The following is a 144,179-nucleotide window of genomic DNA, read 5'->3' as shown; positions in this document are numbered from 1 at the left end:
TCTGCTAGGAAACCAGCTTTGAGCCCTTGTGAGGCTGGGCAGTCAGGAATGGAAGTTGAGAAGCAATGAGGAGGCTGAGGAAGATGAAAGTTGACGTTTCCTGAGCTCTCTCTGGCTACCCTGGGTTAGCTCTCCCAGCTCTCCCACAAGCCCAGCAGCAGACAGGCATCCAGGGAAGCTCAGGTGACTAGGGAGGGTACGTACACAAAGGCAGGTGCACAGGGCTTGTTCCAGGGCCTAGGCCAGCAGAACTGATAGATCTTGTCCTAGACACTACCATCAGAGGAACATGCACCCAGCCCTCACTTTGCCCCTCCTTCCTCCATGCCTGCCATCCTGCCGAGCTCCCTATGGGCCACACCCTGAAGGCAGTGGGCACAATCTGGCAGAGAGCAGGGTGAAGTCAGGGACCCAGAAGGGGTTTCAAAGGCTGAACAGAAGATATCAGGCACAAACCCTGTAAATGCAGGTGCTTTCCTACTCCCATTTCCCCCATTCAGGAAGGAAGTGAAGCTTCCTAGAGAAGATATGGCACAAGAAAAAAAGCGACCCGTTTTTAGAGCCCAAGTATTTGGCCACTGGCCTGCAACTAAAATCACACAAACTGTGCTGAACACTCACCTCTCCTCAAGCACTGAGCCTGGTTAGCAGTGAGAGCTTTCTGCTTCACTGTTTCCTCTCTTAGGATGCAGTGTGCACTGAAGGCTCCTGAATCTCATGGAAGTAGATGTCTGGTGGGCCCACAGTACTCTTCTCTGGCCTGAGCTCCTCATCTGGAGATACTCAAAGTCCATGGGAACCAAGGGGCAGAGGCACAGATGAAATAAACCCCCAAGCATGCCTACCATAAAAACTGATCTAAAGTGTTAAGGATGAGTAAAAATCCTTCCTCTTCCACCCATCATCCACTCTATCCCCTGCCCAATGTCACAGTAGTCTTGGTCCTGTCTATCCCTTGGTCAAAACTCCCCTATGGCTCCTCAAACCTCCAGCATATCAGGCACTGCACACAGGACCCAGACTGCCTGTTTCCTCGATGTTTCTCCTGGCAGCCTTCTCTGATAGCCTTTTTCCTAGCCTTGCCAAATAGGGTTTAGTTTCTAGAAAGTGCCACATCCCTCTATATATCTGCACTGATGTCTATGTGCTATCTTCTGCTTGGTACACCCATCCACATTGCAGTCAAAGTCTGCAAATGAGTTGTATACTCATTCTTTGGGACTCAGCTCAAACATCAGCTCTCAGGCAGATCTCTTTCCCAATCCTCTACAAGCACTTGAAGACTTCCCCCTGCTATGTTCCCCAATGGACTTGCACATGCCACCATGACAGCCACTAGCATAGAACCTGTATTCACCCTTTACCTGTGCTCTCTGAGCCAGCCCAGGGGAGTAGGGACTCTATTTTTTGTATATTCAATAATCTGCAAAGTGCTCAAACATTGAAAATAGAGAAAGAATCTACATTTAATCCTTAAATATTGATAAGGTAACTTAGCCTACATTTCATAGTTTTAAAACTTAAAACTTATAGAGGACCTGAATAGTCCGAAGAAGATATACAGATGGCCAACAAACACATGAAAAGATGCTCAGCATCATTGAGCATCAGGGAAATGAAAATCAAACCACAATGAGATATTACCTTACACCTGTCAGAATTGTTAGTATCAAAAAGACCAAAAAGAAAAAAAAGACAAGCAATAATAAGTATTGGCAAGGATGTGGAGAAAAGGGAATCCTCAAACACTTTCGGTGGGAATGTAAATTATTGTAGCTCTATGGAAAATAGTGGGGAGGTTCCTCAAAAAGCAAATTAAAATTAGAGCTACCATCTGGTCCAACAATTCCATTTCTGAGTATTTACCCAAAGAAATGAAATGACTCTCTAGAAGATAAATCTGATCTGCATTATTTAGAATAACCAAAACATGGAAACAATCTAAATAAGTATTTGCTAAAGTGGTATTACTTTTTTAAAAAAACAGCTTTTACACAGAAGTTCATTTATAAAGTGAGTCTACCACAGGACCACCTATAAAACTGAGTATTAAATTTGAGGTCGGCTCTTGTTTATGTAGTGTTTTCATAAGAACACAAACACATTTTGAGAATGAAGTTAAAATGGATTCAGTGATCATTCAGTTGTTTTAATAAATCTAAACAATCTGCTCATTTTTATCTATTAAAAGAAGAGTAAGAATTTTACAAAGGCTTTTTACAGCAAACTGGTGGTTTCCAGAGGGGAGAGGAGGTGTAAAGACTAGACCCAAGGTTGGTTTTGACTTGGGAGGATAAGAATCACCTCAACTGAGAAGCAAAAGATTAGAGAGGAAGAGACAGGAGGTGGGGCAAGATGGCAAAGAGTAGGGTCCCCGAGTCACCTGTCCCCACCAACTTACCTAGAAAACCTTCAAATCATCTTGAAAACCTACGAATTCGGCCTGAGATTCAAAGAGAGACCAGCTGGAATGCAACAGTGAGAAGAGTTCGTGCTTCTATCAAGGTAGGAAGATGGAAAAAAATAAAGAAATAAAAAAGCCTCCAAGGGGGAGGGGCCCCGCGAGGAGCCGGGCTTAGGCCCCGGGGCGAGTGTCCCCAGGACAGGAGAGCCCAGGCCCCGAGAAGCAGAAACTCTCCCAATCCTCCGGGACGGAAAGGCGCCCGCAGGGAGCTCGGGCAGGACCCAAGAGGGCGGGGATGCCCTCGGGCTCGGGGGCACTAACGGAGGACCTGCGCCCGGGGGGAGCGCCACACCCCGGCCGAGCTCCCTGAAGGGCTGGTGCGCGCCCTGGGTGGGGCCAGGAGCAGCTCAGGCGGCGGCTCAGGCGGCGGCTCCGCGTGGAGGGGGCTGCGCGGCCCGGGAGCGCCATTCCAGGGGCGCAGGCCCCGGAGCACAGGGTGCTGGGGGACACTGCCAAAGATCCGAGCTCCCCCGGGACAAGCGGAGGCCGGGAGGACACAGGGCAACAAGGATGCTCCTGCCGCTGGGCAGCCCCGAGCTGTGCAGCTCAGCGCCCCCCCGCCTTCCGCCCCCGAATATCCAGGTCCCTGCGACTGGGAGCTGCAGTAGTTACTGCGGGAGCTGACTCCAGGGCTGGAGACTGGCGGCCGCCACTGTTGTTCCTCCTGGTGTAGCCTTGTACCTGGGACTGAGGAGGGTGTCACAGGATAAACAGCTCCCACTGAGCCTTGCACCTGGCAGAAGGCTGGGCACCTCCCCCAGGTACACACACCTGAGAATCAGCACAGCAGGCCCCTCCCCCAGAAGACCAGCTGGAAGGACAGGGGAACAGCAAGTTATTGACCAAGCAGCACTGAAAAGTTCCAGGGGAAGTCGAGGGGTTTACAGTACATAGAATCAGAGGATACTCCCCCTTGTTTTTTGTTTTCTGTTTGTCCCCTCCCCCCCTTTTTTCTCTCTTTTTCTCCTTTTTCCAGTACAACTTGTTTTTGGCCACTCTGTACTGAGCAAAATGACTAGAAGGAAAACCTCACCTCAAAAGAAAGAATCAGAAACAGTCCTCTCTCCCACAGAGTTACAGAATTTGGATTACAATTCAATGTCAGAAAGCCAATTCAGAAGCACAATTATGAAGCTACTGGTGGCTCTAGAAAAAAGCATAAAGGATTCAAGAGACTTCATGACTGCAGAATTTAGAGCTAATCAGGCAGAAATTAAAAATCAATTAAATGAGATGCAATCCAAACTAGAGGTCCTAATGAGGAGGGTTAACAAGGGAGAAGAAAGAGTGAGTGACATAGAAGACAAGTTGATGGCAAGGAAGGAAGCTGAAGAAAAAAGAGAAAAACAATTAAAATATCATGATTATAGGTAAGGGAAATAAATGACATCCTCAGAAGGAAAAATCTACGTTTAATTGGGGTTCCAGAGGGTGCTGAAAAGGACAGAGGATGAGAAAGTGTATTTGAACAAATGATAGCTGAGAATTTCCCTAACTTGGGAAGGGAAACAAGCATTCAGATCCAGGAGACAGAGAGATCCCCCAAAAATCAATAAAAACTGCTCAACACCTGGACATTTAATAGTGAAGCTTGCAAATTCCAAGATAAAGAGAAGATCCTTAAAGCAGCAAGAGACAAGAGATTCCTAACCTTTATGGGGAGAAGTATTAGGTTAATAGCAGACCTCTCCACAGAGACCTGGCAGGCCAGAAAGGGCTGGCAGGATATACTCAGGGTCCTAAATGAGAAGAACCTTAAGCCAAGAATATTTTTCTTGCCTCTCATTCAGAATAGAAGGAGAGATAAAGAACTTCCAAGATAGGCAGACACTGAAAGAATATGTGACCACCAAACCAGCTCTTCAAGAAATATTAAAGGGGACTCTATAAGAGAAAGAGGAAGTCCAAGGAAACAATCCACAAAAACAGGGACTGAATAGGTATCATGATGACACTACATTCATATCTTTCAATAGTAACTCTGAACGTGAACGGGCTTAATGACCCCATCAAAAGGCACAGGGTTTCAGACTGGATAAAAAAGCAGGACCCATCTATTTGCTGTCTACAAGAGACTCATTTTAGATGTAAGGACACCTACAGCCTGAAAATAAAAGGTTGGAGAACCATTTACCATTCAAACAGTCCTCAAAAGAAAGCAGGAGTAGCCATCCTCATATCAGATAAATTAACGTTTATCCCCAAGACTGTAGTAAGAGATGAAGAGGGACACTATATCATACTTAAAGGATTTATCCAACGAGAGGACCTAACAAGCATGACTATTTATGCCTCTAATGTGGGAGCTGCCAAGTATATCAATCAATTAATAATCAAAGTTAAGACATACTTAGATAATAATACACCTATACTGGGAGACTTCAACACCGCGCTTCCTGCAAATGACAGGGCTTCTAAGCATAACATCTCTAAAGAAATAAGAGCTTTAAATGATACACTGGACCAGATGATTTCAGAGATATCTACAGAACTTTACATCCAAACGTGACTGAATACACATTCTTCTTAGGTGCACATGGAACTTTCTACAGAATAGACCACATACTGGGACACAAATCAGGTCTTAACCAACACCAAAAGATTGGGATCGTCCCCTGCATATTTTAAGACCATAATGCTTTGAAACTAGAACTAAATCACAAGAAGAAGTTTGGAAGGACCTCAAACACGTGGAGGTTAAGGACCATCCTGCTAAAAGATGAAAGGGTTAACCAGGAAATTAGAGAAGAATTAAAAAGATTCATGGAAACTAATGAGAATAAAGATAGAACCATTCAAAGCCTGATACAGCAAAATCAGTCCTGAGGGGGAAATATATCACAATACAGGCATCCATCCAAAAACTGAAAGAACTCAAATACAAAAGCTAACCTTGCACCTAAAGGAGCTGGAAAAAAACAGCAAATAGATCCTACACCCAGCAGAAGAAGAGAGTTAATAAAGATTCGAGCAGAACTCAATGAAATAGAGACCAGAAGAACTGTGGAACAGATCAACAGAACCAGGAGTTGGTTCTTTGAAAGAATTAATAAGACAGATAAACCATTAGCCAGCCTTATTAAAAAGAAGAGAGAAAAGACTCAAATTGATAATATCATGAATGAGGAAGGAGAGATCACTACCAATACCAAGGAAGTACACACGATTTAAAAAACTTATATTGAGCAGCTATACGCCAATAAATTAGGCAATCTAGAAGAAACGGATACATTTCTGGAAAACCACAAACTATCAAAACTGGAACAGGAAGAAATAGAAAACCTTAACAGGCCAATAACCAGGGAGGAAATTGAAGCAGTCATCAAAAACCTCCCAAGACACAAGAGTCCAGGGCCAGATGGCTTCCCTGAGGAATTCTATCAAACGTTTAAAGAAGAAACCATACCTATTCTCCTAAAGCTGTTTGGAAAGATAGAAAGAGATGGAGTACTTCCAAAATCGTTCTATGAGGCCAGCATCACCTTAATTCCAAAACCAAACAAAGACCCCACCAAAAAGGAGAATTATAGCCCAATATCCCTGATGAACATGGATGCAAAAATTCTCAACAAGATATTAGCCAATAGGATCCAACAGTACATTAAGAAGATTTTCACCATGACCAAGTGGGATTTATCCCCGAGATGCAAGGCTGGTTCAAGACTCATAAATCAATCAAGGCGATTGATCATATCAGCAAGAGAAAAACCAAGAACCATATGATCCTCTCAATAGATGCAGAGTGATCATTTGACAAAATACAGCATCCATTCCTGATCAAAACTCTTCAGAGTGTAGGGATAGAGGGAACTTTCCTCGACATCTTAAAAGCCATCTACGAAAAGCCCACAGCAAATATCATTCTCAATGGGGAAGCACTGGGAGCCTTTCCCCTAAGATCAGGAACAAGACAGGGATGTCCACTCTCACCACTGCTATTCCATATAGTACTGGAAGTCCTAGCCTCAGCAATCAGGCAACAAAAAGACATTAAAGGCATTCAAATTGGCAAAGAAGAAGTCAAACTCTCCCTCTTCGCTGATGACATGATAGTCTACATAGAAAACCCAAAAGCCTCCACCCCAAGATTGCTAGAACTCATACAGCAATTTGGCCACGTGGCAGGATACAAAATCAATGCCCAGAAGTCAGTGGCATTTCTATACACTAACAATGAGACTGAAGAAAGAGAAATCAAGGAGTCAATCCCATTTACAATTGCACCCAAAAGCATAAGATACCTAGGAATAAACCTAACCAAAGAGGTAAAGGATCTATACCCTAAAAACTATAGAACACTTCTGAAAGAAATTGAGGAAGACACAAAGAGATGGAAAAATATTCCATGCTCATGGATTGGCAGAATTAATATTGTGAAAATGTCAATGTTACCCAGGGCAATGTACACGTTTAATGCAATCCCTATCAAAATACCATGGACTTTCTTCAGAGAGTGTTTAGGATTTATAACAAGTAACCAACTATTCCCATTCCTGAAAACCAATACATTAATGAATATTGATTTGTTGAATAAACACGCACCCACAGGTTTGGAAATCCACAAAGTATAAAAACTCAGTACAGAGAAACTCTCCCCTGACCCTCCCAGCAGCCGCTCATCTGGGATGGATTCAACAAAGGCAACTGATACAGTTGAGCCAAGCTTAATGTGGGTCTCCAGGAATACCTTGTGTATAGAAGACACACACGCACACACACACACACACACATACATACAGTATGCAGAGTCAGTATTCCATCTTCCCTTCTTAAACATAGATGAAAACATTCTACAGACACCACTGTGCATCTTGTTTTTTCTTCTTTTTCTATTTTACACTATTCTCTCATCTTTGTACATAAAGAGTTATATCTCCTTGTCCTCCACCATGGCTACAAAGTGTTTCACTTTGCGGATATAACACAATATATTTAACTGTTCCCTCTTGATAGACATTTAGTTTATTTCCAAACTTTGGTTACTACAACCAGTGTTTCTGAGAATAACCTTAACCTATTCCATTTCACATGTGTGCCTATATAGCTGCAAAGGAAATTTCTAAAAGTGGAATCTGGGCCAATGGACATGTTAGTTGTGATTGAGTGATATTGCAAATTGCTCTCCTGACAGTTGGGCCAGTTCACATTCTCACCAAGAGCTTGGTCCTGACACTCTTGCCAAAATTGTGTACTTTTCTAACATTTCAATCTTTGGTTCAATCTGAAATTTTGAATTTCCATATAGCTTCCTTACAAATTTATCTCATCCTTAGTTCATAAGATCTCTCGATATGTTAGGAAAGTAAGGTCTTTTTTATAAAATGGATTTCATTTTTTTATAGTTGTCTTTTGCCTTTTGTTTTCATTTATGATGGTTTTGGACATTGACCCTTTCTTTTCATGTAATAAATTTATCAATCTTTTTTTATGGCTTCTGAGTTTCTTTCATAGCTATGAAGGCCTTTACTTCTCTGCGCTTATAAAAAATAGTTGTCTTAATGTTTCACGTAGTCCTTTAAAATTTCCACTTTTTGGTTTACATACTGATTTATTTTATGTTGTTGGTGTAAATTCAGCACTTTTCCCCCAGATGGCTATTCACTTGCCCTAATGTCAGTCACTGAATAATCTTTTTCTCCCTCTATATAAAATAATTCCTTGATTACCTTATACAATATTCACAATTATAGTTGAGTCTATGCTGGAGTTTTTTATTCCATTCCACTGCACAGTTTGTTAGTCTTGCATCAGACCCACATTAATTCAATTGTCTTGGCTTCATACAACTTATTTTATGGAAGCATTATTACCCTTTTTTCCCCCAGATTTTTTCTTGATACTCTTGTTTCTTTCTTTTTTTAATAAATGCATCTAATTTCAAAAGTATCTCATCTTGTTTTTAATAGGGGTATTTTAGATTTACTTAGAATGGATAGCTTCATAAAACTTAGCCATTTTATACATATACATACTGCAAACATTTCCTATGGATTTGTCTTAGACTTGATTTGTTTTAGAATGCTCTGTATCTTCCTAAAATATAAATATAAAATGTTTTTCTTTGTGTGTGCCGTACCTTCTCATGTATTTGTGTGTGTAGGGGCACCAGATATGAAGTGTTTTTATAGTCATTACAGGTATAAGAATCTCTGTGATGTGACTGAGATTTATATCCAAGATATCAGTAGAGATGAGTAACACCTAATCAAATGCTACCTCATATACATAAGGTTCATCCTTCAGGAAAACCCATTAAAATGTTAATGAACAAGAATTATATATTCTAGGGCCTACTAAATTTCCCAACACCACCTCAAAATAATATGTGTATTTATAAATAAGAGTATTACAATAATGTGACAATGGAGGCAAAAGCAAAACTTCCATGAGAAGCCTAAAATATTTTTTCCTTTGGTATATATCCTGGCTTAGAGTTTTCAATCATGGATAATAAAATACAGGAGTCTGTGTTTGGAGCATATAGACTTCTATTTAGTATAAGATACGTGATGTCATTTCATCCATTTAAATGTCATCTTCAGGAGTTATTAGAAAACTGTCACTAATTCAGCACATTAATTCCTTTCTAATGTTAAAAAATAGCTGCATCCTATAAATTTTTAAAAGAATTTATTTATTTATTCGTGAAAGACACCTAGAGAGGGGCAAAGACACAGGCAGAGGGAGAAGCAGACTTCCTGTGGGGAGCCCGATGTAGGACTCCATCCCGGGACCCCAGGATCACAACTTGAGCTGAAGGCAGACACTCAACCACAGAGCCACCGCAATGTTCCACTGCATCCTATATTTTAAAACATTGATAAAATATTTAATAATATACAAAGCTAATTAATTATTGAGAAACAAGGTGGTTTCTAAAAGGCAGTGAGTTAAAGAGACATAGCTGGACTTTTAAAAAACATTTATTTATTTATTTATTTATTTATTTATTTATTTATTTATTTTAGAGTGAGAGAGAGCATACAAGAGAGGGAATGAAACTCGTGATATTTTAAATGCCTCAAACAACTACATGTAAGAAACTCACTGTTGGGTTTTAATAGTCTACTTTCTTTGATCGAGGAAGCAATTTGTTTATTCCCCAATAGCTCATTAATGTAATAAGAAATCGAAACTCAGTCTCAGAGGCAAAAAAAAAAAAAAAAAAAGAATATTTAAAAAAGGAAACACTTTTCATAACACTGGATTTTTGCTATAATATATTGTTTAAAATCTAGGGCAGCCTGAGTGGCTCAGCGGTTTAGCACCGCCTTCAGCGCAGCGCGTGATCCTGGACTCAGGATCGAGTCCCGCGTCGGGCTCCCTGCATGGAGCCTGCTTCTCCCTCTGCCTGTGTCTCTGCCTCTCTCTCTCTGTGTCTCTCGGAATAAATAAATAAAATCTTTTAAAAAATTAAAAATAAAAATAAATCTTTGCATCTGTTTATGGGGGAGATTGGTCTGTGCATTTCCCTTGCAATGATATTCTTGTTCAGTTTTTGTCTGAAATGTGTGCTGGTCCTATAAAATTCTCTTGTTTTCTATTCTCTGGTAAATTGTGTTTAAAAGTCGGTGTTATTTACCCATAAATGGAAGAAATTACCAGTAAGTAGACTAGTAATACAAGCATCAACATTATTTCAGTTTTGAATTGAAGTAATTTGTCTAATTTCTCTGTGCCTCTGTCTCTTTATCTGTAGATTTTATACCTACTCAAATTATTGTTTAGACTCATTTTAAGAATAACAACGTCCTCTTGCCCTGCCTTACATGTGTAAGCATGGAAAGTGCCGTGGAAACATATCATCTTTGTAAGTCCCAACATTTTATATAAGAAGTCTAGTTAGCAGAGAAGAGTAGACAGTATGGTCAGAAAGTCAAATTAAGATGTAGGGAGGTAAATGCCTCCTCAGAAGGACATGAAGAGGAGCACAGGAGTCCTCCCGCCATCACCGCAATGGCCGCTGACAATCTCTTATACAGAGAAGTGAACCAGCTTTCCCCTACCATATAGCCAAGTGCAAAGCTGGGGTGGGGGAGGTGACATCCCTTCCCTATCTTCCATGTCCATCAGAAAACACCTCTGGGACACGCGGGGGGCTCCGTCAGGTAAATGCCTGACTCTTGATTTCAGTTCAGGTCATGATCACAGGGCCCGGGGGTCAAGCCCCACATCGGGCCCTGTGATCAGTGTGGAGTCTGTTTGGGATTCTCTCTCCCCCTCCCCACACTCATGCTCATGTGTGCATGCGCACTCTCTCTCTCTCAAATAAATAGGTAAACTCTTTAAGAAAATCTTTTAAAAAAGAAAACACCTATGACATATGGGGAAATATCTGGGATGGGACATTGCCAGTTCAAGTTTCAAGATGTATATGAGGATATTTAGAGCAAGATTGACTTTTTTTTTTTTTTTTTTTTTTTTTTGAGAGAGAGAGAGAGAGAGAGAGAGAGAAGTGTTTTAAGTTACAAAAATGAAGGACTGGGTGAAGAAGAGGTTTACTCAGCCAAACCCAGAAAATTATACGAGATTTTTATTCATGAGGAGCATCTCATAAGTAGTTTGATCTCAGTAGGTCCTTATTTTTGCAAAATGTCAAGCAGAAGCTGTGGATGCTCTGACTGGGTCAGCTCAGCCTACTCCAGGCTCAATGTGGAAAGCCGGTAAATGCCTCACTGGGCCAGGGCAGCCTGAGGACACTAACACCCAGGAGAACTAGAGAAGAGAGCCAATGAATAAGTTCCTCAGTCTCCTTGCCTCTCAAAAAACACTACTCTGTGTGGTCTCTCCCTTGGTCTGCCCTGACTGGAGCCTGATATGAGCCACCATTCATTTATTCTTTTGTTGACTTTCCTCTCTTTCCTGTCTTGATTTCCTACTCCCTCTGAGTGTTTTGGAATTACATCCTAAGTAAACTACACACATTTTAATCCTTGTCCGGGGGTCAACTTCTGGCAGACCCCAAATCAAGACAGTGCATTTGATATATTGTCAACTGTTAGCTACTGGCAGGGCAGTGCCATCTTTTGTACTAGGGACAACGGTGAGTTCTGTTTTAACTTGTCTGTTCAGTACTCCATATTTTCTCTGTACTCCATGGCAACTTATAAAACGTTGATTGACTTGGGTGAAGCATTGGTACTCTATTAAAGGATGTTTATATTGAGTTTAGATTTCATTTTAGTTTGAGTGCTCCATCTTTAAACAAAATAGCAGCTGAAAATTTTCCAAATGGATTGTTTTCAATAATTTGTAAACTACATTTTATAAATGTAGTTTGCAAAGGAATTCACTACATAGACAGAGGTCTCTTTGGTTGCCTTGGATAAAGCCTATAGTTCAGTAAGCCACAATATAAGATCCATAAAATTGAAGCCCACACAAGTTTCCATGCAAATAGCTGCCATTTTTACCCACTGGCTGGGATTCAGTCTGAGAGTGATTCTTCCAAGAAGCATGGCTGGAGGAAAGAGACTGAAGGGAGGATGTCAAAGCCTTGATTCATTCACGCAGTTTTCCATTTGCTCATGGGACTTTTATTGAAAGTCCAGTATATTAAAGGCATTCGTTTTACTCAAACTGTGGGGAAGATCATGTAAATAATTTCAAGGACTCAGCTGGTTTGTTTTAGGGCTTGATTTATGTTTTGTGTTCTTTTGTATTATTTTCTGATCCACTAGTAAAGTCAGTTGCAGGAGCAGTAACCCTAGAATTAGTGTCAGGACTAAAGAGAGGAAAAAGGACTGGTTAGTCTATAAGTTAGTGTGAGGGTATGAAAAGTGAATTGAGAGGGTCTGAGTAAAACTCTGCTGTTGAGGTGTGTGTGTGTGTGTGTGTGTGTGTGTGTGTGTGTGTTTTAGGATCAGACAGAAAAACTCATATACAATTTTTTGTTGAGTTTCAGACTGGAGCTAAGGGGACAAAATTCAGAGTCCAAAATGAGAAAGTGAAAGAGTGAAAGCTAAAAGTGGTGCCTTGTTCTAGAAGGTGCAGAGCTGCTCTTCAGGGTTGGAGTTCCCACTGTCCTCTCTCTGTATCCAGGAGAACTGTTGCCCCATGTTATGAAGTATTACAGTACGGACTGGGAGGTCAGTTAAGTGCCATTCCAGATTTTTCTTCTTCCTTCAAATTTCCTTACTGTGTGTATCAGGGAGAGGGCAGGGTGGAGGTGCTAAGGGCCCAAGCAGGAAAATTTTCCTGCGTGTGTAGTGTGTGATCCAAAGCCAGGTGGACCTAGACCAGGCATTCCCCCACTTCCTGGGCATGCAGATGTGACTCCATGGAGTGAGGGGAGTTCTCCGTTCTGAGGGCCCACCAGGTGGGGGGGAAGCAGAGAGATAAGCTTTGAGGGCTTATCTATTTATTTCTCCTACTTTTCTTTCATTCTACCATTCTTTCTCCATTGTTTATTTTTAAAGAATTGTATTATATAACATTTTATATCACTCGTATCCTTTGGAAAATTGAATAGAGTTAATATATTCAGATAGCATTTAGGGCGGCTTTGAACTCCATAAAACCCAGTGTACCAGTAAATGACTTTACATTATAGCAGAGTCAGGTGAGTCATTAAGAAGCATTTACCAGCTATCAAAATTGTTAAATAACTTGCCAAAAAGTGTTAGTTACGAAATCTCTTTCTCTGGATATTCTTTTTGATAGTCTACTCTTCGAAGCAGTTTACTTGGAGTCCTATTTGTACAGAGAAAGACATGCTCTACTTTTCCTAGGTGAAGGAATTAGAAACTGAAATCACTGATTTTCTTTTATGACTAAAAAGGTCAGCAGCTGCCAACACTCTAAGGTTAAGGGGAGGAATTAAAAACAAAAAGAAAAAGAAAAACAAAACACTCTTGCCCAGTTCTTACAGATAAATTATCACAGAGAAGGAAACTCCTGTGCATAACTGACAGCTGCACCTATAAGAGCAGTCAGGTGCTCATTTAATAAAGTCACTGAAGCAAAGGTCGCTCTTCTTCCAATCATTGTAGTCCCTTTTAGCCAAGTAGCCTGGAGCTCACTTTGGATGGGCTGGTATGTCCAGGAAACACACATACACGCAGAACTGGCACCAGACTAGACCAAGGGATGCAGCCCAAGTGTCTCACAGAGCAACAAAGTGTATGTTGGAATAAGCTGTGCTATGCTGCAGTAACCAGTTGTCAGTCCAAATCCCATTGCTGGGAAATGACAGTTTATCCTCAGATGTATTGTATGCTGGCTGCAGTTCAGCAGGGGTTCTTGCTTACTTTTTTGGCTCAGAAGCCAGGCTGATGGAGCTATGACCTTCTTGAAAGCTGGCAGCTGTGGGTCAGAGGAAGAGAAAACTCTGGAAGGTCTTGCATTAGAAATTGCTTGTTTGGCTGGGAAGTGACACATATCAATTCCACTCCTGACTCATAGGGTAGAACAATTATGTGGTCTCATCCACCCAATAGAGTGTCAGAAGTACAGTCCTCCAAGAGGAAAGAAGTAAAAATAATTAAGGGCAGCACTAATGCTTACGGCCTCTGTCTCTGTCTCTCTCTTATTTTCCCTTTTCATTGAATGCAGAATTGGTCAAAATAGCTGGGCACCTGTTACCATGAGTATAAACATTACAGAATACATTTTCTTCACTGACCTCAAGAAAGATGGTAATATCTGTTGATAATGTTGATAGTGCAGAAAGCTTCTAGATCATTTATTTGAGGAATAAGATATGACTTTTAATATTAATTGAGCATGAGCACTATTTGCAAAAATGTTAAGAGTTTTGTTCCTGTACATTTGTTTAAAGGTCAAGGAAATAGTCTTAAAGTTCTTTTGGCTCTCCCTGATTTAATAAAATTACTTGACTCCTTTTTTAGTGTTAAGCTAGACAACATGCCAAGAAGTGGTAATTAACTCAACCATGAGATACAAAGAGAAAGAATAGACATTTGTTTTAATCAGGTGTTACGCAAATCTAAACTGCATGATGTCCACCAGGCAGGCATGATGTATCTTGTTGAGTTTGGTATAAGAAACATGTTGTAAGCTAACTGGAGAATGTTGTAGCTTCCATATTTCAAAAAACTCCGTATATTTCAAAGATTCAACTCTTTGCCTATGTTTGTAGCAGCAGTATGGTTAAGGTTGGAGTAGAAAATAAGTCCTAGTCTCTAAGTATGAGTTATTAATGTCTAAATATATTGCCATGTGTTTATCTGGTGTTTTAAATCAGGGTGTGTGTGTGTGTGTTGTGCACATGCATGTAGGTGTGTGTGTGTGTGTGTGTGTGTGTGTATTTTTTGTGTTATTTTCTACAATGTTCCATTTTCCCTCGGAAGGACTATCTTTCTTTCTTTGGAAATAATCTAAGAGGATGAGACTCATGTTACCCTCATTCTGAAAACGTGATCAGTTTCCCCCTAGTTCCTTTACTTGTGAATATGAGTGGTTTGATTTTGTTAACCTTCCTCAGAGAACTACTGCCACAAAGAATAAAACTGACATGTCCAGTATCAATATATTTTTCCCTCATTAGTTCAGATTCATGGAGGGATCATGGACTCTTCTGTTGAATTTAGTGAAATAAGCATTTTTTGAGACATCAGCCATCAGCCCTGTATTCACTGTTAAGGACAGCAAAAATTATACTTCTTGTGCATACGGAGCTTAGCATATCATCAAAGAGAAATGAGATTTATGTGTCACTATTTAAGAAAACTGAGAGCATATTTAACTTAATATTAAATACTTAAGCATTCTGACTCCTCACAAATAAAGGGTAAGATCTAGAAAAAAAATAGATTGGTTGGATAATACCACCACAGGACAAGTATGTGTTAGAGTCTTTTGAGCATTTCTAACTCACTTCCAATCTATGTGCTGGATAATTGAGTTGCAGAGCACAATTGTAGAACTAGCCTTGAAATGTATTGTTTTACCTACATTAGTCTCAGGATTCATGTTTGCATGAAAATCCTAGGCTATTTAGATCATTTAATTTTTTTTTTTGTTTTTTTTTTTTTAGTTTTCATTTTCAGTATATTCCATGGACTGCTTGTTCTATGCTATTATGTACTTTCTCAAAGCAATGATTTTATATCAATTGCATAAACCCAAATTTTTCCCTAACTAGGCCAAGTTTTTGCAAACTTATAGGTAGGTCCTAAAATAGTCTCAGTAAACAAATTTTGTATTGTTAAGTCTAGGTTTCCTTTTCAGGGAGTTTTTTTCAAATGCACAGTCTTGGTATTCAAGTGTTTGACAGGATGAACGTTCCTGAAGGCACACAGGGGAATATTTGGAAGGAGGGCAGTTGTTAGGAAGTAGCCATCTTGATTTTGGCACTGTTGCCTGCACTTGGCTCTGGATGAGTCCATGTTATCTGACAGAATGTCTTAAGCAGATCCCCACATTTTTTGCCATTGCCGATTGTAAAGTATTTGTTTCAGGAAATAGTGCCTTGCTACCAAAAATCCCTTTCCAAAATATCTTTTAGTGTTTGGCATGCAGTTAGTAATGACTCAGGAACCTAATAAGAAAGTTGTAACTGACCCGGGTTGAGCCCAAATTGAACTGGTGCACATTTCAGCACTGCCCTCCACCCTTGTGTAAAAAGCCGGAAGACCAAGCACCATGCATGTAGCTCCAAGCTTCAAAGCCGAGGCCTGGTGGCCCCCTTCCAAAAGGCTCTCAGCAAGTCAGGAGAACAGCTGGAATCACAAACCTGGAGTAAGAACAGCTCCTGGTCTCAATCTGTGTCTAGCTGATTAACATAGCTTTTCTCTGTGTTGATTACGTTTCAAGTCCCTCCTGCAGTATTCAGTATTTCAGTTGTAAAACATAACAGACAGATATCCCCCTTTATTCACTTCAGAACTTTAAACAGATTCTTAGCCCCATCCAGGCCTCTGTGTTCTTATCTGCAAAATGAGTAAGATAATAGCATCTACCTGATAGGATACAAAGTATAGTGTAATACTTAGCATGGGATAGTTATTAATATCACTTATATTATGATTCTAGCAAGATAGATTGTTATATGGTAAGCGATCCTGGATTACAAGCACATTCAGTGTAGTCATGTTAAATCAATTAACTGTAGTCTCTTCCAAAAGCTCACTGTGCACTGTCATATAGACAATATTGAAGTTCAAACTTGGATTTATGTTTTAAAAATACCTTACACTGATGGAACAGCATGAAATAACTTTCATATTATTAGATCATTTTGCTTAATTTTATAATCAGATTTTAAAACTCTATGTATAATTATATTAAATATAAAATAATATATATAAATGTATATATAAACATTCTATCAGTCTGAAATGTTAATGCCTAATCAGAGGACATTCAGAGATGTTTGCACACAAAATCATTTCAAATGTAATTAATGAAAAGATAAGATAACTACTTGGAATTAATATTAACTGCACATGTGTGGTTAGCACTCTACTGATATTAACTGTGCTCATATGAAATTTAATTGGAGAACTAAAAGATAAGATAAAAGTTAATATGAACACTTTGACAATGGAAATCTTTTTCCTTTCTCCTCTGGAATTATGAGAGAGCTAGATCTAGATTGATCTCTAATGGAAATTATAAAACTGAAGTTCAACTCTAAAGGCAAGGGAATATGATTTAAAATGAGAGACCAGGCACATGCTTTTACTTTTAATTCCTTCTGAGAGTCCACCATACTGGCAGCAGAGGAGGGAAATGGAATGAGATAGTAATAGATAAGGTCCTAGTGAAGGTCAGGGCCAGGGCTTGCCGCAGAGAAGCTCACCTGCAAAGGAGAGGCCTCAATAACGTTCCCAGGATGAGAATTGGGTGGGTTTTGAAGGTAGAATAGCCTCACGGTGTTCTCTAAGGGGCTGCAGACCTGAGGCTTCCAGTCAGCAGGTAAGTGAAGGATGGGGACCCAGGTAGTAAGAGAGTAAACCAAGGGTCTGCATAAAAGATTCCTGCATCGACTGATGTTGCATGGCTTTTTTCATAGAAACATTACTTTCAAGACCATTGCTATTGTCATTGACAATGGCAAGTGTTTTCTGTTGGTCTGTAGATCTTAACTCTCACAGGCACATCCAGTATGGTGTTTTGGATGGTCACTCTGAAGTGACACAAAAGGATGCATACAAGGATTTGAATTAAGAGGAATTAAGAACCATAGGCTCATTTCTAGTGGGATCTACTCTGGGGGGAAAGACTGAATGTAAATGGTAAATAACAAAAGCAAATGTTATCATTCTTTGCCTGAAATATAACAAAAAATGGCAATGCAGAGACTTCTCAAAGCAGTACTCTGACGGGGAGCAACTGAGGACACTCATGCATTTGCAGCAGAGCATGATGTATCTGCTGATGGGGATTTCCAGCCCAGGAGATGTGGTACTGTTGTTCCCCTGCCCAGACTCTGGGATGATCTAGAGCCTACGGGAACAGCACATGTGCTGTTGTACAGAACTCTCTTCTGTTACTCTCTCTACTTTTTACTTGGAAAACTTTGAGCATGGAACAATTTTCTTTTCCTGAAATTTCCCTCAAGCCCTTTTTCTCTTTCAATCCTTGAATAGCTATCTGATACAAAGATAATTGCTCTACAAGCCACATATGCCCTGAGCTTTTTCCCTGGGCTTTTCCAGCTTGGCACCTTCTCATTGTTCACCCCAAGGGCCAGGATTCTTTTTTAATGGTTTGGTGTTATATAAATATTGATTAATGTTTTGATAGCTGCTCCAAAAGGAGGAGGCTGGTGTCTTTGGGAATGAATATCCATAAATGGCAAAATCATTGAAAGGAAAACATAACATAAAGGAGAATGATTGAAATTCCTTATGATGTAACAACATAAGGTATTTGGAAACAACTTAATAAAGAGTTTTCTTTTTTTGTAAAAATCATTTTGATAGTGTACAAGAAAATATATTACTATTATATCTAATGAGAATTCACTATGTTTTTTCGTATCATGCATTTATTTTGATAAGATACAACAGGGTTGTAAAAAGCACTGGCCACAGGACCATAACAGATCTGAGTTGGCTTCCTGGATCAGCTACTGACATTTTGTGTGAATACAGGCAAGTTGCTTAACCTCCTTATGCTTCAATTTTTTCTTTCCAAAATAGAATGGTAACAGATTCTATCTTGCTGTGTTTTAGGAAATTAAATGAGATAATTCTTATAAATTCTTAAGCAGAGATACTGAAGCATCATAAGCCTCAATAAATGTGAGATAAGGATAATAAGACATTTTATTTTCCTACCACATCAATAATAACTATAAACAATAATCCATAGCAATGCTTAAAAATCATTCTTCCATTTCTTTGTGTCTACAGCAAGTTACCATTGTACTATTCATCTTTCCTTTTAATCTTTTCCGTGCCAAAGTCCAGCCAGAAAACCTGGGATATTTTCCATTGATTTCTGGTAGTCTAGGGTAAAAAAAGAAAAACTGAATTGTGCATTTATAAAAAGGGTAGTTCCATCTGGATTTAGGGTTAGGCACCCAAATGACTTACCCTTATCACAAGAAGTAAGCTACATGACTCTGTCAACTTAAAACTCGGAACTTTAATTTCCTCACCTGCAAAAACATAAGACCTACCTGTACAAATAAGTGAAATATTGTAGGTGAGAGCAGTCAAAATTATAGTTAAAGGAAAATAGGTTTTTACTAAAAATTGCTTTCATCCATCTATCCTTCCATGTGTCATCCACGAATTTATCTGTGCACTCATTAATCAACTTCTACAACATTTAAGAAATATTAGTGAATGAAGAGGAGGACTGTATCCTATCATTAGCACCATGAAGCCTTTGTACCATCCTTGTCACAAGTCAGAGACTGAAACAACCTGAGAAGACCTGTCAGAGAACAAGCATATAAAAGATAGAGGTACTAGTCATCCTGGTGGGCAGGAAAATAGCCACCATAGATATCCACAACTGATCCTCAGAACCTATGAAGATGTTGTCTCACATGGTGAAGCGGACTTTTAAGATGGGGTTAAGACTCAGTCTCTCGAGATAGATTTTTTAGAATCCTGATGAGCCCAAGCTAATCACATCTTTAAAAGTAGAGAGCCTTTCCCAGCTGCAGTGATAGAGAATGATGGGAACCCAGGAAAGGTGGGCAGGAGGGATTTGAAGCATGAAGGGACTCAGCTCACTACTACTGACTTTGAAGATGGAGAAGGGGGCCAGGAGCCAAGGAATGAATGCTGTGCTCTCTAGAAACTCAGAACGATGGGAGATGGATTCTCCTCTGAGCCTCCAGAAGCAGTAGCCCTACCAACACCTGGATTTTAGCCCACAGCTTTTTCCAGAACTGTGAGATTAAAAATTTGTATTGTTTCCACCCCAAGTTTGCAGTACTTTGTTCTGGCAGCAATAGAACATGAATACAGTAATTGAAAGGGTGTAGGTTCAGATACAGATCAGAGCCTCACAGTTGGGAGTGCAGGGTAGGATTTGGGACCAGATGGAGTTCATGGACATGCCAAGAAAGGCTCAATGCACCATCCTTGACCAACTACACTGGCTCTTTTCAGAATTAGAGGCACAGTTTGTAAATGGGCACAGCCAAGGTGTGCACTGAATGAAAGGCTGTGGGATTTGGCCAGCACATGAGTGTGTGAGATCGGCTGAGAGCGGCTGTCGTGGAGAAGTGGGGAAGGAGAGGGGGAGAAAATGGAATTGTCAGAACACAACATGCATGAGAGCTGGGAGGGGGCCGCGGTACTACTGTGCTGCAATCTAAGTGAACACCTGAACATTTGGATTGACATGACATACAGGAGGGGGTGGGTAATACAGCATACCGTGTCGAAGAGGCCTTTAATTACACGTAACCATTGTCTAACTACATTTTTAAAAGTCCTACTGATAGTAACAACCTTTAATTCATGCCAGAGCCAGAATGGACATGGTCTAAGGCAGCTAATAATTTGATAACCTTTGAAATTGATATGCTTTGTTTAAATCTGATATATATTTCCCATGGGATAGGAAGAAATGAAATTTTTTACTAGTAAATAAAAATTGTATTAACTGGAAATATTTCTTGAGCATCTAGTTATCCTGTGAACTAGAGGCACGGGGTAATCAAACAGAGTCTGTGGAAACAGATCCACTGGCCAACTCAATCATTATTAAAAAGACACAATATATCTATTATATCTACATATCTGGAAGGGTCACATGGTCCCTACCTTAATGCTCCTCCTAGCTTCCCAATCTGCTACTTCCCCCTATTCATCATAGAGCCATATGGGAATTTCTGGCTCTTGTCTCTGCCACGTGGTAACTAAAAAGGGGAAAACTAACCACCCATGGCCATCCTTCCTTCTACGGTATCGTGCCTTACTGTATTTTGAATGTGATTTCACTTTTTATGGATGGGGTGATGGGTGGCCAAATAGGCAAGCTCATTCCGGAGCCCTGAACATCAGGCAGAAAAGCATCCTTGCCTTCTGAATTCCCCTTGGTTATCTGAAAGTTGCCCCAGGCTGACCCCTTTGCCAGGGCAAAATGTAGATAAAGGACATGGAAACCCCCAGCTTCCCTGAGAGACCCAGCTTCTTCCTCCTACTTTGGCTTGGTGGCTGAGAATCACAACTGGAATATTTATCACCTTTACTCATTGAAACCAATGCTATGATTTGAGTTCTTCTTTTCTTTTCTTTTTTATGTAATGCAGGGCTTGAAGACTTGAGCTGAGATAAAGGGTAGGATGCTCGACTGACTGAGCCACTCAGGTGCTCCTGTTTTTATTTTCTTTTTAAACCATAGTGTGGATTATTAGCTCTTCTGCTGGAAGCTTCAGGCCTGGTGAGTTCCTTGATCTGTGATATCAGTGGGGCCCTGGGATGAAGTTCTTGAGATGCTCTAGGGGTGTGGGATATGTTCACTGACTTTCAAGTCCACTGTCCTACTGCAAAGTCCTGTTGTACGTGCCAGAGTCGAGTATGAGCTGCATTCAACTTTCTTTCTGTGCATTACTGCTAAATCATCGCAAGCCTCCTGCCCTTGTCCACCAGAACTCTGCCCTCCTGGGGGATGGGTGACTTGAACAAGCTGACCAAAAAAAAAAAAAAAAATTTAAAGTTATGGATGCCAAAATGCAAAAGAGAAAAGCAAGGTGACTTTATGTCCTAGTTTCTTGTTCTGTAAAATGTAGGGTTATTGGAGGGGAGGTGGTGGGGGGAACCTAGCCAACTTGGTATGATGCACATGGGCTCTGTAACAGACTATCAATGGGTAATACATGTGAATGTACCTGTGCAGGGGAAAGGTGTTGGGGGAGAAACTTCCACCAAAAGTGGGCAATATTTCATCACCAAGTGGTACTGACAATGCATCTTCAAACCCCACACTTGAAGTCCCTGGATTATTTTTAGTCTAATTGGGCAATCTGATCTATTGGAAGATAGAAGATAGACTATCTATTTGATAAGACTTTGTTGCCTTTAAAAATCCCACCCTGTTAGGCTGTGAATAACAATTGGCTGAAAGATAGATTCTCTTTAAAGTTTGATAACATTCCTTATGGAAACTCCTGTGTAATTAGCTTCCAGGAGTTTAAACAATCTAAGAACTTGAGAGACGAGTAGGCCTCTGCATTAGGAGGTGTTCCTTAAACTCAAATGACCTGGGTTTTGGTAAAATGGAGATAGAATCCATGAACTCTCAGCAGGGCCTGAGATTTATCCCAATGACATGCTGCTGGGTGATGGCAATGCTACTGGCCCATGGGCCCTGTCTGGGTAAAGGGTAAAATGCTAGTGGAGTATTGAAATGTGGGGTAAAATAGCAATGCCTGGCTGTTGGTCCACAGGTCCCACCCTGTGATAGGGCTAGAGGATTGTACACTGGGGGGCATTCCAGGTGATTCCTGGCTGCTGTTCCTGTGATACGTATGTGGCATTTCTGTGGACATGCTGGGGTTTCATAGTAAAGGGCTTGGTGTCCTCAGTGTTGCCTGTATCCTTGCAAAGTCATTATGCTGAGCGCTGGGCGTGGTTGGTGCAGAGTCCTAGTATCCCATGTGAGACTCATACCACCTGACCTGCTATGGGTACGTCCTGAAGAATGAGAAGATGTTTGTAACTTTGCTCTGTGTTCTGAAGAGCCTCGGAGATTGGCTTGTAGCATGCTACACATGTTCTTGATAACTAACAAAGCCCTGTTCTGAGAGGAAAGGTCCCACAGGCCTATCCCACTTCCAAATGAGGGTTTGCAGTTCCATGCAAGAGGTGAAGAAAAGGAGTCCTGCTTGCAGAACAGATGCCTCGAAAGACAAACCTGTCTCTGGCAAAATGTTTCCTTCTTGAGCACACATCTCATGACACTTTCTTGTTAGCCTCACACTTGTGTTTGTGAATCTCTGAGAGGGGTATTTCAGCACTTTGCAGGAGTTAATGGGCCCCTGTGAAGTTTATGTCTTCGTGCAATGTTCTTCACCGTGCCTCCCACGCAGGTAGCTCAGGTCTAATGCCTGCCTCTCATAAAAGAGGCACATCTCATAAAATGGGTGTGACCCTCAGCCAGCTGTGTAATTTGCTGTGAGTGGTGATGGAGAGGTGGGATTGGGAGGGCCCTCTGGGAGGGTCCTCTGGGCTGCCAGAGCTGAAGGGGTGAAGTGTCCAGCATGAGGCAGCCTCATCCCCAGGCTGCTGCGACCTCACCCTCAAGGAACACATTCAGAAGAATAGCAAGAAGGTCTGTCTCTTTACACGGCAGAGAGCACGTATTGCCAACAGTGAAACAGCTATTCAGAAAAGTTTTTAATAATATTTCCAAGGCTGACTTTGTACTTCAACTTGTTACAGGGGATATGAAAGGTTTTCCCTGAGACTTCTGGGGGGTGCACAGGAAGTGCAAATTCCCTTTTAGGAGCACCTCGTGCAGGACAGAGGACCAAGGGGTTTTACAATGCCTTGAGGCATAGGAAACAAAACATGTGGTAAGCAAGGCACAGGGGCTGCAGGAGCCTGGACAATGCCCTCATTCCTTCCACAAACACTCCCTGCAACATCGCACACCGCCCTGGGCACCAAATCAGCACCAGAGATTTGTTGGGCAACTCAGAACAGCACCTGATGGTGGGGATCACCACCATAAAGCACTTTCAGACCTACTTTCAGTTTGGGCTCTTAGAGATATAAGGGTTTTGAAAGTTCAAAGGGTGGAGCAAAGGCCTCATGGTGTCTGTGGGGCTTAGTGCTTCCTCAGGGAGTCATGTTGCAATGAGGGAAAGAAGCAGACACTGGACACTGCTGTCCCAAGTGACAAAGCACCTCCATCCATGACGTCTGGGTTAACGTCCCAATTATCCCCTGCAATGTTTAAAAAGAGTGGTAGGAATGCACTTTCTTTCCCCCCAGGCTCTGTATCTGCCAAGGAAAGCAGAAGTTGACATTTTACCAACATAATGATTTGTTCAAGAAATAGCTGAGAAAAAAATGACAAGTGAGGGCAACACCAAAGTTCACGCAAAGGTTACATTGATAGCAGGGGTGGGAGGACTCAGAGTCTGTATGCAGCTTGGGAGCAGCATTTTCCAGGGGCTCTACTCACCAGAGGGTACGAGGGACTGGTGGCAATGCCAAATCCCCAACACCATCCAGCACCACCTGTCCCTGAGCAGCGTCTGATCATCATGCCGCGACCCAGTAATGTGGGGCAGGTACAGCTGCCCTCCTTCTCACTCCTCCTGCATCTGCTTTCAGCAGGTTGTCTCCATTGAGCTACCAGCTTTCCTTCTCTCCTCCTCCACACAAGCAATGGCACTTTGGGGAGTTTTAAGTGGGGTTATGCAAAGTGACAGGTATATATATATATATATATATATGATGTACAGTATGTGTGTATGTGTGTGTATATGTATTATTTTTGCCCATGTACTGTTTATCCAGGAGAGCTCTGCAGCCAAAGCACCCAAGGAGAGAGACGAGCAGTGGAATAATTAATGGCACATGCCCCTTTTCGTTTTAGCTGTTTCCACCATTCAGTGTCTTTCCTGAGGAGAAAAGATGGAGCCATGAGGCTCAGATTCCTTGGGAGTGACAGAGAAGGGCTCTGAAAAGGTGAAGTGGCGTCCCTGTGCAAGCAAACAGCAGGATTGTCCTGGGGGCACATTCAATCCCTGAGAAAAAGGAGGGTCACAGAGAAGGAGGGAGCCCTTTGTCAGAGGAGCTAGCCCTGCTGGGGAGGAGCAGGCTGCATTCCACCCTGCAGGTGCCGGCTTCCTTCCTTCTGTTCCACAGGACAAAGCCAAACTCAGAGTCATGCCCACACACACCCTTTCCACCTGGGTAGATCAGGCTGGACAGGTGACTGTTATTCTCTGTTCCTGCTCTTGCAGGTGTCTACATTCCTGAGTGCATGGTCACCGCAGCAGTGCTTGCTGCAGGCTGCATCTTTGCCTGTGCTCTGGATGGGGGGCGGGGGGGGGGCGGGGGATGGCCTGCCCTTCTAGATAAATGTCTTTTATGTCTGTGTACAGCTCAAAATAGCCCTGTTGGCTGCCTTGCCCTGAGGGGAAGGACTGGGAGCTGAGCATGTGGGTTTAGCCTCACATTCCACTTCTGAGAGAGACAGTAAGGGTATGAAAGCATGAAGATTCAGGTGATTCCTATTGAAAAAGACCAAAATTTGTTCCTGTGTGGATGTGGATGATTTGTTTTTCATTTCAGATAATATCAGAATAAAGAAAACCAATAGCCTTTCGTGGACATCTGTTTGAGGTTCAGCAAACTCTACGTGCATACACACGTGCCCGTCGCATTAAAAGTCAGAGGCCCTGAGAGCGCCATTGGATAGCACTGGCTCTGATGGATTCTTGTGGCACTCTTCTGTGGTATGTGAGTGTAAGTGTGCTAATACCAAAATTTTTAGGTTATACTACACTCATCCTAGAAGGGAGCAGTAGTAACCTTTGCTGAAGCTGACAGTGGGATCTATCCAATTAATCTGAATTCTAGTTCCAGCTTTGGTACTAATGAGCTCTGTGTCCTTGGGCAAGCTGCTGTTTTTTTTTGTTTTTTTTGTTTTTTTTTTTTCCAGTAGGGGAGGATATTTTTCTGCTGATTGCATTGTTGTGTCAATGTCAGGCTAGATCCACCACAGAGCACTGCCCCATGAATGTGGACCACCTTCTTTCCTTCACCCAGATGCAGCTTTAGCAATGCAACTTTAGTTATCATTGTATCCAAGACATTTTTTAAAAGACCTCAATGTAAGTAGAGAAAGTAGCAAAAAAAAAAAAAAAAAGTGTAAGAAAAGGAAGACTACAGAGGGAAAAAAAAATGGGAGACCTTAAGAGGATTGCACACAGTTTAAAAATTAGGGAATGATTCCTTTTATCAAAGGATCACATGATATAAATTAATTTGCTAAATGAGAGATAACAAAGCTGTTCTTCAGACGCCAAGCTATTTTTATTAACTAGAAAAGTGTAATGTCACTTTCTATAAATCTATCAGTAGCCATTATATTAGATACACATTTTCCAAAAGATCGACCTTGATGCCTTTCATATGGTGACAAGAGAAATGTCCAACTCCTTAGTGTGGTATTCCAGGTCCTGCATTGCCTGGTCCACCTGTCCTTCCCACCTTCTGGCCCACCTGTTGTCTGTTCTACTCCTTTGATCCCTCCTCTTCACACTTGGGCTCTCTGTTTTGTTCTGTGTGGAATCCCCTCCCACCACATCTGGAGTTGATCATCTCCTTAACCCTTCTGAAATTTTTTTTTGCAGACTTTATTTTTTAGAGCATTCTTAGGTTCACATCAAAATTCTGAGGAAGATGCTGGGATTTCCCATGTACCTCCTGCACACAGTTTCCTCTGTGCACAGGGAGAAAAGAGTTTCCTCCATGATCAGCATCCTCCACAGAACGTACATTTGTTACAAGCCATGACCCTACCCTGACACATCATAGTTACCCAGAGTCCATAGTTTATTACAGGGTTCACTCTTGGTGTTGTACATTCTATAAGTCAAATGTACAACGACACATAACCACCACATGGGATTTTTTTTAAGGTTTTATTTATTTACTCATGAGAGACACACACAGAGAGAGGCAGAGACACAGGCAGAGGGAGAAGCAGGCTCCATGCAGGGAGCCCGATGTGGGACTCCATCCTGTGTCTCCAGGACCACGCCCTGGATTGAAGGTGGCAATAAACCGCTGAGCCACCCAGGCTGCCCATGGGATTTTTTTTTAACCCCAAGTGTTCCTGATTTTCTTCCCACCCACTTATTCTGTTTGGCAAATTGTAAGGCATTACCTTGTTTGTGATCTTTTTTCCATTGCCTTTAGTTTACTAATTAAGCCATGCATGCACGGTTAAAATATCATCCCTTGTGTTGTTTCAGGGCAGGGTCTGTCTACTACAAGGTACCTTCAATTCTCATCTGGATTAAGTGCCAAGAATTGTTTGTTAATTTGAGTTTACTCTGTCCATACCCACACTTCTACTCATACCTCCTGTTTGTTGTTTCTTTTATATATAGTTTTGTCACACTTGAACAATACAGATTTTAATCCCTTTTGTTGCCCCATTATACTACATAGTTGGACTCTCCAATATGGTGGCTGCTAACCATAGATGGTTGTTTAGTTTTAAATAAATTCAAATGGAATTAAATTAAAATTTAGTTCCTCAGTGAGACTAGCTGCAATTCATGTGTTCGTTGGCCATGTGTGACTAATGGCTACCATATTGGTTAGCCCTGATTACAGAACATCATCATCATAGCAAGAACTTCAATTGAACAGCACTACCATATATTTAAAGGTCAATATATATCATGAAAATTTAAAGGTGTCTAACATCAAAATTTCCACATCCGGTGCCCGAGACAATGTATTTTAGTATATTCATTTTAATTTTTAATGTTACACAGTCAGTAGATTGCCTTGTGGGAAATTTTTCTGGCTAAAGACTGAGTCATTCAATTTTGGAAGCATTTTCATTTTTTTCCCTTCTCGTTTATTAAACCAAATGAAGAGTGTTAAAACCTCAATGATGTTTATGCATTAAGTTCATGCTTTGGAGCAGATGAAAGTTCTCTCCTAAAAAATGGAAGACAAAATAAGAGCAGAGGTCATGGACAGTATCTCTTGGTTTTTAGGTTGGAAAAGGAGTTCTAGACATGTTTATTATCAATTTGTAATAATTTGACTTCTGCTTTAACAAAGAAGTAGAAAGTTGCCCCCTTTTAAAGGAAGATGTAATTCACTTCAAGTTCAAAACTATACTGAACAGAAACAGCTGTGTCCATATGTTGCTTAAAAAATATTTTCTAAATAGTAACACTAAAATTAAACTTTATGTTCGAAAGAAACCCACGATGATTGAGAACACTGTGGGCTTCCTTCCTGCAGAAAAGCCTTTGATTCCATAAGAGCCCACTGAAGTGGGGAATGGGGACATTTCATTTGAAAAGCCACTGGATTTTTTTAATGAGTGTATATTGCAGTTGTTGGTGCCAAGCAATGCATCAGTGCTATGGGTACTCTATTGACATTAGAGTCAGCTTGACACTACTTTCCTTAATACAGTGGAGGGAAAAGAATCAACCATCAATAAATTTCTAAACACTAGCTTGCATTCTCTCCACATTTGACATCTTAAAAGTGAGGAGATTGGGGTTATACTTGTTTTTTTCCTTGAATAACATTATTTTCCATAGGCTTTGTACTGGATTTACTGCTTGTAAGAATCAGCTGGCTTTAGGAAACATTGATAAACTTTGTTCAGATGGAATGGATTCTTAATTGGTTCTACTCAAATTTCCAAAATGCTTCCCCCCAAGGTCCTAGCAGGTTTTAGTTTAGTAGAAAAATACACATGGCACAATGTCATTTTACCCATTATTTTTCTTATCAGTGGCTCCTGCAGCCATTTTCCTTTTCTGTAGTTAGGCAGAAACTTTGTGAGGTCCAACAGATCTTGGGATGATGTCACATGTGGTTACTTAATGGATGATAATTTGTAGGATTTGCAGGGCAAGATCTTCACGTGAATATTCAAGTCCAATTCTTTTTGTTGTTGCTGTTCAATTACCAGCAAGGGGACTTTGTATTCGCAGATATATTTAAGCTTATCTTCACTATTCATGCCCAGTAAACATACAGAAAATATGCTTGCCTCGTTCAGTAGTTTAGTTGGCTTTTTATTGGGTTTTCTAATCTGCACCAAGCAATTGATTTGATTTTTGAGTCCAAAAGCAAAGACGGAAACAGATTCATGGGATCCTGTTTCACACAAAAACAGCTAAAATAAAAATTAGCAAAGAAAATATACCCATAATACCTAGCTCCTTTAGGGCAGGACCTTTTTTTTTCACCAAGTAATATTTAATAGGCAGTCAACTTTGCTGAGACAGGGTATTTATTCAATTTTAATCACAGGAATTTTGCAGTTTATGAACACATGTGATCTCAAAGTTAGTTGATGAGTTGGTTGTTTCAAAGTCAGATTTTATTTCTCAGAGAAACGATGCTATTGATTGTGGTTGTATTCTCAGATTAGCCCATACAATCCTGTTTAACTCACAGTATAGCAAGGCTATATACCCAGCTAGAGTCCAGTGACTCAGATTCCTCTGAGCCCATGGATCTCTGAGATCCAAAGCCAACAGTGGTCAGGAGAGTGAGAAAGGAGACAGGGAACCAGATAGAAGTTCTGAAAGCCAGACAACTCTCCAACCATTAATAGAACTAGATCTTAGAAGCAGCCAAATAGGAAAGTGGGAAGGAGTAGAGCCCTACAATGGGGCTCTGTTGGTGGAAGTGACATTGGGGGTGAGAGGGCCAGGTGTAGAAGGCATCTACTATTGTAAACAGGAAGGAACAGTGATGCAGGAGTGGCCCTGGACAGAAAGCAATGTGAAGGCTGTGGTTATAGGATGGGCGAGGGGGAATGGGGCTAGAAGAAGGGACGCAGTTAGTACTCCAGTGATGTTTGACTGTTCACATCATCTCTAAGTCAAATATCCCGCAAAAGAGCCCTTTCTTATCAATGTTGACATTTTCTACCAAACCATGGTGGCCAGGGTCAGCAATCTCTATGTTGTATTAGGATTCTGAGATGCTCTAATTATAAGGATGTTTTATTCCTACCCTTACTAGGCATATGTGAAGTATGTTTGGACGTAGAAGTGTAAACTCCTTGAGCTTCAGTTTCTGTAGATAATACTTGTTCTTTGCTGCATACTTCAACAGGAATCCTATGAAGATCAAAAACAAAATTTTAAAGATATTTAAAATAATATCTATATTTAATGCTATGGCCAGCTTGTTTATGGCGATACCATACATGGAATTTAGGTGATAAATGTGGGAAAAGACCCAGTTCCCTGACCTAATGTTTAAATCTGGTAATTCGTTTTCATGATGCTCCGGTGTACCAAAAGCGGGACCAAGAGGATTCAGGTGGTCTCCGCATCCTAACAGGGAATCCTGCTTCAGCTGTGGATGGTGGGGTGTCTGGTGTGCATAGATGTCGGCGCGGCTGATGCAGAGGCAGAGGCAAGAGTGGATCCCTGGAGTACACTTCGGGGTGCAAAGCGCTCCTGGGACGGTCGGGTCTGCACCTGCCTGCTCGCGAGGAAGGACCGAGACGCACGCGCGAGCCTTAGCCACGGATTGCCCGAGCCGAACCCGCCCTGGGCGCCCCTCCCCGCCCCCGCCCCGCCCCGCCCCGGCCCGGCCCGGCCCGGCTCCCCCAGCGCCCCCCCCCCGCCCCTGCCCGGCCCGGCCCGGCCCGGCTCCCCCGCCCCCCCCCGCCCCGCCCCCGCCCGGCCCGGCCCGGCTCCCCCGCCCCCGCCCGGCCCGGCCCGGCTCCCCCAGCGCCCCCGCCCCGCCCCCGCCCGGCTCGGCTCCCCCAGCCCCCCCCGCCCCGCCCCTGCCCGGCCCGGCCCGGCTCCCCCAGCGCCCCCCCCCACCCCCGCCCGGCCCGGCTCCCCCAGCCCCCCCCGCCCCGCCCCCGCCCGGCCCGGCCCGGCTCCCCCCGCCCTGCGACGCGCGCCTCTGCCCGCGGTTCACTTGAAGGTCTCGGCACCGTCTGGGCTTGTCCGCGGAGGAACGTCGGGCCGGGCAGGGACTTGTCATCAGGCGGCCCGGGGCGGCGGCCTCTCTGAGCAGCTTTGTTTCCTGGGCTCGCCCGGTGGGCATCCTGCCTCCGCACCCGCCTCCCGAGCCTCAGCCCGGGCAGGACAGCAGGACAGGGCGCCCCTTCGGCCCGTGGCCGTGAATGGGCAGCGCCCCCGCTCCCTGGCGCGGCCGGCGGGGCTGGAGTCCGAGGGCTCCGGGGCCAGGGCTGAGCTCCGTCGTCCCGTTGGCGCAGCAAATCCCTCGTGGGCCTTGCTTGAGTGACTTCCTTGCGCGAAGTGGGACACGCTTCCTCGAGGCAGCGCCCAGAGGCCCCGCTGTGGCACAGGCGTGGGGACACGGGAGGCGGCGGAGCCCCCAAGCCCGCCTCCGCACCTGCCTCCACTCCCACAGGGAGCCTCCTGCAGGAAGGGACACTAGGTGTGGTGGGCGCTGGTGTCCACATGCCCTTCCCCCCCATCCCCCATCCCCACCTTAGATTTGAAAATGGTTACAGAGAAAAGAGGGAAATGAGTTTGTTAGGAAACTAAAACAAAATTCTTGCTAAATGTAAACGATCAAGCACATTCTAACGGGGCTGCTAGAAATGTTCTATAATAACAACTACTCCTAGTCACACTCTAATATATTAGATGCCTGTTTGACACCCAGAGAACAGTGATTGGACAAATGTAGAAATGACACCCTGCACTTCATTGCACGTAGCCTTCTGTACAGCGGGTGCTTCGGGTTCTTCTAGGTAAATAGTGGGAAAGATGCCATGCCTGAAAATTTCCACACAGGTCTTGAGACTCTGGGACACTGAGAGAGAGCTCCAGGAGATGTGCTTGCAGCTATTGTGAGCCTGATACTTTTGTCAAACTTCCCACAACAGATAAGGACTCAGTGGGATCATGAACTACAGGCTTGTTGGAGAAGGAAATCCTAAGGTTCAGACCATAACGATCAGGCAAGAATCTGTGTTAGGAACCCGACCATGGTCACACCCCATGAATGTTTAGTTCCTCATGGGGGCATATGAGACGGCAGTGTCTGCAAATGTCAGCTGACCTTATGCCATATCTTCTTAGTCTGTTTAGGGCGTACAGTGCGAGCTGCTGGACGGAAGATGAGTGCCACATGTGGTTAGAAATGTGCTTACTTTTTATTGCTTTCTTTCTTTGTGATTGTTGCTTTCTGGATACAAACCTTTCTCACTCAAGGGAGCTAGAGAAGGAATTACTAAATTCAGAAAGAGACATACAGGATTGACTTCGGTTTGAATTTGCACCATTGGTGGACTGAGATTGTCTTCTGTTTTCTTGCATCATATACTCCCGGTCTAATATGAGATTCCTCGTGGAGATGAAGAAGCAACCTCTCTCTTCCTTGATATGCATTTGATAAAGGCAATATATGTGGGCAGATAAGAAGAATACGCCCACTTCCCTTGTGCTCCACATGCCTTTTGGAAGATTTTTCTTATTATATGAACCATTACACATTCATTGTGTATAATAAATGTGCTTCAAATAATGGTAATATATACTATTAATTCTGCTACCAGCCTCCCACTGTTGTGTCATAATTTCTGGGATTCTATGTCCCATCTTTTCCTTAGTGACTAAGATCTTTGAGGTATGTATGGCTTCAGTACCACCTCTATGCAGATCATTTCTAAATTTTCATTTTCGGTTTCACAGATACTATTATAATGCCTTGTCTTCTTAGCAGCAATTTTGACATCTCCCATGGCATGGCCATATTCAATTTTAATTTCTAAATGTTTAAAACTGGGTTCCAAGTCTTCTGGTCCAGACAAGAGAACATTGACTCATCTCTGTTCATGTCTGCAAGTTCAACTATAAACCCTAGAAATGGCACAAATGTAGTCACAGGAGGATTCTACAGTAGAAAGAGGGGAGCAGACTGATCTGGGACTCAGGGATCCAAGAGTAGCCCAATGGAGGTGGCTTAGGACCCCACCCAACAGAAGGAGGCCCAGGTGTGCTCCTTCCTTCCGAATATCAGCCCATGGCCAATATCTTTGCAAAACCCTACTGACGCTGCAAGGCCAGGGGAAGGCTCTCCTTCCCAATAGGTCTGAGACTTCTTTGCCCTAGTGGAAAGCACCAACAGACAGGATGCCAACAAATGCTTTTTGTCTCCATGTGATGGAGACAACCCCCCACGACTCCCCTCTCCCCTGCTAGCGGCAGTATGGGACCCACTACTAAGAGGTGCCCAGACCCAGAAGCACTCTTCAAGCCCGAGGGTTGGAATTCCTTCTACCACCTGCACACACCAGGAAGCTGGGCAGCCAGCAAGCAGTTGATTTAACTGCAACAAGCAGGCACTCATTGGGGGTAATGCTCTCTGCCAAGCTAAACTTGAGACTTCTCTTCCCTCCTTAAGGACAAGGGACAGCCAGGGAGCAGCAGTGGAGCTATCTTGTCATAATAAGCACTAGCTTGGGAAGTGTTCTTTGCTACAGAAGCCTGAGACCCTATTTCATACTTCTTGGTCTAGAGGTCTCCTTCTGCACCCTTAGCAAGATCAGGGATGGGGCACCACTAGCCCCAGACAAACCAACCAGACCAAAATAATACCACAGGGACTCTGAACTTAAATTGTCACTGGAGCCACAGCCCACAAAATTACCTAGGACCTACTAGTTAGCCCAGAAAGGGTGACTGCCAGTAAAATGGAGGATTTGGATAGGACCCAGACGCCTAATAACTAGATAAAGTATCAGGATATAATCAAAAGTCACCTATCAGTCGGAGAACCAAGAAAAATCACAAGTAAAACGAGAAAAGATGATCAACAGAAAAAACATGGAACTGAATCAACTGTTGGGATTAGCTGACAAAAGCTCTGAAATAGCCATTATAAAAATGCTTTAACAGGCAATTTAAATTATTTTGAAATAAATGAAAAATAGATATAGAAATTATAGAAGCAAAGGAAAAGCAGTTTTGAGAAAGAACCAAATGGAGATTATAAAGCTGAAAAATACAACAGCAAAGATAAAAACACATGGGCTGGGCTCAATATCAGTGTGGATATGACAGAAGAGAAGTAGAATGAACAGAGGAGATAAAAATGGGGGGGGGGTGGAGGGAGAGATCTCAGGGACAAGGTAGGAAATAGCAAAGGTCCAACATCCATGTTATCAGTGTCCCAGGAGGAGTGGGGCTGGAGAGTTCAAAGGAATAATGAACACAGACTTCCCAAATGTGAGAGGTGAAAGACATAAACTACATTTTCAAGAAGCTGAGCCAACCTCCCATAGGATGAACCCATGGAAATCCATGCCAATACGCCTCATAATCAAATGTCTGGAAACTAAAGACAAAGAAAAAAATCTTAGAACACCCAGAGGAAACACCACTTTGATTGATAGCAAATTTCTTACCTGAAAACGTGGAGACCAGAAAGAAGTGGTACAACCTTTATAAATACTGAAGTAGAAAAATTGTAAGCTATAAACTTCATACCTGGTAAAAGCATCCTATTTCCAGATAAGATCATATTCACAGGCAGCAAGCACGAGGACTTGATCATATAATTTGAAGGGGGTCCTAATTCAACTCATAATAAGCAGTATGTCATATCCTTCTTTGCCTCTAATAATTTTATTTTTATTTTTCCCTGAAGTATACTGTTTTATTTTTTTTAATATTTTTATTTATTTACTCATGAGAGAGAGAGACAGAGACAGAGACACAGGCAGAGACATGGGAAGAGACATGGGCAGAGACATGGGTAGAGAGGGAGAAGCAGGCTCCATGCAGGGAGCCTGACGTGGAACTCGATCCCAGGTCTCCAGGATCACACCCTGGACTGAAGGCAGCGCTATACCTGCTGAGCCAGCTGGGCTGCCCCCGCCCCCCTTTTTTAAAGATTTTATTTAAGTATACTGCTTTAGATGTTAATATGGCCACACCCACTTTTTTCCTTTGTTCTTAGTGTTGAATGGCATATCTTTAACCACTTTCAACTGCCTATGCCATTGTACTTGAGGTGAAACTCTTTCTTTTTCCTTCCTTTCTTCTTCCTTCCTTCCTTCCTCCCTTCCTTCCTTCCTCTTTTCTTTTTTGGCTTGTAACAAAAAAGAGTGATCTATCATTCACAGAACATTTTGGCTATGGGCTGGCTATGACATTGTCCCATGTGTCTTCTTCAATTTGGATTCCAGACTACTAATAGGGACATGTTGTTATCTGGAATAAAGGTACAGAACTGGAAGCAGCAATGGCTGTCAAACTTCTTCTAGGAATAGCACATACCACTTCCACTCATGTTGCATTGGCCAATGAGCATCATGTGTCCAAGCAGCAACAAGGGTTTATTTTTCATCATGTTCACATTGGCTGCAGATCAACGGTGGCTCTGCTCCCACAACTTCATTCTGGGAACCACACACTGAACGAGCAACCCTTATCTGAGACTGCAGCACAACACCACTCTGGACCTTTGGTTGCTCCTCTCAAGCTAAAATCTTGTGAAAATGACAGCTTCACACCTTATTCCCATTGATATTTACATTCAGATTCTTGGAATGATTCCAGACTTCCCAAGAAAATTAAGACTGTTTCCCCATACACTGTTCATAGGTTCCACCTGAATAAAGATGCTATTTTGAACTCTCTCAGTCCAGCCAGTATTCAAAGCAGACCTTCTCTTTAATGGGGAGCTTTGGTAAATCTTCTGGAGCATCTTTTTGTAGGTGTCTTTCCCCTCCTGTTTCCTTGATGTGAAGACACATCAATGATTTGGTGAGTGGCCTAATCTTTCTGCAGCACCACAGGAATCTGGTGATCCATCTCCAGGTCTTTCCTGCTGGGGCCACAGCAACCCCAAAGACAGTTACAGTTACAGACAAAGAACAAGGAGGGCACAGACCAGCTCCCTCACTTGCAGAACCTTTGCCTGCTCAGGAGAAACACTTAACAGCTCTTGCCCTGATAAAGTCTGGAACCAGGAGGCAAATTTCTTGTAGACAGTATATTGTATACTTTTTTTGCATTCTTGCTCGTTTCTGTCTTTTGAGTAGGTATATTTAAGACACTTGCATGTTATTACTGGAATGCTACGGTTCAGGGGAGCCATTTCATTATTTGTTTTCTGTTTGTTTCCCTTTCTCATTCTTTGATGTCTATTTTCTTGACTATTTATGGATTATACAAACATCTCTAGGGATCTATTTTTATTTCTTTATAGTGTTTTTGAGCATATTATACCTTATATTTTAATTAGTGGTTGCTTTATGTATTACAGTATACATGATATCATATCTAGTGGTATCAATCTTTTACCCCAAATGAAGTACAGCAACCACGCTTCCATTTAGGTCCCATCCATTACACTTTATATTTTTAAAAAACAACTGACTTGGGATGCCTGGGTGACTCAGCAGTTAAGTGTCTGCATTTGGCTCAGCGAATGATCCTGAGGTCTTGGGATCGAGTTCCACATCAGGCTCCCAGAAGGGAACCTGCTTCTTCTTCTGCCTATGTCTCTGCCTCTCTCTCTGTGTCTCTCATGAATAAAATAAAATAAAATCTTAAAAAAAAAAACTGACTTAAGTATTTTTTCCATATACACACTTAGGACCACATCAGATGATGTTATATATTTTGATTTAAGCATCAAATGTGATTTAAGAAATTCTATTATATTTGCCCCTATTTTTACTCATTCCACTGGTTTTCTTTCCTTTCTGAAGCTATGAGCAGTTTGATATTTCTTTACTGTTTAGAGAACTTCCTTTCTTTAATCTTCAAGGGCCAGTTTGCTAGCAGCAGGCTCTCTTTGTCTTCCTTTGTTAGAGAATGCTTCTTTCCCCTTCATCATTGGAGGATATTTTCACTGGATATAGAATTAATGGTTCACATTTCTTTTCTTTTCTCCAATACTTAAAGAAACATTGTGTCAATTCCTTCTAACCTCCATATAGTTGGGAGTTAGAAATCTGCTGTCATTCAAGTTAGTGTTCTTCTACAGAGATAAGTCATTTCTTTGGCTGCTCTCAACAATTTTTTCTTTGCTTTTAGTTTCCAAACATTTGATTATAAGGTGTATTGGCATGGATTTCCATGGGTTCATCCTATGGGAGGTTGGCTCAGCTTTTTGAAAATGTAGTTTATGTCTTTCACTTCTCACATTTGGGAAGTTGTGTTCATTTTTTCTTTGAAGCTCTTCCAGCCTCACTCCCTTACCCACTCCTCCTGGGACACTGATAACATGGATGTTGGACCTTTGTTGTTTTCTGCCTCATTCCTGAAACTGGTTCCCTAGTGGGAAATGGAAGTTTCACTCCCTGCTTAGTCTTGCAGACACTACCTTAGCAGAGGAATTTGAGCACCACAGAGCAGGAGGGAATTTCAAACCCTCTTTTGGCCTACTGAAAATGTGGATATAGAGGGAGAGAAAGAGAGTATGGTTCTTTACAGTATATGCCTGCAGTAGAGGACATATTATCAAAAAAGTTTTCTATTGTTACGCCACCCTCTTCCTGGTTCTTAGGCCAGGAAAACAGCTTTTCTTGGAAGTCTTTTTGTACTGCTGATGATTCTGGATTGAAAATTTCTACAGTACCCTAAAATATATGGGAGGCAATCAGGAAACCGAGGGAACTCTTTGCTGTGTTTTTCCTCAAGTGCTAAGCTTCCTAGATGTCTTCCTTTTTCTTTTCATCTTTCAGAGTCTACATATGCTTGTTTTTTGTGTGTTAAGGCTAAGTTTTTTTCAAGTTGTTAAAGTGAAGGCTTGATAGGAACAGAGCCACTCTATCTTGAGATAACTAAAAGTCAAACTGTGTGGAGGTTCCTCAAACAGTTAAAAATATACCTACCCTACGACCCAGCAATTGCACTGTTGGGGATTTACCCCAAAGATATAGATGCAATGAAACGCCGGGACACCTGCACCCCAATGTTTATAGCAGCAATGGCCACGATAGCCAAACTGTGGAAGGAGCCTCGGTGTCCAACGAAAGATGAATGGATAAAGAAGATGTGGTTTATGTATACAATGGAATATTACTCAGCTATTAGAAATGACAAATACCCACCATTTGCTTCAACGTGGATGGAACTGGAGGGTATTATGCTGAGTGAAGTAAGTCAGTCGGAGAAGGACAAACATTATATGTTCTCATTCATTTGGGGAATATAAATAATAGTGAAAGGGAATATAAGGGAAGGGAGAAGAAATGTGTGGGAAATATCAGAAAGGGAGACAGAACGTAAAGACTGCTAACTCTGGGAAACGAACTAGGGGTGGTAGAAGGGGAGGAGGGCGGGGGGTGGGAGTGAATGGGTGACAGGCACTGGGGGTTATTCTGTATGTTAGTAAATTGAACACCAATAAAAAATAAATTAAAAAAAAAAGCCAAAGACATTAAAAAAAAAAAGTCACCCTTGGACCTATTTTGTGAGTTCCATTTTACTTTTGATAACTGACTATTCTGATATGCTATAGTGATGTCATTCAATCAGGTAAACCATACAATGGTACTAAATTCTGGAAGGTTTTGCAATCATGAGAGTTCTATAGCTGAATGGGGGAGTGAAATGGGGATGCCATTTGTCCACTTGTCTTTATGTGGGTAAAGTACAAGCTTCCTCTTTGCAAAGTGCCAGTTGAAGGTGAGACTTCATAAGCCAAGGTAAACAAAGCCCCAATCACAGGATGAAAAGCTCATGCAAACGAAGATTGTAATAGTTTTACAGACAAGTTGAAGCTGGCAAGGGTTAGTTAGGATGGAGATAAACGAGGATGGAGATAAATAAGAAATGGAGACCTGAGACTTGGGCATTACCTAGTGACTAGAGATGACTATGTTTTGTTGGGTTGAGAAAAGGCAAAATTCACATTCTGCCCTTTGGTATGAAGTCTGTCTCGTTGAACATGGCAGCTCCAAGACATTTAGGAGTTAGTAAAAACAAGTGAGACGTTTACATGTAATCTATCTTGTATTTACGCATTGCAGTGTTGGACACACATGGAAAAATATAAAATAACTGAGCACACAGAACTAGTATCTTCAATCTATTACCTCTTTATGGTAGTCATTAGTCAATAGTCTTCTTTAGGTGGGTCATTGTTAATCTCACAAGAATTCCTCTTGTTGTGAGAACCAGCCAGTGGTAGCCCACATATTTCTATCCTCAAGAGGAAAACTAAGGAAAGGACACTGATGTGGTAACAGAATGATGCATGCCAGGTTCGTTGAGAGTGTTCTTACCCTGCTTTCACTTTTCAGCAACTTTTTCTATTAAAGTCTTCAGTGAAGTTCTTCATTGCCTTAAGTAAGATTTAGCACAGTCTCAGAACTTAGAGAAAGCACTAATGCAGTCTGGTGCTCTGAATGAGAGAGCGGTGTTAGGCATGAATAAACTGGACATGGTAATTTAAACAAAACTCAAGCTTTCATCATAGAACCTTAAGTACAACATCACCTCTGCTTAAAGTTTGATTTTTCAGATTGATTTTTATGTATGTGAAAGGATGCTAAGGTTACTCACTTTGGTGTCATTTAAAAATCTATTACACTTTAAAACACAATATAAGCAGATAAACAACATTACATACATTATAGAATTATATACATTATACATTATAATGTATACATTATAACATAAATATGTTTTAAGTATTATATTTAATCTATTTATTTAATCTATTATATTTATAGATTTATATTCATCTCTTTCCCTGAGCCCCGTGTATGTCAGCTTTATATGCTCTTCTCTATCACACAGTTTAATGTCTTCCTAGCACGAATCATCACAATCTAAATTTGTATTCTTTATTTACTTTTGCCTTTACGTTTGTAGAGTGTGGCTTCCACAACTAGGATGTAAGTTCCATGAGTATAGCAATATCTCTTAATTTTTACTGCCCTTTGTGCCTCAAAAAGTTCCTAACATCCATGAGAACCTCAGTGATAATTGTTGAATCAATCAATCAATTCACCAGTGCATTCTTTAAGGGTAAGCATTATGACCCTATTCAATAGATTAATCTATCAATACTTTCAGAAGTATAAAGTGGACATTCTGATGGCTTCAGTCATTGTTACCTCAAGAGGATTATCAGACCCAAGAAAACAGAGGGTAGAGGACATTAAAGACAAATGTGTTTTCCATGACTTACATTGCTTACATATATATGTATTTGCATCTTTGTATCAAATGTTAAACGTTCCTCTTTGCTCCTTATTGCCACTTTCAGATTACTATTCTTCTTACCATTCTCATAGTTCAAAGTTTTGAACATTATCATCAAATTATTCTATTTCCTCTCTAATCCTTGTTTCAGCAAGCCACAGTCTCTCTAGTCACAAACCTATGCTATGGTTCTTGAAGATTTTAACCCCTACACTGTCGTCAATTCTTCTGATACCACAGCAGTCATCATTACTGTGGGTTTCAGAATCCACATAGTTTCTCACTCAAACATTCTGGCTTCTCAGATCCTCTGGTGATCCTATTTCCACTCTTCATCTGCCACTGATGCTCATATCTAGATCTTCTCAATACCTCCCATTATCTCAAGTTCAAGAATTCTCCTCTCCCTCTACCTATTTTATCTTTCTAGCACATGCTGCCTAAGAATTTCAATTCTAGGGCAGCCCTGGTGGCTCAGTGGTTTAGCGTAGCTTTCGGTCCAGGCCTGATCCTGGAGACCCGGATGGAGTCCCGTGTCGGGCTCCCTGCATGGAGCCTGCTTCTCCCTCTGCCTGTGTCTCTGCCTCTCTCCCTCTGTCTGTGTCTCTCATGAATAAATAAATAAAATCTTAAAAAAAAATTCAATTCTGATCATTCCTTGACCCCACTAGGATCTAAAATCCACTGATCCTATTGTCTTTCACTCTGACTCACCATCTGAATGTCTCTTCTTTCATAACCAGTTTAACTTCTGTGATACACCATTATAATTACTCTTATTTTTTATTGTCTGTTAGTCCCCTTGCTCTTTCTTACCTTCATATCTTTCTGGCTAACCCCTAAGTCTGGTTGTATCCAACTCTCCCTACTCCATGCCTGCACCAGGGCACCTCAGGCAAGAGAAAACACACAATCAACAACTTTAGGTGGGTCTCTACTAACTAGAAATTACATTACATGTCTACAAATGAATGTTTTACACTTTTTCCTCTTCCTTCAAATTGTCATTCTCAGCTGATGACTTTTTATTGAGAAAAGAAAACATCCCCCTGCTTCCACCACTGTATCTATTAATCTGCTTACAAGTATGTCCATGTTCTATTCTTGCCCTCTTGTTGCTATGGATAAATCTTCGTATAAAACAATAGCCCTTCCCCTTGTTCACTAGATCCTGTCCCTTCTCACACACTCAATAAAATTATTCCAAAGGTTCTCTTTCAATCTAGTAATCAAATCTTCCATTAATACTATATTAAGCCCATAAGAAGCATATTGTAATATCTCCAATCTCAAAAAAAATCAAAATCAAACTCTCATTTAATCTAGTATCACCTTTAGCTACTGGTTAACCCCCTCTTTTCTATCCTTTAAAGAAAAGTCCCAACAGAGTCATCTGTGTTCACTGTCTCCAATTTCTCTCTTTCTGCTTTTTGTGCCTCTTTTGACTATTCCATTTTAAGCAGCTCTTGTCTGGGTCATCAATAAATTCCACTCAGTAAAATGTAATACTTAAGTCTCAGTTCTCATCCTAGCAAGTCTAGCAGTAACACTTGACACAGGTGATCATTACCTCCTACTTAAGACACGTCTTTTTTTAACTATCTGGAAAATACTGTGGCAGACTATATTTTCCTATGACCCATACTTTTAATATGTGACCTTGACACTCTTCCTATTGAGAGCTGGTGTCTGTTCCCTCCTTGTGAATCTCAGCAAGCTTGAGATTGTTCTGGCCATAGCATATGTTTGAAGTGGCACTACATGACTTTTTAAGATCAATCATAAGAGGCCATGTAGCTGTATCTTAGCCATTAGAAGAATGGAGGAAACAATGTGAACACATGAGCACTGTGCACAGAGTACTTCCATATAGATTGCTTCAGCACACTCACCCTTCCTGACATAAAACTATTGTTATTAATAGCTCTAAAAATCACCACTCTATTTCCTCTTCACATAAAAGATATATTGCACTTTTATTTAGTTATTTTATTTTTTAGTAAAGATTTATTTATTTATTTTAGAGAAGGAGAGCACTCACACACGAGAAAGAGTATGGGGAGGGGTGGTGGGAGAGAATCTTCAAGCAGACTCCCTACCAAGTGCAGGGCTACATCTCTCTACTCATGAGATCATGACCTGAGCCAAAACCAAGGGTTGGATGCTTAACCAACTGAGCCACACAGGCACCTCTAAACTATGCTTTAACATGTACCAAGAATCAATGCTATGTGGCTATGCTACTTTTTTATTGAGGCCATGGAAATAACTCCAGATGAGGAACAAAGCAAAACTATTTTCTAAGAATACGCTGAACGTATGTAGTTACAAGTGAAGCCCCCTTCTTTTATTACTTTCTTCCTCCCTTATTTCCCATCTCTCTTCTCTGCTTTTGCCCACTTTTCTAATCTTTGCAGTTAGTTCTGTACCTTCCCACATTTGATCTGAATAGTGATGCAAATACATCCTTCTTTCTTATTCTTGATACTTCTTCTTTCTATATTCTTTTTTACTTATTCCTTAACTTAATGCTCACTTGCTACCTGTGAAAGACTCAGACCTATACTAGGTACTTAGAAAAAAATTAATAAGTACAATTTGGTATTTTTCCTCAAATAGTTTGTAATCTTTTTGCATAGAAAAGATGAGCACAGGTGAAGCAATTGAAGGACATTGTGTCTCTCCTTTATCTTTTTCCTCTGAATTCTTTACTCTCAACTACAACCTCCCAACAAACTATAAACTTCACCAAATTGAAAGCAAGAGTCAATAAAAGTGTTTTGACAGTAGAACAAAAGCATCATAAAGCACATTGAGCCACAAAAGTTTTGTCAGGAGAGAGTCTCAGTGAGGAGCAGATTCTAAGTTAGAAAGAATTAGAACATAGAGACAAATAACTGGCTCATCATAGGAAAGAGAACATTTAAAATCTATGTTTCTGGAGGAATCTGGAATATATATATATATTCCTCATCCATGAATTCTCTATTGCAAATTTGCCTACTCTGAAATGTACTTGTAAGCTCCAAAAGTTATGCTTTTATGGTCATTGAGGATGTTTGGTGAGTGGCAAAACTTTGACTTGACTGAAATGTATGTTCCAGCTGAGGTTGAAGGAGGCAAAGCTCTGCCTTCTTTATCCCACTCTCAGGATGCCAATTAGTGTCCTTTTGTAGTCTACTTCGAGCCATATATTTTGCATTTTGTGGGGGTTTTTTGGAGATTTTTATTTGTAAAATGGCTCCTAAACATAGTGCTAAGGTGCCGTGGAGTGCCCCAAGTGCAGGACAGCTGTGATGTGCCTTACAGAGAATATCTGTGTGTTAGAAAGTTTTATTCAGGCATGAGTTATAGTGCTGTTGGCTCTGAGTACAAAACTAATGAATCAATATTATATGTTAAATAAGTGTCTAAACAGAAATGTGCATAAATCAGGTATATATTGATAAGTTGATGAAATATCCTGGCCAGAGACTCAGCAGACCCTAACCCTGTATCTTCCTTAGAATAAATGGTTCAATATTCACTCTTTTAATGTTCATGGTGTCTTTATAGAACACGACTACTGTGAATGACAGGAAATCAATCTCAATCTCTCTCTTTCATTCTCTCTCCCTGTCTCTGTCTGTCTCTCATATGTGTGAGGTATATATATATATACCATAGCTAGGGCTCTAAGTCAAGTTTATAAGAAATTGTTTAATATGCAGCATGCTAGGTACTCATGGACTACTCACGCACACCATGAGCTAAGTCACTTTCAGAACTTAGTTTGAAGCTTATTAACAATGTCTTTACATGGCCATGGAAATGGTAGTGCTGAACTTAAAACTAAGTTCTGTCCAACTACAAAGAATGAGCACTTCCTTCATCCTTTTAAGGCTTTTTATTGATTAGTACTTTGGACAATTAATTAGTGCTTTAGTTAGGCCAGCTTTTAATATCCATAAGCAAAGCACAGATTATAGGTAGAATCTGGATGTATATTTTCTAGTCTTTTAAATATAGCTGAACTTCACTCCCAAGAGAATACATGAGTTGGTCTTACACAAGCACTTATGGGTCAAATATTTTCCTTGGTGTCCCTGTAACTCTCTTGGGTAACCTGTGCTCCCCTCCTGCCTCCTGACTCTTTGATCAGACAATTCTGACCTCCACTATCATTGTCTTCTCAAAAGTTTCCCTTGAGTTTGCTCTCCCCTTGGGGATTTTACTCTAAATTAACATTCCTTGTGACCACTCCTCACTGTAGATGCCCCTTGGTGCTGCTGCATGCAGGACTCTAGGCGGGGGATCCTTGGGCCCCCTGGCACTGCCTTCAGTTCCTTCCTGACCTGCCAGTATTACTTTTTTTTCTTCTCTACCTTTTCATTTCTCTTTTCATTTCATTTCTCTTCTCTAACTCACCCTGATGTGGACTTATTCACCAATTCACAAGCAATTCAGAAAATCATGTTCATTTGGGTGTTAAATAAAAAAGAGAGAGACTTTATAAACCTCCTATTAAAAAGTAGTAGCTACTTTTCCCTTTCATGCATAGCTCATCGGGTATGTACTCATGATTTATAATTTGTGTACCCAATACTTGTTACTGGTACAGTTGTCAACTTGAAAGTCTCTAAGAAAAAAAAATATTTTCTTGGTTTATCCCAGAAACATTTATGCTATAAAAGAATTGGCCAATGCATTCTAAAATTTGCCATGTTTCATCCATGGCCAATGCTTGAAAATCACTCTCAGAATTCATGAAGTAATTTTAATGATTAACCTTGTAGCATTTGTGAAGCATACTTGCTTTAATCATTTCATTTCAAAACTAGGAAAAGAGTTGCCACAGTGAGGACTCAAATTTGCATCTGTTCTTCACATGCCCTCTTCCACCAGAGATGTCGTATATACCTATGTGGGTGAATAAAATATATCAGGACTTTTCTTGTAAGCACTTGTCTTTCACAGGTGGAAGTATGAACAATAAATCAAGTTTTTGGAAAGAGTTGGACCTGTGTTTACACCAGATGTATAATTACCAGTATAGAAGCACTTCAAGTGCATTCCTTACTTAAGAGTATTTTACTCCCACTTGTTTGCTGCCAAATAGAAATTTCAGTTGTTTAAGGAGTGATGCTAGGGAGCTCATAGATTCTCATAACATGACAAAATGAATCATGAGTAGTCACGTGTTTTATGGGCTAAAGGTTTCCTAGAAAAATAAGCTTTGTCTTCATTTTATAGGAAGGTAGGAACAACACACCAGTGTTCTGAGATAATATATGCTCAGCTCTGCAGTGTGTGCAGATCCTTCCAGGGCTCTGGGCTTGCCTGGGGCCTCATGGAGGAGAGACAAGTGACCGTTCCCTCATCACATGCGGTATCATGTGCCATATTTTCTGAGTGCATGCTCTGTTTGTGTCTGACCTTTTAATTACAAGCATTCAAGTTGAGAACTTCAACATTACACAGTGAATGATGTAGTTTTCTAGTGTCTTGAGTAATACAGAGTGACTTCCACAAGTTCTCAATTTCTAGTTCCTGGCAGCATGTACTTGAACGATTGAAATCTTTTGTGAAGTTACAAATGCATTAGGCATATGGGTGGTGTTTATTATTAGCATAGAAAAGATTGCACTGCTCTTCCTGAAGGTGAGCACAATTGATTTTACATCATCCAGGATATAGATCTGCAGGGAGATTTAAAAAATTCAGTATGCAGCATAAATGGCACTAGAAATAGTAGGAGTAATGCTAATAGTTCTTATTGTGTGCAAGTCACTTTACATAATCTCTGATTCTTACAATAATTCTACAAAAGTAGTCATTTTAATGCTTATTATACAAATTTGAGAGTGGAGCTTCAGGGAGATCTAGTTACTTGTTTGATAGCTAATGAGTATTTAAGACTGGAATTTAAACTTAAGCATTTCTGACTTTACTTTCCACTATTCAACATACAAATTAGCTCCTCCTTTCTTCTTTTTTTTCTTGCCTTCTATCCTTTCCATCAAATCAATCAACAATTTTTTATTGATTTGCTAATGTGATCCAAGCACCCAGACAGACTCTTGAGATTTTGAATACAATGTCATTTTACTTCTCAACAAATTCCCACTCTCATAGAGGACACAGACATAAAAAAATAATATTTTTGTTAAAAGATGCAAGTTAACAAAGAGATAAATATAAAGTTCAGTGTGGGGGCCCAAAGAGGATCAAGATGAACAAAAACTAACCCTGAGGAGGATGGCAGTGGGAAAGGCCTGTCGCATGGCATGGGATGAAGCTGGGGATGAAGTGGTAGGAAAATTAGGGTACAGCATGGCTGGCTGCAGGGTATGAGTGAGGAGCAGTGGGAACAGGCAGGGACAGTGGCTGCAGGTCTGGTCCCAGGGTGTGATTTGAGCTAAGGCATTTTCCTCCTCGTACTTCAATCTGCTAATCTGTAAAGATGGGAATATAAGTAATGGCGCCCATTTTATAGGTTAACATAAGATTAAGTGAGTTAATACTTGTCACTTCGAAGAGTGCCAGGCACATGGCATTTTATGCAGTGAGCTTGAATAAAAACCACCTTGGCTATGCATGCTGAAGACAAGTTATTGAGGTTTTGTGGGCCTGGAAAATGTCCTCACACTTGGACCTGGATAAAAGAAAAAGTTTTATCCAGTGGAGGAATAGAATTGGCTTTGCTTTCCAAAGGGTTGTTGTGGTAGCAGCATGGAGGGAGATGGGGCTGAAGGGTGGAGTCAGGCCAGCCCTGCCCAGTGTGTACTTGGAGACACAGTATGCATCACTATTTAATTGAGGGTCTTCTCTTTCCCCAAAACGGCCAATTCAAAGGAATAGCAATCACTTGGATGCGTAACCTTAAATATAGTCTTATTACCAGGTCACATCTCGTACTAATGCGGTTTTATGTATTTTTCTGAATGTTTAGAAAAGAAAGCTTGCCATAAGACATCATTTACCATGTTAGAAACCTCCTGGGGAATTCACGGTTTAGCAGATAATTCAATTGCACCCACACTGAGAAATTAGAAAATTCAGTTATAAAAACTTTTATTTTATAATGATACATTTCGGTGGGAAAATATATTCATAGAATAAAATTTTGTTTCTTAAGTAAATTACTCTCAAATTCATTTCTTAAGTACATTGTTCTTAAATTAGTTTCCCGGCACTTGTGGGTAGACAAAAAAATGAGTTGATCCACATTTTTCTTTCAGTAGGGACCACTTAGGGAAAAAGCATTACCTACAAAAACGCAGACATTTCTCTCCTTGGTATATATACCCCACAGAAATGCATACACATGGCACCCAGAGATTTGTTCAAGGATATTCATGGCAACGTTATTTATGCTAGCTCATAGCTGGAAATAACTCAGATGTCCATTACAGCAAAATAGATATGTGTCTTGTGGTACATGGGTGCGATGAACTCTAAGGAACACTGAAACAATAGCTACATTCAGCAGCAGAGTGAGTCACAAACTTAAAGTTGAAATAAGAAGCCAGATACAAGAGAATATACTGTATGGTCCTATTTATATAAGGTTAAAAAAAAAAACAGAAAACTGGTTTTAGAAATCTGCATTGTGGTTACTTTTGGTAAGAAAGGGGGTCATAATGATTGGGCAAATAATCACAACTGGAATTTCTGAGCTCTAGCCCTGTTCTTTTTTTTTTTTTTTTTGTATATTTTTTTTATTGGAGTTCGATTTGCAACATATAGTATAACACCCAGTGCTCATCCCATCAAGTGCCCCCCTCAGTGCCCATCACCCAGTCACCCCATCCACCTGCCCACCTCCCCTTCCACTACCCCTTGTTCATTTCCCAGAGTTAGGGGTCTCTCATGTTTTGTCATCCTCACTGATATTTCCCACTCATTTTTCTCTCCTTTCCCCTATAATCCTTTTCACTATTTTTAATATTCCCCAATGAATGAAACCATATAATGTTTGTCCTTCTCCGATTGACTTATCTCATTCAGCATAATACCCTCCAGTTCCATCCACATGAAAGCAAATGGTGGGTATTCATTGTTTCTAATGGCTGAGTAATATTCCATTGTATACATAGGCCACATCTTCTTTATCCATTCATCTGTTGACGGACACCAAGGCTCCTTCCATAGTTTGGCTATTATGGACATTGCTGCTATAAACATTGGGGTGCAGGGGTCTTCAGTCTTTCAATGCATTGTAATTTTGGGGTAAATCCCCAGTAGTGCAATTGCTGGGTCGTAGGGCAGGTCTATTTTTAACTCTTTGAGGAACCTCCACACAGTTTTCCAGAGTGGCTGCACCAGTTCACATTCCCACCAACAGTGCAAGAGGGTTCCCCTCTCCAACATTTGTTATTTCCTGTCTTGTTAGTTTTCACCATTCTGACTACTGTGAAGTGGTATCTCATTGTGGTTTTGATTTGTATTTCCTGATTGTAGCCCTGTTCTTAATGTGGTAGTGGCCACAACGGTTTTCATTCCCTATTCTCTCTCTATCTTACCTTCGCTTTCTCCCTCTCTCCTTCTCTCTTCCTTCTCTCCCTCCTTTTCTCTCTCTCTCTCTCTCCATCTCTCTATCCCTATCCTATTTATATCTATATCTATATCTATTTGTGTTTTTTCACTCCTCTGTGCTTTATTTCAACATGCTTTTTAAAAAATTTTCTAGGGTTGTATGCATATTTTTCTTATGAAAATAAAATGTCTATAGAATTTTAGACTTAAAAGACTAGAAAAAATAGTCATGATTATCAAGATAAGAGGATATTTCAACATTATAGTGCAATATAAATAATTAGTTCTAGAATGGTCATAATGTACTATAATTAAATGAGAACTTTAGAATTGTAATAACGCAACATTGGACTCGCATCTCTTTTACATTTTAGGCAACATTCTTAAATAGAAAAGAAATACAGTAGACTGCTGGTGCCTCTATAATTTTTTAAGGAAATAGAATAAAAATATGAAAACTTTCACCACTTAGCACTGAATCATACTGAACTCTTTGAAAGTCCTAAAGCACATGTTAATATAGAATCTATGGTATATATAGTGTGATAACAAAATCAAGGGTCTGTGCTACGTCACTGATGCATGCTTATCAGCAAGTTTTTGTTAGCCTCACGTAGTTTTGGCCTGAGCCAAATTAATCATGTCTAGAATGGGTAGGAGGATATGCATCTTGTGTAGCCAGTTTTACATACACATACACACACATAAATATTATCTCCAAGTAATGCACACATGATTCAAATATAAGCATTTATCAAGGCACGCAAAGAATCAGGCTTTGGAAAAGATAATAAACTCATAAGGTTTCTATGTAATCCATGTTTGAAAAATATAGGCTTCACTATGAAGAGTTTTTGTCCCCTAAACAGATTTGATTTTTGAGAGCTTTAAGACACTGTTGGTATTATCAATCTTTTTTATAGCCATTCTGATGGGTGGGTAATAGTATCTCACCATGTGGTTAATTTTGCTTGGTTTTGTATTATTTTTTAAATGTTTATTATGGAAATTTTAAACTCAAACGAAAAGTAAAAAGAATAGTAAAATGAACCTGATTTACCTAGCACATAGCGTCAGCAATTCTCAATACACTGCCCATTTTATTTCCTGTATGTCCCTACTTACTTGCATTTCCCTCCTCCCCTGCCAGAGTTATTATGAAGTGTATCCCAGACATCAGGAGTGTCTTCCTCTAACTATGATGTAGTACATACTATGAAGTGCTAGAGGCTGTGTTTTCATTATTTTTAAAAAATAATCTAACATATATCCTTTAAAAATTCTCCATTATGAATAATTTTAAACCTATATCCATTTATGTGAAATTTGAATCACAAAACTTTAGAAACCTCCAAAAATATCCATATCTTAACTTTTTTCATATTAATAAAAAATCTTTTTAGATTTTTGCTTGGTAATGCGATTGCTAAATTGTCATTTCTAATGGTATCAACATATTGTTGATATATTTTTAAAGTTTTTTTTATTCTCCTTAAGATAAAAGTAAATCACATACATTTAATACCATGAAAATAACAAATTACTCCTGTCTCCCTTTGGAAATATCCAGTGTTAGTTATTTATTATGTTTCTTTTCAGATTTTTCCTGTGGATATATTTTACATAGTTAAGGTCACACTTAGTGTTCCAATAGTTTTCAAAACTTGGATAATACCCAAGTTTTTCCTTTTAAAGGAAAAATGTAAGTAACCCATGGTTTGCAGATTCTCCAGGGGCCAAGAACCTAATTATTTTAAAAACTAATTTGAGAGTAATTTACTTAAGAAACTAGATTTTTATCATATGAATATATCTTTCAAGTCAAAATTTCACTGTGGCAGAAGTCTTTAAAACTGATAAAATATATTTTTAGATTATAATTAAGAGTGAAATGCATTACAGTGTTCTAGAACTTACATCTCCTAGGGACCAAAAAAGCCCATTTTGTAAAACACTAGACTACTAGATCAATAATTCATAATCACAGGTAATTAAACTTTATTTCAGTCTTGATTTGGACCTTCTTGTCAAATACACCCTTATTCAGAGGATAGAACATAGCAACAGGAAGGAATGGAAGGGATCTGTCTAGGTCTGGAGGCCAGGGGGAGAGTCAAGAGTGATTTCCAGGAGGGGCTGCCTGAGCTGAGTTGTGGAGGTAAATCAGGGCTTATGTGGTAGGGAAAGGCCAGGTAGGAGGAGATGGGATGACCTGAGGCTTGGAGGTTAGCTCAGTAAGCTAGGAAAGAGGTACTAGATAGAGGAGTGCTTAGCATCTGTGTTGCAGGGGGAAGGTACCCTGCATTTCCCCCTAAGCAATCTGGAGCTGTGGAAGAGTTTAAGTGTTTGGTGGTAGGATTCAAGTCAGGATTGACTTCTGTGTAGTGATCATTAGGAAGCTTTCACCAGAATGGAAGGATCTTGTCTAGCAGCCTCTGATGGTTACCCCTCTTTCTGTGTGGTCCTGGTCTGGCGATTCAGACAAGTCTTAGGGTGCAGGTTCTGGTGTTCTCTGTTCAGGCACAACTACAGCTGCACAACTCAGAGGAGGGCAGGTTTGCGTGTGGGAGCTTAGGCTACAGCCAATCACCTGGCCTTCTCCCAGGTGACTGGCTATTTCCAGAAGGCTTACAGCAGCATGTCCCAGGTCTTCCTGTGTGGATGTACTCACTTTTGGTAGATCTCACACTCAGCCAGATGCTGCTGTGGCCACCAAGAGCCCCACTCTCTTCTGCCTGTCATGGGCACCAAAAGCTTTACTCTTGGTATTTCATTTAAGAGAAATAAATATAGTCAGTATTTACCTACAAAATTATAATATTCTATATGTTTTTCCAAAAACATATGGCCTGGTTTACAGTCTAACCCTGAGGAAAGGAGGTTAAAAGGAGACTCTGGGTTAGGAGATGCTATCTCTCCTTGGGGCTCACAACAGCAGGTGGGGAGGAAGGTCTGACCTGATTTCTGTGTTTCTCCCAAGCTCTGGCTGGCCAGCCAGCCACATGGAGAGACAGCCTGACATCTAACTCTGCTGTTTCTGGCTGTCCTAGCTCCATGGCATGGCAAGTGACTTAGTCAGTGTTCAGTGTCCCTATCTATATAATGGAAATAAAACAGCTCTAGCTCTGGGGATTTTCATGAGAGTAAATAAAGTTATTTTATTAAGATGCTTTGAACTATGTTTGAAAATTAACACATTATTATTTCTTTATTGTGATATAACACTCACCCATATTTGTTGAATAGATGAAGAAGTGAGAAAATAAATGGAAAACGTACTTAAAACACATTTTGCTTATGACTTACTTTATAGTCTGTAACTGCATGGGATGACACAGCTTATCAATACTTGGCTTAAAACATACAGTCTCACACATGCACATATACCACATATACACATCCTGCTAGAAACAATCTAGTTGCTTACTCTAGTGAATAAATGAGCATTCTGCCTCATTCTGACTACTATTATTTGTTCTCCTATGACTTTGTTCTTAGGTGAGTCCATTATGGGGATGCACTGAACACTGTTTGTTCACCATAAAAAGTACCCAGGTATAAGACCACATACAGTGTTCATGCAAAGTCAATTTGAAGAGTTTTGAGGGTTTGTAGAGATTGCTTTCAGCCACATAAATCAGGAGTTGTGCATCTGGGGTCAGGTAGGGTCAAATTTGATTATTAGACTTATAATTTGTGGTTGAATAAATTGGCATTCACCTGTGTTGAATGTCCTGATGGTGCTGGGTTGTTGATGTGGCCTGCTTCCCAGCTACAGCCCCTGCAGTTAAAGTGCTATGAGTCAGTGTGTGGTAAGCACACACGAATACAGGCATCTGGCTTGTGAGCTCAGAAACAGGAAAGCTTCCACTGGCTCTAAGTGGAGTGACCATCACTGTATGGGGCTGGAAGGAGAGAGCAGGAAATTGGTCAGAGATCTTTTCCCTTTGAGGCAGGTTAATATATCACTTCTAAATTAAGCATATGGCTATATTTGGTAGTGCAAAATGTAGGGCTGAAGAATAAGCAACTTACTTTATGCAAACAGATTAGCATATCATGTATACAGTTAGGCCTTTCCTGTTTCCAAGCTTTGGGGCTCAGCATGAGAGCTCACCCATCACTGACGTAGTGCTGAAGCCAGGTCCTACCATCTTTTGTTGGGACAAAAACCCTAGTTTGAACACAACATTCCTAAACGTTTTTAAGGTTGTTTGTTTCTGAAGACTTTAAAAAGATCCTCATTTAGATCATCAGGGTAATTAGATGTAAAATGGTGTCCATAGAATCAGCAGTGGGGCCCATTCCATCCATGGGTAGCCTTCCTAGCGGAAGTGAAAGAAATGCCTGGAAAACAATACAGTCATTGTAAGTGGAGCCTCCTTCAGGGCCTTCTGGGGGCTTCACAGTGGGAGATGACAGCCACTGGTCACAGGATGGGTAATTTCATTGGTTCCACTCGCTGGTCACAGTGGCACATGCTGGTCAGTCACGCCTCAGTCAGAAGACCTTGGAAGTTAACATCCATGACAGCATGTGTTATCTCTTGTCTCTCTGATGATGGTCATTCTAACAGTGGGAATGTAAATTAGTTCAACTATGGAAAACACTTTGGAGAACTCTCAAAATTAAAATAGAACCCCATATGATCCAGCAATTTCACTTTGGGGAATATATCCAAAGAAAACAACAAAAAATATCTTTTAGATATTTAGATATGGTCTCTGCAGCATTTACAATAGACCAGACAAGGAAACAAGTGCCCATTGATGGACACTTGGGTAGAGAAGTTGTGGAATATATATATATATATATATATATATATATATATAGTGGAATATAAGTTATAATATATAATATAAGTTATATATATATATATATATATACACACAATGAAATATTATTCAGCCGGCAAACAGCCCTTGCTGGCTTTGAGCTGTATCAACTCTACCTGGGTCCCATTGAGCTCAGCAATGGCCTGATCTTCTGATTTCATCTTTTTGTAGGTCACTAAGGCACAGTTTCTGGGTGGGTCCATGGAGAGATCGATGATGTTTCCAAAGGGAGAGAATGCCCCAACGGAAGATGGTGGGCATCATGTCATCTTCATACATCTAGAGTATATTCCCATTCTGAGGGGCCCTGCATTCATGGAAAGAATATAACCTGTGGAAAGGGCCTTCTGGTTCTTGATCATGGTCCCTATCTTTGTCTTCATTCTGCTCATGACTGTGGTTGCAGCTGTAGCTTCTGGGAGGGGAAGCTCAGGAACAGGAACCACCACGTTTTTCAGAACACCAAAATTCTGAGGGGTCCACTGCCTCTTCCCTATCTGGCCTCAGTTCTCAAAGCCCATCATTGGAAGACACAAAACTCTCATGCAAATATTTCCTCTAGGGGCATGTGGACGACTTATGCAGATCATCATGGGCAGATTATGCTCCTTTGGAATGTCTGGAAAGTGGAGACTGGCCTCTCTCAGGGTCCTCTAACTTCCCCGCTTGGGTTTGAGAGCTTCTGAAGCCTGAGTTCTTGGTCTCAGCCTTGAGGGCACTGACAGCTCTTGATTTTACCAGCTGCTTTGCCTGCTCTGATGCCGTGGTCAGGTCCACCACAGGCTGCTCTGACAGCAAGTGTTGAAACCACCTGGGTTGGCTCTGCTGCTACTACTTTGCTTCTTCAGAGCCAGCCAAACACTTTGAGTTTGTTAAATTTCTTCTGCAGAGTCTTCTCCTCCTACAGGGTTGATCACCAATGTGGTAGCTCCAGAGACAGTGGTAACCGAGATCCTGCGATCACCCAGCACACCCATGCAGGCCAAGAGCTCCTGTATCCTAAAGCTCTGCAGGTGACATGTGGTGGCAAAGGTCCCAGTAATCTTGGAGATGCCAAAAGTGCCACTACTCCTTGATTTCTACCCTACCGAATGTAAAGCATTATGGAAGAGGAAACTTGCTTTTCTGATAGTTTTTAGTCATCAATTTGAGAAGAAAACAAAGCCAGCTTAATGTACAGTACAGATCCAAACTAGATTGTGGAATTAAGGCCAGGGAAATCTCTGGAGACTTGGATATTATTACCAGAGAAATTCCTTTGCAAAGAGGTATTGTGTAAAGATTTATTTAATGTTTGCAAATATTGACTTTTTATAATCTGACCACTTTTTTCTTTTCTTTTTTTTTTTTTTCATGGAGAGATTTTAAGCTACTTGTTCATTAAGATGCATAATTCAAAATTAAGTGAAAAATGTAAGGTACAAGGGCAGGTCATTATGATTTGGTTTCTATGTACAAAGGAAATCATTACTAAATATTAATGTTTGTAGTATTTATTTTGAAAGAATATACATTTTAAAGAAAAGAAGAAGCAATTAGTTGGATTTTTCTGATTTGGTGAATAATATGCTAAATTTAGGGTAAAAATGTCAGGATGAGTATGGTGGTCTGTTTTTATAGAAAATGGAAGTATAGCACAACTTTCTTCTTAATGATTTGCAGAGACAGAAATTCAGTTGTTACATTATATTGAGCTTGGACAGTATTATTGCTTTGGGGGGTTATGATTTAATCCATGTCACATGTGACTCTGTGTAGCAACATAACATGTGAAAACAGGCTGCTGAAGCACTTCAGTATGGTTCTGTGCAGTTGCTTATTACTAGCACTTCATAGAGAACTCATGTTAAAGGTGGTAAATGAAATAGAGACCAACCTCCAAACTTCTACTGCCTGCTGGAAATTATGCTGGTCGAAAATGTCAGGAAATTACTGAAATTTTTTCTCAAAATTAGAATGTAGGTAAGAAGAAGGAATAAGGTGATAATGATGATAGATTTAGCCTGAAGTTGAGTTTTGCTTCTCCTAATATAAAAATGGTCATAGTACCAACTGTCCCGGGTGGATCAGCATGATTTCCACCTTAGTAAGTTAACAACAGAGGCACCTTTCAAGGTGAAGGGTTACACACAGAGCTTACCTCCTCTGCCTCCTGCCCTGTTAATATAGATTGCTGGCAGGAGAGTCAGTTCTGTTTTGTAACTAACAATTCCCCAAAAGAAAATAATTATGCTAGTATGCAAGAACAGTCCTGTGAAAAACACTGATAACAGTGGGCATCTTCAGAAAACAAATTTTATTTCTTTCAAAGTAATAATTTGGAATGGTTGCATGTGTAATCATTCATTTCTGAGCACTTTTCTCAAAACAAAATTTAGATTTAGAGTCGTACCTTCCAGATCAGGTGAGTATCCAACAGGTGCTGAAAATTCTCCGTTACACTGAAGTTTAAAACTATGATGGCAAAACCTCCCACAAAGGACATCTTTTTATTTGCTTTTACAATTAGCATTGTAACATGTTTATCTCTGGCTCAGATCTGTTTTGAGAAGGTAAGAAAATATTTCTCAAGTGAATCCAAATATTCACCAATCTAATGGGAAAAAAGTAAAGATTACTTAAACCTTCTCCATTTGCATCTAAGGCAAAGCTTTAGTACATAATTCCATTTTCTTTAAACATTTCCCAGAGATAATTTTCTCATTCTCCAGCATCCTTCTCCAGTCCATGTGGGAAAGTAGTGTGGCCTTCAGGCTCGTCCTCCCCCAAGCTTTTGCTGCACAGGGCAGGAGCCAGAAGAACACAGGCAGGTGTCAGGCTCACTCCTTGTTTTTGGTGGTGTCCCAAACTCCACAGAGTACAGAGGTCCAGGAAAAAAATGTGAAATCAGCCACCCAAGTCGAATGGAAAATTTCAGGATGTTAGAGAATATGGGGACAGCTGATGGCTGAGGTCATGGCTCAGAACGATTTTTTGGTTTACCTGTTTACCAAAAGCATTTCATTCATTCCTTTACAAAAAAAAGAAAAGAAAAAGGAAATGAAAACTTTCAAGAAGAAAAGAAAAAACAGTTGTTAATCTATTTTGACAAGCAGGATAACAAGTATCATTTTGCAAAATTTATATTCATAGATTTAGCACGATCTGTGTGAACCATATGACAGATCTCTAGAGTTTTTTTTCACTCCTTGTTCTTTGTGTAATTTCTCAGAAATCACTTAAGTGTACATATTTGTAAGGAATTTGAAGCCATCATAGAACTAGAAATAGACAAATAGGTAAATATTTAAATTCATTTGAGAATTTTTGTTTTCAGAGAGGCACAGATACCCATCATTTAGTTGATAAGCATTGCTGCTATGCCTTAGGGCTTTCAAAGAGGTTGCTGAGGGATTTGGGAGGAAATGGAAGAATGTCAGGAGAGAGCTCTCCATTGGCTTTTTGGTCTACATAGAGAGAAACAGAGGATATGACGTTTACTCCAATTGACATAAATCTCGTCTTTGTGTTCTTTATATTCTATACTCCTCCTATGGGCCTCACTGAATTACTTGTACCTCTCCACAGTCCCAGTCCCTACTCAGAGCTGTCTCCCTGCAGCAAGTAGTCAAATACGTTAGGTGGAATGTTCTCGCCGGGGAGCTTCCCCCACAGAGTGTGTTTTCAGGGAACCAGGGGAAACGCCATGGGCTGGCAGTCTAGAATATATGGCAGTGTCCATGACCTAAAGATTCCATGTGGTGTTAAATCCTTTCGTGTGAGAACTCCCTGTAGTTTTCTTATGTTAAAGTAAACTTTGAGACTGCAAGAGGAGGATATGGTATACAGCATGTGACAGCATTTTGACCAGAGAAGTCTTTGGGAAGCATCTAAAAAGATTCATATTTTCTGGAGCACAGTTTGGAAACTGGAGCCAGGCACTAATTTTCAAACTTGTTCAATGAGTGCCTTGGAGGAACTTTGAAAAGAAGCAGAGGCAGGATTCAAGCCTATTTCAAGAAGAGTCTTTCTTACTCATTTCTTTTATATATCTGGCTTTTCAGTGACTAAGCTTTTCTTTGAAGAAAGGTCTCCTTGACTACAAAAAAAAAAAAAAATTCTAGAAATATTTGTGGATGTTCAAGACTGAATCTCAATGTCAGCTATTTTTTTCCCCCTCTGGCTTTGCTACTCCTAAGACTTTCTTATGGTATTTTTGGAATGAAACTACATATTCAAACTTGAGTATGAAATCCAAAAGCCAAAAATGTCTGATATTTTTTTCCCACAAGTGCGTTAGAACCATGAGCAAATGAAAGGACTCCCTCTTAGTGGGAGATCACTGTGGGAGCTCAAGAAAAGGAAAGAAAGATGAAGGCAGTTCTTTTGATTTATGTATAAATTCCCCATGTAGTTCATTAGTTGGACACTTAGCTGAGCACCAGGCTGTCCTGGGCAGAGGCTGTAAGTCACTGAATTCATCACAATGGTCACCTGCAACATGGGGAAGCTGCATGCCAGGGACTTGCTCCAGTTAGATGGACTTCTACAAAACTGCATCACTATTTCTGGATAAAGGAAACACATTAAAAATTGTGATTTTTTAAATGATTTTTAATCATACGCCCAAGAAAACAAGCAATCAAGTATGAAATAGAACACATGATCCTTGAACACCAACCTGGGACCTTATATTTATATTGCATTTTCCTAAATTTCCAGACCAAAATACATGCACATTATTAAGCACAAGTTTAAATAATAATTTAGGGGAAAAACAATAAAGGCTGGTAAATAGGCCTGGTAGTGTCCCATGTCTGTATCGGATCTTACTGCCTGCAGCTCAGTATCTTCCAGAAGCCCACTCTTTGGGTGGAGCAAATATATCTGAAGGGATAGTTAAGGTAACCCCTAGTAGGATTCTATAAAATCAGTTCCTAACCTTTGGGGATTTTTTTTCTTTCTTTTCCTTTTCCTTTTTTTTTTTTTTCTTTTTTAGTTACATACTCTATAACTTGCTCTGGGCAAAATTCTCTCATAAGGCTGTGGGATAAATTCAAAATGAGTAGCAGAAATGACAACTTATCTTTATTTCAACATGGAAATGTGGTTTCTCCAGATGTTTCTAATGTTCCAAATAGGGATTTCCAAAGACTGAACACTGCATCAAGACTGCCAGCCTAAAGGACTGCACATAATCATGGTGCTTCTCTGTGTGTGTGTGTGTGTCTGTCTGTCTACCTGTCTCTCCCTCTCTCACACACACAGACACACACACACACAACACCATAAATGTAGACAGTGACATAAGTCTATGCACAAGTAAAGATCATCTGAGGTGAATCAGAATTTTCCTTCTTTGACTAGTGACTGATCACACTTAGACACAGATAATAGGAAACTGCCTTATTTGTAGAACTGTTAAGGGTATGAAAGAATATTAAACAACCCAGAGCATTGAGTGGTGGGTGAGTCACTCTGAAGGGTGGTTTCCAAGACCACAAGAAATCAGGAAGGCAACCTATAAGAAACATCAAAAGCACACACCACACTGTAGGAAAATCCCAACTATGCTCTCCTCCCTGATATATAGGGGAGAGAGAAAAGAAAGAGATGATGAAAGAGCAAAAGACAGAACAGAGACAAAGCAGTCTCACGAAGTTAAAAACGTGGTTTTTGTTAGAATCATTGTTATTATTGTTTTAATCATGCTTTTAACTTTTCTCTGGGGAGATATGGAAATGGTGGCCAGAGCATAAGGATTTGAAAAATGCATAAATGTAGTGATACTTTGCTTAACAGCTGCATAGGGAAGGGCTATTTGATTATGCATAGATATACTTTTGTGCTTTGCATTGTTTCAGCCGTGAGGTGTTCTATACTACCTTTAAATGTTGACAATGAGAAGTTAAGTCATCCCCATAATTGATTAGATCATGCCTCCTTTGGGGCATTCATTCAATAAAAAAGGTTCTGTTTGTTTGTTAGATCTTGGGAATATGCAAGGCATTGCAGGGTAAAAGTATGACCCCTGACTTTACCTTTAAATTTAGAATTCATAGTCTAGTGAGGAGCTAGGCACATAAGCAAACGACTGTAACATAAATTATGTATGATATGCAGTGGGATATGGATAAGAAACTCTACACGGGCCTGGGAAAGTCGGGGAGACTTCTTAGGGGAGGCAGCAGTTGAATGAGGTTCTAAGAATATGTAAGAATTAGCCAGATAGATACAAGTAGAATGGGCACTAGAGGAAGTAGGCACAGTATATGTAAGAATTTAGTTGGTTTAGGAAACTATAAATTGTTTGTATTTCTGTATATAAATAAATATAAATATAAAACAAAACAGATTATTTATTGAGGAATCAACAAAAGCTTATGGGTTTGAGAAATATCTTAACATGCACAGAAGTTGCCTTTAGTATGATGTGCTAAGAAAATATTTTGTTTGAATTATCTTATTTTGCTATATTTTGCTATGTTAGAAAGATCGAAAGCTAAAACTCTGCTTTGTGACTTTTCTGCCATCTTTCATCCTGTTTGAAAAAGAAGGGTGGGATAGTTCCGTGAAAGCAATGCAAAGACGTTATTGCTTATCCAACAATATTATGTTTCCTTTGGAGTTGAGCCAGTGGGCCAAAAATACTTTCATATTAATTTTTTCTCATTCATCATGGACTCAGCCTAGAGCCACAGCCATACCATATATTCTTACTCAGAGAAGTTGAGGTTTAGTCAGAATTATTTGAGAGTCTCTGCACAATCCCCAAACAGGCATTTCTGAATTTCTAAGATCCTCCAGTGTAACTTCTCCCACCTTTTTAAATAAATTATTTATTTGAGAGAGAGAGAGAGCACAGAACGAGCGAGAACACAAGTGTGGAGGAGAGGCAGAGGGAAAAGCAGACTCTTTGCTGAACGGTGAGCCTGATGCAGGACCAATCCTAAAACCCCGGGATTATGACCTGATTTGAAGGCAGACACTTAACCAACTGAGCAACCCAGGCGCCCCTTCTCCCAACATTTCTTTGTGTGTTGAGGCACAAATAGCCTATTGGGGAACAAATTATCTAATGTGGCTAATGAATTGATCATGCTGTTTTTGTGGTAGAAAAGTCAGTTTCCTGGGTTCTCCTTACATATATTAGGACAAAGTTATTTGTAATAGGAAATAAACAGAACACCAGAAACATCATTTCTTAACTTCTTTATGGGTTCTGAGTGTTTACCTATTACTTGACCAAACAATCATATGAGTACTAGATACATAAAGGCAGTAAGAACAGTGTAGAAGTTAAAATATGGTTTTACTGATTTTTTTTTTCTTTTGATGCCCTCCACAGATGAGTTAGCTGAATCAAGTTGCAGTTTGCTTCCCACTCTCTGCCTAATGGGATTTATGGTTGATAATGCTGAGCAGGGGCTAATCTAAACCTAAAGCCCAGTAATTATTTTATTTATTTATTTTTCATGTTTTTGTTATGGAAAGGAGAGTAAAACCTGGTACCTTATTAAATACAAGTCATTTTTCTCTTTCCTTTTGTAAGTGATATAAAGATTGGTGGTTTGGTACCTCCCTGGATTAAATGGGCTGATAGGGAAGAGCTGAGTTGGACACCAAGGGGTATCAGATGTCAACCTCTAAAGTGGACTTGTTGCCAATATTCAGGTAATTTTTTTGTTTGTTTATAAGTATTTTCAAATTTCTTGTCATTTTAAATTGAGTTAATTCAAAAGTATTGCAGACCCTAGGCTTAGAAACTAATCTGTATAGACTGGCTCCGGAGAGCTACAACATCTGTGTGTTTGAGTCACTCACACAGGCAGTAAAGGACTTTCATAATAAAAACTATATACTCAGCACCAATGGGACACCAACTTCCACTTAGTCTAAAAACCCAGAAGCTATCTATGTTCCATTTAAACGTTAAAAAGTATTTTTAAGAAAATAGTTTGGTTTAGAGATTATATTTTTCAATTTCCTATATTAAGAATTTGAGATTTCAAGTGATTCAGAATTTTAAGTGCTGTAATTCACATAGTGGTAAAAATATGCTTCTGAAGAGCAAAAGGCTATCACTTATCACATTTTAAAAGGTCTTAAAAATGACCTTTTGACCTTATATGACCTTCCGTGTGCCACTTTTGAAGGGTATGCTTGACTGAGGCTGAGGACTGTGGTCTATAGGTGGCATACAATCCATTCTCTGGAAGGCAAGTGTCTCAGAGCAGCAGGCTGTGGCCAGCCCTGCTACTCCTTCCTCTTCTTGGCTTGGCTTTTCAGACACCTCAGTACTCAAGGACACTCTCATTCTTGTGGGCAATCCCGTAGGTATCTATCAGTGCACGTGGCAGCCAAGCACTTATTTCACTTTCAACAAAAGGGTTAATATGTTCTATTAACTTACTGCCTTTGTGTTGTGTCCAGTCACAGGGAAGAATTTTGACAGGAAGAATTCATGGGTATCAGTAACAATTGTATTTACAAAACAAAACAAAACAAAACAAAATAAAACAGTGAAAATCCTATTTCTAATATTCCTTTTCAACTCTGCTTCAAATATTTTTCTTCTCAGGGCCCTTGGATGGCTTGGTTGAGTGACCAGCTCTTGGTTTCTGTTCAGGGTCATGGGATTGAGCCCCCTGGGGTGTGGGCTCAGTGGAGAGCTTGCTTAAGATCTTTTCCTCTCCTCTTTTTGCCCCTCCTCCTGTTCGTGTTCTCTAAATACACAAATAAATAAGTAAAATCTTAAAAAAATACTTTCCCTCTGCATGTCAGTTTAATCTGCCTAATTGAATGAAAATTATTTTCATTTTAAAAATTACTTGATCATTGATACAGACCCAGATAAAAGACATAGAGAACAAAACAGTAGGAGTCAAACTTTGGGCATAGATTGTAAGATAGAGTATTCTGTCCTTCGATTTTTAATTTTTTTCTGATTCTAGAATTTATGCTTACTTATATGTGTGTATGGTATATAAATGCATTATATAGACAGTGCAATTTTTTTTCTTTTTTTAAAAGATTTTATCTGTTTGTGAGAGACAGAGAGCGAGAGAGAGAGAGAGAGAGAGAGAGAGAGAGAGAGAATGGCAGAGACATAGCCAGAGGGAGAAGCAGGCTCCCTGCAAGGAGCCGTTGTGGGACTTGATCCCTGGACTCCGGGATCAGAACCTGAGCTGAAGGCAGATGCTCAACTGCTGAGCGTCCTGACAGTGCAATTTTCGAAGATCATGCCAAAATCATTGGATTATGATGGACTTTCTGAATATTTTAGTAGTTTGTAAGTCTGAGGAACATCATTCTGACTTTTTCACCTTTTTACATTATTCTGGGTGAGACAATGAAGCTTATGGGCATACTATCTATATATTTTAATCTATTACGATAACAGTTCATTCTCTGATCATACCCATCTTAGATGATTTTTCTATTAAATAGTGACAGGGGGTCAGTAAGAGAGAAGGATGGTGAAGAGAATGCATCTTTCTGACAGACAAAGGTAAAATAATGTTTCATTAGGTAATCAAGATATTTTTGTCTTTCATCTAGTATTGGTAGATTGGTAGACTTAAAACCAGTTTCAACTTTAAGAAAAAAATATAATGAGCTCCATTGTGTGCAACACTGTGGCATGTGCTTGTCATAGATTTGTGCAGTACCTTTGCCTCCAACTGGACTCAGGAATCGTCCCCACTGTGCACAAGATGAGACTGAGCACAGTTCTCCCCACTGACTGCACCTTGAATCCTGGTCTGATTATAGTCGCCATACTACATTCTGTGCTGATATAACAAGCCCTGAATGATCTGTTAGACTGTGGCTGCATTGATTAGTTTGTTTTTTTTAATAGCATCATACATATTTTTATTGCCCACCATTATTTCAAATGGCCCAACGACAATTTTTGTAGGACAAATGAAAATGCAGGCCCCTTCTTGTTTAAGATTTGAAACTGGGGTAGGGGGAAGAAGAGTAGCTGCCTTTAAAATCAATCAGGACACCTCCATGGAAAATTACCTGGGTTGTTTCATGGTTGGCAGGAGCAGAGAGGGAACTGGCATCCCCTGAAGAGGCACACGCCCGGCCTAGGTCCGGCCAGCACCCACTGGCAGGAGCTCAGCCCTGCAGTTGTCAAGATTTTCCTAAATTGTAAAAATCTAAAAGTTACATTTTAGAATCGTCTTTTCTTCTAATTCCTTTTTATTGCTTTCTTATTGCCTCAGGAAAGCAGTAACACAAAAGATCCTTTTACATCTTTTGATTTAAAATGCAGAATCCAATAGAGGCTTGTCTGGCTACATTCATGGAGGAAAATCTGTAGGTGATCAGTGTTCATCCTGCAAGTAAGAATCCTATTACAGCAAACAAATTTGTTGATTTTAGCTTCAAAATTCCTAATATATTAAGAAAATTGCCTGGATTCTCACCCAATTTAACTTTATATAGAAATCATTATAGCTATGGAAGCTATAACTTCTTTCTCTTTAATTACATTAAATAGCTTTTCATTGTGCAGGGGATTGTGCACCCCCTCTTTCACCACTCTGTATTTTATAGCATATATTTCCAAACTCTTTGAAAGCCCCTGTGCTGTAAACTAATTTGTTAAAGGAATTTATAAAGAATTTGGGAGCTTTAAAAAAGGGTTGTCTCTTTCCTTTTACATTATTTTCACTAAGAAGTCTTATTCAATACTTCTTTCAATTGTGTGCCTAATATAGTGATGAACTGGCAAACGACCCAATGCAATGTATGGTAGTGACAAAGACAAGGGATTCTAAACTTCTACACTACTTGTGATGTACAGTTTATCATCAACCTTGACAGCTGAGTCTCATGTCTCTGCCTCAATCCCCCACAGCTGGGACTCTGTCCTTCTCAGAGTGTGGTCCCCAGACCTGCTATAGCAGCCTCACCTCAACTGTTAGAAATGCAAAGTCTTAGGTTCACTACAAAACTTCTAATTCAGAAACTCTGGGGGTGGGACCTAGCAATTTGTGTTTTAACCAAGCTTTAGCTGATCCTGGAGTCTGAGAGCCACTGATGCAACCCCATCCCTGCACCTTTGTTTTCCTTTTCCCTCATCGATGGCCTCTGAAGCCTCCCTTCTACTCTTATGGCGGCACCAAGACTGTTTCCATCCACATAATACTGGCTGCCAGAGAGAGATGGGCTAGGCTTCTCTATTTCTGCTTTTGTCTTCAAAGCAAGAGGGCTGGAAAAGTGTCTAGTCTAGTCGGCTAAGGCAAATCAAGGGCATAATCCTTATTCTAGCTGCAGTAGACAGATGAGAAGGAAACCATTAGTCACTAATGCCTTAGTGGGGAACTTGTTGTACGTTGTTGGTCTGTACTCAGAAAAATGTCTTTATCTGTGAGTAGGTACATACAACTTATAATTATGATCAGTTTGCTCCCTGGAATACACTGGAAAGGCACATTGAGAGAAGGACAGAAATACATAGCTCCATGACCAAGCAGATACCACAGATGGTGTCACTGCTTACCGCCTTTAGGTCAACCCTCACTGCTCTACCCTACTCTCAGTGTGGCTAGATTTCTTAGTACACATCCAGAAAGGTGGTTACCATGTCCAAATAAAGCATTGGATGAAGGAAGACTAGGCTAATTGAACTTGATAGGTGGCCACATTGAAAAGGAAGTCCATACTAGTCCAATGTTGACATTTAGAAATAGATGCCAAAGTGATGATTTATGGCTTTTTGTACTGTATTGCCTGCCCCTAAAGAGCTTACATTGTTTTTTTACCTATTTCTTTGGTGAATTCCTGTTGAATTTCCTTCATTATAATCCAAGCCTGTGCTTCATTTAGATTTTGTACACTTAGGATGTAGTGATATCTATCTTATTTTGTTTTAATAACCATGGTTTTAAAATAAGCTCACTTTATAAAATAAGAGCATACAATGTGATCGGTACATTGTCAATAATGTGAAATAACTTCATTAAATTGTACTATTATATAAGAAATAGGGCAATCCTTCAATAGCACTTAAATAAAAAGATATTAAGTTTAATAATCTGTTGTCCTTTTATTGAATTCTGAATAATTTTAACTATTATAAAAACATTTAAAAGAGAGGGAAAGACTCTGATCACTCTCAACTAAGCTCACTCAAAGCTGGCAGTTCTACACTGACAGAGGCAAGCCAAGCAGACAAGGCTACAATGCTGCCTCCCCTCCCCACCCCGTGCTCTGCTCATAAAGCAAGAGTGTCACTGAGAAATTGAATCACTGTCCCCACCACCTACCACTGAGCAGTGGTTAAGAGACTTTGCCCAGGGGGACAGACAAGACATAAGAACAGAGAACTTCCAAGTTCTATTATGACTTTATTAGAAACAGAATGTTGAGAAGATCAAGCCTAAGGGCACTCTCAAAAACAATAGATTTTGGTGGTAAGCAATTAATAGGAGATTGGTAGCTTCATGAATAAACTAAGCCATTAACCAGCTAGTTTACCAGAAAGAACCATAGAAAAATGGAGGCATGAGGAACCCACCTGGGCTAAGAACAAACCTCAAAGACTGGTCTGACAAACCATCCCTGGAAAGGGGCCTTGCATTTAAACTGCTAAGGACTTTGTGGGAAGCAATAGAACAATCACCCAGAAATTAGTGGAGCTTAACATATGGATGTGATACCAACAAAAGCAGACAACTGACAGAGAGATGAGGAAAAGAGAAGATAGTCAAGGAGAGACACTGTCATCCCAGGATGACTGTGCCCGTGCCATGCACCACACTTGAGGAGCAGCCTCAGAGGTTTCACACCTGCACATGTGCACACACATACACTCAAGCCAAGAGAGGGAGAGAGAGAAAGGAAGAAAGAGAAGTTACTTGTCATCAATTCGGAGAAAATAATTTTCTTCTAAGAATGTCTATTAATAATTTTGCAGGAATATTAATAAATAATAAATTGTTAAATTAAAATGACATGAAAAAATAAACAAAGGAATTGAAGAAAAAATACAGCAGATAACTCCCACTTGGCAAAATGTTAAATATTTTAAAAAGATAAACCTGCAGGAAAAGCCTAAGCAGCTTGCTCACCCAACATAGCCATAGGCATCCCTGAAAGAAGCCCATGAGTAGTTCAGGTAGGAGCATATCTCACAAGGGAATGTCCCCCACCCTGAGGGATAATGGAGGGGAGGGCCCAGAGGCCTCCTGGCAGTGAACCCCTCCCTCCCACTGCACCACTACCATGGTCAGCCTCATCAACATGGGTAGTCCTTTCAATTTGGAGTAAATTGCATTTTGAAGCTTCTCTGCAGAGAGGAGGGAAAAGACTCCTTGGTGTGAGTGGACTAGAAAGAGCCAGTATGCATTTCTGGGCCCTCCTCCAAAGGGTGAAGGTCTTCAAGACTGGAGACATACTCAGAAAATTGGAGCAGAAATAGGAAAACCAAACCATGACCAGGTCACCTCGTTAAGTAGGTCAGGGATCAGCACATCAAGTGATTTGTGGGGAGCAGACAGGTGAGGAGAAAAGAAAGCTGGCTTTGGTGGAAATCTATCTTATCCTGTCTCTCCCTGCCCCTGCCTTCAGCCCGGCAGACTCCGAGGGCAGGCATATTCCAGCCCCCACCTGCTGATTAATCTGTCTGCTGCTAGACTGCTGCCCTCTGGATCTTTTGGCTTGCTTTAGATGAGGAACTCCGGTTGGGTGGGGAGAGAGGCAAGGGGCTAGGAGTGGAGCTTAGGGTTAAATCTTGGTTAGTTGAGGTGAGATATAAGGATCAGCAGCATGGACATCACCCAGAAGCTGGCTAGAAATGCAGACTCTCACACCTCTCCCAGACCCACCAAATTTAGATGTCGACAGGACCCACAGGTGATCATCTATGCACATTGACACTCAACAAGCCTGAGGCCATGACTGGACCTCAGAACTCACGGGTCAGTGACACTATATATGGTTAAAGGTGATAGCCACTTTTACTGTCCTTTCTGACAAATCTAAAGCAAAGTCTTAACATAATACAAGAAAATTTTAAACCTCTCTATATGAGATAGATAAGTAGCCAGACATGTTGGAAATCATAGGAAATATAATTGCCACTCATTTTCTTTGTAAGGGAATGCCATTATTTTATTCAATCCATTTATTTCCTTTCCACTCCTTAGAATTAAATATTGCTACCTCCTAACTATGTAGTAGAAGAAATAGAAGAAGTAGTGCTCCTTACCTGGGAGGGAGTAATTTCCAGCCCCAGAGTCCCCCCATCCCAAAGGCTAAAATGGATGAATGACTGATTTGTACCTCTGGCCACTGTCTACAAAAACTGCCTAGTGATACTTCAAAAGGCCTCACAATTTTCTCTAGAAATTTCCAAAAGAACTGGCTGAATGGCTTAGACTGACTATCCTAACCAGAGGAGCTTAATTAAATGAGCTAGTACACAAAATATATGAGTGCCGGTCCTATATTCACAGCAACTCTCCCACTCACTGCTATAAATACCTCACCAGTCCCTTTGGAGTTTGTGGACATGGATATGCTGCCGTTTCCTCTGCTAATCTCTCATTGTTTGGGGGTCTGGCTAAGTGCCACAACGGAAAAGTTGCCATGCTTGTTGCTTTTTTACATGCATGCTTTCCACAAAGTAATTATTACTTCCTGGAGGGCTGAGAGGCTGAATCTAACTTTAGCCAGAGATTTACTCCTATGGTCGTAGATTCTCTACATTTACTACTAAAAATTAAATGAAAGGTTTTTCCCTCCTTGTGTGTCCATCTCAGGTAAAGGGAATACTTTTGTATTTCATCTGCCTCTTACGAGATTCTCGACAAGAATGACAGAAAAGTCATCTTATTTGAGAACTGTTACTTCCGTAGATGACAGAGCACTCATTCTCAAATTAGTTTTGCTCAAAATGTTTCTCATATCTAAAGTAGGGACAACTTCTTGGATGTGGATCTTAGCCAGGGAAGCCTTAGACTTTTCAAAATTATAATTGCCTTATTACACCAGAGTGTCCACATTTTAGTGGTGAAAGAAATGACTGTTTAGCTTGGAAGACTTTTTAGGCCAAGAAGATAAAAGCCCGGGTGAGGAGTGTGTGTGTGCGAGGGAGTAGCAGTGGCCTTCAGAAGATGAAGTGTTAATGTACAGAGGATGGAGACCAGCTGCTTTTCATCTCCACAGAGAACAGACCAGAGGAAATGGGGTCCCAGGCACCAGGAGAACTTAGGGAGGTTGTAAGTGAGCATGTCATGACAGGGAGGGTCCAAACTGGAAGAAGTGGAGCCAACAGGATTTCTATAAGGAAATTGAGAAATGGTCTTGAAGATCGTTGTATATAATTGCATCATTCCTGAATAATGATAGTTCCTAAATTCGCCCTTAAAATATTTAATTTCAGAGCACATTATCATTGTCCTTTTCAACAACTCTCTTCACATGGCTACAACTTACAAATCACCGCGCTGACTGTAGCTCAGTGGCCTCTGCATTCCCTTGGTGCAGTGGAACAAGTAGGGTCTTTGGAGCCAGAAGAATCTGGATTTGATTTCAGTGTTGCAACTTACTGCCTTTCTTATCTCGGCTCCATTATCCAGACTCTCTGTAAAATACCAGCTTCATAGGGAATTTTTTTCCATTGAAGATGACTTATGTGGGTTTCCTAATACAAGAGCAGGTACACACTAAGCATTTGATGATAACACTGGGTACCTGATATTATCTACAAGGACTGTGTTGTACTTCATTGTGATACCTCAGAGACTCAATTCCTATTTTACACTTAGGAAATATAGACACCAAGGGGTTAAGTAAGTTACATAAGGACATAAAGCCAATAGGTTGGAGGCAGTGATTCAGTGAATACATATGTTGCATTTAAAAGCTGTTTTTTTTTTTTTTTTTTTTAAACCAGACCAAGCTCTCTCATATTATAGGAAACCAATCATGAATCCTGGGAATGTTTGTCAGCATATGTGCCTATTATTAAAATCCACAGTTTCCAAAATCCAGACTCTCAGAAGGCCTAACCTGGCCCATATGCACTGTACTTGCCCCTCTTCACTTCTTCTGAGTATCTGATCTATTGGGGGGAAATCTGTCATCATTAAGTTAGGAAACATATTAGTAAATTTTCTTGGAGGATATCTCAAAAACCATCAACACACTTTGCATTAAATGGGGATACATTGGATTTATTTTAGATCTGCAAGCTATTTTTCACCAATTTCTCTTATTTCATCCACAAACATTTGTTGATGTCTGTGTTCCAGATGATGTATTGGGTACTGGGAATTTATGCTTAAAGGATACTCTGGTGAAAAAGAAAGGTATCAACAAACAACTACAATTAGGTGAGATAAGTACTATGTTATAAATGACACAAAAGTCCCAGAAATAGAAAATTTGGGAAAGTATTTCAGAGTCAACAACATTTGAGGACTTAAGTGCTGCAGAAGAGCCGATATTGAGTCAAAGACCTTGGTAAAAACATTAACAATGCTAAGCAACTACTGAGGCATATTTACAGAAAATCTTCACATTTTATGTACTATAATTCAAACTCATGTTACTTTGATGAAAGTAAGATATTTAAGCATGAATGAAGTTAGAATGGTAAGGATAAAGTGGAAATATATTACAACATTATTATCATTAATTCTTCACTAAGAAATTAAACCAATGAACAGACTCTTCCTTTTAGAAAATTTTATGTTTTAATTTTTGGACACCAAAAAATGACTTACCTATAGATCCACATGAGAGAGGGAAATGTAGGTAGATGTGGTTCCTGGGACAGCCAAGGAGATCACTTTGAAAATGCTTGACTCATTCCCATTTGCCCTTGCAAGATATTCCTACATATTAGCTGGCCTGAAGCTTTCAGGCAATCTTTTTTGTACTAACTGAAGTGGTCTTTCTACAACCTTAGACTACCCAAGTCAAGCTATGAGCCATTTCTTTTATATTTATAAATTGCTGCTCTGAATATTTTTGCCTTTGAGTTATATGTCCTTAGATATAAAAAAATGGAAATTTAAATTAAAAGTTTTTTGTTTTTTTTTTTAGTCAGATGCACACTTTTTATATGTTGGCTAAAACTTAAAATGTAATGTATAGTGGAATGTGTGTGAACATTAAGGGAATAGCATTGGTACTTTAGGTCACTTACTGATGTCCTGAAACTAATCTATTTGAGACTCTAGTTCTGCCTTTTATTTGTATCACAAGGCCATTAGAAGGAAAAATAATAGTTCTGCAAGCTCTGAGCATATGAGAGAGAAGTGCTTAATGGTAGCAGGAACTATCCTTATAATGGGTTTGGAGTTTAGAGTCAAAGACACTTTGGTAATTGTCCCAATGACTATATGGTTAACAGTTTTACATATGAGTTAGAATCCAAGCATTTGGCAAGCATTTACTTGTATATGGAATGGCTGCTTGTGTTATATTTTATGAAGTATATCTTGGATTTGGGTTGGGGCTTGTTCAAAAAACTATAAATGGAAAACTTAACTTTGTATTATTTAGCCCCTGCTTCCAATAAACCTATCCCTTCTTTTATGTCACTAAATGTAGGATTTTCTTTGCATGGTTTAATTTTCCAACTTGTGCAATTTATGATAAATCCATTTTTCCTGACCTTTTCATGCAGATTTTCTATTTTTTCTTACACCTCATTAAATGATATTTCAGAAAAAAATTTTAAAAAATTAAAATTTTCCAGTGGTCTATGTAATAATCACTCATTACAATGGGTGATCGGAATTTTATTTCATAAAGCAACCTAATAAAATCATCATAAATAAAAAGTTTTGGAAAGTATTCTTAAGTATTAATAGTATGAATATTTTTAGTACTCAAAAAGTGTGATTTTTTTTGTTAAGGGGATATATTAACAAACTACTACTAATGTGATATTATCTTTTTGAATGTGGTAGTACTATCTTAAGAGTAAAGAAAAAATACTAGCAGTATACTTTATTATAACCTAATACATAAAATGACACTTGATATTCATAAAAATGCTATTCACCTTTTCTCTTATTAAGAAAAAAACAATTCTTTGTAGTTTAATACTAATCGCAAAGTAAGTAAAGTCTCTGAAAATAGCATACAAACAATAGATTTTAAATCAAAAATGTTTATTGTAAAAAAGGACCTTTAAAATTGTTTTTTAAAAAAGAAACATTGATCTCACAAATCTTCAGGTTGTTTATAGGCATCAGCTATAGACAACATTTCACTTTCATACAAAACTCATTCAATCATATAAAAATAAACACAAATTTACATTGACTCATCATCTATACAATTACTTTAAAAAGGCACTTGTAAAGGTACTGTACGGATTGCATTTGTTGTATGCATTTAAAATAGTTTAAGTACATTACTGAGTTTCTAAGAATCCTTTCTTGCACTTATTCCCATCTTTAATTAATTTTAGAAAATCATTAAAAATTATTTTAAAAGGTAAGACATAGAGCATGCACCAGGAATGTTCAAAGCTAGTCTTTCCCTCCTCCCCCAAGGTGCATACTCCTTATTGGCATAAACAAAAACAAAAACAAAAACAAAACACTCTCAGTACATTCTCCTGTGTTTTGTTCCTGTTCTTTTTTTTTTTTTCTTTCTCTTTTTCAGTATCTCTCTTAAAAATACAGTTTAAAGCATTACAGGTAATCAAAAAAGGCTTTAGTTCAACAATGATAACCAGACATCAGACATGTAATGAAGTAAACTTGGAATACTTTATAAGGCACCTGAGATAGCGTCTGGCAAATTCTCTTTCTATAGGAAATTCTATTACAAACTCTATTACAAAGCAATACTGTTCTTTTCAGTTGAAATGATTTGGCAGCAATGTAAATCTTTGCATTCTTTCTTAGTGAGAAAAGATGCAATGTGCTTCTTTGCTTCAGCTTTTGAAGAGAAAGATTCTTGTCTTTTATCCTCTCAATCTAGCTGTCAGTAAATATATAGTAATTTTAAACTTCACATGGAAAGGATTAACTTTGAACACATGGATTTTGTGCTCTTGCAGCTTTTAGTGTGTGTGTGTCTGTGTGTGTGTGTTTGTGTGTGTCTGTATGTCTATACACATTATTTGGTCAGTAAGCATAAGAGAAAATGCCTTTGGACTTTTATTTGTCGTTTGGAGTCGGAGTGAAGAAATGCATTCTGTTTGAGTAAACATTGATTGCGTAACTCAGTGTGCTACACAGCAGCCAGATTCCTCATGTTTGTGCAGAAGAGACATTCTGGAGAAGGTTTTGGAGCAGTTTTTGCACTGGTATTTCTTTACATCCGAGTGGGTCTGCAGATGAGCCCTCAGATTTGACCTGTCTGCAAATGCTCTGTTGCAGTGAGGGCAAGAAAAAGGCTTCTCCCCTAGGGGTGAGGGTGGGGGTTGAGAAAGAAAGACAGTCAGTGTTTTTAGAGGAAATGTAAAGTCAGATAACGTTTATGAGTAACAGTCACATTTTGTCAAAAAAGAACTTAATTAAAATTCCCCATAACAGATACTTATTTTCAGACCTGATCCTTTAAGATAAATTTGAATATTGTATTAAAAAATCACACCAAGAATATTGTTACTGCTGCCAGTCATGTAGAAATATTTCATGTAGTTCTAGGACTTTCACTTATTAAAGCTTTCTGCTTCAGCAGGTGCAGCTAATATTGAGCTCCTCCCAACATTTCCTAATAGTTCCCCTTTTCCCTCTTTCTATTATGACTAAGATTGGATAAATGCCTCGGCTCCCCGCAGGATGATTTTGTACTAGGAATAAAATATTCAGCAGCAAAAACCAAAACATAATAAAACAACGGGGAGTAAATTCAATTCTAACTATCCAACTTGCTATGGGGTGACAGCACAGCAAGAATGTAACCAGCTGAAAACTAAAGGCAAACCCCTCACCTATCTACCAAACCGGTTGATTAAGATAGCAACATCTGTGTTTGCTGAATATTGGGAGCAGTTTCACAGAGCACACATTCAAGTACATCTTTCCTGATTTTCTAACTGATCTTTGAGATCAGTTCTGATCTGAATCAGCTTCTGAATCTACTTTCCAAAGTCTAAATGCTGTTTGCAGTCTCTGGAGCAGAGCTTGTTAACAAGAAATGGAGCATTCTGCTCTAACAACTTTTTGAGTCATCAGGAAGTAGCTATACATGATCATCCATCATTAAAAACACTGTGTCACTACTTAATGCAAATTCAACGGCCAGCCCAGGGCTTCACTCTATCAGACAGTAACATTCCTGTCTGTGTTTTTCTCTTACCAGTGTGAGTTCTAATGTGTCCTTGAAGTAACCAGGGTCTGGAAAACGCCTTGCCACAGATCTTGCAGACACAAGGTAAAGTGTGGGTCCGAATGTGCATTTTAAGGGCGCCCAGGCTCACGTATTCCTTGTCACAGTATTTACAGCTGAAAGATTTCCTAGACTGGGCATCACAGTGCAACTGCTTATGTTTGGCCAGCCCAGAAAAAGTTGAATAGGTTTTATTGCATAAATTGCACTGAAACTTTTCAGCTTCAATGGCATGGGGGTCTGAGAGCTTGGATTGTAGTCTTTCCTCTTCATCACTAATGGGGCTTTCTGAGCCACTGTGGTCCTTGGATGAGGTGTCAGATGGAGGAGGGGGACTCACTCGCCCCAAGGATGAGGGGTATCCAGAAAGAGAAGAGAGGCCATTGGGTAGTGGGGAGTGGAATGGAGCTGCCGTAGTCCACACGGTAATGGGGCTGTACGCTCCCGAGCTGAGGATCTCTGGTTGTGGTATGACAGGCATGGGGTAGCTCTCATAGAGATATGGGGAAATAATCACTGGGGGAAAGAGAAGGAAAGGAAGGAAGATTAAAGATTAAGGCAAAAAAAAAAATAACTTTGAAAACACACTAGGAAGCTACTTGCCAGCACAGACACACACACACACACACACACACACACACACACACACACACACCCAGGACTCTATGACGAAGTAAATCGACTCATTTAGGAAGACAGGCATTGGTAAGACATTTCATTTCCACCCTTGCTGCTACATGGTCACTGGGCTTTAATGTACATCTAATGTCCCTCCCGCACGCAGGTGTGACGGGAGCTGTAACATGCTGTGCGGTGCGGAGGTGCGCCAGGTGAGCGCCCACAGTCTCCGCCGAGGGGGAAACACCGCATATTCTTTTAAAGAGACCGAGAAGTCGTCTACCGTTTTCTGCATGAGCCCTGCGCGTGTTCTAGGATCGTGAGTACAAAGATACGCGCACACGAAGCTGCTCTCTGGAGGGAAGGAGGCTTCTTACACAAAAAAGCAACGATTCATCATTTACGTGTTGTGCGGCTCATGCTCCGCGCGCTCGCTATGCGTCTACGTGCGGGCTTTCGGCAACGAAGCTGCAAGAGTTGAGTGAAGTTTTCCTTGTCAGTTAAGAGCCCCCAAAGTCTTGAATTAAGACTCACCCCGAGCGACCTAAAGAGTCCTAACTGTCTTTGGGGTACTGTTTGGGAGGAAAGGAGCTCTGTCTTCGCTTCCTTTGTGACACTATCGGAAGCGCAACGCGCCACGGGCCTAGGGACGGGCAGACGCCCGGCGGGTGGTGCTAGGCGGACGGAGGCGTCGCCTTCCTCAGGTCCACGTATCCACTGCTTTACCTGTGTGCGTGTCCAGTTCGCCGTAGTTGGGCTTCTTGGAGGCGTTGAAATGCTTCTTGACCAGGAAGGAGCGCGGCATCTTGCGGGCGGGCGGGCGGGCGGGCGGCGGCGCGGATAACGGTCCGGGGCGGGCGCGGCGGGCCCTAGAGCATCGCGGCGCGGCTCGGGCTGGGGCCGCGCTCGGGTGCGGCGGGCGGACGGCGCCTCCAGTCGCCCGGCTCCTGCGCCGACTGAGCGGGGCTGGGCCGGGAGGGCCCTTTTCCTCGCCTCTGCGGGCGGGCGCCAATCGCCGCGGGGAGGCTCAGGTTTCAGCCCCGCCCCCGGGACGGCCGCGAACCGCGGAAGAGTGTGTGGCGGGGCCGGGCCGCTGCGGCGCAGGACGGGCGCTCCGCGGGGCTCCGGCGGGCCGGGGCCGGGCGCCCGAGAGGCTTGCGGGGAGGTCGTCCCGCCTCGGCCTCGCCAGGCTCCCTGCTCGCGGGGAGCCGGAGGGGTCCGGGCAGGCCCGGATGCCGGGGGGGGGGGGGCGGGGGGGGACCTGCGGCCCGCCCGGCCCCGGGACCCCGACAGCCCGTGTTTGCAAGCGGCCGCGGCGGGGCTCGGCTCGCGCAGGGGCCCCGGAGAGAGGGGGTGGCGGCGCCCCGACCCGGCCCCGGCCCCGACCCCGGCCCCGGCCCCGGCCCCGGCAGGCGCTTCCCGCTGGAGTCGGCGCGTCCCCCACTAGCGGTGGCGCCTGGAGAGAGGCCCCTGGCGGCCCCGAAAGCCCTGCCTGCCCCTCGGGGGAACCGACGCGCCGGAGACGGGCGCTGCCGAGCACCGACGGGCCTTGGCCGCGTAGCTCCCGACTCCTATAGGCACACGCAGGCGCCGTCCTCCACGACGAGGGGCCCTGACAGGCGACGCCTCATGTGCAGCGCGTATCTGCTCTGTGTCCCTGTGACACTGTTCTCTTCAGCATAAAGTCATCGGCTCTCACCCCGCATCTGCCCGCTTCCTTCCCGGATTGCATTTCTAAACAAAGGATGCCACCCCGTCTACGGCGGGGTCAGAGTTCTGAGGAGCTAGTCCAGCAACCAGCAAAAACGCTTTGATTTTGTCTGTCTGTTTGTGATACTAAAATCTAGAAATCCTCCGAGGTGGCTAATTCTGAAAGTAAAATTTCAACCGTGCTTTCAAGCATCTCTGGCCATTCGCACTTGTCTCCCTACCTTTTGCTTCAGAGACTAAGGAAAGAACAGATTTGCCACAAGCACCCTACCCTTGTTTCTAACAGGTGCTGGAAGAAAAAAAGTCAAAAAGAAAATAATAGTGGTGAAGTCAAGACTTGTAAGAGGAAAATGCATTGTCAGGCTGCATAACTTCTTAATCTTCGGGGGAGAAAACAAGTGTATGTTGTGGGTGCGTGGGTGGAACCAAAGGGGAGCTCACAAGTTTCTGAGCCAATTTCAATGATTCTGGCTTTTTTTTCTTCCAACAGTCATAATGTAAATGCCAAGGAAACAAATTTAGGTGAATCTTTACGTTAAAAGGAACAGTATTTGTAGCAGACAGGAAAATATGAATATGCATTAGATTTCCTCGCAAACTATAAACTAGAGAACAATTCAGGGCACGTTTTCTGAGCTTGCTACTTGCACCTGGTTTATTGGAACAGGAGTCCTTGCCTTCTCTGCTCCACTTCCTGCAAAAGGCACATTTTGTTAGAAATATAATATAGTTGAGGAAAACATAAATTCCTTTTATTTCTTCCTTTCACTCTATACAGAGTCTACTGACAGTAGCGAAGAGTATTAGAGAACATTTTGGTATTGATTTCTGGGTAGTTATGACACAAGATAACCTGCTGAATGTATATTTTAAACATCCATTTAAAAAGTTTAACAGTAAAAAAAAAAACAAAGAAAGTTTAACAGGAATTCATTATGTTTGAATAAAAAAAACCTTGAATTTGGATTACAGATCCATAACGGATCAGAGTTTCCCACCACATGTCCAGGGGGGCTCCTCGCACATGACACAGATCAGAGTCAGAACATGTTACCGCACCTACTGGGATGAGCAGATAGTGTTCAGGATCGTGTCTGAGGCATGTCATTACACAGGTCTTCGTGGTAACCAGTCACACGTAGACCTGTGTGAGGTCTGGTCTGCTGTCAGGAGAGGGAGAGCCTGCGCGCTGATAGCATGAGTCAGACTGCACAGGTGCTCTGCTCAGACACAGCAGAGGGCATTTGGCGCCAGAACGCTGTGGTAAAAACCAAGAAGGGAAGTCAAGTCCCTGCCCAAAGGCCAGCTGCTAGGACCTCGCTAAGACAAGACGGAAGGTGCCTGTCCTGCAAGCCAGAGGGGATGATACAGAGAAGTTAGCTTTGGTCACTGGCTGAAAGAGTTGTCTTGCAAGGGACAGAAATCTTTGCTGAGACAATGACACAAGGTTTCAAATGTTTCTTCTGGACAGTACTAATCCCGGTGGGTTTTGCTAACACAAGAAATTAGTCTCGGGTTGACGTAATTAGGCTCATTGGAATAGTGAGGAAAGGTGCTTATCCTGAGATGTTAGTGTGTATGCAGCCCAGCGAGGGTGAAGCTAACGAGGACAGGTCACGCAGCACACAAGGCTCAACCCTAGGCTCCTGACAGCTGAATGTGGGGTGGAGAGAAATGGGGGAAGGATGTAGACTACTGCCTGTGGGCAGTTTCCAGCCTCAGTGGCTTGACTCCCCTGATGTTCAACATAATTCCATTATCATGGGGAAGGTGGGAACTTAAAAATAGCAGACACGGTGGAGTGTACTAGATGGTCCCTCATGGGTCTTCTGTGAGGTGCATGGGATGTTAGAAACCCATGCAGTCTAATTTTTGAATTTTATTAGGATGTAACTTGATGTGACTTACCTGGCAATCCCCCATTTCCTTTATTATCTAAGAAGGTGACAAAGATAATTGGTTCAAAACTTTGAAAATTAAAGTTCTGGGTCCTCATGAGGGGGCCCTTCTCCACAGGCTCCCTTGTACTGATGGGATTTCTCCTGGAGACAGTTTTTTTCAGGAAAGATACATTCTTGCCTTGCCAGATGGGGAAACAAATTAGATTTATGAGGTTTAGGAATGCACCTCAGATTTATTTACTTTGCACAGAGATTTGTGTACATTTAGGTATTTAGGTATGTAGAAAACAGTGCGGACTGACTACTCAGTTTAACTCTAGCACCAGAAGAAACTGTGGCTTAACAGAGGCAAAAAAATCCCATCGTGTGCTGTGCCGTGTCTCCTAAAACGAATGGCCTCTCTTTCTAACTTTCGTTTTAGCAGGATTGCCCTGGGGTGGGCAGGGCAGGATTAAGTCCCTTGAATGGTATTCGGCTATGGAATATCATTAATTTTACTGTGGTATATGGAGAACAACCCAATACATTACTACTTTCTAAAACTGCATAGTAGCAAGGTGCTATATGTAACTTTGAAGTGTGAATGACAAAGACATGATGTCATCTCATGATTTGTAGATATCTGTATTTGTATTTATTTCCTAATATATTTGTATTTATATTCCTAATTCATAATGTAATTCAGCCTCAGGTAAGATAAATCAACCTGTAAAAGAGAAATATTTCCTTTTAGTACCTGGGTTTCTCTATCTGTAAATTATGTTTAATACTCTTCCCTTGTCCCTTTTACAATGATTTAGGGACAGATATTTTCAATATAAAAGGGAAAATAATCAGAGTAAGCATATGACTCTGCTTCTATATTCTGAGCTTCATAACAAGGAGTTAGACCCTTTTTCTCTGGGGATGTGGGTGAAACTCACACACTCACTCAACACACATGAGTTCATCTACTTAGTGATATCAACAGAGCCAGATGTGAAGGTGTATGTGTGTGTGCCCACACGTGTGTGTGTGTGTGTGTGTGTGTGTGTGAATTGGGGTGAAAAACAATAGCAAAAATGATATCAGGATGTCTCTCTGCTGCTAAAGAATTTCCATTATTTCCTGTGTGTTCCCAGGGCCACAGTCACCAGGTTAATAGACATTAGCATTGTGTGTCTGTCTGGAATTAGTTCTGATGCTATTTTCTCAGTAAGGCCAATCATATAGAGTCAGTAAGTATTTAAAATCACTTCTAACAGAAAACCCTGTTTAACATGGGACCAGCATTCTGATGAGATTTATTTTGTGTCAAATCACTTGGGTTCATAATCTTATTTCTAGTTATGGTTTTATAATCCCATTTCCCTTTCGGTGGCTGTAAGATATTAATCTCGTCAATGTTCTATTTGTACTTTGTGGAAAGTGTTGATGATCTTATCTGTTAGATGAGCAAGAAACACTTGAGACGTTATCTGTATTTTATGCAACAGCTCAGACATGTGTGGTGGCATAGAGACACCTATTGGTCAACTTTTGAAAACACATTGCTTTCTTTTTCTGGTAGTCTTTTCCATAACTTCTTTTTTTTTTTTTTTTTTTTTTTATTGGTGTTCCATAACTTCTTAACAAGGTCTGCCACCTTGTGGAAAATGGGTGATTTGACTAGAGTGAGAGCCTTGAGTTCATCTCCTGTTGTAATTGCCACAGTTTCAGGTGAATGGCATTTAAATGTTGAATTTTTAATTAAAAATGACTTATGTTGTTTGTAGAAACAAAAACAATACCACAGGACAAATTACATTGGCTTTTCAAGATAGATAAGTAAAGGAAAGGTATGGTGTTCTTCAATCTGTGCAGTTACGAAGAAAGAGGTAGGCAAGAATAACAGTATTATATTCAAAACTTAGTAAGCACGTCCAATGACTTATTCCCTCTATTCTCATATGATCTCTACAAAGTAGAGTTTTGAGGGTGGAGAACAAGTCATTCCAGGAACATTCAAAATGAAGGGAATGCAGCCAGGGACTTCTGCTCTGTGGGCCTGCCTGCAGGGTTATGCACCTTGTTGCTGGGCTCTGCTACACCACTGGGGTTTGTAAGGTAGGCTAAAGGCACCCAGTACTAGGCAGTTTGTGAACTTGTGGGTAATGATACTAGCTACCATTTGTGAGTGTTTAATGTGAGCTGGCTGCTGTGCCACATATTCCATGCATATTGTTTTAATTAATCCCCCACAGTGGCTAATCCTGCAAAGTAGATATTATCATCCCTGTTTGCAGATGAGGAAATGAAGACGCAAATGAAATACCTTGGTCAAATCACACTGCTGGAAAGGAATAGGTGGAAGTGGTTCTGTTTCAAATCCTATTTATCACTACTTTGTTATGACTATAATTTCCCACCATAGGAGTGAATTAGATTCATGACCACCTGCAAAACATGGCCTCATTGAAAATTTACTTTCCTACTTTCTTCCCCACTCAGAGAATACTTACACATGGAGTTTAGAATCTATGGTGTGGAGCTTCTATTTCCATGTCCATCTCATTCCCTACCATCTCTGCTGTGTCTCCCTTTCTGCCTAAGTAACACCAGATCATGGTTGCTTGATTTCAGACTTGATACTGTTTACCTACAGGTGTTGGGTGTGACTTCTGTGAAGACACTTGGACTAGAATCCTCAGTGTTTGAGTAGCTTCCATGGTCTCTTGGTCTCCCAAAGAAGGAAGCAGCCCTAATCATTCATTCTAATTCTATAAACATCATGTGGTTTTTCAAAGCTGGAGGTGATGACCTTTGTTACCTCAGTCTTTAATGGGAATATGTGGGGGAAATAAACCCATAGATAAAGAATCACTATGTACAAACATAATGGAGGCGTTCTACCATCTGGAAGGGTCTCTCTCCGTGTGTGTGTGTGTGTGTGTGTGTGAGTGAATGTACATGTGTCATACGATTACCTTGCTCCCAGCATGAGCCTCCATAGGTTCGTGTGTGAGTGAGCATGTTTTCTAGGATAGGTTGGTCCACATTAGTTTGTAAGCAGGAATTGAGGCCCTTCCTCCGGGAAAACAGGGAGCCAGGCTTGGCAAGCTTGATTTTTTAAGGACCTGTCACTCCAGTGTATCTTTGACTAAGCACCCCAGGATGCTGATGCTATGGATCAGCTAGGGTGGAGCCTGGAAAGTGAACCTGAAATATGGATACACTAAAATGCTGTTAATCTTTACAGGGTAGACAATACTTCTTTGGAATCTCTGAGGCAGAGGCGATTAAAAAAAAAGGTGCACGGGTTGACTTGTGAGAGTACTTGCCATACCTGACAGTGGGACACTATGAAGTGTTGATACGTACAGGGGACTAGGGCATTAGTTGTAGTGGCTCCCATGCCAAGAGGTATTAGTAGTGGCTGAGATGTGTATGGTTACCACTGGAAGTGGAGGTGCTGCCCTATGAGAAACAGGGCCTGACAGATACTGTGATTCTCAGCGTAGTAATGGAAGTGTCTATAGGGGGTAGTTATTCCTTGTGGAAAAGGTGCCTGGAATACATGGCAACACATTTCAGAGAGAGATTGGAGTAATAGGGGGAGGCACTCTACATATTCTACATGGAAACTGAACACTTGTCCTGAAGACCATGAAGGATAGCTTTGTGGGACTCCCAAATGACTTTCCGGGATGTTCAGGTCCTGAGTCATTGGGAAGGAAACACAGGTGTAACTTATACACTGAGATAAGGACAGTTGAGAGTGAGTGACCAGTTAGCAAGAGTGCACTAATATCACTGCTCACATGGACTCCGAGTCAGAAATTCCCTCTCTTAGTGCCTTGTCTCTTCCTTTGCCTCAGATCGAGTCATCAACATATCTACCTGGACATTAAAATAGAAATGCTTTGAAATAGCAGACTGCAAAACTTTCCAAGACAATTTAGAGAAGCACACTCTAAATTATGCTATGTTTATGATTATCTCCCTAATTTAGGTCTTGGTTCACAAACTTGGTGTGCCTTTTTCCAAAAGTGTACCTCTGTTAGAGAACACAGATTTATGAGAGCTTTCCAGTCATCTGCAAGCACTTTGTTACTTTTCACTTCCCCAGAGAAATGGTTCTCACCACCAGTCAAACTAGTTATAGCATTTGTAAGCCCCCAGAAAATAGATCAAGAGCCTGGTCAGGCAGACCCTTGTGGGTATTTGGAATCACCACTGGTGAATAGATAGAAATATCTGGATTTTTGCCTAGACAGAAATGTCATTTCATACACTGTGATTTTTTTAAGGAGACATTTTGCTAAATCATACTATGGCTGTTTAAAAAGAAACAAATCTCTTACACACACACAGTGAACTTTTCTAGAAGTGCTCTTTGGGTTTGCCTTTAAAAATTAAAGTCTTACCTAAAACCAGTATGATAATGGGAAATAAAGATAAGGGTCACTTATCCCTTTGGACCTTAATACCCTGTCCTTGATTACAAACCTTTTGCTGGCACCAAAGGACAATCGGTCCCTATTGACCAATTGACAGGTAAAGCAGCCACCCAGTGTAGGTAGCAGCAGAAGAGGATTAAGATCTAACACTTGGGGATCCCTGGGTGGCTCAGCGATTTGGCGCCTGCCTTCAGCCTAGGGCATGACCCTGGAGTCCCAGGATCAAGTACCACATCGGGCTTCCTGCATGGAGCCTGCCTCTCCCTCTGCCTGTGTCTCTGCCTCTCTCTCTCTGTCTCTCATGAATAAATAAATAAATCTTAAAAAAAAAAAAAGATCTAACACTGAAGTCATTGTTAATGTAACTCTTGCCAGCAGTTAGAACTAACAGGCTGATTGCAGAAGTGGAAGCCTTTCTAAGAACTGGGCTGCTGGGTTCCTTTGTCATTGCGTATCCCCCAACAGAGATGTCTTCCTGCCCTCTCCTGCAAAGCCACACAAACTCAAACTCTATTGAGGGACGGAATTCATTATTGCAATTTCAAAGAGAAGGCTGAAGACACCATGAATCATTTGAAAGTGATTATGGACGAAAGGGCATGAGAATAATCCTAAACTTTCAAATTCTCTTGAATCTTTGGAATTACATTGATGATGAGTGAAACATGATCCAGAACTAGCAAATATCCTTTAGAGAAGTGTAAAGGGATTGGAGTCTTAAGAGGAAACTGAGACAGAATAAAATCATAGACTGGTAGAGCTGGAAACCTTAGCTATTGAGTGCAATACTTTCTCTTTATTTTTTGGCCAAGGAGGGCAAGGAGAGGCTTGCTCAAGGATGTGAACCTTCTAAGCAATACAAGGGATTAGATCTGCAATATGCTGACTTCTAGTATAAGGCACTAGCAGACAGCAGTGCTAGCAGAGGTGTGCCTGCAGCAGGTTGTCTTTTATTCTGAAATATATTTGATCAGCTTCTGCAAACTCTCCTGAAGGCCTTTAAAGAAATCACATAGAAAGAAGGAATAGATCTCTATTTCCAAACTCTGGTGAAATTAATACCCTGTCCTGTCTGCTTTCCTCCATTTATGAAGTAGTCCATATTTAATTTTGGTTCTCATTCTTATACTTCCATACTTGGTGCAGAACTACATCAATAGATGACCTTGTGCTATATTGAAGATTGTTGAAAACTGCAGATATTTCTTAAAATGACAACTGCACTTTCACCTTGAGAAATATCAGCTTACTGAGGGAAAGAAAATGACAGAAGTTTCAAGATGATTTGGTTTCAATAATTTTGCACTGAAGTGCTAAGGAAGATGTTTAAGCCACATCACCCCAAATGAAATATCCTTCTGTGTAAGGAAGAACTTACCATGAAAGGATGAAGTGTTCAACATGATGTCCCGCCCCCAGTTTTGGGTTATCTCTTTATGATTAACTGAAGAGTGAATTCCCCTTAGCTATAAGCTATGATTTTGGAACAGCTTAGTTGGTCAGCTTAGTTGGTCTAAACATGATGGCCTTAATTCTGACCTCCAAATATTAGGAATATGATGGTGTTCTCAGAGATGGGTTCTAAGTTCTTTAGTCTGTGGCACACTACAAAGCCACCAAATAAATCTGTGACCATTAAGGAACAGGGAATTTGCCAAGCAGCTGTGGGGCAAGTTCTCTAATTGACTAGAGCCCGTTCCCTGCCAAATCCCTCCTGGAGAGACCGTGGGAATGCCACTACTGGGCACAATACAACAATCCTGTCTCCGCAACATACAACAAACATTTCCCTCATTTCTAAGGATGATAGTGAATATTTATCAAGTTATGATAAGGAAGAAAAATGAAAGATATTCATGGTAGCCAGTTATCTTTAAACATGTAGGCTAGGGCAAAGCACCTTTGTATAGGGATGACTCAGAGCCAAATTGTCCATATCATTCCCACCACATAAATCAAAGTGACTCTTTTATCTGTCAGCGTAGAGACTTTATACTGGAGGACAATCGCCCATGAGCCTCAGGACAGTCACTGATTTGACAGTGATGTTGAAAACTAAGACGACTCAGCATGAAATGCCTGGGTAATGACAACAGGATTAGGTATCAGTGTGCCGAGAATGGGTGTGGCCTGTAGGACAGCTGCCAGAACACAGAACACAAAAGAAGACCTTTCCTGGCTCTGCAGTTATTAGCTTTTCTGAGGACACTGGCTGGAAAAATAACTGAGCTAGAATATCTATAGATCTTACTCTCAAATGGAATGCAAACTGAACAGCTGTAGACTGTCCTAGGCAAATTAAATTTACTGAATAGTAAATGGTCCTATGTATTAGGTAGTTCTCTTTTGAAAATAAGATTGAGTTGCTTTTATTTTTCTTTGTACTTGGACTAGAAACGTTAGCTATTTCCACCAGCAGTGAGTCAATGGATTCCAAAATAATTTTTTTCTAAAAAAGGTAATAATCTGGAAATTTTAGGAAGTGTTATGCTCTTCATCATCATCATTATTTCCTCATAAGAGCACTTAAATTGTATAATTTCAAGATATTTCACCAGATAAGCTTATAGTCAATTCAGGTAGATGAACCTCTCAAATGAAGCATCAGCATGATTGTTAGTACATTTATATGAAGGACAGCTCAATTTTTGATTTGGAAAGGAAAATTTAAAATGATTTATTATAAACCATATTTCTTATAGGCAACTTAATATTTCTTATTCTGTATCAGCCTAGGGATTAAAAAAAAAGAAAGAGGAGGTAAATAAAAATACTTGAAGAGTATTTCTCCTGCTTTGTCCCACCAACTCTGTAGAAAGACCCCCCTTCTCAGGTTTCACCCAGCTCCTGCCTGGAATCCTCAGGGTACCTTGGCCCTCACCCATCTTGGCAGCCATGTTAATGTCAGTCTCCTTTCCTGGCCCTGAGTCAGGCCTCTCGTAGTCACCAGAGCTGCTGAACATGTGATGCCAGTTATCAATGCTGTCACAAAACTTCCATGAAGTCTCTGGAGGAGAATGTTCCCTCTGGCTTCCCTTTCAAATGCAGATACATCTTCCTCAGACTCAGGTGTCTGTGCCCCAAAGTGCTCCAGCCCTCAGTAGGGAGAGAAACTCTTATAATCCCAGACTTCTTCTGTTCTCAGCTACACAGATCTTTGAACACAGCACCTGCATGGCCTTAAGTTCTTTCTTACACAGTTTCCTACTTTTTACTTATGCTTTATCTTAGTCCCCCTTTCTGGAACCTAGGACCAAGAAGTGAGGCCATGGAAGCTTATTCAGAGTACAGAAGTGACAAATATATGATCAATGCAAACTGTAGAGAGCAAAATGGAGTGTCTCATGTCAAGCAGGAGCCTGTGTCAAGCAGGGGCCTGTGTCAAGCAATGACACAAGCAGTTAAAGGTACTACAGCTAGGAGATATCACCAGGACTAGTGTCAGCTGACGCCCCAGAACCGATAAGAAGCAGAGCCAGAGGAGATCCACAGATCAAAGACAGATTAAATCCCTTTCAAAAGGGAGGATTTGGGCAACAAACTGTCAGACTCCTCAGACATGATCCTTCTACATCTGACCGCTTCAAAAAGGCAACTGCCACCAAAGGCTTTGCTAGATTGACCAGAGCTGACCTGGACAAGACCGAGGTCTTATCTCAACTGCGTGTCCACAGACTGACTTCACATTTGGTTCATTAACTTCCTAAACCCTTCTGTTATCTTTTTTTTTTTTTTTTTTTTTCAGGAGGAATCAAAGGTTTATTGCTCTGGGTTAAACCAGTGGAGACAAGACCGAAGGGGGAGGGGGACACAGGAAGTGGGTAGACATTTCCTTCCCTTCTGGAGTCCAAGGACTCTGGGAAACTGACCAATGCATTCCAGATCTGCTGATCACCTACTAACGGGCTACACCTTCAGTGAAATCTGAGGTGCCTGCCCCCCTTCCGTTATCTTGTTTGTTATGTGGTTTGTCTTATGTATGCTGTGTGAGAAACCAAGTTTGATCACACGGCGAAATGTCATTGAGTTTGGAATCCTGAACCTGCCTTATAAATGTGATCACCTTTGCGTTATGATTGAATAAAGTTGACATTGTGGCAAGACACAACTTGTGAGTGTGCTTTCACAGCACATTTATGACACCAACTTTTCTCTTTGACACTGAGCCAGTTGTCTTCAGATTTGCAACCTTTGATTCAGTTTTCTCTGGAAGGCTTCTTGGTCTTTTATGGAGATAGACACCTGATAGACACCCACCCAATAGACATTCCCTGGTGGTTGAATGCCATGATGAACATAACCTAGGTCCGTCAGGTCAGGAAATCCTGTTACATATAGATTAAAAAACTGAGAGCTATTGCTGGTTGGTGAGCACCCAGAAGAGTAGACCCTCCCCTTGTCACACCAAACCACATCAATAATGCTTCCATGCCCTGCATCTCTGGGATTAATGGAGTTTAAAAACTATACACTTGTTTCCCCTTTACTATTTTTCATCACTAGACATTCTGAAAGATAATACAGTTATCCACACAGCCATATGGGCACCGCTTATAGTTTATCTGAACCATTTTCTTTTTTTTTCTTTTTTTTAATTTTATTTATGATAGTCACAGAGAGAGAGAGAGAGAGAGGCAGAGACACAGGCAGAGGGAGAAGCAGGCTCCATGCACCGGGAGCCCTACATGGGATTCGATCCCGGGTCCCCAGGATTGCGCCCCGGGCCAAAGGCAGGCGCCAAACTGCTGCGCCACCCAGGGATCCCTCTAAACCATTTCCATCTGAAAATGAAGAGGTGCAAATAGGGATGAAGGTGGATTGTACACTCAGTTTTATGTAGAAGTAGTTTTCAAGTTGCATAGACTTTCAACTCTTCCTTCCTTCCCTTTTTACTTTTCATTTCTTTTTTTTCTCCTTTTGTTGTATATCCTTAGAAGCATATACATATTTATGGAGCTCCTGGGTGGCTCAGGTGGTTAAGTATCTGACTTTGACTCTTGATCTTGGCTCAAGTCATGATCTCAGGGTCACGAGATACAGCACTGTGTTGCATGGGGCTCCTCGCTCAGCAGGCAGTCTGCTTGAGATTTTCTCCCTCTCTCTCTGCTCCTCCCTCTGCTCACACTCTTTCTTTCTCTAAAATAAATAAATCTTTTTTTAAAAGCACATACATATATATAATATACATAACATATAATATATAAAACATATTTTTCAATAAACACTTATTGAGTGCCTACATTGAACCAAGATTTGCACTGATTATATTTATGAATCTTACTTAAATCTCACAGCAATTCTCTAAGACAGGTATAATTTGTCACTTTACAACTGATACCATGGAGACCTAGAATTCACATACATCGGTAGTTGTTCTAACTCTAAGTCTACTATTTTTTTAGATGATATTAGCAGAACAGCCATTTATCGACCTCCAATTATTTGTAAATCGGACAATTAAAGCCCTTATACAGGTGGATTAATTGTGTTTGGGTAAGGATATCATAAATAATAACATGACATAGTCTAAATGCCCATTAAATCATGCAGTTTCAGAGTTCTGTAATGATTGTAGACCTCAAAGTTCAATAGGATTGGATTTGAATAGTAACTAGTGTTACCTGCTGGCTGACCTCAGGCTAATTATTTAAATTTCATTTACTCACTGGTGAAATGGAAATGTTGATGATTATCTTGCAGCGTTGTTCTGAGGACTTGAGATGAATTCTAAAGTGCTAACTATAGTATCCAGCATATAGAGGTAATAAAAAGAACTATCCTTTATTAGGTGCTTACCATGTGCGAGGTGCTGTGCTAAGCAATTGAACAGGTTTTATTTTATTTAATTCTCTCACAACCTCTTTAACTCAGACCTGATAAATTCGCATTTTGCACATGGATTGCCCACATAATCACCCATAGGTCCTACAGACAAGAGTCAAATGCAGTTAGCCTGGCTCTAGAATCCTTGCTTTCATCTATTTTGTTCTAGAGCTTCTCCTACTACAAGACCTCTAGCAGAGGAGTTGAATTAATGATAGCTCTTGTTGTTAGTAATCATCTGACACCTTTAAATGACATCATTTTTTGTTAAAAAAACATTTTTAAGAGAAAGTAAAATCTAACAACTGCAGCTATATTTCAGAAACATTGTTGTTGACCTTTGTTGCTATAATTCTAAGGTGACCCTTAGTATCTTTTTGTTTAGTTTTGCTTTGAAGCATCTTAAGAAATGTTGAGGCAGAAGCAATTCTAAGACTTCTTTTAAATAAGGTCATACCTCTACTCTTGCTGCTGTTAGTTCTTATATTGGTGTTGTTTATTATACTGCATAAGAGGGCAGTGGATCTGAGCCAAGGTAAGCTATTGGGACCTTCTGTCACTCTCCAGCCAAAATTTAACAGTACAGTAGATCCTTGTTAAGACATGACTCATCTGCAGATTTAGATACACTGCCAGTCAACCTAAGTCTTCCAAAATTAACAAGGACACCTGCCAGAGTCTCAAATTATATGGTTAGTCTATAATACAGGCATTAGTCTTATTTCTTGGGACTACAGTTATAAAATATGAAGGTGTTATAACTCTGAGTGCATTGCTGGAATTGAGTCTGCTACGCAATGGCTTAAAACATATTGAAAAGCATCTGACTGAGGTAAATGGAGTGTGAGAGGGAAGAGATAGATATAATTTCCCCTTTACCCTTAACCTTCAAGGATGGCTACCTGGAATCTATACATTCTGTACAAGCATATGTACTGGGCTTTAGAAAGCTTGATTTATATACTAGGATGTGCAAGACCATGTGCTAAACACTGGGGGAACCATTTTGAGCAAAACAGACAGAGCCCTGGGCTCATGGAGCTTATGGTTTAGAGAAGAAAGGAGGACTTATTGCTCCTAAAAATATGAACTAGAGATAAGGGGAATTGTAATTCAACAAAATCATTTATCAAGAAATCAGTTCTTCTTGGAAATCAGGATACTTCTCTGTTGAAGTGATATTTGTGCAGAGTTCAGAAGGTTGAGTAGATATTAGCTAACTGTAAAGTGTTGGGGGAAGACATCCCAGGTACAAGGAATAATAAATGGGTGGGAACCTAAAGAGGCCCCTCTGTTAGCCCAGAAGGGACAGAGTAAAGTATTGCAAAATGAGGCTGAGGAGGAGAGGCTGAGTCTAGCAGGCTAGCGTTGGCCATGTGGAAGGCAGCATCTTTATTCAATGATAAATGGGAAGATCATGGGGGAAATTTTGTGTGTAAACATGTATGTTGACATTTTATTATAAATATTCATATTTAGAAATAAACCATCTTTCAAGCAGTCTAAATTGATTAAATATAAAAAGTCCTCAATCTTACTACTCTTCTCCAGTCCCATTGCTCTGAGGCTTCAGTGTTTATTATTTCTTGTAAATTGTTGGAAGTTCTCTCCGTGAGTTCAAATAATACTCATGGATTTATTCATGTTAAGCAGTATCTATTGGTTCCTCATCATGAACGCTGTGACTGAAAGGTCAGGGCGTTACTCCTTTACCCACCAATTTTAGATGTTGGATTTTAAATTTTGATTTTTTATTTGTTTTATAACTTTATGTCAAAACTTAAACACAGTCTTGATTTTATAATAAAATTTAATAGGTAGAGGGATTCTTTCCACTTCATTCTTCAAGGTTGTTTGGGCTAGTCTAGGGCCTTTCCATATAAATTTTCTTAAAAAGCTCTTTTGTGTCTATCAAAACCTTGTTGGGCTCTGAGACTGAATCTTGGTTCCCTAGGTCCATATCCTGGTTCAGAGGATGTACATGGAAAGCCTCCTCTTAATCCCAGTTCCTGGCTGCCCTGGATCCTGCTCTCCCCGGAGGTCCTTAGCCTGGCTAGCCAAGAAATGCCTCTTACTAATTACCTGGTTGCTTACTGAACCAGGCAGAATGTATATAGTAGCTGACAGCACTTTGCTGCACCTATATTCAAGTCGTCCTCAGAAACCACACTAACAAACCCACTAGTTATCTCTTCAGCAGCTTGGAGTCTTGACTCAACCAATATGGTTCAAACCTATAAACAAGTAAGGCCCTGTATTCTTTACTGGAGACAGAGAGCTTAAGACCCTGATTGTAGGAGCTTATCTTAGGACAAGGAGAAGGGACTATGGGCATGCACTTATACCAGCTTTCAGTACATGCCCATAGTGTCTTTTTCCTGTCTTAAGAAAACTTCCTGCCACCAGGGCCTGATTTTTGCTTCATTCTGGTGTTAAGACTCCATCAAGAAGAAAACATGGGGCATATGTTATATATATGTTTACCCAGGCACATGTTCCATCTTTCCTTATGAATAATCATAAACTTTCCCATCCTTTTATTGACATGTATTCAAAGATCCTTTAGATTTTTCTCCTGTCTATGTAAGTCTATTCCAATACTACATGGGTTCTTTCAATCTGTACTTATTGGAATTCTTTATTGTTCATGTATGTTTGTTATAAATGCTTTACCAAATACAAAACCAGTCAATCTAATCCAAGCACATGTACTATATTTACTCTTCAATTGGACTTAATAGAGAACATACATATATCACTTTTAAGCTTCTCACCATTTATATAAGTTCTCAAGGAACCCTAAATATAAATAATAGTGAAAGGGAATAGAAGGGAAGGGAGAAGAAATGGGTAGGAAATATCAGAAAGGGAGACAGAACATAAAGACTCCTAACTCTGGGAAACGAAGTAGGGGTGGTGGAAGGGGAGGAGGGCGGGGGGTGGGGGTGAATGGGTGACGGGCACTGAGGGGGGCACTTGACGGGATGAGCACTGGGTGTTATTCTGTATGTTGGCAAATTGAGCACCAATAAAAAATAAATTTATTATTAAAAAAAGGAACCCTAAGTAAAAAATATATATATATTCATACCTAGCAATGAGGGACTTGATGGACCCAAAGCAGACAAGCCAGTCACCTGGGTACCAAGACACATAAAAACATAAAGTTGATCAATATCAACTTAATATCAACATATACATCAATATCAATATCAACATAAAGTTCCTCAATACTTTGAGGAAAAATTATTGATCAAAGTGGGAAATAAAGGAAATTTTCAACATGTAATGTTGGTGGGCCCTGCTCCTGGGCTACCAGGGAAGCTATACTTTAACATCTTACCCCTGTTAAAATGACAAGGCAAAAAGCCTCAGAGCATCAGCTGTATCTTCCCTGAGTACACACTGAAGCTTCTGCTTCATTAAAAAAACAAAACAAAACAAAACAAACAAAAAACAAAAGGGAGCACTCCAAACATAAAGATAAGAAAAACAATCTCCATGGTCCCCGTAAGATTAATGACATACAGTCTTGAACACAATAAAAGTTTAGGATAAAGTCTGTAATTTTCTCAAATGTCCTTTGTCATGATGATTTGTGTAAAAAAAAAAAAAAACTTGCTGGGATTTTAAAAGGAATTGTATTAAACCTATAAATTAATTTGGGGAAAATTGACATCTTTACTATACTGAGACCTCCAATCCGTGACCATGGTACATCTCTCTATTTATTTAGGTCTCCTCTTATTTGTTTTGACCCTGAAAATTAGACATAATTATTAATGTGTTATGAAGTTAATTCTTATTTATATTTGTCCAAATATTTACCAATTTTTTGTGGTAATAATAATCACCCAAATGAGAACAAACTGTGGCTATTTACTCAGAGTTTGCTGTGGAAAGGGAGTCAGTCAGTATCACTTAGAGTTGCCAGATACTTGGGATCCCTGGGTGGCTTAGCGGTTTAACACCTGCCTTTGGCCTAGAGCCAAATCCTAGAGACCCACAATAGGGTCCCCATGGGCCCCCTGCAGGGAACCTGCTTCTCCCTCTGCCTGTGTGTCTGCCTCTCTTTCTGTGTCTCCCATGAATGAATAAATAAAATCTTTTTTTTTTAAGATTTATTTATTTATGATAGACATAGAGAGAGAGAGAGGCAGAGACACAGGAGGAGGGAGAAGCAGGCTCCATGCCGGGAGCCCGATGTGGGATTCGATCCCGGGACTCCCGGATCGCGCCCTGGGCCAAAGGCAGGCGCTAAACCGCTGCGCCACCCAGGGCTCCCTGAATAAATAAAATCTTAAAAAATTATATTTGCTAGATACTCAAGGGCAGGCAGGTGGGAAAGTGTTACGGTAAAAAAGGAAGGCTTCGATTGTTCTAATTGGAAGTTCTTGGTGTCAGGAAGCTGGAGGTGGGATAACTAGAAGTGGGATGTTTTGTGTGTTTGGTTTGGAGAACAGATTTGGCTGTTTCTGGTTCTGAGCTGAAAACATGGTCAGTCCATTGAGTCTGGGGCACTTTCTACACAGATTGTTTGGTTTCTAGAAATGGTTGCTGCAGAGATGGTGGGTCAGAGTTCTAAAAGCATACACGGTCCAGGCATTGACTGTTCATATACTTATCTTTTATTTTGTTCCCTATTTTTTCTTGGATTTCGGAGCTTTCTTATAGAATCATTTTCCTTCTTATTAAGAGCATCCTTTAGTAGTCTATTTTTTTCAGCTCTCTCTATATGATTTAAACCCATGCTTTTTGTCTGAAAAATGTCATTATTTCATCCTAACTCATGAAAGAATATGCATAACTCCCTTCTGCTTCGTGTTAAATTTGCTCTTTTTTTCTTCTGGTTTCTTAAATCAAAAACTTATGTAATTGATTTAAAACCTTTCTTCTCTTCTAATATAAAAATTTAGTGATTTAAATTTACCTTTTAGCACTGTTAAAACTGCATTTTATACATTTTGATATAATGTATATACATTATCATTCAGGTCAAAATGTTTTCTAATTTTCCTTGTGATTTCTTCTAGTAAATTTCTTCTATTGTTGCTTATTTTCCAAATATCTTTTCCTGATTAATTTCTAGTTTGATCCTTCATGATCAGATTTCAATCATCTAAATATTTTTTATGAAGTCTCCACATGCACTTGAAAAAAATTATATTCTTCTATTGGCAATAAATCTATAAACATCAATTAAGTCAAGTGAACTCATTGCATAGTTCAAGCCTATACATCCTTATTGAATTTCTGCCTTTTTTCTATCAATTATTAAAAGAAGAGTGTTGAAATTTTCAGTAATGATTGTAGATATGTTTCTTTCTCCTTTTACTTCTACACTTTTTGCTTCGTGTATTTTAAAACTCTATTATAATGTGTAGCATTTAGGGCTGTTAAGCGCTCATTCTGAATGGATGCCTTTGTCATCTTAAAAAGTCCTTTTTTATTCCTTTCTTTTGATTGGCATTCGTCTAATATATCGTTCTGCATCTTTTTCTTTTAACTTATATGCATCTTAATATTTAAAATATCAATTAATTTCTTGTTTTTTAATACACTCTGACAATATCTACCTGTTAAGTTAGGTTTTTAGGCCTCGTGCATTTAACACAATTTGTGTTTATAACTTAAGTTTTAATGTGCCATTTTGTTATTTGCTTTCTACTCTTGTTGTTTGTTGAATTATCATAATTTTATTTCTAGATATGCTTCAAATCTAACAGTGTATTACTATTATTATGTTTTCGTTTCAACTGTCAGTTATATATTAAGGAGATGAAAACTGAGGAAAATTTATTTTATACATTTACTCTCATACTTATTCTTTCCATTTATCTGGTATTATTTTCCCTTCTTACTTGGAGAAATACCTTGACATTTCTTGTAGTACTGGTGTAATGGCAAATAATTTTTTTTTCAGGTTTTGTTTCCTGAAAAAGTCTTTAATCTCACTTTTTGTTAGGTTCCACCATTGTTTATTGAGTGCCTAGTATGTAGCAGACACTTTACTTTTCATACGTATGTCAATCAATTTTTTAAAAAAATTATGTCTAATTGACAAATAACACTGTATTAGTGTTTACTATACAACAAAATGATTTGATATTTGTATATATTGCAAAATGATCACCACAGTGTCTAGTAAACATTGATTACCATTCATAGGTATAGTTTTCTTTTTCTCATGATGAGTACTTTTAAGATATACTCTCTTAGCAAATTTCAAATACGCAATGCAGTATTATTAATCATAGTTACTACACTGTACATTATATACCTACAACTAATTTATTTTAAAACTGAAGGTTTGGGGATGCTTGGTGGCTCAGTGGTTGAGCATCTGCCTTTGGCTCAGGACGTGATCCCTGGGTCCTGGGATCAAGTCCCACATCTGGCTCCCTGAATGGAACCTGCTTCTCCCTCTGCCTGTGTCTCTGCCTCTTTCTCTATGTCTCTCATGAATAAATAAATAAAATCTTTTTAAAAAAGTAACTGAAAGTTTGTGCCTTTTGGTTTCCTTTACCCATTTGGCCCACTCACCCACCCCTGCCTCTGGGTCACAAACACCAGTCTGTTCCTTGTATCTATAGGCTTGGTTATTTTTTGTTTATTTCCTTGTTTTTTAAATTTCATATATAAGTAAGATCATACAATATTTGTTTTTCTCTGTCTGGCTTATTTCACTTAGCATAATGCCTTCAAGATCCATTCATGTTGTCACCAGTGGCAAGATTTCATTCTTTCTTATGGCATATAAAATGTATCAATTCAATGTACACTTAGGTTGTTTCCATTCGTGGCTATTTTAAATTATACTACAATGAACATGGGGATACAGATATCTTTTCAAATTAATGTTTTTATTTTCTTTGGATAAATACCCAGAAGTGGAATTGCTAAATCTGTGATAGTTCCATTTTAAATATTTTGAGGCACCTCCATACTGTTTTCTGTAGTGACTGTACCAATTTATATTTCCACTAACAATGCATAGGGACTCCCTTTTCTTCTCACCAGGATTGATTATTTCTTGTCCTTTTAATAATAACCATTCTAACAGGTGGGAGGTGATATCTTATTATGTTTTTGATTTTCATTTCCCTATGAATAATTGTCTAATATCTTTTCATGTAACTGTTAGCCATTTGTATGTCTTCTTTGTAATAAAGTTTATTCAGATCCTCTGCCTATTTTTCAATTAGGTTTTTTTGTGTTTTGTTATTGAGTTATATAAGGTCTTTATATATGTTGGATATTAATCCCATTTCAAGTATATGATTTGCAAATATTTTCTCTCATGTCTTGACTTTTCATCTTATTGATGGCTTCTTTTGTCATATGAAGCTTTTCAGTTTGATGTACTTTCATTTGTTTACTTTTGTTTTTATTGCTTTTGCTTTTTTTTTAAAGCTATTATTTATTTATTCATAAGAGACACACAGAGAGAGAGAGAGAGAGAGAATGAGAGAGAGAGGCAGATACATAGGCAGAGGGAGAAGCAGGCTCCCCATAGGGAGCCCCATGTTGGCCTCTAACCCAGGACGCTGGGATCATGTCCTGAGCCTCCGCTCAACTGTTGAGCCACCCAGGCGTCCCTTGCTTTTGCTTTGGAAGTCAGATTCAAAAAATTATCTCCCAGACTGATGTCTTGGGTTTATTTATATTCTGTTCCATTGATGTGTTTTTATACCAATAATCCACTGTTTTGATTACTATGGTTTTATAGTTTGAAATCATGGAGTGTGATGCCTCTAGTTTTGTTCTTTCTCAAAACTGCCGTGGCTATTTGTTATGATTCATGGTTCCGTATAAGTTTTATGGATTTTGTTCTATTTCTATGGAAATTCCCATTGGAATTTTGATAGGAATTGCATTGAATCTGTAGATTGCTTTGGGTGGTGTGGATATTTTCATAATATTAATTCTTCTAATTCACAGAATGGAATATCTTTTCATTTATTTATGTCTTCTTCAATTTCTTTCATCAACGTCTTATAGTTTTCAGTGTACAGGTCTTATAATTCTTTGATTAAATTTATTTCTACATGTTTTATTCTTTTTGATGCAATTCACTTAGCTTTTTATTTTGAATGGCATTTATGCTGTGCATGGAATTCTATGTTGACAGTGGTTTTATCTCTCAATTACTTAAAGTTGTGTTGTTTTTTTAAGCATTTAGAGAAAAATAACCATCTATCATGTTGTTTTTTTATTTTTAATTATCAAACTAAACCTAATCTTAACTAGAACAGCAGATACATTATTGAGATAATTACCCATGACAATTTAATTAGATGAAGAGAAAAGCAATGAGAAGGCTGGTAGAAGGGAAAATTCAGAGGACTCAATACATTGAAATCATTTAAGATTTAAGAACAGATCTAAAGAATCAAATAAGCAAACAAGTTGAAAGGATGAAGGTTTGTAGTCAGAGAGTGGAATGCTAAAGTTAGTGAATTTGGAAATGGGGTAGTTTTGAGTAAAGGGGCCACTTTGTGGGAGAGATGCATGAACATTCCTTGAAGAAATGAGAGGCTGGTGTGAGGGTTGGTTCCATATGCAGCAATAAATAATGACTACAAGAATGAAAAACAATTTGAAGATTTCAAAAATTTGGTTCTCTTGCTGTTTATTATTTTGTACAAAGAATTATAGTATAATCTACCAGGCAGACATATTGATAGATTTTAGTTTTGTACCATTACTTATTTTTCTTTCTTTGGTTAAGTCAGTTGCTTCATTAATTGACTATTTTGAAAAAAAAATAGTCTTATACATCATATAAAGTACACCATGAAATGGTTGTAAACTAACTATTGCTGACAGAGCTACATTTCCATTTTATTTGAAAAATATTTTTAGAGGGAGATACCTAGAAGTGTCACTGTAGGTACTATCTATCTTTTCATAGATGTAAGTAGTTTCTTTTTTAACAGCTTTATTGAAGTATATTTCACATTTTACAAATTAATTACCTTAAAATGTAAAATTCAATTATTTTTTAGAAACTTTACTGAGTGCTACAACCATCACCATAAATCAGTTTTAGAGCAATTACATTCCTCCCAATAAGATCTCTCATGCTAATGTACAGGTACTATCTGTACTTCTGTCCCCAAGAAATCACTAATCTATTTTCTGTCTCTGTAAATCTTCATTTGTGGATATTTCATATAAATGGTATCATACTATATGTTGTCTCTTGTATCTGCTTTCTGTCACCTTACCTAAATTATTTTGAAGTTCATCAACCTTATAGCATGTATCAGTACTTTATTCTTTTTATTGCCAAATAACACCTCATTGTAGTAATATAACACTATTTATTTAGCCATTTATTAATATTCTAAAGGAGACAGTGTACACTGTTTTGAGATCATTCTTCATTTCTAATATAAACATTTAAAGCAGATTAGAAAAACTAAGTCCTGCTTAAGCCATATTCCATTAATGTTAATATGTTGTATTTTGTTTTCATTCGAATAAAAATTTCTTATCTATCTGGTAATTTCTTCTTTCACCCATGTGTGGTTTGTGTTGCTTAGAAAGCTACTGTTTAATTTCCAAATATTTATCCTTTCCCAAAATTACTTTCTGTTATTGATTTCTAATTTAATTCTATTGTAGTCAAAGAATACACTTTATATAATTTCAGTCCTTTTACTTTTATTAGTACTTGGTTTATGACCTAGTCAAATGGTTGATGCTGGGAATAATCCATGTGTACTTGAAAACATCATATATCCTACTACTGGCTGGAGTGTACTAAGGTGTTTGTTAATTCAAGCTGGTTGATAATATTCTTCTACATCTTTGCCAATTGCTATTTTTGCTTTCTGGAAGCCATAGTGTCCTGTTTCTTTGTGTGTTTTAAAATATTTTGGTGAAAATTGGACATTTAGATAACATAATGTTGTAACTCTGGAAATTAGATTCTATACACCCTCCAAATACATACACATACAGGATTTGTGGTTATTGCTGTTTTGTTATTATTTTTCCTTATTGACTTTCTTGGATTAAGTATGTGAAGTCTGTATCCTGTATCTTATGTGATCACTGAAGTCTCCACGCAGTTAACTTAGATTTTTGTTAATGATTGGTCAGTGTGCTTTGGGCCAGTGAGTCTTCTACTCCTTTCCAATGTGGTGTGTGTGTGTGTGTGTGTGTGTGTGTGTGTGTGTGAGGGGGGGTGGGGAGGCAGGGGGAGAGAGAGAGAGAGAGAGAGAGAAAGAGAGAGAGAGAGAGAGATCTGACATTCAAGTATTTTTGACAATTTCTCTATAACTTTCAAGTTTGCTTACACCAAGCTTCAAGGTCATCTAGAGGTGACTAGGATTTCTCAGGACTTTGCTGCATATGCACATGGCCTTCTATACCCCAGGAATGTGTTTTCACTTTTAAAAGCTCTCTTTTTATAAATCTTTCCCCAAATCATTCTTGAAAATTTTTGGCTGTGTGCTTGTTTGAAGGAACTGGTATCACAGCCTTAGGCAGCTGCCACTATTAAACAAAGTTAAAAAATTGAGGCTGATTATTTTCAAAAATCACCCCAGGGACAAAGATTTTCAGAAGGGCAAAGCTCTGAGTCAGATCAAATAAAACACTATGTGAATATAGCTTTTCTAAGGAGCTTCAATGGGTCAAATAGTGGCAATATCCTAGGGATAGGGATTTTCAAGGAGTACCAAGCCTGGTCTATCCCATCCTGTGCAACCAGGATGCCTACTATCAAGGCTGCTAAGGAGCAGGAAACGGGGCATGGGAAGAGAACAATTAAAATGCTATAAGCCTCCTTGTCCTTACTGAGGTTTGGTAGTTTTTCCTGAATAAATGCTCTTCAGATAATTGTATCCCTTTGGTTAATTTCCAGAGTTCTATAAAAAATGATTTTGTTAATTTACTTAGCATTTTTGTTGCTTTTATGTGATAGTATATGCATTAAGGTTTTGATTCCGGCGTTTCACTGTTTATAGCAGCAATGGCCACGATAGCCAAACTGTGGAAGGAGCCTCGGTGTCCAACGAAAGATGAATGGATAAAGAAGATGTGGTCTATGTATACAATGGAATATTACGCAGCCATTAGAAACGACAAATACCCATCATTTGCTTCAACGTGGATGGAACTGGAGGGTATTATGCTGAGTGAAGTAAGTCAATCGGAGAAGGACAAACATTATATGTTCTCATTCATTTGGGGGAATATAAATAATAGTGAAAGGGAATATAAGGGAAGGGAGAAGAAATGTGTGGGAAATATCAGAAAGGGAGACAGAACGTAAAGACTGCTAACTCTGGGAAACGAACTAGGGGTGGTAGAAGGGGAGGAGGGCGGGGGGTGGGAGTGAATGGGTGACGGGCACTGGGGGTTATTCTGTATGTTAGTAAATTGAACACCAATAAAAAATTAAAAAAAAAAAAGGTTTTGATTCCTCCATGCTAGAAGTCCTGCTCACCTGTAGTTTTTAAATACAATATCAATTTATTTTCTTGCCAGTGTATTTAATATAAGTAAGCTTCTGCTAAGGATTATTACATTTAGGATTCACATATGTTTAAAAATAAAAGTCATAGCTTTAAAGCCAAAAAGACTGGAAATATGATTAATCTTAACCTTGGAGATAACTTCTTTTAATATTGAGCAAATACAGTTTGCAACATCTTCAGGGAAGACTAAGAAGAATGAAAATAAAATGACTATTAAGTGAAAAAAGAAAGGAGCAATTATAAGGCAAACAATGCAAATGCAAATTGGCTGTCAAGAAAATAAATCATTAAAAATTCGTTGATGGAAAATAAAAAAGAACCCTCTCAAAATAATATATGATAGTTCTTGAAGTACATTCAATGAAACAATGGAAAGGAAACAAGATGGAAAATTGAAGTAGAATTATTTCAAGTTAAAAAGAAATTGATCATGAAATACAACGTGAATATGCATCTGAGACCAGGAGGGTAAACAATTGCTCACCAAACATTTGAAATCCCAAAATTTTTAAAAGAATTTGAAATCTGTAAACAATGCAATTATTTTGGATGTCTGTAAGATCAGATATATTGAGGACTTCCAAACATAGCTTGAAATTGAGAGGCAGGGCTTTAGGTACCTCTTCTCTGTATCACCAGATATATCCCACCAGTGTGGAGGGAAGTGAGTGTCAGGTAGGGAAATAAGCTTATGAGTGATAATGTCACCCACTTCAGAGTTCTATGGTCAAGGACCCTAGTTGTATACTCTTGTCCTTCTTTTTGTATCCTCACTGTGTCCTTAGTGGACACCCAAGCTTCCACCCTGGTGCATGACTGAAGCAGTATGCAGTCTCAGGCCTGCTCCACTGGAAAAATTTCTCAACCCAACCCTGACAGCTTCACGGGTGATCATGGAAGTCTTTTGGGAACCAGAGTTAGGAAAGTTTATACAAGAACTGTGTGCCTCATCAGGCTGAAATGATATCTCAGAAGGATGGACAGTAACTCTAACTAAATGTGAGGAAGTCAGAAAAACAAACTTCTAGAACAACAGCATGGCTACTCCTCACAGCAGGAGTTCATCTTAGTTCACATGCAACTGGGGCCATGGCCCACAGTCACAGGAATGCCACTGTTGATTAGAACACTGCTGAAATGTGCTTTTTATATCTATCAGTAGGAACATGAAAGAGCCAATATGAAGAACAAAGAATACACAGGGAATCGTTCACTCTGGCTCATTTACTCCAAACTTGGGAAAGGAAGTGATGCCTTATTCACAACTCTGTAATTCCCACAAGACACAGCATTATGTGAACTTCCAAATACTGTGCCATATTCTAGTTAATATATTTTATAGCTGCATAGGGACAGTTTACAAGTAATTTATTATTAACAACTTATTTATAACAATTTGTTATAACAACTTATTGTTTTATCATCTGAAAACCAATTATAATTCTACAATAACTAGTGTTTTGTCTGCATTAATGTGTGTGACAATACATTTCATTTTCATATTTTGATTCCTGGCAGGTCATTTTCACATGTGGTCAAGAAGTTTAAGTAACTTTCCAAAGTAGAAAGATTGAAATTTTCTTGCTAGTTTTTAAAATGACAATTCTTTGGTGTAAGCATCAATAATACTATTACCCAAAAGGGTCTCATAAGGCTGTTGTGGAGTTACTTGGCAAGTAAGCATGTGAAATAAGCTGAGAGGGTTTTTGTCTCTAAGGGTGTTGACTGCAAATGCTGAGATTTTTACTCTCTCTCTCTCTCTCTCTGTTTTTGTTTTTGTACAGCTTTTGAGCTTCTTTTTAAAAAATACATTCAGGAATGAGTACTTTGAGAATATGCTTATTTTTTTTCCCAGTTAGCTCAGACATGTAGCACAACAATCAATAATTAAGCAATTATATTTCTTTTTTTAAAAGATTTTATTTATTTATTCATGAGAGAGAGAGAGAGAGAGAGAGGCAGAGACACAGGCAGAGGGAGAAGCAGGCTCCATGGAGGGAGCCCGACATGGGACTCGATCCCAGGTCTCCAAGATCAGGCCCTGGGCTGAAGGTGGCACTAAACCGTTGAGCCACCTAGGCTGCCTGCAATTATATTTCTGAGTTGAATATTATTAGAAATCATTTCACAAAGATAATGCTACTGCTCTACACAAGTGCTTCTTGAGCATAAAAATTCATAAATTTATTTTAAGGCTTGTTTCAACAGGATTTATGGCTTTTATGAAAGCACCCCACCTGATACTCTAAATCTTTGATCAGAGCTCCATAAGGTCATTCTGACCAATCACTCTCCATTCCCTACCCAAGACTTCTCTACTCTTCTCCATATCTGAGAAAGCTATTTAGAATTTCTTTCTCAGACCCATGGCTGGCCAGATATGAGGCAGTAGGTACAATAGCAGGAGAAAGAAATCTGGTGTTTCTTGTCTCCTCCCTTGTCACAATCATGCCTCCTTCTGTATGAGAGTCCCCAGGCGGCCTTCCTCTGGAGCACCAGCTCCTACTTGGTTTCAATATCTCTATTCCTCCTCTTGTCCCTTCAACCCCAAGTGTAGTAACAGCTTCCTGCTCTCACTGGTCGTGGTGTGCCTCATTATCTCTTGTTTGATAATTTACTTTGTACATATCTCTGTGAGTAGTCCCTGTTTTTAAATATCTTCGCTCGAACATCTGGGGTGAAATATATTTTCTCCTGGGGTCCTGATTCATACAACAATCTATTCATTGGCATGTCTATCTGGGTACCCAGGTAAAATGCCCTTGGAAGCAGAGGACTTCTGTATCATTCAGGATAAAGTAGATCATACTGCAGTAACAAAAAGTAATTAAAAAATACTTAATATTGGTAGCTTAAACACAGAGGTTTATTTCTTGCTTATGTAAAATATCCATTCTGAGGATACATCTGGAGGTCAGAGGATGGGATGAAGGGGAGTTTTTACTTCTTACAGACATCCAGGGTTCAGTTGCCCATTATCTGAGAAAAGAAAAACAAAGTTCCAGGGAGCTTGCAAGAGTAATTGAAAGTCCTGGTCAGGCAGACACACATCGATGCTCCTCCAAACATTTGGCCATAGAACGAATCTCATGACCCTGCCCAACCAAAAGGAAATTCAATCTTTTAATTTTACTTAAGGGTTGAAAGCCAAAATACTTAGCAGACAGCACTAATTACAACCAAATCTGTACTGTCACCACATATCCAGCTCACTGTCCTTCCCAAAGGCAACATCTTCTCATCTCTTCCTAAGGGACAGCCCAACAGTAATATTCCTTGAGGCAGACATTTTGGAGGCCCCTACCCAGGAGGTGTTTTGTGCTTTGTTCAAGTTTTAGTTTTTCTTCCTGGAGGGCTTGATCTCCATGGCTCGGCCTCACCATGGGAAACTCTTTCTTTTCCTGTATCCTCCTTGGCTGCATCTAAAATAGACATTGGGACATCCTTCCTCTGTGGGAACTAAGCAGCTTTCCAGGCCTTATTTTTGCCCATGGAAGGCTAGGAACCAATGGTTCTTTTATTTCTTACATAGTAACATTCATTTTTAGTCCCAGATCATGGATTCTTTAGGCAATAAAACTCTCAGAGACTTGGGTAGTGTACTGTATATTTGATTTCAATCAATTCTGTGTATCGATAACCATATCCATAGTTATTTTCTAGACAGGTTTTCAAAAATTTGCTGTATTTTCCAGCTTTCTGACCTTGTGCCTTTCCCTTTCCTAATTTTAATTCTGGTTTTGGAAGTTGAATACACAAGTGAAACATTTTTTCCACTTGAAATATTTATTTATTGCCAACATTTGAACTGGTCATTGCTTCCAAACACCTCTTCTATCCTGATAGTGGAACAGTGCATGTGGCATCTATGCATTGGCATATTGTTAATGTTTTTAAGTTATTCCAAAATCTGGACTCATTAATGATTCAGATTAATATTTTTGGTAGGAATACTACAAAAGTGATTTGCAGTCCTCCCAACTACATCAAATCAGGAGACACAACATATCAGTTTGTTTCACTGAATGAGAATAAGCTTAATCACTTGATAACCATTTCATCATTTTAGAAACATCTTTTTTCACTCTGTAGGGTTATGTTGTGTGTACCTCACATGAGCCAACCTATTGTCCTGACTATCCTTACATGACCCTGACCCAGGAACCAATTCCAAGAGGCCTAGCTGCCAGGTCAGAGTGGTTGGCACATGCATACTTTGCTCCCTGGCAGCTCCTGCCTTTGGTTTCCAGGAATTCTAGGCCTGTGTGAACACCACCTCAGCCCAGCCTCAGCCCACCCTACCTTTCTGGATAGGGGTCCTGACACTGCATTCCTGATATGGAGAGGGGAAGGTCTTTTGAGTGAGACTCTTTGTGGCCCTGTGGCTAGGGGATACTCAGCACCTCTGTGGGAGTCATGTCTCCCAGGTGCTCTCATTAGAGAACTTCTGATTCCACCCTGGATGGCAAGGCTCAGAGGTTCCTGTGATATCTGGCCTCAGGGGAGCAGGAAATTGTTTTAGAGTTGGTATTGAAGTAAATCTTCCAAATCCCCACTGGAATCCTTGTATATCATTATGATTCCCAGACCTGGGGATCTATCCAAAGGTACTTAGCTGCTGAGTCACAGTGGCTCATGCAAGGGCAGTTTTCCCCCTGAGCCTGCCAACAGGCATCAGGCCCTTATAACCTCTTGAATACGACCTGCTCCAGTCCCCTCAGCCATCTCCCTAGAGCAGCATTTCTCCACATTGCTGCATTGATGATAAAGTTTGGATGGTAGTTATGGGACTAGAAGCTGGTCTGAATATCATAATTCCCATCCCACTTAGCAATGATCAGGCCCCAAATGGCTTCCAAGATCCAACAAGGTATGCTCTAAGTTCCCAAAAAATTTGGTGTCAGGCAAATTGGCTATTCTGTTTTGGAGCTGGAAGAAGCTGGCAGGTGTGTGTTCCCAACAAGTTTCAACCTTTGCCCTAACTGATCCTACCGGGGCCCTGATCCATGGACTGTTCCCAGGGATGCCTGCCTGCAGGGTCAGAGCAGCTAACACATTTGCACTTTGCTTCTGGTTGTCTCTTGCCCTCAGATGTCTAGGACCTTTAAGTCTGTGTGAACAGGAGCCCCCTGGTGCCAGCAGTTCATTTTCCTGGAGCTTGGGGTGCTCATACTATGCTCTTGACATGGAGGGGGAAGATCATTTGAGTCAGACCCCTTGTAGCCCTATGCCTGGGGATTCTCAGTGCATTTCTGGGCATCATGTCCCCTAGTGTTTCTCATCAGTGAACTTCCTTGCCATGCCTAGCGTGGTAAGGCTGTAGGATTTTCATGAGAACTAGCTTCAAGAAAACAGCAAAGGCTGTTTTGGAGCAGGGCAGAATTTGGCTTTGCTGTGAGACACCCAGGAGTCCCCACCAGAAGCTTTGTTGATCCCCATCAATTACGGATCCTGGGACCAATCCAGGGTGCCTGAATGCTCTGTCACAGTGGCCCAAGGACTCATGGTTTGGCACTATGCAGCCACCGGCAGGTATTGGGACTGCTCTAAGTTTCCCCAGGGGTCCTTCTGGAGTGGCCCTTCACACTTCCACACTGATAGGAGAGTTTGAGTGGAGGTGGTTACTATCATGTATTGGTCTGATAGGATTTCAAATCCACTTCCTTATAACTTAGGTGAAGTTGTTTTAATCCACTTGGTCATGATAAAGACAAAGAAAAGGGTTGTTCTGATATAATAATGAAGTGTTTTGTGTCCGGATGTCATCATCCTATCTGTTCTGTTCAGAACTCAGTAGCTGAACTGCTGAGGGGCTCTGCTGGCACTTATCAGTGAAAACATGAACAGGCAACTGCGGCAAGGTGACTTTTAACTTATAAAGGCAAAGAGTTTGTAAAACCATCTGAGAGTGTTTGGTCTGGACAGGGCATCTCTTTGCTGATGGCAAATAGCTTTCCGAAGACCGTGAGGGCAATTGGCCTCCCTCCCCTGGTGCTAAAGGTGAGTCCCGTAGCAACAGGGCTGAAGGCTGAAAGCTGTGCAGTGTGGTCCCCTGAGGAAAATCATCTTCCTAGTCAGAGCCAGTGCCCTTGCTACCTAGCAGCGTGCTCTAGCTATGGGGGACTTTTACTTTGGTGCTAGGAGCTGGACACAGCCCGGGTGGCTAAGCCAATCTTCCAAGGACCAATTCGTATAAAGGTACGTCTTAGCTAAATTTGGACTGTATTCTTTTCATCAACTCTTGCCTGCAACAACAGTGTGATTAATCCATCATTGATCTGGAATATGTTATTTATTTATTGGCTTACTAGCAGACATTACTCTGTATGTATTATTAAATTCCCACCGAAAATCTGGGTTAAATAAAGTGTAAAGACAAACTCAGGCTCTGAGCACAGATTTGCTTCCCAAAACAAGTAACTTCATACCTTGGCCTTGCTGTCCTTATGGGTCTAAAGGCCTGTCTGGCAACCATAATTCCCAGGTGTCTTCCATCCCACATTGGTCGGAGACTACAGTTGGGCCTGGGATGGCTTCCAAGATCCCCCAAGATCTGCTCTGAAAACTTACCAGATCTGGCAAGAGGCATTAGCTACTGTTTGGAGGAGGATGGACTGTTTGAACAACCCGTTTGTCCTCTGTGACTCTTCATGTTACATGGCCTGACCCAGGGACCGATGCCAAGTTACCTTGCTGACAGGCTGGAGAGGCTAGCACATGCACACTTTGCTCCTCAGGTACCATCTGCCCTCAGGTTTCCAGCACCTCTGGGCCTCTATAAGCAGGCACTGCTTCATCCCAGCAGGCCATCCTCCCGGAGCGAGGGGAGTCCCATTGTTGCACCCCAGATGTGGGGAAGGGAAATTTGTGATCCTCTGTGCTTCTGTGGGAGTCTGATATCCACAGTGCCTCTCATCAGCAGACTTCCTGGTTGTGCCCAGAATGGCAAAGGTCAGGGACACCCATGAGAACTGGCTTGAGGGGAACAGGAAACACTTTTTGGAGTCTGATGGAATTTGGCATTGCTGTAAGTCTCCAGGTCTCCACCAGAAGCTGGTTAATCTACAAGTCCCAGTGCAAAAGAGCCATCACAGGATGGTGAGTCTCAGTAGCTTGCAACTTGCAGCTTGCTCTTCCCACCTGCCAGCAGGCATCAGATCCTCTTGGCCTGTTGGAGAGGGTCTTCTCTGGCCATGCAGGCTCTCCTTGGAGCAGCATTTCCCTGCACTGCTGCCTTGATGATACCCGAGGCCAGCAACCTCCCAATAATGCCGCCCTACTCCCATCTTCCTGCCAATGCCGCCTTGCCACCCTACCCTAACTTAGCTTACGACCTCCATCCCCCATAACCCTTGCCCTAACGGGGGTGGGGTGGGGGTGGGGTGACAAGACCCTGAAAAACACCACCAAATAAGGAAACCTCACCCCATATTTCCCTACCAACCCTCCCGACAAAAACTCCTTATAAACCCTCCTGCGACCTGCCTGGGGGCGACTTTCCCGGCCCACGACTTCCCTGCTCTCTCTCTCCTCTGTGGGCCATGGAACCTGGCCCGAGAGCACGTCCCATTAAAAGCCTATTTCAACCAACTTTGGCCTGGTCTTTCTATTTCATTTCACTACTGATCAGATTAAACCTGACAGTTACTATGAGACCCCATTTAAGCCCTCTTTTCCCTATGAGGCTATGGGCCTGTCTAGCAATCGTCATTCTCAGGTGTCTCACTTCCCACAGAGTGAAGGTGGGAATGGCTTCCAAGATCCTGGGAGATGTGGTTCATGTCCTTGTCAGGGGAATTATCTACTCTGTTTTGGAGCAGTATGGACCCTTCTTCCCTTTATCCTTCTAGGTTTAATGGTTCAGCCCTTCCAATCAAACCAATAAAAGATGTGTTAATAATAGAGGGCAAATGCAGTTTTAACTATGTATGTTTGTAGAGATTGTCAAAGAAAAACATAGCTTCACAAGGCAGTCAGTTATGGAGGGCTTATAAACCATCTTAGGCCAAAGGAAAAGGAATTTTGGACTTCTGTTAGGAGAGGAAGAAGTAAGTTATGGGAAGATGATCAGGAAATATATGGTAAACCAGAAATTTTTAGTAAGGTTTTGCAACTGAACCAACATGTGTTTGCTCCTTGGTGAGTCAGATGATAAAAACTACACCAGGTTAGTTTTCTCACAAAGGACACTATTTGTAGCAAGCAAGGAGATTTTGGGGAACATCTTCCAAAGCTGAGCAAGGGTGAATGGGTTCTTCTTATTTAGGGTTAGGATGAATATTTAGATAGGGAAGCTTTGTCATTGTATGTATAAGGCCATCCATGCACCCTAAGGAGACATGCCTACACATACACTGTATGTAAATGAGGCTTATGATCCTCCTTGCACAGAGAATTTGGTATTATAATGAGGTAAAGGTAATTATGGGTCATCCCAGTGGTCAGCCCATGGTCCATCTGAAAAGACAGGAGTCAAAGATTAAGATCAAAGTGGTCTGAGGGGTGGTGGTGGTGGGGGAGGGGATACCAGAGCTCTTCCTCTGGGTAGTCTTTATTGCTTCAAGGGTAGTTTTGGTTTCCATAACGGAATGTTGTGCCTGTAGGGTCCTTTGCTTGAATGAAGAGATAAGGTAGAAAGAAGAATATAAGGAAAAATGTGGGACAAAGGTCGATGGGTGCAAGTAGGTTAGCAGGAAAGATCAAGTCTTGGGTTCAGCTGGCAACAGTTTGCTATACAAATTTAAGTCTGATTTCCCATTCATGAGAGTTATTAAGTCCTCTTCCTCTTTGGTACAGAAAAGTGAGACACTCTTATAAATGGAAATTTGCTATATAAATGTAAAATTTCCATACAAAAGGAAACTTACGCTCTGTTTTTCAGAACTTCTCCTACATCAGCAGATTTTTCAAAAAGTGAGCTCAGATAATCCTCATGCCAAAAGAGCCTTTTTTTGGCCCTGTTCAACAGAGTCCAAAAGTTGACAGTTAGGTACACAACTGCTTTTCCAAGCCTCTGTTTGTGTCTAGTTTGCTATTGTGGAGGCGGAGAAAATTAAGGCCATTCCACTTTAAGTTCAGCGTTAGCACATGCCCAGCCATCCCAGGCCCCTGCGAAGAAGAGCTGAACTTTACCTTACTTCAGTTACAGGAAGAACGACCTTCAGTTACAGCTTAACGACCTAGAAAGCCCCATATTAGAATAAAAACAAAGCCCAAGGGACATCTGGGTGGCTCAGTGGTTGAGCTTCTGCCTTCAGCCCAGGGCTGATCCTGGAGTCCCAGGATCAAGTCCCACATCGGGCTCCTTACATGGAGCCTGCTTCTCTCTCTGCCTGTGTCTCTGCTTCTCTATCTCTCTGTGTCTCTCATGAATAAATAAATAAAATCTTTAAAAAAAAACAAAACAAAACAGAGCCCAAGCCAAGGGCAGGAAGCTCCTATTAGAATGAGAACAGAGCTCAATGCCCTTGAAGGCCCCAGATCAAAATGTAAACAGAACTTGAGGAATTGCTCCAGCCCTTCTGGAGGTCCCCGGGAGCAGCCCTTAAAACTAAGCTGAAACGCTCCTCGGGGCCCAGGTCCCTGCTCGCTGTGTCGGGTGTACTTGGACACAAGCTTGAGCTTGTAAATCAACCCTCGTGTGTTTGCATCGGTGTCGGCTCCTCGGTGGTTTCTCGGATTGGCAATCTTGGGCACAACATTTGGGGGCTCGTCCGGGATCCGAGAGACCTTCAGGACCCCATCCGGAGGGTTTCACGTGTGGTGGGTGTACTCAACTTTTTCCACCTTTTGCGCGCATATTCTCTGAGAGCTCTAAGCCGTACTTTTACCTGTGGGAATTCCAAACTGTATGGGTCGACATTGGCTTAGGCGGACGCGCTGGCGGGCCGTAGACTGGGGTCTTGAGGAGACGTCCCTTGCCCCTGCCTAGAGGAGGACGGGGTCCTCGTCTGTAAGGAGGCCGCTGCCAGCCCTTCGGGTTACTCTCTGTTTTGTCTCCGCGGCCGCACGGAACGTTTGTGCGTTACTATGTCCTTGTTAACTGTTTGTGCATTTGTCTGTGTTGTTGGGTCCTTGTTAATCATCTTTACTGTCTGTGTCTTGGTGTGGATTGGGGACATAACGGGGGAGACAGAAACCACTCCCCTGTCTCTTATGCTCTCCCACTTCTCGGATGTTAGGGAAAGAGCTCGTATTCTGAGCATAGACATACAGAGAGAGAGATTCCAAATTTCTTGCATATCAGAATGGCCAACCTTTGGCGTGGGATGGCCCCGAGAAGGAACTTCCCACCTGCCTATTATCTTACAGGTTAAGGCGGTGATCTTCAGGGACAAACCAGACGGCCACCCTGACCAGGTGCCCTACATCCTGATCTGGCAGGACATGATCGAGAATCCCCCTCCTTGGCTAAAACCATTTTTACCCCCCAAAGCAGGACCCACAGAGATTCTAGCCCTGGAAAGCCGAGAAGGAGACCGACTCTACGCCCCAAGCGCCCCTTCATCTGGTCTTCCAGGATTCCTCCCCGGAGGACCTGATTCTCCCGCCGCCCTACCGGGCACCTCCTCCCCCTTCCACCCCTCCATTGGAGGCACAGGGGGCTGCAGAAGGGGTGCCACCCCTCCCTGACGAGGGCGTCCCTGTGCGCGGGCCGGCAGCGGGGACACGCGGTCGGACCCACCCGAGGCCCCACCTCCGAATGCGGCCCCACGGACTCCACCGCCCTTCCTCTCCGCGCCATGCCCCCCCCCCCCCAGACTGGCGAACAGCTAATGTTATATTGGCGGTTCTCCACCAGTGATTTATATAATTGGAAAACCCAAAATGCAAAGTTCTCTGATAATCCGAGAGATCTAATCCGGCTTTTAGATACTGTTCTCTCTACCCACCAGCCTACTTGGGATGATGCCGACAGCTCTTGCAGGTTCTCTTCACCACCGAGGAGAGAGAACGAATCCAGGTGGAAGCCCAGAAGTCTGTCCTGGGAGAGGACAGACAGCCGACTCAAAACCCAGACCTCATAAATGCTGCCTTCCCTTATCCTGCCCTACCTGGGACTACAAGTTGGCTGAAGGTAAGGAGAGACTCCCGGTCCACCGCCAGACTCTAATGGCAGGTCTCAAGGCTGCCGCATGCAAGCCTACCAATCTGCTGCTGCTTCTTCTTCTTCTTCTTTTTAAGATTTTATTTATTTATTCACGAGAGGCACAGAGAGAGATATAGAGGCAGAGACACAGGCAGAGGGAGAAGCAGGCTCCATGCAGGGAGCCTGATGTGGGACTCGATCCGGGTCTCCAGGATCACACCCCGGGCTGAAGGCGGCGCTAAACCGCTGAGCCACCAGAGCTGCCTCCATTCTGCTTCTTATTGGTCACACCTAGCCTGTTTCTTTCCTATCCCCAACTCAATCAGGTTCTAAATAAAAAAGCGGTAGCAAAAACTCCAGTTACTAACTCTCTATTCTTGAATAAGAGTCTTCCCTCAGCTTGAACTAAGGACCCATGCCCCAGAAGTGCCATTCTGACTAGATTATGTGAAAGGAGTGGATGCAAGAAACAAAATAGCTAAATTAATTAGGGGCATTGGTCGCCATTTGCAGCTAAGATGTCTACAGATGTGGTCAGTGTGACATGTGCCAGAAGTGCAGAAGAATGGGATGGACAGGGAAGATGTTCTTGGGAAAGCAGCCTGCCTGCTTGCCTTCACTTTTTGGCCTTCCTCTGGGCAGCCACAGCTTCCATGGCTTTACCCATGTTCTCTTCATCCCCCAGGAACTGCCTGGTCTTGATGGGCTTAAAGTTCTTGTCTAATTCATAGACCATGGGAATACTAGTTGGCAGGTTCAGCTCAATGATAGCTTCTTTGGAAAGACCCTCCAGATGCTTGACAATGTCCAGAAGGTTGTTGCCATGGGCTACAATCTGTACCCATTTCCCCTCTTTGATCTGGGGGTATTTCTTCTTTCTAAAAGGGCAGAGTTCTGGCAACTGTGTACTTTAGACTCTCACAGGAGGGTAGGGGATATTCAATGAACTCTGCACACCTGTGATTCTTACTAATGTTGCTGTAGAAGGGATGGTCAGGCTCCATCAGAGGTGGTAGGGCATCAGAAGAGCATCTCCAGTTCTTTTCTGGGTCTCGCCATGCTTGGCAGTAGTTTCTGCTTTATTGAGGCCAGTCAGAACCCCATAGTGTCACTCACTGGAGTGCCAGGTCCTCACTACTGGCAGCCACATTTGGCCAATGGAATTCAGCACTGTCTGAATTGCTCTCTTCTGCACTGAGGTAAAGCAAATGTCAAACTCCTAGCCAGCACAGTGCCTGGCCATCATGCCTTTCCTTCTTGTGCCAGCTTTCTCAGGTCACATCCTACCAGTCACTGAAGCAGTGCTCCAGGTTCCACGCACTCTTGCCCTGCTAGATCAGTGCCAGTTTGTAGGTGGCCATGGCCACGGCTCCCTGACACACAGAGTGAATCTAGCAGGGATTCCAGAGCAGCTGCCTGGTCCCAGCGCACCTGAGCACTCACTTAATATAATTGTTTTTTTTTTTTTTTTAGACAACACAAGATGGTTTTTATTAGGATACCCTTTGTGTACACAGGAAATTGGAGCTTAGCAATGGCGCAAATGTTAACTATAAAATAAAACCATATTTTGTCACAAATAAATGATGAACTAATGACCGAAAGTCATTTAGGAAGAAATATAGGTAATTTCATCAAATTTTCTACTCCATTTTGAGGTTATTTATAGAGCTAGAAACTCAAGATATAGGATTATCTATCTCTATATTTATCTGTACCTATATTCATATATCCATCTATTTTCATTCCTAAATTCATAGATATTTAAAATATAAATCTTATTAAATTATCCAGGGTATATAACATATATAGCTTCATTTTTTTTTTTTGAGACTTTGAAGTATGAAACAAACTCAGGGTGGCATCCTGTTTGTGAAAATTAAAGTTCAGTAAAGTTCCTTTTTTAAGATTTATGTATTTATTCATGAGAGACACAGAGAAAGAGAGAGAGGCAGAGACATAGGCAGAGGGAGAAGTAGGCTCTTCGCAGGAGCCTAATGTGGAAGTCAATCCCGGATCCTGGGATCACCACCTGAGCCAAAGGCAGGCGCTCAACAGCTGAGCCACCCAGGAGTCCCAAGTTCAGTAAAGTTCTAATCAAGAGCAATTGTTTTCCACTCCTAAAAAAGTAAGGAAGATGGGGTGCCTGGTGGCTCAGATGGTTAAACATAGGACTCTGGGTTTCTGCTCAAGTGGTGATCTCATAGGTGGTGAGATTGAGCCCTGCCTGGGGCTCAGTAGGGAGTCTGCTAATTTCACTTTCCCTCTACCTCTGCCCCTTTCCACATGGCTCTCTCTCTAGAATAAATAAATCTTAAAAAAAAAGTCAAAAAGATTACTGATTAAACGTACAATTACCATTCATTTTCTTCAGACCATAATGTGTATATGTTTTTGTGAGATAATTTTTGGAATGGGAAAAGAAACTAAGTTCATATTTTTGCTCTTGGAAGAGAGATCTTCTAAGAAGAAGTAAATATGAATTTAGTCATCTGTGAAATTCATGGGTTTGAAATTTGAAAAAAATTGTTACTGGAAGATTACATTATGTTTGTCTTATTGGTACTACACCAACTAAACCTTGATATAAAGTCACTCTCATATTTGCTTAATGAAACTTTACATTAGGTCAGAACTCTGGCATATGAGATTCAGAGAGATTCACAAAGTGTTCCTGCTTTCAGGAATCCTGTCCCCTAGAAAATAAACAGCCAGCTATGTCAAAATTAACTTGCCCCAATATCCTTGATAGGTCAAATTCTAGAATAACAAATATTTTATAGGATCTAGACTTTGTCTTAAAATTTATGATAGGGATGCTTTAGCTAGCACATTATAATACTTTAAATGACCAAGTTTTTTCTCAAATGAGGACCACATTTTACAGAGAAATAAAGTTTTTGTGTATTTCATTTAAGTCATCTTAGAAAAGTGGAAAACTAGAGTACAACAAAGCTCCTAACGAAAATGTTAGGTGACTGCTTTCTCAGAAACTAAGCCATTCCTGAGCATTAACTTCCAAGTCTTTTAGATTCAAATTTGAAGTTCAGCAAAATTACAAATGACTGTATCTTCAGTCTTTGTGTGTTTCAGCAAATGATTAATCTGTGAGGATCAATGTTTAACTGAAAAATTTTAACACAAATGCATATTTACCTTTGTATTTGATAAAAATAGAGTGAATTCTGATAAAATTTCCCATGCTCTACTTTATAGGCAAAACAGAAGTCTTGGGGGACAGTATATAAGAAATAACCCAAGGGGAAAGCCAGAAACAAACAAACAAAACTTTACATAAAATGAAAAGAAAATGAGGCCCTCATCTTCCAAAAGATGACACAAGGACTCCCACTGGCCATATTTCTAGGGAAACAACCATAATTAGTGAAAATTATAGGGGAAAAAATGTCCTTTTGAATTAAGGGCATTCAGCAAATGGAGAAGCATTTATTCAAATCTACTAAATCTCAGTAAAAGCAGTGAGAGAATGAAGCATCTGTTTGTTTGTTTTTTAGGATTATTTTTAATAAATTAATTTTTTATTGGTGTTCAATTTACCAACATACAGAATAACACCCAGGCTCATCCCGACAAGTGCCCCCCTCAGTGCCCGTCACCCACTCACCCCCTACCCCCCGCCCTCCTCCCCTTCCACCACCCCTGGTTCGTTTCCCAGAGTTAGGAGTCTTTATGTTCTGTCTCCCTTTCTGATATTTCCCACACATTTCTTCTCCCTTCCCTTATATTCCCTTTCACTATTATTTATATTCCCCAAATGAATGAGAACATATAATGTTTGTCCTTCTCCGATTGACTTACTTCACTCAGCATAATACCCTCCAGTTCCATCCACGTTGAAGTTAATGGTGGGCATTTGTCGTTTCTAATGGCTGAGGAATATTCCATTGTATACATAGACCACATCTTCTTCATCCATTCATCTTTCGATGGACACCGAGGCTCCTTCCACAGTTTGGCTATCGTGGCCATTGCTGCTAGAAACATCGGGATGCAGGTGTCCTGGCGTTCCATTGCATCTGTATCTTTGGGGTAAATCCCCAGCAGTGCAATTGCTGGGTCGTAGGGCAGGTCTATTTTTAACTCTTTGAGGAACCTCCACACAGTTTTCCAGAGTGGCTGCACCAGTTCACATTCCCACCAACAGTGCAAGAGGGTTCCCTTTTCTCCGCATCCTCTCCAACATTTGTGGTTTCCTGCCTTGTTAATTCTCCCCATTCTCACTGGTGTGAGGTGGTATCTCATTGTGGTTTTGATTTGTATTTCCCTGATGGCAAGTGATGCGGAGCATTTTCTCATGTGCATGTTGGCCATGTCTGTCTTCCTCTGTGAGATTTCTGTTGTCTTTTGCCCATTTCATGATTGGATTGTTTATTTCTTTGGTGTTGAGTTTAAGAGGTTCTTTACAGATCTGGGAAATTAGCCCTTTATCTGATACGTCATTGGCAAATATCTTCTCCCATTCTGTAGGTTGTCTCTGAGTTTTGTTGACTGTATCCTTTGCTGTGCAAAAGCTTCTTATCTTGATGAAGTCCCAATAGTTCATTTTTGCTTTTGTTTCTTTTGCCTTCGTGGATGTATCTTGCAAGAAGTTACTGTGGCCGAGTTCAAAAAGGGTGTTGCCTGTGTTCTTCTCTAGGATTTTGATGGAATCTTGTCTCACATTTAGATCTTTCATCCACTTTGAGTTTATCTTTGTGTCTGGTGAAAGAGAGTGGTCTAGTTTCATTCTTCTGCATGTGGATGTCCAATTTTCCCAGCACCATTTATTGAAGAGACTGTCTTACTTCCAATGCATAGTCTTTCCTCCTTTATCGAATATTAGTTGACCATAAAGTTGAGGGTCCACTTCTGGGTTCTCTATTCTGTTCCATTGATCTATGTGTCTGTTTTTGTGCCAGTACCACACTGTCTTGATGACCACAGCTTTGTAGTACAACCTGAAATCTGGCATTGTGATGCCCCCAGATATGGTTTTCTTTTTTAAAATTTCCCTGGCTATTCGGGGCCTTTTCTGATTCCACACAAATCTTAAAATAATTTGTTCTAACTCTCTGAAGAAAGTCCATGGTATTTTGATAGGGATTGCATTAAACGTGTAAATTGCCCTGGGTAACATTGACATTTTCACAATATTAATTCTGCCAATCCATGAGCATGGAATATTTTTCCATCTCTTTGTGTCTTCCTCAATTTCTTTCAGAAGCGTTCTATAGTTTTTAGGGTATAGATCCTTTACCTCTTTGGTTAGGTTTATTCCTAGGTATCTTATGCTTTTGGGTGCAATTGTAAATGGGAATGACTCCTTAATTTCTCTTTCTTCAGTCTCATAATTAGTGTATAGAAATGCCACTGACTTCTGGGCATTGATTTTGTATCCTGCCACGCTACCAAATTGCTGTATGAGTTCTAGCAATCTTGGGGTGGAGGCTTTTGAGTTTTCTATGTAGAGTATCATGTCATCGGCGAAGAGGAAGAGTTTGACTTCTTCTTTGCCAATTTGAATGCCTTTAATGTCTTTTTGTCGTCTGATTGCTGAGGCTAGGACTTCCAGTACTATGTTGAATAGCAGTGGTGAGAGTGGACATCCCTGTCTTATTCCTGATCTTAGGGGAAAGGCTCCTAAGGGGAAAGACTCCTTAGGGGAAAGTGTTTCCCCATTGAGAATGATATTTGCTGTGGGCTTTTCGTAGATGGCTTTTAATATGTCGAGGAAAGTTCCCTCTATCCCTACACTCTGAAGAGTTTTGATCAGGAATGGATGCTGTATTTTGTCAAATGCTTTCTCTGCATCTAATGAGAGGATCATATGGTTCTTGGTTTTTCTCTTGCTGATATGATAAATCACATTGCTTGTTTTAGGAGTGTTGAACCAGCCTTGTGTCCCGGGGATAAATCCTACTTGGTCATGGTGAATAATTTTCTTAATGTGCTGTTGGATCCTATTGGCTAGTATCTTGTTGAGAATTTTTGCATCCATGTTCATCAGGGATATGGGTCTGTAATTCTCCTTTTTGGTGGGGTCTTTGTCTGGTTTTGGAATTAAGGTGATGCTGGCCTCATAGAACGAATTTGGAAGTACTCCATCTCTTTCTATCTTTCCAAACAGCTTTAGGAGAATAGGTATGGTTTCTTCTTTAAACGTTTGATAGAATTCCCCTGGGAAGCCATCTGGCCCTGGACTCTTGTGTCTTGGGAGGTTTTTGATGACTGCTTCAATTTCCTCCCTGGTTATTGGCCTGTTCAGGTTTTCTATTTCTTCCTGTTCCAGTTTTGGGAGTTTGTGTTTTTCCAGGAATGCGTCCATTTCTTCTAGATTGCCTAATTTATTGGCATATAGCTGTTCATAATATGTTTTTTAAATCGTTTGTATTTCCTTGGTGTTGGTAGTGATCTCTCCTTTCTCATTCATGATTTTATTAATTTGAGTCTCCTCTCTCTTCTTTTTAATAAGGCTGGCTAATGGTTTATCTATCTTATTAATTCTTTCAAAGAACCAACTCCTGGTTCTGTTGATCTGTTCCACAGTTCTTCTGGTCCTGATTTCATTGAGTTCTGCTTGAATTTTAATTAACTCTCTTCTTCTGCTGGATGTAGGGTCCATCTGCTGTTTTTTCTCTAGCTCCTTTATGTGTAAGGTTAGCTTTTGTATTTGAGTTCTTTCCAGTTTTTAAGTGGAGCTTGTATTGCGATGTATTTCCCCCTTAGGACTGCTTTTGCTGCATCTCAAAGATTTTGAATGGTTGTATCTTCATTCTCATTAGTTTCCATGAATCTTTTTAATTCTTTCTTAATTTCCTGATTGACCCTTTCATCTTTTAGCAGGATAGTCCTTAACCTCCACGTCTTTGAGGTCCTTCCAAACTTCTTGTTGTGATTTAGTTCTAATTTCAAGGCATTATGGTCTGAAAATATGCAGGGGACAATCCCAATGTTTTGGTATCGGTTCAGACCCAATTTATGACCCAGTATGTGGTCTGTTCTGGAGAAAGTTCCATGTGCACTTGAGAGGAATGTGTATTCAGTTGAGTTTGGATGTAAAGTTCTGTAGATATGTGTGAAATCCATATGGTCCAGTGTATCATTTAAAGCTCTTGTTTCTTTGGAGATGTTGTGCTTAGAAGACCTATCGAGGGTAGAAAGATATAGATTGAAGTCACCAAGTATAAGTGTATTATTGTCTAAGTATTTCTTCACTTCGGTTATTAATTGATTTATATATTTGGCAGCTCCCACATTCGGGGCATATATATTGAGGAAGGTTAAGTCCTCTTGTTGGATAGATCCTTCAAGTATGAGATAGTGTCCCTCTTCATCTCTCACTACAGTCTTCGGGGTAAATTTTACTTTATCTGATATAAGGATGGCTACCCCTGCTTTCTTTTGAGGACCATTCGAATGGTAAATGGTTCTCCAACCTTTTATTTTCAGGTTGTAGGTGTCCTTCTGTCTAAAATGAGTCTCTTGTAGACAGCAAATAGATGGGTCCTGCTTTTTTATCCAGTCTGAAACCCTGCGCCTTTTGATGGGGTCATTAAGCCAGTTCATGTTCAGAGTTGCTATTGACAGCTATGAATTTAATGTCATCATGATATCTATTCAGTCCTTGTTTTTGTGGATTGTTCCACTGAACTTCTTCTTAAAGGGGAATTTTAAGAGTCTCTCTTAAAATTTCTTGCAGAGCTGGCTTGGAGGTCACATATTCTTTCAGTTCCTGCCTGTCTTGGATGCTCTTTATCTCTCCTTCCATTCTGAATGAGAGCCTTGCTGGATAAAGTATTCTTGGTTGCATGTTCTTCTCATTGAGGACCCTGAATATATCCTGCCAGCCCTTTCTGGGCTGCCAGGTCTCTGTGGAGAGGTCTGCTGTTACCCTAATACTCCTCCCCATAAAAGTCAGGGATTTCTTGTCTCTTGCTGCTTTAAGGATCTTCTCTTTATCTTTGGAATTTGCAAGCTTCACTATTAAATGTTGAGGTGTTGATTTTAGGGGGGGATCTCTCTATTTCCTGGATCTGAATGCCTGTTTCCCTTCCCAGATTAGGAAAATGTTCAGCTCTGATTTGTTCAAATACATATCCTGCCCTTTGTCCCTTTCGGCGCCCTCAGGAACCCCAATTAAACGTAGGTTTTTCTTCCTCAGGCTGTCGTTTATTTCTCTTAATCTGTCTTCATAGTCTTTTAATTGTCTGTGTCTTTTTTCCTCAGTTTCACTCTTTGCCATCAACTTGTCCTCTATGTCACTCACTGGTTCTTCCACCTTGTTAACCCTCGTCATTAGGACTTCTAGTTTGGATTGCCTCTCATTCAATTGATTTTTAATTTCTGCCTGATTAGCTCTAAATTCTGCAGTCATGAAGTCTCTTGAGTCCTTTATGCTTTTTTCTAGAGCCACCAGTAGCTGTATAATAGTGCTTCTGAATTGCCTTTTGACATTGAATTGTAATCCAGATTTTGTAACTCTGTGGGAGAGAGGACTGTTTCTGATTATTTCTTTTGAGGTGAGGTGTTCCTTCTAGTCATTTTGCTCAGCGCAGAGTGGCCAAAAACAAGTTGTATTGGGAAAAGGAGAAAAAGAGAGAGAGAGAGAAGGAAAGAAAAGAGAAAAAGAAAAAAGAAAATAGGAAGAAAAAAGGGGAAAAAGAGAAGAAAAGAGAAAGAAAAAGAAAGGGGAAAAAAGGGTGGGGGAAGCAATCAGAAATCAAAACGAAAAAAAAAAAAAAAAAAAAACACGGAGGAGTATCTTCTGATTCTGTGTACTTCAAGTCCCTTGACTTCCCCTGGAACTTGTCCGTCTAGCTGGTCCTCTGGGGGAGGGGCCTGCTGTGCTGATTCTCAGGTGTTAGCACTTGGGGGAGCTGCTCTGCCCCGGGCCTGGTGCAGGGCTCAGTGGGGGTTGTTCACCCCGTGAGGCCGCAGGAGGAACAACCGCAGTGGCGGGGCCAGCTCTGCAGCCCTGGAGTCAGCTCCCGCAGTCACCACGGAGCTCTCCGTCTGCAGGGCCTGGAGGCTCCGGGGCGGGGCCGCTGATGTGCTCAGCTCCGGGCAGGAGCGTCCTCGCTGTCCTGGGCCCCCCGGCCTCTGCCTGTCCCGGGGGAGGCCGGATCCTGGGCTGTGTCCCGGCGCCCTGTGCTCCGGAGCCTGCGCTGTTGGATTCCCGCTCCCGCCCCGCAGCCCCCTCCGCGGAGCCGCCCCCGTGCCCCCCCCGAGCTGCTCCCGCCCCGCAGCCCCCTCTGCGGAGCCGCCCCCGAGCCCCCCGAGCTGCTCCCGCCCCGCAGCCCCCTCCCCGGAGCCGCCCCCCGAGCCCCCCGAGCTGCTCCCGCCCCGCAGCCCCCTCCGCGGAGCCTCTTACTCCGCCCGAGCCCCCCCGAGCTGCTCCCGCCCCGCAGCCCCCTCCCCGGAGCCGCCCCCCGAGCCCCCCGAGCTGCTCCCGCCCCGCAGCCCCCTCCCCGGAGCCGCCCCCCGAGCCCCCCGAGCTGCTCCCGCCCCGCAGCCCCCTCTGCGGAGCCGCCCCCGAGCCCCCCGAGCTGCTCCCGCCCCGCAGCCCCCTCCGCGGAGCCTCTTCCTCCGCCCGAGCCCCCCCGAGCTGCTCCGGGTCCCGCCGTGCGCGCTGCAGCCCTTAGGGAGCTCGGCGCACTCTCCCGGGGCGCAGGTGCCTGTTAGTGTCCCCGGGAGCCCGAGGGCATCCCCGCCCTCCTGGGTCCTGCTCCACCTCCCTGCGAGCCCCTTTCCCCCGGGAAGGTCGGTGCAGCTCCTGCTGCTCCGGGACGGGGCTCTCCTGTCCTGGGGACACTCGCCCCGGCCTCAGCCCGGCTCCTCGCGGGGCCCCTCCCCCTTGGAGGCCTTTGTTTCTTTAGTTCTTTTTCCCCGTCTTCCTACCTTGATAGAAGCGCGAACTCTTCTCACTGTAGCATTCCAGCTGGTCTCTCTTTAAATCTCAGGCCGAATTCGTAGATTTTCAGGATGATTTGAAGGTTATCTAGGTAAATTGGTGGGGACAGGTGACTTGGGGACCCTACTCTTCCGCCGTCTTGCCCCTCCTCCCGAGAATGAAGCATTTGAACCCTGACCTACCCACCTCTGCCCTCAGCTCTGCAGGACAGAAGCCCTACTCCGGACCAGTCAGCTCAGAACACAAGGTTCCCTCTCCTAAGACTGGCTAAGAGAGCCTTCCTTCACCCAGGCCCCACTGAAAGCAGAAGCTCTATTCCAGGAACAGTAGTGTGAGAACAGTGACCCCATCCCCCTCTCCACATTCTGCTCATGGGGTAGAAGCTCCACACCAGTACAGACAAACCAAGATGAACAGGGGCCAGTACCCTGCTCAGAACTGCTGGTAAGACAGGTATCATTCAGAAGTGGGCTACTGTCACTATGCCATAGAGACATGACTCAGAGACTTTGCCCAAGGTGGGAGGCAGGCTATGAGAACAGAGATGTCTGAAGCTCTCCCTAAGGGAGCTAACTTAATTTGGAAAAGTACATGGGGAAGCTCCTATCTAAGGGTGGTGTTGAAAACAGCAGAGAGGAAAGCAATTAAGAGGATGCTGGTAGCTCTACGAAAGCAACAAGCCAAACCATAGTCAGTCAGTAGTTACCAGAGAAATCCAGGAGACAAGGAAGAAAAGTCATCCTGGAATAGGAACAATCTCCAAAAACTGGCAAAAACTACCACTGCAAAGAAATTTGAATTAAATTGGATCAGACCACCGAGAGATTTATGTTCCAGGACATCGCTTAAAACAATAGGGCAACCAGCCAACACTTGGTGGAAGTTAACAACTGGTGTGATTGCGTCTGAGGCAGCCAAGTTAACAGAGAAATTAAGGAAAAGAGAGAGTCAAAGAGAAAGCAAAAACACTACTATGCCAAGGTGATCATGCCTATGTGCAGGACTGGGCCTTCTGGGGAACAGCAGCAGATGCTATGTACTATGGTGGAAATAAAAACAACTGCACAATCCAGCTAAGGAACTAACCAAGTAATAAACCAACTAACAAGCAGATAAGCCAAATAAATAAGTGAAGAAAAGGAACAAAAATCGCCATGTATAAACAACACAAGAGAATACAGACCAGTATCTCGTATGAATATAGACAGAAAATCTTTAACAACATAATAAATGCCACATCCAGCAACATATAAAAAGTAAGGCACATTATGACTAACTGGGATTTATCCTAGGAATGCAAGGTGGTTTAACATCAAAGAATCAGTTTAGGTAATATATTGTATCAAAGAATAAAGAACAGAAGCCATATGATCATCTCAATTGGTGCCCCCCCCCCCAAAAAAAAAGCTTTTGACAAAATTCAACATCTTATTATGATAGAAACACAAGACAAACTAGGGTGCAAGAAACCCTCCAACCTCATAAAAGGCATCTCTGGAAAGCCCACAGCTAATACCTGATGGTGAGTGACTAAAACTTTTTCCTCCTGAAAAATCTATATTCTTGGTAACCATCCAAAATGATTCTAATGTGGCTGGTCCCTAGAGCTGCATTTGGCAATCTCTGTAAGATGAGAAAAAGTAGAGTTTCTTATGTGATGCAATCAGAAGTAGGGATTAGCACTGACTACATAGGAAGATCACTAAATGATATGCACAGACCTTAACTCTTTCATAAACTTATGACTTAGCTCAGGATACACCAAAATAACAAGGCTTTTGATTGATTTAAGTAGTTTATTTAGGGACCAGAGGTGCTTCCAGGAGGCAGAAGAGCAGGAACAGGAAGAACAAAGCACCTACTCAGAAAGAGTAGAATGGACACCTTGCTATGTGAGTTAAGGACCCTATTTGCCCTGGGCCTGCATGGGTCCATCCTTTGCTCCAGTGCCTGAGATCAGAAGTGGGCAGAGAAATGTGAATTGCAGCCCTAATGACATCTACAAATATTGACCCTGTTTAATAACATAATATTTTATCTTAAGTAATACTAACACTTCCCCCATTCCTCAGTCTTTCAATGTGGGATAAATACCATACAACGTGGCTTCAATGTGATTTCTTTTGGGGGTCTTTTGCAACTAACTTAACTTCCCTTTCCTTATATTAACATTAGAAAAATCCTAGTAACTCACTTGTATTACAAGGAATAAATAATTATTGTGTATGAAGCTAAGGAAAACTTTGTGACACAATTTGAGCTCTCAAATAGATGTTATCCTTTTGTATTATAAGACTAACTGCATTTATCTGTGATAATTGCATTAAACACAGGAATAATGATTTACATGTTTACTTATTTTAAAGTGGATCAAATTTTAAATGACCCATAGAGCAGTGAAAATTGGAATGTGTCTCAGTTATTGTGATTTTTTCTTCAGTCCTTTATATTTGTCCACACCATAATTTAATATTACTGATTTGCCTTCAATGAGTCTAGAAAATTCAACACAATTTTTAAATTACTATATTTATTTTTATTTCTGAAAGCACAATATGCATTACATACATTATTCAAGAAGCACAGAGACTAGGCTCTCTCCCTTTCCTGTCCTGGCGCGTCTCAGGTTAATTTCCAGACTTAGCTGCTTTTCTGATTTTCTCACATTTCCTAGAAGAGATAATCTATGCTTCAGAAGCATTTTGTTTTGTGTTTGTTTGTTTGTTTTGTTTTGCTCCGCATAAGTAAAACTTCAAATTTATGTCTTCTTGTACCAAAGGTAGCATACTTATAAGTTCTTGTCATTCATTCCTTTTTTCTTTCAGAACTTGAAGTTTTCTGTTTCTTGGTTTAATATAATCTTTTAAAAAGGATTTTATTTATTTATTTATTTATTTATTTATTTATTTATTTGAGACATAGAGAGACAGAGACACAGGCAGAGGGAAAAGCAGACTCCCTGTGGGGAGCTCAATGTTGGACTTGATCCCAGGGTTCTAGATAATGACCTAAGCCAAAGGCAGGTGCTCAATCACTGAGCCACTCAGGTGTCCCAGTTTAATATAAACTTTATTGAGATATAAAGCACTGATCTGTATAAAATTGATAACATTTGAAGAAATATATTTACCTGACAGAGAAACCAGTATCACAGAAATCAATTTTTCTTTTTCTTAAGCCTGCTACACGTGCAACTACATACCAAGTTGTCTTGCTTATTTTGCTCAGCAAATTGGTAGAGATTCTTTTATGGTTGTATATAGCAGCAGTCTGTTCCTTTTTATTGCTGTATCATCTTGTATGAATATATGATAATTTGCTTATCCATTCACCTACTGATGAATATTTTTTAAATCAACTTTAATGAGATATAGTTTTTAGATAATAAATGCTCCCTTTTAAATGCATGATTCTATAATTTTATAAATTTTGACAGTATGTGTATGTATGTGTGTACAATCTACATACGGAATAGTTCCAGTTCCAGAACCCCAGAAATTTGCTTTATTTGGTCCACAGTACCAGCCCCTTAATGGGCAACCACTATTTTGAGTTCCATAATTATAAAATTGTTTTTCTTCTTTTCACATTTCACCTATCTGAAATCCTATAGTATCCATTCTTTTAAGTGTGTGGCTTCCTTTGCTCAGTATACTTTTTGGGATTCATCCATGTTATATATTCATGTCTATTTACCAATGAGTAGTATTTTATTGTATGGATATATCCTAAAATGTTCACCTTAGATATTTGGATTGTTGTTAGGTTAGGCTGTTGTAAATAAAGCTGCTATGAATGTTTGTGTACAAATCTATTTGTGGATCTATGTATTTATTTATTTTGCATAAATAGCTATGCATGGAATTGCATCATTGTGTAGATGACAGTATATGTTTACTACATTTGTAGATGCAGAGAGATAGATGTTAGTGCTAATGTTATGGCTATAGAATTAGATTATTAAATGAATTTTGAAAAAGTGGAAAATAAACTGAAAATTATAAGATGGAATTTTCTAGGTAAAAATGTAAAGGTTAAATATAAATGTAAAGGTTAAATAAATATACTTGTTAAAATGTATGTTAAATATACATACATAGAGGGATGGAGATAACTCATTTATGTCAATACATATATGTGTTTTGTTATTACAAAAAGACAAACCACACTTTCTTATGTGAGGAATTTCTTGTTAGCCTTGCTATTTTTATAAATCAAGTAAAGATCATGTACCACTAAGTCAAACTTAATTGTTTTTTCTTTGTGTGTTTTACTTGGTAGAAGTGAGTTTCTGGGAGAAGTGTTTTAACTTGTGAATTAGTTTTAGGCAGAGGATTAAAATTGGTAAGAGAAAGCTTGTGCATAAATCACTTTTCATATATCATTTAATTTTTAGAAAACTCTCCAAAGTAGTTTTATTAATAGTTCTCAGATGAGAGACATAGATCTTAGTATGAGATGTTAAGGAATTCCCCAAGGTCATAGAGCCAAGTTTGGACACTCAGATCTGGTTTCATTCTTACCCTTTTCCACATCTGACTTTCTGAGTATATAGCAGTTGCTACTCAGTGGGGATGTCATTAATGAGTCACGTATTGTTTCTAATTGTAATTTATATCCATTCTACTAAGTCCCATCAGGATTTACATTATTTCCTAAGAGAAGGCCAGATATATCCATTTCTTTTTTTTTAACATTTTTTATTTAAATTCAACTTAGCAACATATAGCATAACACCCAGTGCTCATGCCCTCAAGTACCCCCCTCAGTGCCCGTCACACAGTCATCCTGTCCCCCTGCCCACCTCCCCTTCCACTACTCCTTCCTTGTTCGTTTCCCAGATTTAGGAGTCTCTCATGTTCTGTCACCCTCTCTGATTTTTCCCGTTCATTTTATCTTCTTTCCCCTATAATCCCTTTCACTAATTTTTATATTCCCTGTATGAGTGAAACCATATAATGATTGTCCTCTGATTGACTTATTTCACTCAGTATAATACCCTCCAGTTCCTTCCATGTCAAAGCAAATGGCGGGTGTTCGTCCTTTCTGATGGCTGAGTAATATTCCATTGTATATATAGACCACATCTTCTTTATCCATTCATCTGTCGATGGACACTGAGGCTCCTTCCACAGTTTGGCTATTGTGGACATTGCTGCTAGAAACATCGGGATGCAGGTGTCTCGGAGTTTCACTGCATCTGTATCCTTGGGGTAAATCCCCAGTAGTGCAATTGCTGGGTCATAGGGTAGCTCTATTGTTAACTCTTTGAGGAACCTCCACACAGTTTTCCAGAGTGGCTGCACCAGTTCACATTCCCACCAACAGTGCAAGAGGTTCTCCTTTCTCCACATCCTCTCCAACATTTGTTGTTTCCTGTCTTGTTAATTTTCCCCATTCTCACTGGTGTGAGGTGGTATCTCATTGTGGTTTTGATTTGTATTTCCCTGATGGCAAGTGATGTGGAGCATTTTCTCATGTGCTTGTTGGTCATGTCTATGTCTTCTTTGGTGAAATTTCTGTTCATGTGTTCTACAACGTGCAGAAGAATGAAACTAGACCACTCTCTTACACCATACACAAAGATAAACTCAAAATGGATGAAAGATCTAAAGGTGAGACAAGAATCCATCAAAATCCTAGACAACAACACAGGCAACACCTTTTTGAACTTGGCCACAGCAATTTCTTGCAAGACACATCTATGAAGGCAAAGGAAACAAAAGCAAAAATGAACTATTGGGACTTTGTCAAGATAAAAAGCTTCTGCACAGCGAAACAGTCAACAAAACTAAAAGGCAACCTACAGAATGGGAGAAGATATTTGCAAATGACGTATCAGATAAAGGGCTAGTTTCCAAGATCTATAAAGAACTTATCAAACTCAACAGCAAAGAAACAAACAATCCAGTCATAAAATGGGCAGATGAAGACATTTCTACATTTGCCTCTGTAGTACATTAAATGGATCCTTTGCAACCTGGGCTTGAAACCCTCATTCCCACTGTCTAACTTCCTTCTGCAGAAAGGCTGGCCAACACATATTTCAACTACTGGCCTTAACCAAAAAGAATCAATTCCAATCATAATTCCATCCGTAGTTATATTTTGAGTTTATTTTGAACTTAAAAAAACTGTCTACAGGAATAAGACCATGTTACAAACACAAATATAATACCCAGATATGTGTTTCAGAATTGGTGTCAAGAGAATTAAAACTGTTTAAATTTAAATTGAGTAAACCTCACCCTTCCTATTGTTAGACCTAATCCTAATACATCCTTGGCTTTGATGGTTGTTCAAGGAGAACTGAGAAAATGATGAATTTTTTTGTATATATCCCATCGGAATGGATATAAATTTTATGGAGAAAGAATAGGCTCCCCAAACTCTTTTCCAATTTATTTTCAGCTTATCAGTTGAATGCATGGTAGGGTTTAACAAATCAGTCGCATTGAGTTTCTCTATTTGCCTTTTAAACGAATAAGTAAACTACCAAGTGGGTTTTGGTCGAAAGTCACTTCTTCTGTGACTAAAGGCTATCTGTCCCAAGTGTTTAATATGAAATAATTTGTCCTTCAGAAAGAGCTGGAAAACAGTAAAATTTTTACCCTAATAATTCTACTTTTACATTTTGGTTTATTTATTCTTTCTTTTTGCTCTACTGTTTTGATGTATTAAATTCTAAATTAATTGATTGCCATATTAAGCAGCCTAGTCATGTTTTCTATGTCTATTTTGTTGTTGTTGTTCATTTATTAGAAACTTTGTTAAAGGTTGAAAAAATACTAGCTTTTAAATACACCAATTATGTTTTCCCCTAAGGCTTATAGTTTCACAAGGGATCCTTTAGTACATGAAAAACTTACAATTCATGCTTTCATTTTTTAAATTTTTTTTAAGGACTTTAATAGGTGATGGGCACTGAGGGGGGCACTTGATGGGATGAGCATTGGGTACCATATTGGGTACTATATGTTGGCAAATCAAACTCCAACAAAAAATATACAAAAATAAATAAATAAATAAATAAAGATGTTATCTATTTATTCATGAGAGACAGAGAGAGACAGAGAGGCAGAGACACAGGCAGAAGGAAAAGCAGGCTCCTCACAGAGAGCCCGATGCGAGACTCTATCCCAGAACCCTGGGATCACGTCCTGAGCCAAAGACAGACACTCAACTGCTGAGCCACCCAGGCGTCCCATTAAACTTTTTTCTTTTTGTTTTATTATCCTAGCCTTTTTTTTTTTTAAGTAAAAGTGATTTGAACAGTTGTGTGTGTATTTATTCATACTTCTGAGTCCTGGTATATGTCAAACCCTGACAGCCTGAAAGCATTAGGGACAAGGTGGTGAGCAAGGCAAGACTGAAGATTCTTCCCTATTGGAGTTTTTGTTCTGGTGAAGGAGACAATATAGAAAAGGGGAAAAGTATATGGAGAGGATGTTAGAAGTTGAGAAGTGTTATGGAGAAAAGTAATGCAAGGAGCAGAGCCGAAGGAGTATGGTGGGGGACAGTTTGAAATTTTAAATAAGGTAGCCACAGCAGGTCTCATTAAAGAGGTGACATTTTAACTTCTTTTTCTTTTAATTGCAGTTCGACCCGCCAACACATAGCACAACACTCACCGCTCATCCCACCAAGTGACCCCCTCAGTGCCCATCACCCAGTCACCCCAACCCCCTGTCCACCCCCTTTTCATCACACCTTGTTCATTTCCCAGAGTTAGGTGTCTCTCATGTTCTGTCACCCTCTCTAATTTTTCCTACTTATTTTTTCTCCTTTCCTCTTTATTCCCTTTCACTATTTTTTATATTCCCCAAATGAATGAGAACATATAATATTGTCCTTCTCCGATTGGCTTACTTCACTCAGCATAATACTCTCCAGTTCCACCCATGTTGAAACAAATGGTGGGTATTTGTCATTTCTAATGGCTGAGGAATATTCCATTGTATACATAGACCACATGTTCTTTATTCACTCATCTTTTGATGGACACCAAAGCTCCTTCCACAGCTTGGCTATTGTGGACATTGCTGCTATAAACATTGGGTTGCAGGTGTTCCAGCATTTCACTGCATCTATATCTTTGGGGTAAATCCCCAGCAGTGCAATTGCTGGGTCGTAGGGCAGGTCTATTTTTAACTCTTTGAGGAACCTCCACACAGTTTTCCAGAGTGGCTGCACCAGTTCACATTCCCACCAGCAGTGCAAGAGGGTTCCCCTTTCTCCAGATCCTCTCCAACATTTGTTGTTTCCTATCTTGTTAATTTTCCCCATTCTCACTGGTGTGAGGTGGTATCCCATTGTGGTTTTGATTTGTATTTCCCTGATGGCAAGTGATGTGGAGCATTTTCTCATGTGCGTGTTGGCCATGTTTATGTCTTCCTCTGTGAGATTTCTGTTCATGTCTTTTGCCCATTTCATGATTGGATTGTTTGTTTCTTTGCTGTTGAGTTTAATAAGTTCTTCATAGATCTTAGATACTAGTCCTTTAATTGAAATGTCATTGCAAATATCTTCTCCCCTTTTGTAGGTTGTTGTTTAGTTTTCTTGACTGTTTCTTTGGCTGTGCAGAAGCTTTTTATCTTGCTTGAGTCCCAATAATTCATTTTTGCTTTTGTTTCTCTTGCCTTCATAGATGTATCTTGCAAGAAGTTGCTGTGGTCAAGTTAAAAAAGGTGTTGCCTGTGTTGTCCTCTAGGATTTTGATGGATTCTTGTCTCACCTTTAGATTTTTCATCCATTTTGAGTTTATCTTTGTGTCTGGTGTAAGAGAATGGTCTAGTTTCATTCTTCTGCATGTGGATGTCCAATTTCCCCAGCACCATTTATTGAAGAGAATGTCCTTTCTCCAGTGGATGTCTTTCCAGCTTTGTAGAATTTTAGTTGACCATAGAGTTGAGGGCCGATTTCTGGATTCTCTATTCTGTTCCATTGATCTATGTGTCTGTTTTTGTTCCATTACCACGCTGTCTTGATGACCACAGCTTTGTGGTACAACCTGAAATCTGGAATTGTGATGCCCCCAGCTATAGCTTTCTTTTTCAATATTCCCCTGGCTATTCGGGGTCTTTTCTGATTCCACACAAATCTTAAGATGATTTATTCCAACTCTCTGAAGAAAGTCAATGGTATTTTGATAGGGATTGCATTAAATGTGCAAGTTGCCCTGGGTAGCATGACATTTTCACAATATTGATTCTTCCAATCCATGAGCATGGAATATTTCTCCATCTCTTGGTGTCTTCCTCAATTTCTTTCAGAAGTGTTCTGTAGTTCTTAGGGTATAGATCCTTTACCTCTTTGGTTAGGTTTATTCCTAGGTATCTTATGCTTTTGGGCGCAATTGTAAATGGGATTGACTCCTTAATTTCTCTTTCTTCAGTCTCATTGTTAGTCTATAGAAATGCCACTGATTTCTAGGCATTGATTTTGTGTCCTGCCACACTGCCGAATCACTGTATGAGTTCTAGCAATCTTGGGGTGGAGGCTTTTCGGCTTTCTATGTACAGTATCATGTCATCTGCAAAGAGGGAGAGTTTGACTTCTTCTTTGCCAATTTGAATGACTTTTATTTCTTTTTGTTGCCTGATTGCTGAGGCAAGAACTTCTAGTACTATGTTGAATAGCAGCGGTGAGAGTGGACATCCCTGTTTGGTTTCTGAGCTTAGGGGAAAGGCTCCCGCAGTGTTTCCCCATTGAGAATGATATTTGCTGTGGGCTTTTCGTAGATGGCTTTTAAGATGCTGAGGAATGTTCCCTCTATCCCTACACTCTGAAGAGTTTTGATCAGGAATGGAGGCTGTATTTTGTCAAATGTTTTCTCTGCATCTATTGAGAGGGTCATATGGTTCTTGTGTCTTCTCTTGTTAATATGATCTATCACATTGTTGGTTTACAAGTGTTGAACCAGCCTTACATCCCAGGAATAAATCCCACTTGGTCATGGTGAATAATCTTTTTTTAAAAAAATATTTTATTTATTTATTCATGAGAGACACAGAGAGAAAGAGAGAGGCAGAGAAACAGGCAGAGGGAGAAGCAGACTCCTTGCAGGGAGCCCGATGTGGGACTTGATCCCAGGACTCTGGGATCATGCCCTGTTCTGTAGGCAGGAGCTCTAACCCGGAGTCACCCAGCCTTCCCGAATAATCTTCTTAATGTACTGTTGAATCCTATTGGCTAGTATCTTGTTGAGAATTTTTACATCTGTGTTCATCAGGGATATTGGTCTATATATCTCCTTTTTGGTTAGATCTTTGGTTTTGAAATTAAGGGGATGCTGGCCTCATGAAACAAGTTTGGAAGTATTCCATCCCTTTCTATCTTTTGAAACAGCTTTAGTAGAATAGGTATTGTTTCTTCTTTAAACGTTTGCTAGGGGCAGCCTGGGTGCCTCAGTGATTTAGCGCTGCCTTCAGTCCAGGGCCTGATCCTGGAGACCCGGGATCAAGTCCCATGTCAGGCTCCCTGCGTGGAGTCTGCTTCTCCCTCTGCCTGTGTCTCTGCCTTTCTCTCTCTAACTCTCTTTGTTTCTCATGAGTGAATACATAAATACAATCTTAAAAAAATAAATAAATACATAAACAAACAAACAAACAAACAAACATTTGGTAGAATTCCCCTGGGAAGCCATTTGACCCTGGACTTTTGTGTCTTGAGAGGTTTTTTTTTATTTTTATTTTTTTTAAATTTATTTTTTATTGGTGTTCAGTTTACCAACATACAGAATAACCCCCAGTGCCCGTCACCCATTCACTCCCACCCCCCGCCCTCCTCCCCTTTCACCACCCCTAGTTCGTTTCCCAGAGTTAGGAGTCTTCATGTTCTGATATTTCCCACACATTTCTTCTCCCTTCCCTTATATGCCCTTTCACTATTATTTATATTCCCCAAATGAATGAGAACATATAATGTTTGTCCTTCTCCGACTGACTTACTTCACTCAGCATAATACCCTCCAGTTCCATCCACGTTGAAGCAAATGGTGGGTATTTGTCGTTTCTAATGGCTGAGGAATATTCCATTGTATACATAGACCACATCTTCTTCATCCATTCATCTTTCGATGGACACCGAGGCTCCTTCCACAGTTTGGCTATTGTGGCCATTGCTACTATAAACATCGGGGTGCAGGTGTCCCGGGGTTTCACTGCATCTGTATCTTTGGGGTAAATCCCCAGCAGTGCAATTGCTGGGTCGTAGGGCAGGTCTATTTTTAACTCTTTGAGGAACCTCCACACAGTTTTCCAGAGTGGCTGCACCAGTTCACATTCCCACCAACAGTGCAAGAGGGTTCCCCTTTTCTCCGCATCCTCTCCAACATTTGTGGTTTCCTGCCTTGTTAATGTTCCCCATTCTCACTGGTGTGAGGTGGTATCTCATTGTGGTTTTGATTTGTATTTCCCTGATGGCAAGTGATGCAGAGCATTTTCTCATGTGCATGTTGGCCATGTCTAGGTCTTCCTCTGTGAGATTTCTCTTCATGTCTTTTGCCCATTTCATGTACTACAAAGCTGTGGTCATCAAGACAGTGTGGTCCTGGCACAAAAACAGACACATAGATCAATGGAACAGAATAGGGAACCCAGAAGTGGACCCTGAACTTTATGGTCAACTAATATTCAATAAAGGAGGAAAGACTATCCATTGGAAGAAAGACAGTCTCTTCAATAAATGGTGCTGGGAAAATTGGACATCCACATGCAGAAGAATGAAACTAGACCACTCTCTTTCATCATACACAAAGATAAAATACAAACAGCTTTAGGAGAATAGGTATGGTTTCTTCTTTAAACGTTTGATAGAATTCCCCTGGGAAGCCATCTGGCCCTGGACTCTTGTGTCTTGGGAGGTTTTTGATGACTGCTTCAATTTCCTCCCTGGTTATTGGCCTGTTCAGGTTTTCTATTTCTTCCTGTTCTAGTTTTGGTAGTTTGTGGTTTTCCAGAAATGCGTCCATTTCTCTAGATTGCCTAATTTATTGGTGTGTAGCTGCTTATAATATGTTTTTAAAATCATTTGTATTTCCTTGGTATTTGTTGTGATCTCTCCTTTTTCATTCATGATTTTATTCATTAGAGTCTTTTCTCTTTTGTTTTTAATAAGGCTGAGTAATGGTTTATGTAACTTATTAGTCTTTCAAAGAACCAACTACTGGTTTTGTTGATCTGTTCTGCAGTTCTTCTGGTCTCTATTTCATTGAGCTCTGCTCGAATCTTTACTAACTTTCTTCTTCTGCTGGGTGTAGGTTTTATTTTCTGTTCTTTCTCCAGTTCCTTTAGATGCAAGGTTAGCTTGTGTATTTGAGTTTTTTTCCAGTTTTTTTAAGGGATGCTTGTATTGCGATGTATTTTCCTCTCCAGACTGCTTTACTGTATCCCAAAGATTTTGAACGGTTGTATCTTCATTCTCATTAGTTTCCATGGATCTTTTAAAGTCTTCTCTAATTTGCTGGTTGACCATCTCATCTTTTAGAAGGATGGTCTTTAACCTTCACGTGTTTGAATTTCTTCCAAATTTCTTCTTGAGATTGAGTTCAAGTTTCAAAGCATTATGGTCTGAAAATATGCAGGGGACAATCCCAATCTTTTGGTGTTGGTTGAGACCTGATTTGTTACCCAGTATGTGGTCTATTCTGGAGAAAGTTCCATGTGCCCCTGAGAAGAATGTATATTCAGTTGAATTCAGATGCAAAGTTCTGTAAATATCTGTGAAATCCATCTGGTCCAGTGTATCATTTAAAGTTCTTGTTTCAGGGATCCCTCAGGGGCTCAGTGGTTTAGTGTCTGCCTTTGGCCCAGGGCTTGATCCTGGAGTCCCAGGATCGAGACCCAGGTTGGGCTCCCTGCATGGAGCTTGCCTCTCTCTCTGTGTGTCTTTCATGAATAAATAAATAAAAATCTTAAAAAAATAAACCTCTTGTTTCTTTGGAGATGTTGTGCTTAGAAGACCTGTCATTTGCAGAAAGTGCCATGTTGAAGTCTCCCAGTAGTACTGTATTATCTAAGTATGTCTTAACTTTGGTTATGAATTGATTGGTATACGTGGCAGCTCCCACATTCAGGGCATAAATAGTCATGATTGTTAAGTCCTCTTGTTGGATAAATCCTTTAAGTATGATATAGTGTCCCTCTTCATCTCTCACTACAGTCTTTGGGATAAATGTTAATTTATCTGATATGAGGATGGCTACCCCTGCTTTCTTTTGAGGACCATTTGAATGGTAAATGGTTCTCCAACCTTTTATTTTCAGGCTGTTGGTATCCTTAGGTCTAAAATTAGTCTCTTGTAGACAGCAAATGGGTCTTGCTTTTTTATCCAGTCTTTACCCCGCATCTTTTAATGGGATCATTAAGCCCATTCATGTTCAGAGTTACTATTCAAAGATATGAATTTAATGTCATCATAATACCTATTCAGTCCCTGTTTTTGTGCATTATTTCTTTGGGCATCCTCTTTCTTTTACAGAGTCCCCCTTAATATTTCTTGCGGAGCTGATTTGGTAGTCACAAATTCTTTCAGTGTCCGCCTATCTTGGAAAATCTTTATCTCTCCTATTTTGAATGAGAGCTTTGCTGGATAAAGTATTCTTGGCTGCAGGTTCTTCTCATTTAGTGCCCTGAATATATCCTGCCACCCCTTTCTGGCCTCCCAGGTCTCTGTGGAGAGGTCTGCTGTTAATCTAATTCTTCTCCCCATATAAGTTAGGGATCTCTTGTCTCTTTCTGCTTTAAGGATTTTCTCTTTATCTTTGGGATTTTCAAGTTTCACTATTAAATGTCGAGGTGTTGAACAGTTTTTATTGAGTTGGTGGGGGGGGATCTCTCTATCTCCTGTATCTGAATGCCTGTTTCCCTCCCCAAATTAGGGAAGTTCAGAGAAAGGGAAGGAGACAAAGACTTACCTGTGTGAACTTTTGTGCTTTTTGAATTTGGAACCCCATGTTTGTATTAACCACTCAAAAATAAAATTTAATTTAATATAAAAAATTAGGGAAGTTCTCAGCTATGATTTGTTGAAATATGCTTTCTGGTCCTCTGTCTCTCTCGGAGCCCACTAGAACCCTAATTAAATATAGATTTTTTCCTTCTGAGTTTGTCATTTATTTCCCTTAACCTTTCCTCATGGTCTTTTAATTGTTTTTCTCTTTTTTTCCTCAGCTTCCTTCTTTGCCATCAACTTGTCTTCTATGTCACTCAGTCTTTCTTCTACCTCATTAACCCTCATCATTAGGACCTCCAGTTTGGATTGCATCTCATTTAATTGATTTTTAATTTTGTCCTTATTAGAATATCTAAATTCTACAGTCATGAAGTCTCTTGAGTCCTTTATGCTTTTTTTCCAGAGCCACCAGTAGTTTCGTAATTGTGCTTCTGAATTGGTTTTCTGACATCGAATTGTTATCCAAATTCTGTAACTCTGTGGGAGAGAGTACTTTTTCTGATTCTTTCTTTTGTGGTGAGTTCTTTCTAGTCATTTTGCTCAGTGCAGAGTGGCTAAAAACGAGTTGTACTTGTTAGAAGCACAAACTCTTTTCTCTGTAGCATTCCAGTTCTCTATTTTTTTTTAATTTTTAAAAAAGATTTTATTTATTTATTCATGAGAGACACAGAGAGAGAGAGAGAGAGAGAGAGAGAGAGAGAGGGGCAGAGACACAGGCAGAGGAAGAAGCAGGCTCCATGCAGGGAGCCTGATGTGGGACTCGATCTTGGGTCCCCAGGATCACTCCCTGGGCCAAAGGCAGGCACCAAATCAATGAGTCACCCTGGCTGCCCTGTTCTCTCTTTTAATTTCAGGTCGGATTTGAAGGTTTTCAGGATGATTTTAAACTTATATAGGTAAGTTGGTGGGGACAGGTGACTTGGGGACCCTACACTCTGCCATCTTGCCCTGCCTCCCCGACCAACGTTTTCATTTTTTATTTATTGGATTCCTAGGACAGTTGAAGCCTTTTTTTCCATATGTTAAATTACTAGGCACGATTTCTCACTAATGAAATGTCAGTTTATATCCTTTCTTATTTATTTATTAAGATCATTGATTCTTATTAACTTATATGAGCTCCATATGAAAACATTAATACTTTTTTAATTTTTTAACTTTTTTAATAAATTTATTTTTTATTGGTGTTCAATTTGTCAACATACAGAATAACACCCAGTGCTCATCCCAAAATAGATATGCCCTATGACCCAGCAATCACTCTGCTGGGGATTTACCCCAAAGATACAGATGCAATGAAACGCCGGGACACCTGCACCCTGATGTTTATAGCAGCAATGTCCACAATAGCCAAACTGTGGAAGGAGCCTCAGTTTCCATCGAAAGATGAATGGATAAAGAAGATGTGGTTTATGTATACAATGGAATATTACTCAGCCATTAGAAACAACAAATACCCACCATTTGCTTCGACATTGATGGAACTGGAGGGTATTATGCTGAGTGAAATAAGTCAATCGGAGAAGGACAAAAATTATATGGTCTCATTCATTTGGGGAATATAAAGAATAGTGAAAGGGAATAAAGGGGAAAGGAGAAAAAATAAGTGGGGAATATCAGAAAGGGAGACAGAACATGAAAGACTCCTAACTCTGGGAAACATTAATACTTTTTATGTAACATTTCCTATAAAAGTTTCTCATATATATATAAAATAATCTTTTTGATATATAGAAGGTGGGTAGTGGACTGGGTTTAATGATTAAAGATAAATGATTTGACCTTCTTACTTCAATTTATGATAAGCTTTGTGACTTTAGGAAAATTAACCAATGAGAAAAATAATATAGAAATAATATGTGATTTTACTATATGTATGAATTATGAGAGATGGGAAACAATTTAAGTTTCCTGTGGCCATTAGTTAGTGTTATGTTCAAGAATAGAATCCAGGTATTTCTAATCTCTGGGCTTATGCTATTAAAAAACATATTATATTGCTTCCATGATTATATATACCATAATGGAAGAAATTGAAATGGTAAAACATCACCACATTATAATAAGATGATGAGGTAATATTTATGGGATTTTTTTTTTTTATATTTATGGGATTTTTAGGGAGTGTGTATCATATGGTAACTCCTCAAACAGTGGGACTGATTGCTATGTTTGTGTGTAGTCCACTCTTATGAATGTATATCCATATTTATCTTATCTATGTATTTCATATTCTCTGTTGTTTCCAAAAGAAAATTAGGAAGGCTTTTGTTATATCTTTATTTAAAAATACAAATTAATTATATAATTAACAAACATTTATAAAATATCTACACTGTGATGCTTTACAGGATACCTTCATTGCTTTGAGGATACCCCTTCTCTGACCCTATTGTCAGTGCCTATCTATTTTTCTCTACTGCACATTCCTTCCAAGTGCTATTCCCACCTCCAGGCCTTCATGGACTACGCACTTGGTATCAACTACAAACCAGCATGTTCATTCTGATTTTCTCCACTGAGTTTCAAATCCATGCCTCCAATATGCTAATGTTTCTCAAACATACCATATCCCAAACTGAACTCACTGCATTGTCTCCTATTCTAAATCTGCCTCTCTTTCAGTGCTCTTATCCCCCAACAACATCACCTTGGTTTTTCAAGTGAGAAGTCTTGCTGTGACTCTTCTATCTTCCTTGCCCTGCATTCAGTCACCAAACCTGTTTATTTTACTTCCTGTGCCTATATGTCCTTGTAACTATGATCCCTGTCCTAGGTCAGGTCCCTGTCAGCAATCCCTGAGATGGTTGAAACATTTCAATTAATCTCCCTAGTTCCAGTTTCCTCTTTTCTATTCTATTCCTAATAATTTAATGAAAATCTAGCTTTCAGAAATTCATGTATGATTGTCCTTCTTGCTGAAAATGCTTCCAAGTGTTTGCTTTGATTTCCGGGTGAGTCCCAAAAGTTTTAGCATGCTTAAAAGGGCTTTTATGCTTCTACCTCTGCTGCTCATCAGAAGTCTTCATCCACTACCCTTACATCATCACCTATGACACAGACTATAAAACAATTCTGTGAATAAATTCCTTGTTTTTATCATGCTCTGTCTGTGTAGATTAGTTCTCATGATATTTTCCACCTGGAGCATTCCTTCCATCTATCCATTCCCTCTACTCCATTTTCACCTGACTAAAGCCTATACCTGACTAAGTTTCAACTCTGATACCCTTTCTTCCTTATTCCATGGTTGTACTTGTTTCTACTTTATATTACCTCCCATACCTAAATCAGAGAATTCTTGGTATCAACCATGATATTCTGTTCATCCTTGTATCTCCAGCATCTATTCAATGCCTGCTACACAGGATGGTCTGAATAAGTGCCATATGTAGGAAGAATGATTTCATTGCTGAAGTGCAATAAAATTTTCCAATTGGGATAGCACCTCAAGGGCCCTAATAAGAGTATCCTTGATATCTTTGTGAGTTGCTTCTTCCTGCACTTCAAATGGGTCATTATAAACTGATGTTAATCAAGATAGTAAATGATAAATGCCAATACTTTCAGTTCCATGTGATAAATAGAAGATGCCTATCTCTTTTACTGTGGTAGTGAAGGGAGTGGAATATCTATGGTGCCCAATTAGAGCACACTGGGCAAATGTTCACATTGAATATCTAAAGTCTCACCGATGTATAAGATCTTCTGTTAGACTCCATGAGAACAGGACCCTTGGATCATGGCCTGAGCCAAAGGTGGATCCTCAACCACTCAGTGTCTGAGCTCAACCACTGAGCTCAACCAGGTCTCCCTATTCTTTTTTTTTTTTTTTAAGATTTATTTATTTGAGAGAGAGTGTGTGTGCATGCAAGAAAGGGGAGGGGCAGGGGAGAAGGAGAGAGAATTTCAAGCAGACTCCTGGCTGAGTGAAGAGTCTGACCCCGGGATCCATCTCACAATATCAATATTATGACCTGAGATGAAATCAAAGGTTAGAAGCTTAGAGGTTTAGTCAGTTAAGCATTCAACTCTTGGTATTGTTTCGGGTCATGATCTCTGGGTCATGAGATTCAGCCCCACATTGGGCTCTGAGCTCAGTGTAGAGTTTGCTTCAGATCCTCTCTCCCCTTTCCTTTCCTTCCTATTCACAACACTCTCAAATAAATAAATAAATAAATAAATAAATAAATAAATAAATAATAAATATGTGGAAGCTTAACCAACTGAGCCATCCAGGTGCCCCTCCATGTCCGTTATGGTCTCCATATTTCTGAGTCAAGGAAATCAAAGTAATAGAAGTAACTGGGATAAACACATAAAAATCTCACCTTCCAAACCAGTTTCCATGGAAACCAAACAAAGAACAAGAAAAGCTGTGTTATATATTCAACTGCTTTCAGAAATAATGACATAAATCCATAGTTTTAAATTTTTGTTTCAATTAGAACTCCTTTAATAAATTGAATATGAAAACGTTTGGGCTAGAAACATACCCTAAAATATGCTGAAATATTCCCACTTGCAACCATCATTTGCTAAAATTATTCATTAATTTAACATTATTAAGTGCCTAACATGTGTCAATTTTTGAGGTATATCCTGTGAGAAATGTTTCTCAAAGAGGAGGAAGATAAAGGAACTGACACCGGTGAGCACTTACTTTATCCCAGAAAAGTCTAGGTGATCTGTGTGTACATCATCTCATTCTGTAAAATATATATTATTTTACAGATTTTGTAATGGCTTTGTAAATATGCATACTTAAAGAGGAGGAATTTGAAACTGATCATATTTTGCCCAAGATCATATTTTTAGAAAGCAAGCTAACCCAAGACTTTCAAATCTAGGCAGCCCATTCTTTAAAATACTTTCTCCTTGAAATGCTCTGTAATGTCTTTATCAAATTCTAAATAGGTAGGTTAAAGCTCCATCATTTTTGTGCCAGCAATCCATCAGAAGGATTGGTGGACTATATTGTGCATCTTGGTGATATGCCTTATTTTATAATTCCATAAAATATATAAAGCACCTCATATATGGAAACATATTAATCAGAAAATAAAAGTATAATGAAGGGGTTCAGAATGAGTGTCTCCAAAATGTGCCAAGTAGATTACTTTGAGCTGATATCAAGGCCCAAGGGACTAGGAAGAATTTTTACCTCTCCCTTAAATGCCTAACAGAACCTAATAGAGGGTTGGTCCAGGAAGAGAACTATCACCAGAGATAACTAGAGTCTGAACTAAGTGTAGTAAGCTGAGGCAAGCAGGTCAGGTCTCAGGGATTAGTTCCTCTCTCTGTGTGACTCACTTTCTGCCTGGCTTGGCAAACATCAGATGACCAAACATTTGCTCCTCCCATCTCCTTGTGAATTGTTTTCCTCTCCATTGAAATCCCAGACTTCTACCCTTCTCCTTAGCTCAGGATGACATATAAGGCTGTTTCCTGAGTGCCTGTGGGTTTCATATTCTTATGGAGCTCCTGTACATGTGTAATCAGATTTTTTTTTCCTCCTGTTAATCTGTTTTATATCACCTTATCAGCCAAAGAAACTAGAAGGGTAGAATAAAAATGTTTCCTCCTAACGAACAAGGGGTAGTGGAAAGGGAGGTGGAGGGTGATTGGGGTGACTGGGTGATGGGCACTGAGGGGGGCACTTGGTGGGATGAGCACTGGGTGTTATGCTAAATGTTGGCAAATTGAACTCCAATAAAAAAATAAAAAAAGGTTTCCTCCTCAACAATATGAAATGGAAAAAGTGTCTTAAAGCAAATATTTAAATTATATATAATATGTGTATTATATATAATTTAAGAAGAGTTTTTATGTTTCACATATTTTATTAACTCAACTTTGTATCAGTGGTATTTTGACAAAAATGTCCTAAGACATGTACCAAAGTAGCTCTACTTAAAAATTAAAGAAATAAAAAATATATGCTAATATTTGAAAGCTTTCTTTATTGGAAAAAAGTATCTTAGAAGATTGACATTAACTTGGGGAATAAAGTTTATTTTCTATGAAATGTTGGGTTTTTTGAAACTGCCTGTGGGTTCCCACCCAGTTGTAGGAAACCGAACTGTACCAATTGCCACCAGAGGGCAGTATGGATTTGCAATCATTCCAAATCTATAGAGACTGTGTTCTCATTTTTTTAATCCAAAACTCTACGCTGTGGTAGATAATATCTTTAAAAATATTTGTATAATATCTATTGGAACTTATGATATTTGATTAATATCCTATTAGACAGTGCATAGCAATCAGATATTTTTTTCTTATAAACACGGATTAATCTGTTTTTTAGGGAAAAAATAAGAAATGAGTGAGCTAAAAGCAACCACTGTCTTCGATTTCTGTAAGCCAAAATTAACTCTTATCTAGTTTTCAGGGCTTTAACATTGCTATACTCATTCATGATTGTATTTCTAATAATCCATACTTCAGTGAACAAAATAAAGTGGCAGTGATGTATGCATTTTGTGATTTTAAAATAAACAAGTGTGTAGAGAATTGTAGGAAAAAAACTGTCAGAAAGTCATTTTATCTTTGAAGAATAAAGAAAATAAGGAAGAAAACAACAAATGTTCACTAGTCAATAATTCCAGCATCAAATGCTTATCTTTGCTGAGGCAAATGAATGAAGTAACTTGCTTTTTAATAAAGGCTCTTAATTATTAGCAAGTTGAAAGTTGATGAAGGGTGGGGTAGGAGTAGGTATTATTCATCTATAACAAGTTCTAGACAAATAAGCTATATCTAGGTAGCTTCTTTAAATTTAGATACTAGTAAAATTCTTATCATCAAATTTTGGAACTACTCACATGAAACCTAGTGGCAAACACTTTGTGAAAGTTACTAATAACAAGAGCACATTACAGTTTATACTTTTGCAAACATTTTCTCATTAAGTGCTCACACAAAACATTTTACAGATGAATAAACAAGCTTAAATTAAATAATAAGCTTGAGGTCATATGGCTCACTCATGATGTGAGTTCCTAAGAGAACAGTTACAGTTTAGGACTAAATCCTAAATCTCCAAATTCTTAACCAGTTAACTGCTTTGGTTGCAATTAGGATAACATAAATCTAGCACAGGAGATCAGTTTTATTACAAGCTAAGGACTCAGGTTCAAACCGCGTACCTAGTCTTTTATCTTGATGCTAGACTAAACACTGTGCTGTTTGTTTTAGGAAAGATCCTCAATCCTACTTGGCTACCAATGTTAATTGCTGAATATACTCCATCTAAAGAGGTCACTAGGAATAAAGAGAATGTCTTTAATTCCTAACATTGCAGGCATACGAAGAGGAAGGAGCAGGGACAAGTAAGGATTTTGCTCCAGGAGAGGCTGCTTTTCCAATCATTGTCTTCATCTGGGAACAATGAGTTGAATAGTTCCTCTGCACACACCCCAATCCAGAAGTGAATAAAACCAATTGTGCTATTAATTCAATTGAGTTTCTGTAAGAAGTCATCTCCACCCCTCTACTTCCCTTGTCAGGTTAGACACCCATAGTCTTGTCCAACCAATTTTCTTAGATAACTAGTGTGGACAGTTTTATTGTCAGACCATATGTAATAATATAACCAAACATTTTATTTTAAGTAGCCTCTTTACAATTGCACATGCCATGAAAAAGTGGAAAGCACACATCTTCATTTACAGAGATGAAGTCTTGAAAAAAAGGAAATCTCCTGCACCTGAATCCCCAGAGGTGAGATAAAAAAATTTGGTTCTAAAATATGCTCAGGAGTATCTCAGTTTGCCCAGTTCCTTTTCAGCTTGGTGACCTGAGGATTGATCATTACCTGGCTGGGGCTGGAGACTCTACTTGAGAAAGTACAATCTGGGATATCTTTCATCAACACACATGAAATGCCTGTAGTTCAGTCATTTAGTTCAGTCATTCAGTAAATATGTATTGAACTCCAGATAGGTGACAGGCATTGTGCCAGGAACTGGAATTCAACAGTAAATAAGAACAGTGGGCACTGACGGGATGAGCACTGGGTGTTATTCTATATGTTGGCAAATTGAACACCAATAAAAAATAAATTTATATAAAAAAAAGAACAGACATTCTAATGCTGGATTACTCCATCCTCAAGTCTCTCCAAGTATCACTTTTCCAAAGGTGGAAGGATAATACAACTCCTAAGGAAACTACTGCTAGCCTCCTCTTTGGCAAACAGATACACAACTAAATCGTCAACCCAAAACACGAATCATTCTAGCAGTTTGCATTTTAAATATTCTTCCGTAATAGTAATTCTCAGGAAAACAAACAAGCAAAAAGTCAAAATACAGTGTTCTCACAGACTCATACATAAATTAGAATTTGGGAGGCAGCATAGAACAATGATTAGCACATGAGTTCTAGACTATGGTGAGACGGCTCTGGTTCCTGGTTTTATCTCTTATCAGTTGGGTGACTTCAGAAAGTTCTTTCATTAGTCTATTCTGACTTCTATCCTGTGTACTAAGAGGATGATAAAAGTATCTGCATTGTAGGATTACATTTATCTAAAGGATTGTGGACATTTTACATTTGATTAGGATATTGCAAATGTTCAATGGATATAAAATATTATAATTAATAATATCATCTCCATTGTCAGCCATACATCACATGTTTGGAGAAAAGTTTAAACAAAAACAGATCAGTTTCCTTTTCCAGGTACTAACCAATCTACACCAGTAGTTCTATGAAACTGAGTGATTTTGAAAGCACAAATTCCCTAAATTAGTAAAGCCTAGCAAGTCTTATGCTAATGAATACTTTTTTTCAACTCAGACAGTGGCATCCAGAAAGCTCCTGTTTCCTGGCTAAAATGACAAATTTATGACGTCAGGGTCTACCCTGAGGGTCCTTTTTCCCATTTACTAATTTAATATCTCTCAACTCACCTTCCCATTTGTTCCTACTACTAGTGGTCCTAGTGTTGGAGTGCTGGCCAAGGCGTATTCTGGGTGAGACACAGTTTACACTCTTTAAGAATAGGATAACTTATGCTTATAAAACACACTGTACAAAGTTCATGGTCTGACATTTCCTGCAGCCTCAATCTCTTGATGTAGTCTCTGTTTCTTTGGAACCAGTAAGATCATTCCCCAGACTTTAGGATGACAGTGCTACCATTTACATTTGATACCCTACCTGCTTCTACCTGTGCCCTCTGACCTGGACTTAACCTTAAGTCTATCATTTCCCCTTTATTTTCAATTTACTTCAATGGGAAAATTACCTCAAAACATTTCTGGAATGGGCTTGCTGATCTGGAAACTTTCTCAGCCTGTGCCTTTATGATCCAGGGAAGGTGAATGTGTCCTCTCCCCTTTGATTCTTGTCCCTAAAATCTTGCTTTATCCTAGCTGGTACATTTTCTGGGCAGCATCATCTCTGCAGCAACCATCCAAACATCCCTTCCCTCTGTCTTCTTGAACCCATAAGATTCACCTCTATTTCCCCAGGCTTTCATGCCCTTGTTTTCCTGATAGTGATTCACTTACTAATGCTGGATTACTAGTGAATCACTAGTGATTCACTTACTCAGTGAAAGCATATGAATGGATGCCTACTGTGCCTAGATATGGGTAAAGTCCTAAGAACATGTTGGGAAGCAAGAAAATTCCTATCCCCAAGAGCCTGACATTTGCAGTTGATGTCAGTGAGCATGGAAGAGCCTGCCCAACTTTGGGAGTAGACAGTCAGGGAAGTCTTCTTAGAGGAAATGACATTGCCACAGTGGAATCTTGAAGGGACAACTATAGTCATCCAGGCCAAGGGGGGGCTCCCACAATGGGGGACTCTGAGTTATTCAGGATGACCATCAGACAGTATGTAATCCTACCAGTTGGTAGATCATG

General features: G+C 40.4%; 1 protein-coding gene, 2 long non-coding RNA genes and 2 pseudogenes across 4 annotated transcripts; 1 reads left to right on the top strand and 4 right to left on the bottom strand.

The window, feature by feature from the left end:
• Positions 1 to 28,605: 28,605 nt before the first annotated feature.
• Positions 28,606 to 31,963, bottom strand: LOC140620030 (uncharacterized). Its single transcript, XR_012019777.1, has 3 exons — positions 30,511 to 31,963; positions 29,828 to 30,063; positions 28,606 to 29,693 (listed from the first exon to the last, which is right to left on the bottom strand). It is a non-coding gene; the product is annotated as an uncharacterized lncRNA (long non-coding RNA).
• A 6,150-nt stretch (positions 31,964 to 38,113) lies between these two features.
• On the top strand, positions 38,114 to 99,168 carry LOC140620427 (uncharacterized). Of its 2 annotated transcripts, XR_012020218.1 has the most exons (5): positions 38,114 to 38,230; positions 60,618 to 60,739; positions 73,361 to 73,432; positions 74,172 to 74,324; positions 98,837 to 99,168. It is a non-coding gene; the product is annotated as an uncharacterized lncRNA (long non-coding RNA). The 2 variants fall into 2 exon arrangements; XR_012020217.1 differs by lacking the exon at positions 98,837 to 99,168 and having other exon boundaries at positions 74,172 to 74,827.
• Positions 53,152 to 55,571, bottom strand: LOC140619902 (negative elongation factor E pseudogene; annotated as a pseudogene).
• Positions 71,195 to 74,867, bottom strand: SNAI2 (snail family transcriptional repressor 2). Its single transcript, XM_072804675.1, has 3 exons — positions 74,732 to 74,867; positions 73,358 to 73,903; positions 71,195 to 72,457 (listed from the first exon to the last, which is right to left on the bottom strand). The coding sequence occupies exons 1-3, from the start codon at positions 74,808 to 74,810 to the stop codon at positions 72,276 to 72,278; spliced, it is 807 nt and encodes a 268-aa protein (XP_072660776.1). The 5' UTR covers positions 74,811 to 74,867; the 3' UTR covers positions 71,195 to 72,275.
• An 11,886-nt stretch (positions 99,169 to 111,054) lies between the features above and the next one.
• LOC140620029 (phosphoglycerate mutase 1 pseudogene) lies at positions 111,055 to 111,799 on the bottom strand (annotated as a pseudogene).
• Positions 111,800 to 144,179: the final 32,380 nt, after the last annotated feature.

This window comes from Canis lupus, chromosome 28 (genome assembly GCF_048164855.1).
Source record: "Canis lupus baileyi chromosome 28, mCanLup2.hap1, whole genome shotgun sequence".
In the NCBI taxonomy this organism is placed as follows: domain Eukaryota; kingdom Metazoa; phylum Chordata; class Mammalia; order Carnivora; family Canidae; genus Canis; species Canis lupus.
Note: the sequence above shows the minus strand (reverse complement) of the source record. Positions and strands in the feature narration are given on the sequence as shown.

Bases quoted from the DNA above. Each gene is read 5' to 3' on its own strand.
- SNAI2 (XM_072804675.1), bottom strand. From the start codon at position 74,810: ATGCCGCGCTCCTTCCTGGTCAAGAAGCATTTCAACGCCTCCAAGAAG. The intron at 73,904-74,731 runs GTAAAGCAGTGG...TCTTTCCCCCAG, and splicing joins CGAACTGGACACGCACACAG to TGATTATTTCCCCATATCTC. The intron at 72,458-73,357 runs GTAAGAGAAAAA...CCTCACCCCTAG, and splicing joins ACACATTAGAACTCACACTG to GGGAGAAGCCTTTTTCTTGC.